The sequence below is a fragment of the Myodes glareolus genome, chromosome 18, assembly GCF_982192425.1.
Source record: "Myodes glareolus chromosome 18, mMyoGla1.1, whole genome shotgun sequence".
NCBI lineage: Eukaryota > Metazoa > Chordata > Mammalia > Rodentia > Cricetidae > Myodes > Myodes glareolus.
In genome coordinates, this window is record NC_142043.1 from 11,056,258 (window position 1) to 11,166,788 (window position 110,531).

Consider the following 110,531-nt stretch of genomic DNA (forward strand, 5'->3'; position numbering starts at 1 on the left):
CTCCACCCAGACTGCCTGCCAGCACCCCAATCCTCTCTCCACCCAGACTACCTGCCAGCACCCCATCCTCTTACCACCCAGCACTTGCTATAGCTCCTCCTTTTTTAAGGTCTGCCTCCCCTCCCAGGGGCCTCTAGGTGACCCGCTCCATTCCTTTCCTATTGTCATCTTTTAAACCCACCCTTGGGACTGGAGGGATGGCTCAGCGGTTAAGAGTCTCTGAGACCTGAGTTTGGATCTTAGCACCCACTTGGTGGCTCAGAACCATTCATAACTCCAGTTCCAAGGAATCCAGCTCCCTCTGCTGACCTCTGAGGGGGCTAGGCATGAATGTGGTGCTCATACATACATGTAGTCAAAATAGCCATACACATAAGATAAAATAAGCAAAATTTTCAGCCTGGTCTGCAAAGTGAGTTCCAGGATAGCCAGAGCTACCTAGAGAAACCCTGTCCCAAAACCAAAAAAGGGATCCGGAGAATTGGCTCAGCCATTAAGAGCACTGGCTGCCCTGCCAAAGGCCCTGAGTTTAATTCCCAGCAACCACATGGTGAGTCACAACCATCCCAGATGAGATCTGGTGCCCTTTTTTGGCCTGCAGGCATGCATGCAGGCAGAACACTGTACACATAATAAAATAAATCTTTAAAAGAAAAGGAGGAGGAGAAAACCAGCTTTAAGCTGTTTCCCGCCACCTGCCTGCCTGCACAGAATGCCTCCCTCTCTCCTGGTACCCAGAGCATCCCACTGGGAGCCTCCTTCAAGCCCCATATATTGTTTTCCTGTTGTTTTTAATCAGAACATTTGTAAGGCCAGAGGACGCTGCGCAGAGCAGGTGGCACAAATGTGTAGAGCTGGCGGTGTTAGCAGGCACGTTTCCTGTCTGTGGAGCTGCTTGCCCCAGAAACAGCCTCCCACCCTCGCCGAGACCACATCCATCTGTCGTCTCTCCATCTGTCCGTCCGTCTGTCCCTCCGTCCGTCCATCCGTCACAGGTACCCAGAACTGGCCACAAACTTCACTGTTGCGGTTCACTTGGACTGCTCTCGTTTCTTCCCCGTTTTTCTCATTTGTTTGTGGTGACGGGCAGCGTAATGACAGTAGATCTTTCGTCACCACAGCAGAGAGGCCTTGGCCGCACCCGCCCAAGGGGGCTTCCTTTCTGAAGTGGCAGGAAGGAGGTTTTGAGGTTTTTGAATATTGCTTCTAAGTATGTGTGCGAAAGATTGTCTGCCCACATTTGTGATATCTTGGCAGGCTGGCAACCTCAGAAGATGCTCTCTGGTTGGCTTTGTGTGTGGTTTTTACTTTTAAGGGGAGAAGAATTTATGCCCTGGTGAAATTATGCTGAGCTAGAGTCCTTCTTTCCTTTTTCTTTCTTTCTTTCTTTTTTTTTTAATTTTTAAAAACTTACTGTTAAGGAGCTGGAGAGATGGCCTAGTGGTGGGAAGTACTGGCTGCTCTTCCAAAGGATCCAGCTTCAGTTCTCAGCACTACATAGCAGCTCATAACCACCTGTAACTCCAGTCCTAGTACATCTAACTTCCTCTCCTGGTCGCCACAGGAACCAAGCGTGCACACAGTGCACAGACATACATGCAGGGAAACACCCATACTACACATAAAAATAATTTTTAAAAATTGCTGTTAATTTTAGAGTTTAATCTATAACACTCAGATAACTGGAGAGTTGTCAATATGCTGTAACCAGGAAAAAATGTGCACACACTCACAGAAACAAAGTATCCTTTCTTCAATAGTCTCACTTCTGCAGCTGTTAACAGCTTGTAAGTGTGTAAGGACCAGAGGCTGTGCAGATGTGTTAGGGGGCAGGTGTAACAGACTGTTGCTGTAGGCTGTACAGTATATGTAAATGTCAGGTGGATACAGAAAAGTCATTATTGATATTTGTCATTCTATTTTTTGTTTGCTTGTTTGAGATAGGCTCTCATGTAGCTCAGGCTGACCCAGACCTCACTAAGTATCTCAGGCTGACCTTCAACTCCTTTCTCTACTTCCCAAGTACTAGAATTATTGTTCTTGCCACACATGACCCTCAGTTACTGTGGCACAAATAATAAAAACCCAGAGACAGATATTAGGGTTCAAGCTGAAGATCAGAAAAGCAAAGCAGCCAAGCCACTAGAGAGTTCTTACCTCTATCAAGGCTCAGACAAACAAAAGGGCGATCCTGCCCTTAGCGTGACTGCGGATAGCAATGCGCTCCTGTCTCTTCCTGCCTTCTATTCCCCTCTCCACCCAGCCATGTCACTCCTGTCTCCCTGCCTCCCAGTCCTGGGATTAAAGGTGTGTGCCACCACTCCCTGGCCTCTAGTAGCTTAGCTCTGCATTCTCATCTTCAGGCAAGCTTTATTTATTAAAAACACAAATAAAATATCACCACAAGTTACTGATTTCTGTTAATCTGTATGTATGTCTATGTGAGGGTGTTGGATCCTGGAGTTGCAGACAGTTGTGAGCTGCCGTGTGGATACTGGGAATTGAACCTGGGTTCTCTGGAAGAGCAGTCAGTGTTATTAACTGCTGAGCCATCTCTCCAACCTCCTCAGTTACTGACTTGAAGCAGCATTTTCCAAATGAGAGCGACCTCCATCAGTGACTTTGAAACCCTTTCACAGACATCTGACAGCTCCCGTTCTGTTTCTCCTGAAACGCGCTCTGGCCATCGATGACACTGAAGGTCCGGTTATTCCCCTGCCTCATCCTCAGGTGTTTGTTGTTTGTTTGTTTTGATACATGTAGCCCAGGCTGACCTAAGACTTTCTATACAGTTGAAGATGAGGTTGCAGACAGAAGCCTAAACTGGCCTTGGGTTTAGGAACCTGTATCATCATTATGGCCTGCTAGGGGCTGAAGCCAGGCCCAGCAGGAGCCTGCACTGAGCTTGCCCCAGCTAGGGAGTTTGTGTTTTTAGCAACTCTGGCTAGTGAGGGGCTGGTGGAAGTGGGACACATTCAGCTTTGAGACTTAGAGGGGACTGGTGGGATACAGAGCAAGAGACAGAGGTCTGAATGTCTGTGGAGAGGAGGGGCTGGCTTTGGGGGAGGCCGTGGGTGGGCTCATCCTTTAGAGGAAAGAATGGGTCGAGGTGGAAGGTTTGAACTGCAAATGAGAAGACCAGAGAGAAAGAACAAACTCGGGAGCCATGGCTCCTTGAGTCCTGGCACATCCTGCTTGTGGTGGGGAAGGTTATCTCATCAGGCTTGTGTGCCAGGCCCGTGTGAACTCTTCCTCCAGAACACCCGTGCCCTTTGCCATGTAGACATGACTCATGTTAACTCAACTCACAAGGAGCTGACACATATACCCAACTGGTATCTGATTGGTGTGATTCATAATGAGTAAATGCAAAGCCTTGAGAGGTGTGATGTGTTTGTACCTTTGCTCGCGATGTCATCCAGCGATGCCTGGCTAACGATTCTGTTCTGTGCGGCTTTTTAATGACCATGCGGTGCCTCTTCTCCTTGGTTTCTCTCTTTTTATTTTATGTGCACGTATGTGTGTGTGCATGTGTACATGTGTGTGCACATACCCATGGAGGTCAGAAGACAACCTGTGTGTTCTTTGTCAGATGCTGCCATGCTTGTTTTTGGAGACAGGGTCTTTCTCACTGTCCTGGAACTTATCAAATAGGCTAGCCTAGCTGGTCTCCTAATTCTGCTTTAGGCCTCGTGCTAGGGTTACAAGGTCATGCCACTAACCTGGGTTTTTGTTTTGTTTTGGTTTTTGGCTTTGGTTTTATTGAGACAGGATTTCTCTGTGTAGCAGTCCTAGCTATCCTTGAACTCACTTTGTAGACCAGGCTGGCCTCAAACTCGAGATGCCCCTGCCTCTGCCTCCTGAGTGCTGGGTTTAAAGGTGTGCGCCATTGCCACCAGGCTCAACACCTGACTTTTTAACACAGCTTCTGGGGACCAAATGCAGGTCCTTACGCTTGTGTATGCAGCCTCCTCAGTTTTCCCGTGACTGTTGCGAGTGTGTCTCAGGCCCGTTCACACCCCTGTCCTCTTTCCTGTTTCTAACAGACTGACAGTCTCCTTTCAGCAGTCTCAGTTCTGTGCTGTGTGTTTTCATATTTGTTTCGTCTTGAGACAAGGTCTCACCATGTAGCCCTGGCAGGCCTGGACTTGCTATGTAGACCAGGCTGGCCCAGAATTCTCAGAGCTCCTCCTGCCTTAACCTCCAAGTGCTGAGACGAAAGATGGGAACTACCGTGCCTGGCCATCTCAGGTCTTTTTTGTTTGCATTTTCTTTTTTTTTTTTTTAATTTTTAAGTGTTTTACTGACATATGCGTCGGTACCAGGTGTGTGTCTGGTGCCTGTTGAGGCAGAAGAGGATGTTAGATCCCCTGAAACTAGAGTTAAATACGGGTGTGAGCTGCCATGTGGGTTCTGAGGAAGGAACCCAGGTCCTCTGGAAGAGCAGAGGACCAACTTGTAAATCTCCCGTGCTCTTAACCCTGAGCCACCTCTCCAGCCCCTTGCTTTAGTTTTTGAGATAGAGTCTTAAGATGGCGCCCTGACTATTCTTGAACGTGCAACGGCCTTCCTGCCTCTACCACTGGTATCTCAGGCATGCGCTCCCACACTCAGCTTTGTCAGGCTTAGTAGTCTCGTTTTCAGAAGGGCATGATGATTGGGCCAGCCCCTTGACGTGGGCACCCCCCCCCCTTTGTCTCTTCTTCACAACAAAGTCCTGTGTAGCCCAGGCTGTCCTCGAGCTCACTGTGTAGCTAACCCTACTGTATGGCATTCTGCCTCTAGCTCCAAATCCCCCAAGTGCAGGGCTCACCTGCCAACAGACCTGGCTGATGCTGGCTGCTGACATTTTCCCTTCAGAACAGCATTGTATACTGTCTGGCCTTATCCTCCTTCTGTCATCCCCATCCTCTTGGGTGCCTGGAGTTGAAGACTCTGCCTAAGAGAGGTTGGGCACTCGGGGCCCCAGCCATCTGTCTGTCTTCCAGCAGTGTGTGATAGCCCCTACCCCAGTCTCTGTGGGGAAACAGGCTGGGTGTGTGAGACGGGAGACAGTGGGAGTGCTCGTCAGCTCGTCTGTGTTCTGCTATTCCTGGTCTTTGGACTAGAAGCTTCTAGGCGTTTAGACTGTGTTTAAAAAGTCTGTCAAGGAAAACCACCAGCTTGGAAACTGTGGTGTGACGTAAACAGCCTGAGCATCTAGAAGGTGCTTACAGTGTGCATAGCCCTTCACTCCACAGAGTAATAACGGATGCAAGATAGTGGGAGCGCTGCAGCGTCCCAGTAAGCTGCTTATTTATTACTTTGAAAGCAAAGTAGGTGCTCTGTCATTTTGTCACACCACAAGCCTTTCACTGTATATTTTTCTCTTTCATTCATTTGATTATTCTGTCATTCTATCTATCTATCTGGCTGTCTGGCTATCTATCTATCTATCATTGGTTTTTCAAGACAGGGTTTCTCTGTGTAACCCTGGTTGTCCTGGAAATTGCTCTGTAGACCAGGCTGTACTCAAACTCACAGAGATCTGCCTACCTCTGCCTCCCAAGTACTGGGATTAAAGGCGTGCCCACCTCTGCACATCTTATTTGTTCAGTTTTTTTTTTGATATTTATTGAGCTCTACATTTTTCTCTGTTCCCCTCCATGTCTCTCCCTTCCCCCTTCAATCCTCCCCCAAGGTCCCCATGCTCCCAGTTTACTCAGGAGATCTTGTCTTTTTATACTTTCTACTTCCCATGTAGATTAGATCTCTGTAAGTCTCTCTTAGTGTCCTCATTGTTGTCTAAATTCTCTGGGATTGTGGTTTGTAGGCTGGCTTTCTTTGCTTTATGTTTAAAAACCACCTATGAGTGAGTACATGTGATAATTGTCTTTCTGTGTCTGCGTTACCTCACTCAAAATAATGTTTTCTAGCTCCATCCATTTTCCTGCAAAATTCAAGCTGTCGTTATTTTTTTTCTGCTGTGAAGTACTCCATTGTGTAAATGTACCACATTTTCCTTATCCATTCTTCGATCAAGGGGCATCTAGGTTGTTTCTAGGTCTGACTATGATAAACAAAGCTGCTATGAACATGGTTGAGCACATGTCCTTGTGACACAATTGAGCATCCTTTGGCTATATACCCAAAAGTGGTATTACTGGGTCTTGAGAAAGGTTGTTTCCTAATTTTTCTGAGAAATCGCCACACTAACATCCAAAGGGGTTGTACCAGCTTGCATTCCCACCAGCAATGCAGAAGTGTTCCCTATTCCCCACAACCTCTTCAGCATAAGTTGTCTTCAGTGTTTTTGATCTTGTCCATTCTTACAAGTGTAAGATGGAATCTCAGAGTTGTTTTGATTTGCATTTCTCTGATGACTAAGGATGTTGAACATTTCCTTTTAAGTGTCTTTCAGCCATTTTAGATTCCTCTGTTGAGAGTTCTCTGTTTAGATCTATACTACATTTTTTTTTTATTGGAGTATGTGATCTTTTGGTGTCCAATTTCTTGAGTTCTTTGTATATTTTGGAGATCAGACCTCTGTCTGATGTGGGGTTAGTGAAGATCTTTTCCCATTCTGTAGGCTGTCGTTTTGTCTTGTTGACCGTGTCCTTTGCTTTATAGAAGCTTTTCAGTTTCAGGAGGTCCCATTTATTAATTGTTTCTCTCAGTGTCTGTGCTGCTGGGGTTCTATTTAGGAAGTGGTTCCCTGTGCCAATGCGTTCAAGTGTACTTCCCACTTTCTCTTCTATGAGGTTCAGTGTGGCTGGCTTTATGTTGAGGTTTTTGATCCATTTGGACTTGAGTTTTATGCATGGTGATAGATATGGGTCTATTTTCATTTTTCTACATGTTGATATCCAGTTATGCCCCTACCACTTGTTAAATATGCTTTCTTTTTTCCATTTGATATTTTTTGCTTCTTTATCAAAGATCAGGTGTTCGAAGATGTGTGGACTGATATGAGGGTCTTCTATTTGGTTCCATTGTTCCTCCTGTCTGTTCTAATGCCAGTTCCAGGCTGTTTTCAGTACTGTAGCTCTGTAGTAGAGTTTGAAGTCAGGGATTGTGATGCCTCCAGAAGTTCTTTTATTGTACAGAATTGTTTTAGCTATTCTGGGTTTTTTTGCTTTTCCCTTATTTGTTTATAGAAATGAGGTCTCACTATATTATTACTCTGGCTAGCCACCAACTTGTAAATCTCCTGCCTCAACCTCCTGAACAATGGAATAACAGGTGTGTACCCCCACACTTGGGTCCAAGTTACTGTGTAGTCCTCTGGCTGGCTTGGAACTCCCTGTAGACCATGCTGGCTGTGAATTCAAAGAGATCTTCCTGCCTCTGCCTCCTGAGTGCTTGAGTGCCAGGATTAAAGATTTGTACCACCATGCCCAGCCTCTTTTTGTTGTTGTTGTTGTTGTTTGTTTGTTTTTGATACAGGGATTCTCTGTGTAGCTTCCTTTAAAAAAAAAAAGACTTATTTTTTGTGTGCATTTGTGATTTGTGGATGCCTGTGGAGGCCAGAAAAGAACATCAGATCTCCCCGGGCTGGAGTTCCAGGTAGTTATGAGCCACCCATTGGGCTCTCGGGATCAGACTCCGTGGTTCCTCTCTCAGAACAGCAAAGGTTAACTGCCGAGCCATCTCTCCATAGTCACATTGCTTTTAGCAGTCCCGAGAAAAATGGCGACTATTGTGGAGTATCTATTATTTACCACACACTGAAGCAAGAGTTTTATATCACAAATATCCTTTAACTCACATCGCAACCTCAGAGACATGTTTTGCTTATCTCATTTTTTTTACAGGCAGGAAACTGAGAAACATTTAAAAGGCTGGCCAAGGGGTCAGTGAGCTGGCTCAGCAGGTAGAGAAGGCACTTGCTGCCAAGCCTAATGAGTGTCACGTGCCTGTGCACAACACAAACACATATGCACCAAGATGTGGAAAACGGGGGAAAGGTAGGATGAGATGGCGTGCGCCTTTAATACCAGCACTCTGGAGACACAGAGAGGCAGATCACGGTGAGTTCCTGGTTAGCCTGGTCTATATAGTGAGTTCTATGCTAACCTGGGCTACATAGATCCTGTTTCAGCACCACCCCCAAAAGTCACATGTATAAAAAGTAACAGTGGCCCGCACAGTGACCCATATATTTAATCCCAGCACTCAGGAGGCAGAGGCAAGCAGATCTTGTGAGGCTGGCCTAGTCTTCATAGAGAGTTCCAGGTCAGCCAGGGATACATAATGAGATCCTGTCTCAAACAAATAGGGTAGACTCAAATCACACCATAGGCAATAGAAGACTGTTCCTGGCTGCTCCCACAGGAAGAGTGTACAGGCTTATCTGGTTCCTAGTGCCCTGCTAAAGCATCCTTCATGCACTACTTCCTCACGCCCTAAAATAATCCTCAGAGGTGAGTACTATAATTAGCCTCATTTTATAGATGAGGGAGTTGCGCTCTGAAGGGAGGATGACCCGCCAAGTGCCTCCCTTTGTGAGGAATATAGGTGGAATCTGAGCCCACTCGGACTGACTGATGACAGAGCTCTCAAATATTTAGAAGCAGAGGTATGAATAAGGATATGAATCTTATTGATACATATTGAGAATTTAAATTAAAGTTTTATTATTATTGTTTTGTTTTTTCAAGACAGGATTCTTCTTTTCAATAGTCCTGGCTGTCCTGGAACTCAATTTGTAGACCAGGCTAGCCTCAAACTCACAAGAGATCCTCCGCCTGCTTCTGCCTCCAGAGTGCTGGGATTAAAGGCATGCACCACCACAGACCAGTTAAAATTTTATTTTAATTACATTTATTTATTTTTTTGTGTGTGTGCATGTATTTATATCGGGCACATACTTGCTGGGGCATACTTGTGAAGGCCAGAGGACAATTTGTGGGAGTAAGTTCTCTCCTTCACCATGAGAAGTCATGTCATCAGGCTTGGTGACAGATGCCTTTGCCCTGGAGCCATCTGCCAGTCTGAGAATTTAGAATGGTTCTTAGACACTTGCTTCCTTTCTTGGTGGTGCCCCTGTACTTCTGCAGTGGGCATATCTGACTGTCTTACACATGTGCACAATGCTACTTAGCTCCACCATTTGCATCTTCTTTTCTTAATTATGCTTTATTTGGTGTGTGTGTGTGTGTGTGTGTGTGTGTGTTAACATGTCATGGGGTCAGAGGCATTCCTGTTTTTTTTCCTTCCACCATATGGGCCCCAGAAATCTAACTTAGGTCCTGAGACCAGGTGGATAACCCAGCTACCAGCTGAGCCATCTCTCTGGCCTGTGTCTCTTTTAAGAAAAGCCAACTAGCCAATGGTTCACTGTTCTTTTTCTTCTAGTGAGAGGGATTATATTAGGTTGAGCTATATTCCTGACCTTTCACTCTCAGCTGTTATAGCTGTCATGTGAACCCTGGGCCTATTAGAAATTCCAAGTATATCCTACAACATTAAAAAAAAGAATACTCCCCCCCCACCTGTCCCATTTCCCTTGTTTATAGTCACTTAGAAGGGAACCAGTGTATGTGACTAAGTTGTTGATAGTACAATCAAGGTCATTAACATATAGTTAAGCCATTTTAAGAATGTTCTACCAGGGACTGGTGAGATGGCTCAACGGTTAAAAGCACTGACAGCTCTTCCAGAGGACCCAGATTCAAGTCCCAGCACCCACATGGCAGCTCACAACTGTCTGCAACTCCAGTTTCAGGGACTCTGACACCTTCACACCAATGCACATGAAATAAAATAAATTTTAAAAGAAAAAAGAATAAAGAATGTTCTAGCACCAGGCAGTGGTGGCGCTTGCCTTCAATCCCAGCACTCAGGAGGCAGAGGTGGGTGAATCTCTGAGTTCAAGGCCATCCTAGACTACAGAGCCAGTTCTAGGGCAGGCAGAGGTCCTCAAGAAACCCTTTCTCTAACCCACACCCCAGAAATGGAAAGGTCCTGGGGCTTCTGCTCAGAGGTTAGGAGCACCTGCTACTCTTGCAGAGGACCCAGGTTTGGTTCCCAGCACCCTTATGGAGACAGTCAGCCATCTGTAATTCCATTTCCAGAGGATCTAGTGGCTTCCTTGAGCTCGAGGCACACCCATGGTGCAGGCACGCATGCAGGCAAACGTGCAAGCAAACACCCATATACATAAAATAAAACATTTTAAAAAATGGTTCTCTTTGAAAAAAATGAAGTCCTCTTAAAAGGTTTCCGAACCCTACAACTGAGTTTTAAATGTTCTTTGCAAATGCACACCCCTTATTTAAGCCGCTTTCAAAGTCCTATGCGGAAGAGCTCGGAAAGCCGCCTTGGTTTCTCAGCACTCAGTTTCTTCAGTTATCTGGAGACTGGCATTCACCCTGCTGCTGTCCCAGTATTCTGCAAACCCCTCCCCCAGATTTAAAATTAGATTTGACAACTGGCAGTCTCTGGGTAGGTCTTGACTAATTAAAGGGTTGCCCCTCGGCCCGTGCCTCTCCTCTGGACTGACATGCATGACATTGACACAGCAAGACTACAGGTTCCCAAGATACTTGTCAGGCCCAACAGAGGGTAAGTTCTGGAACCCGCCAGCCAGGGCTTCTTCCGTCAGCCCTTATTAGACTTAGTGTCTTCAGACAAATCTTAGAAAGCTAGAGAGTCTGTCTGCAAAATCAGGGTCATTAAACCTTAGCTTCAGCGTTCCTTAGGCTCCAGGGCAAGGTCTTGGGATAGACAATGTGATTAAATACCATAGTACCTAGAGCCCTGTAGCCGCTCTGCGTAGTTCTTATGCTAAAAAGACTGTGGTGCCCTCGGTCATTGTTTTAAAAATTAATTTTGTTCTCGAAGGCTACATAACCAATGCATAATTTATGAGGTGCAATATGTTTATATATTATATACTCATTGTGTAATGATCAAATCGGCAATGGCAGGTCAGATTTAAAGTGAGATTTCTGATTTCCTTGGGATTTTGACCAATGAGGAGGGCTATCTTTCTGAAATCCATTAGTGTTTCATTGGTGCTGTGAGCACCAGCTGTAAGGCTTGCTATGCCCTGGTGGCAATGCACCATCCATGGACTCTTCGGAAATGCTTTTCTTCCAAATGGGTGTTCTAATTAGATTCCCACCAATCCAAAGGCACTTTAAAACATGTTAAAATTTTCCCAAGCCAATTTGAAAACTGGTTGGCCCAACCGTCAAGTATAGAGAAATATGCTAATTTATGCAAGGACTCCTGGTCCAGGAGGGCCTTGACTGAATTTAAAGCAGATAAATAAATAAAAGGCTTCTAAGAAAAAACGAGCGCAGTGATAGATACTGTGTGACACTAAGTCACTGAGTGTGTCTTCCAGTCAGGTCTCAGTACAAAGACACAATATATAGAACGGTAGAGTGGCCATTGCTAACACAAGAGGCGACTTGCTTTTGGAAAAGATGTTGAACATGGCAACATTGTATGGCAGCTCTGACACATTTGTTTTGTGAAGTGTAGTTTAATTACATGCTTATATAAGTAAGCAAGGTGCATAAAGTGTGTGTGTGTGTGTGTGTGTGTGTGTGTGTGTGTGTGTTGGGGTCAAACCTAGGGTCACACATTCCTAGAACATGTTCTTGCTTTACCACTCACAGACCCCACTTCTGCCATTAAGGTTTAGCTCTGTTTTGTACTAAGGGATATAGAAACCAGACAATATTTTAAAGAATTTAATCTGGGGATAATTTTATTTAGAACTCACCAGGCACATATTTATCAACAAGACCTCACCAACTTCACATATCCTTAGAAGACTTTTTAGGTTTAAAACTGCATCTTTAAGCTTGAATTACATTCACGCAGAATTCATATCTCACCTATTTCTGATATTTAAAACAAGTGACCCCCCCCAGCTATATTTTGTGGGTATTGGTAATTAGGCTACAAAGAACTCTTATAAGGAACGTTTATTTAAATGCTTTTCTTACTACTAGGTGGTTTAAGAAGTTTCAACAATTTGAAATTTAAAACAGGTGGTAATTATGGTTGGGCCAAGGGGCGCTAAAGGGTTCTTAGCTTCCTTTTTAAGAAAGAGAGTTACTTAATGCAAACTTCCCAAACACGGAGATAAAAGATAGCAACATAAATAAAGCAGGGGAGGGGATACTCAGCCTCTCTCCTTAGGCACTAGTTTTGTTTTCCTTTTAATGGTAGGATTTCTCACAGATAAGATTTCACAGCATTGCAGAGTGGAAAGGGGTATTATAAAGTTAGTAGTACATTAGTAGTACATGAGAAACTTAAGGCTAAGCCAGTTATCTGCCAGGCTTTAGTTTTTAAAAATATGCTTTTTTTTTTTTTTTTTGGTGACTGGCGCTACTGGAGTTCTAAACTAATTTTTATTTTTCCTTACCCTACCCTCCAGGTTAAGCTAAAACTCTGTGTGTGTATGTGTGTGTGTGTGTGTGTGTGTGTGTGTGTGTGTGTGTACAGGGCCCCTGAGGAGAATCAGCTCACATCTTGTAGATGGGGGAGGAGGTTGGGTACACAAATAAATGTTTCTTAAATAGACCCCAATACATTTCAATACCCCCCCCCCAAAAAATCCAAAAGAAACAGAAGTCACCAGGCTGGGAGCTTGTGTTTTTTGGTTTTGTTTTGTTGTTTTTGAAAAAAATTAAAATTTTTAATTAAAGAAATCCTCATCTTTGCTTTTTTTTTTTTTTCTCACTAGGCAAGAACCGAAGTTTGAGGTAGACGAGCAGGCGAGCCGTTTGCCCGGGCGCAGAGCATGAAGGCCGGGCGGGCGCGGGGAGCGGGCGCCCGCCGCCCGGCGCGGGGGTGAGCGAGAGAGAGAGCGGAGCGCGTGTGGCCGGCGCCGCTCGGCCTGGAGCTCCCGCGCCCGCGCCCCGCGCCCCGCGCCCGCCGCCGCCGCCGCCGCCCCTGGTGCGATGGCGCAGAAACCCCGTTGACAAGGCACTGCTTTTTCATGACGGTGAGTTTCCCTTTGAGTGTATTATAATTTTGTGATAAAAATTTCAAGGAGAAAAAAAAAACACAACCTCCTTCCTCTGCCTCTTTTTTCCTTCGGGGAGGGGAGAAGCGAGGGAAGAAGGAGAAGGGGGGGGAGCTGGAGATAGATCTCCAGCCAGACAGAAAAGAAAGAGGAGCAAATTAAACACCGAGTTGCCAAAACCAGGATATTAGGTTTCAGCCCAGAGAGCTATTGGCTAAGGCTGTGTTTTTTTTTTTGGGGGGGGGGTGGGTTTGTGGGTGGGTGATGGTGGTGGTGGGTGGATGTTTAATGGACACGGAGAAAAGGGAAATCTAGTGTGGATGCCTCTCCCAGCGCCGCCGGGGCCCTGGGAAGACCAAGTTCAGTGTCTCGGGCGGGGGTGCGGGTGGACCGGGGGCGGCGGCGCCGGGCCGGGGGGCGCCGCGGCCGCGTGGGGGGGCCTGGCGCCTGCCTTTTTTCCCCCCCTTCCTTTTTCTTCCTTTTTTTTTTCTATCCGCGGATGCAAATTTCTGGAGCGGGGAGTGGGAGAGCTCGGGAAGGGGGGGTGTGGGATAAAAAAGGAGGGGAGGTGGCGGCGTGGCGGTTGGCGGTGGGGAGGGGAGGGGAGGGAAGCCTTTTAATGACTCATTGATTGAGCCGCTTTCAAATTAGTTGTGTGCGCGGAGTGTGTGCGAGTGTGTGTATTCCGCCCCCCGGAGCCGCCCGGGAGCCGCGGAGGAGGGAGCGGGGCTCGGCGGGGCCGCGAGCAGGGGGCGAGGGAGGGCCTGGAGTGACGGCGGCCGAGCAAGAAAAATCAGCTTTCCCAATCTCCTCCCCTCGCTTCTTCACACACCCCTCCGTCCCTTCTCTCCCACTCTCTTCCTCGGAAGCTCTTGGGTGTGAATCGCCTTTTCTTGCTTCTCAGCAAAATGGGGCCGGCGTCGGCCGAGGCGCGGGGAGGGAGGCGCCGGGGACGGCCAGGAGCCGGCTACATTTTCGGCCGGGCGGCTCCCTCCCTTCCACGGCATCTACGCGCGGGAGAGGCCGTGATCGAGGCTGGGCCCGGGACAGCGCGGGCCGCCCGGCCTCCTGGGCCTCATCCTCGGCCTGGGCCACAGCGCCAGCCCGCACTCGGTCGCCGGCGGCCGGCCAGGCACTGCCGAGGTCCCGCGGCCCCGAGCTGGTACGAGCCTCCCCGCCGCGTTCGCTGGGCCGTGCTGGGCCGCCTGAGGCCGGTGTAAGCCGGCGGGCCGGGAGACGAAGAACCGAGGCGGACGGTGGCTTTTGAGAGTGGCCTTTTGTTTAATTTTTTTTTTCTTGTCTTGGTCTTATTTTTAACTTTTTTAGCCGAGAGGGCTTCGCGCCCCCCGCCCTTCCCCGAGTCACCCGAAAGCGGCTTCTCTGGGTGGGGGCGGCGGGCTGGAGGGCGCTAAGATGGCGCTGGGCCTGGCCTGCGGCCAGGGCTGGTGGCGCAGTTGCTCGGTGGCCGCCATCTTCCCTCGCGGCGGGCGGCGCCCCGTGTGGAGGAGGCAGGCCGGACCCGGCGCCGCCAAGCCGGAGCCCCGGAGCCACGCGCGGGCCGCCGGGTCCTGTGGATGGAGCCCGCGCGGCCACTGCGACCCCAGACCCAAAGGCTGGCTTGCTGGGTTGGGCGCAAAGGGGCGGCGGCGCCTTGCTTTTGTCTCAGGCCGAAAATAGTGGGATGCGGTCGGCTTCCTGGGTGGACGGGCTCCCTCCCTGACGCCCTGCAGCCTGCTGGGTTTTTCTCCTTTGACCTCGGTCTGGAAGGCTTAGTCTTACAGCCCCGGCCGAGGGCAGGGTTTTGAGACCTCTTACTCTGTCCCCTTGGTTATTGGGATTAGGGTCCCAGCTTTTAAAGCCAAGGACAGGGCCGGTGTGCCTTCCAATAACATGCTCCTCCTGTACTCTCCATTTTATCCATTTATGTTTAGTTGGTTGTATTGTAAAACAGTCTGGAGAAATACCTGGATCAGATTGTGGGAACGGGACGGTTGCAAGTAATTTCTAGTTTGGGCCTTCATAGTACTCCAAAAATAAGTCTCTTTAAACTGCTGTGAAGAGATTCAAATAAGCTTCAAATGCACTTTTTCACTTTCTAAAAGACAAAGCTTGTTTCCTTATATAGATATACCAGGGAGGAGTGTAGCTTTCTTAAATTGTTACAGGAGCGCAGTCTGGAAAGGTCAGGAGGTACTCGGGGATGGAAATAGTTAATTTTCTAGTGGGTAAAGGCAACATAGTGTCCTTGGTTTCTTTGTGTATCTGAATACAACAGTGTAGGTTGTGGATGGAAGGGGCCCGGCCATAAGTCCTGCCGCATAGTGAACACTTCTAGTCCAGGGACTGTTTGGTTCTTTAAATACTTCCTGTTTGTTCTTTCATCCCAGAGTACACTGTTTTATTAATCTAGTTGTCCAGGGTTGTGCCATTTTAAGCAGCAAAGTTTGCATTCCACAAAAACCTCCACACCTGTGATTTCTGAGCCTTGATTATGAAAATTAACGTTCTAAATTACAGATTTGTCATCTTTATTGTTTACCAAGACCAGCTGTGTCCTTCAGTAATATAATAGGCAGCTTGAGCAGGTACTTCCACCAGGGAAGTAGGTATTCCATCAGGGAATAGTCTGAATAAGAGTCCATTGTCCAGAGCCCTCTGGGAGAGCCCAGCACAGAGCAGATTAGGAGCATCCTCTAACGAGACTGTACACTGTGTTACTTTGTTTTATTGCGAGAGGTGGGGGTGTTGCAACATCAGAATTGAGGCCCATATTATTTTAGTTTGTGTTACTGCTTACATCATTGTCTTATCTTTCTCTTCCTGCCAGTTATTAAGTCATTGAAAACATTTCCTTGTAGAAAGCAAGCTTAGATATCCTGAGACTTGAAAATCTTACGACTCGAGCTTGCTTCTGAGTTTGTTACTGGAGCATTTTTTTAAATTTACATGTTAATTTATTTTGTATGTGTGTAAGATCATGTATGTGAAGTGCAGGCATGGACGTCAGAGGAAGTCCCGTCCACCATGTGGCTTCTGAGGATTAAGCTCAGGTCGTTAGGGTTGGCAACAGATCCCCTTTTCCCTCAGCCTCTCAACAGCCCTATTACTGAAGTTCTTAGGGCAAAAGCCCTGACCCTGGCAGTCCCAACAGGCTAGACTCTTGGACACCAATAAAAGAGACAGTGGCCACATCGGGAAGTGACCATGAACTCCATTTTCCAGGTGCTGACACCACCCACTGAGCTACACACACACACCCCACCAACCAGGTTTGAGGTTAAACAGGAAGAACTGGGTCAGGAAAGCAAGAGGTGGGGGTAGAATTGCAGAGATCTGGTCAGGTTGTTGTCTGGTTTTGAAGAGAGCAGCAGTTCCTTCTGCTTCAGGAGGCCGCCTCCCCACCACAGTCTCTGGCTTTAGGCAGACCTACACTGCTTCTGGGAGTTGGGGGCCCAACCACAAAGATGGTTGTCAGTGGATCCTCTTTGTTCCTGGGACTCAAGGCAACACCAGAGGAAAGATAAGAATGTCACAGATCCAGAGAGAAACCAGATAAAGTTAGGCCTTCAATTCAGGACAGGCCAAACAGGCAAGATACCCATGCAACCGAGAAAACATCAAGACTTAAACAAAAAGCCAAAAGAAGCCAGGCATGGTGGTGCACTCCTTTAACCCCAGCAGAGGCAGGGGGATCTCTGAGTTCCCTGATCTACAAATGGAGTTCCGGGACAGCCAGAGCTGTTGCACAGAAAAACCCTGCCTCGAAAAACAACCAAAAGTATGTAAACAGATTTACTTCAAAGTGACTCTGGTCTTTGGCAGAAATTCAGTAAAGGTTTAAAACAATGGTTTCTGTAAACAAACTAGCCCCTAGGGAAAGAGCAGTTGATTTTAGAGCAGTGTTAGTGGGCTACAGCCAGCAGCAGGAGACAGTGAGCCCTGGCAGAGGAACTGGAGACGGCCATTTTCTCCCCAGTAGAGATGCCGTGAACTGAGCCCTGAATGAGCTCATGTTAGCTGGGTTGACATTCCAAGCCTCTGTGGAGGGCAGAGGGTTAGACGAGTTCAGTGAGGAAGAGAACATTGCAAAGCTGCATTGGGGCTTCGATTAGGCCATATGGGAAATTTTCAAGAGTTTTGTCCAAATGGCAGTGAGAAGCTATTGTAGTTTTAATTACATCAGGGTTGTGGGGGTGGGATGGGTATTTGAACCCAGGGATTCATGCATGCTAAAGAGCATTCTACTACTGTGCTACATACCAAGTCCTTGACTTTTGTTTTTTGTTTTTGGGGACAAGGTTCCTCTGTAAAAGCCTGATGTCCTGGAACTCACTGGATATCAGGCTGGCCTTGAACTCAGACGTCTGCCTGCCTCTGCCTCCCAAGTGCTGGGATTAAAGGTTTATACACACACAGTATAAACAGTATTTTTTAAATATTTGTGTGATCTCAAACTCCTGTGATCATGTGATCCTCCTGCCTCAGCTTCCTGTGTCCTTGGTGCACAAGGCCGAGTTAGAAAGGCTTGCATCATAGGCTGGCTCTGGAGTCTTAAGAGTGCCTTCATTTTGGGGCCAACTCCTGGGTGACTGACGGTGCCTCTCACCTCTGGGGAAGACTAGAAGAGGACTAGACAGGGTGTAGCGAGGGTTCTGTGGGACCTGCAGTGTTTCTAGATACTTTGTAAGTGGTGGGTGTGTCTGGGACTAGCCAAGGTCATCTGTGGTCACAGCACTTTCTTCTTAGGAGGGAGAGCGATAGGGCTAGGTGACAAGGACTATAATCTGTCCTGTTCAGGAGGGAATGACTGCCTTTATCAAGTGCCGCTGACAGGTTTGCCTCTGGCCCGTGGGCTGGACCATTCTGTCAGGTAGCTTGTGTGGTGCGTGGATAGCGCTTAGTGGGAGAAAGTCCAGCAGCGCCTGGGTAAAGAAGGGCTGGAAGAAGAGAGTGTGTGGGGTGTAAATGGTGGGAGGTCAGTTGCGTTCTTGTGTGTATATGGTAAGAGGAGAGAATGCTTGAACTATGGTGGGTGGGTGGATGTGTTTGGAGGTCAGAGTCAGTTCTCCCTCCGCCTTTAACGTGGTCCTGGGGATCAAACCCATCATCAGGCTTGGGCAGCAAGCACTTGTCCTCCTGAACCATCTTGCTGACCCAGAAGTTCTTTTCCACATAAGCTTAGAGTATCTATCAAAGAGGGGGAGAGAAATAAAACAAGCAAGTCCAATAAAAGGGTAGAACAAAGAATTCCCAGTCTAGGAGCTGGCTTGTGGGAATGGGAGGCAGACAGCAGAGTGGAAGGCAGGAAAGTGAGCACAGATTAAAGGGCGCCTGGGTAGCAAGGGCTGTTGTGTGTTCTTGGGTTTCTATGTGAAAACAGAGTGACTGGTTTCAGAAGGAAATCTGTTGGTCATCTAAGGCTTTGGGGCAAATGGTTCCTAAGGTAGTGTTGCTGGGAGTGTCAGCTGTGTGACAAGCCTGGAGCCCTGAGTCTGACAGTGACATGCTCTGGACTGCTGTGCGTCTCTCCAGCCCCACGTTTGACTCTATCTTTGTGCAGTCACATTAGGGGGAAGAGTGGTGTGGTGAAAAAAATTAGTATCTAAAAGTAGCAAGGGAGATGTGTGAAACCCCTTAACTTTTTGCTTTCTCTTGAGTCAGCTGTTAGTTTTTCTTCAGGTTCCTGTCCCCTGAAGTGGCTACAAAATAACAGTAGAGGGAAATTAGGGGGAAAATGCCTTAACCAGTTCTTTAAAGTCTTGATTTGTTTAATTATCAGTTTCTTAATAAAGTTGTAAATTGAACACTTCCTGTTCTTGTGGCTTCTTTGGCTCACTGGCTGCAAACACATAAACACTGAATTAGCAGAAACCGAAGTGCAGAAGTCTGTTGTCTCTCAACGTGACTTATTTCAGGTCCACCAAAATCCAACTTCCTTGAATAATCAGGAACTCAACTTTGTTCCCGGCTAGAACTTAAATATTTCGCGAAGAACATGAGTGAGCCAGAAACATGATTTGTTAGACTTTGATCCAGCCTCTCACCCTGACGGCTGTTTAATAGATTCTGAAGTTGCTGGGTATGGTGGCACATCCCTCTGATCCCAACTCTGCGAGGCAGAAGCAGAAGGATCTTTGACTTTGAGGCTAGTGTGGGGACTGGAAAGATGGCTCAGAGGTTAAGAGCACTGGCTTCTCTTCCAGAGGTCCTGAATTTAGTTCCCGGCAACCATATGGTGGTTCCCAGCCATCTGTAATTAGATCTGTCACGCAGATAGAACACTGTATACATAATAAATAAAAGAGAGAGAGAAATGAGGCTGGTGTGATTGTTCTACAATGTGGGTTCTAGGCCTGTACCAAAAGCATACATTGCTAAGGTCTCGCAGGAACACTCAGGTTCTATCCCCAGTTTTTACAATGTGAAAAGAAAAAGTAGCTTGCCTGAGGCCCATTGTTGAGGCCCCTGCACTACATTTTGCCATTCATGTTAAACTGCTTAATCTACAGCTAGTAACTGAGAAGTTTCAGGTCTACAAATTAAACTTGACCCTAATCAAGCACAGTGTCACTTTCCTGTGGTGTTGGAGGCTTAGGAGATTGAAGTAGGAGGACCACTTGAGACCAAGAATTTCAGTCCAGCCTGGACACGAGTTTTTTTTAAAAAAGTAAAATCAAGGCTGCTGAGATGGTTCAGTGGTGAAACCAGTTGCTATGCAAACCTGATCCCTTCGTAGATGCCAGGGTGGAAGGGGACAGCTGCGTCCAGCTTCAGCACACATGCCACAAAAGGCGCTCATGGGATAATAATGACGGTTTTATATCCCGTGCTCTTGGGAGGAGTCAGGTCTCCCCGGCAGAGTGATTTAGAGGCCCGAGTCACCACACACAGTGCACTGGTGCTGGGCATCACCCAGGGCTTTAGGCATGCTTGTCACATTCATGCTCAACCCTGTTTTATTGCTTTTAGACAGGGTCTCACTATGTAGCTGGCCTAGAACTCATTTCCTACCAGAGACTGGACTCAAACTCACAGAAGTCCTGCCTCAGCTTCCTGAATGCTGGGATTGCTTTTGTGCCTGATTGAAATTCTGTTTTGTTTTTGTGGTTCTGTTTTGTTTTTTAGGATTTTATTTTAATCTTTTGTGTATAGATATTTTGCCTGCATTTATGTACGTGCACCACATTCATACAGTGCCCTTGGAGGCCAGAAAGTTCGTCAGATCCTTTGAAACTGGAGTTACAGGCATTTATGAGCTGCCATGTGTGTGCTGGGAACTGAGCCTGGGTCTGCAAGAGCAGCCAGAGCTCTTAGCCTCTGAGCCATCGCTCCAGCCTGGTGTTCTGGTTTTGATTTGAAGTTACTTTTAGCATTTAATAAATGAAGCAAACTACATTTATATTTTTCTTTGAACTCTGGAACTTCCTAGAAGTGCAAATACGCATACTTAGAAATAGGCTAATTAATTCTTCCCTGTGTTGATGTTCTGATTACACAGACCTGTGAACACGTGACTTCAGAATTGTGGGAGTCCAGCCTGGGTTCCTCTAGGTGTGATCACACATGAGGAAAAGGCTCGCCACCGAGATGTGCTTGGAGCGGTGTCTGCTCTCCATCCTCTCTTTTCCTCCTTCTTTCCTTGAGAGTCTGTCCTGCCTAGGCTGGCCTTGAGCCCTTGGCAACCTTGCTTGAGCCCCAAGTACTGGGATCACAAGCATGTGCCAGCGTACCTGGCGTTCCAGATAGCTCCCCCCCCCCACTCTTTTAAGCCAGGCGTGGTGGCACACACTTTTAATTCCAGTACTAGGGAGGCAGAGGCAGTCAGATCTCTGTAAATTTGAGGCCAGCTTGGTTTACATAGTAGTTCCCAGACAGCCAGGACTGTTACACAGATAAACCCTGTCTAAAAAAATGATTTTTTTTAGAATAGCTATTTTACTTTAGAGGTCTGCTTCTCTTTACGAGGTGGACTTTTGGCCAGTTGTGGTGGCACACACCTGTTACCCCAGACTCAGGCAGAGGCCAGCCTGCTCTACATGACAAGTTCCAGATTAACTAAGACTACATAAATCCTGTCTCAAGAAAAAAAAAAGGTCAAGAATTTTTGTGTTGCATAACGTGCACAGCTTTCATTTTCTGTTAGAGCATATGTGATGTCCATGAAACAATTTAACAGGGAATGGAAAGAATAATATCAAGAAAAGTGGGGTAACCACGATGATTGAAAAAGAAGGCCTAGAGAAGCTTAGCTGAATGTAAAACTGCACGATCGTGTCACATGCCTTGATGCGTTATCACTTAAAATAGACTGAGGTACGGGTAGGCGGATACACTGCTTGCTGCCCAAATGGATCAGCCAGAGTTCGGATCCTCAGAACCCAAGCAAATGCTGGGTTCGCATGGTGGCCCACCTGTAATTCTAGCTGTTGGAAGGTGAGCAGCCTGGCTAGCTAGAAGAGTACATTCGTGAGCGCTCAGCTCAGTTGAGACTCCGCTTCAGTGAATAAGGTAGAGAGCAGTAAGGATCCAATGTTGAATTCCACATGCATGCACACGTACATACCACACATATAACACATGCAAAAAGATACTAGCTTATCTTTGATATTTGAGAAACTTTATAAAGTCAGCTTATCCATATGGCTTCAACTGCTAGTGGGAAATATTCAGGAAACAATCCCACGGACTCATCCTCTTTTAAGGAATACAGTGTAACAACTGTTTACATAACAGTTACACTGTGTTTGAATTTGTAGGGTAAAGGACTGAGGCTGCAATTGAGTGGGTGGAATGCTGGTGTGCACGAAGCTCTGGACGTGCTGTCTCAAGCACTGCATTAGCTGCGTCTTGGTGGTCATACCATCCCTGATCATGACAATGAGTTTGATTTTATATATATTCATCTTCAAAGTATTTTTAGCACATGCCTTTAACCCCAGCGTTTGCAGGAGGGTATCTGTGAGATCAAGCCCAGCTTGATACCCTTCCAAAAAAATATATTTTCCATCCTTTTAAGTTTAATTCTAAATAACCTAACTTTTGTACATTATTCTGTGGGTTTTGATTTCTTGGTTGGTTGGTTGGTTGGTTGGTTTGTTACCAGGGATCAAACCATTGCCAGGGAAGTGTTTCACCACCAAGCTCTAACCCCAGCCCCAGCCCTATCAAGTACTTATTTATTGGGTTTTTTTATAAGTTTATTTTTTTTATGTGCATTGGATTTTTGCCATGGGTGTCTTCCCATCTCCCCTCATGTCCCAGCTCAGCCTGGTCGTGTCCACTCTGGACTCTCCCAGATGACCCTGCCTCTGGCTGTGCGCTCTCTCCCTTTTATCTGTAACAAACTTTCTCCTCCACCATACCCAAGAGCAGTCATATCCTTTCTTTCTTTCCCTTTTTCTTTCTTTCTTTTCCATTCATTTGGTGCTGAAACCCAGGAAGAAAAGAAGAAATAAAGAAAAAAATTAATAGCTCGTCCTGGGTGTCAGGAGCAGATGAATGAAAAGCTCAGAGGGAAGGAGTGCTCCTGGGTGTGGTTTAGGAGAAAGTTATTACAGCTAAAAGGGGGACACAGCCAGAGGCATTGCCATCTGGGAGAGTCCAGAGCGGACATGATCACACTGAGCTGTGCCTTGTGAAGAGAGGGAGAGGGGAAGAGAGAGGATAGAGAGGGGAAACTAGATACAACGACCAGGAGGCGGGTATGCCAGCCAGGAGGGCCCTGTGACAGCAGGAACCGAGGGAAGCAGGGAGAACCTGACAATCTGCTTTGATATATTAAATAGGCACCTCAGCCATTGACCCAGGTTTGAAGCCTAACTGGAGGCAGGTGCCTTTACCTCACCTATCTCCTGAGCCCCCCGCCCCACATCAAGTATTTATTAAATGCTAATTATGTGCAGAGCATTTGGAGAGAGAGCATTGGAGTCACAGATAGATCCTGGAGGATGATAGTTCCATACAGGAAAATAACCAATGGTACATGCCTAAGTGGTGGGAACAAAGAGAAAATGCCTTCATTGAAGTGGCATGGGAGCATCTCTCTGCTCATTCATTCATTCAGCAAACATTAAACAGGTTTACCAGGTACTCTTGTGGGCTTTCAGGGTGTTTCCATGAATCACTAACCTACATCTTTTGCTCTCAGGGGAGAAGCAGGAGAACCTGAGTTTTAAAAAAAATTATGTAGTGTGCTTGGGGGGAGATAGAGGTGGAGGATGTAAGAGCTGGACTAGCTAGGAACGAGCTTGCCGCTCTGGAGGGTGGCGGGCCAGGCAGACAGTATGGACTACAAGGCCTGAGTGAAGAGCATGTCTGGTGAGTCCTGGGCTTGGCTGGGAGGTGGATGCACAAAACATCTGTGTAGGTCATCACAGACATGTATGGCTGAGCGTGAAAAAGCTAGGTTGACTTTTAGAGGAGGGAGAATGGGGTTTCTTTGGGGGAAGGTTGTTTTAGAGGGGCACTCTCAAGGTGGGACAAAGGGAAGGGACAGAGGCAGAGGGATCTTTATTTTCACCTGAGAGGTGAAAATAACTTTTATCAGTGAAGCATCAGTGGTGGCGGCTATGCCTTAGAGCGCTAGCCAGGAGCATCCTCAGTGGGCAGCCCAGTATAAGAGAAAGGGCAGTCAGGAGGAGTGTTTTGGTTTCTTTGTTTTTTTTGTTTGTTTGTTTGTTTGTTCATTTGGTTTTAGGTTTTTTTGTTTGTTTGTTTTTGCTTTTTTTTTTTGCTTTGCTTTTTGTTTTCTCATTTTTATTTTTGTTTTTCTAGACAGGGTTTCACTGTGTAGCTCTGGTTGTCTTGAAACTCACTCTGTGGGCCAGGCTGGCCTCAAACTCACAAAGATCCCCTGCCTCTGCCTCCTGAGTGCTGGGATTAAAGACATGCACCACCACCTGGCTGGAGGAGGGTTTGTTAACCAGGATAGATGATGGCGCATGCAGAAAAATTTAGATGGGGAAAACCAAAATGAGCTGGAGAATGCCTGAAAGAGGCAGGGAGTAGTGAACATCGTGGGGTGAAGGTGAAGAGAAAGGTCTAGGAGAGAGGAGGCTGGGAAGGCATGTCACAGCCCGCTGTGAAGCGCACTAAGCATAAGGCCAAAGGTTAACTTTGCCTGCCTGTCACAAAATGTTTTCAAGCAACGCAGCCCTTAGGGGATCTAAAGATCAGTGTAGTCAGCAGCATCAGGAACAGGCAGGTCTGAGCCCGTTACACCGTATCGTCTCTCCGAACAAATGTGCCCCTGGTTTTTCCCTCTTTTTCTACTTTACAAGCTTTCTGCGGTGTTAAGTGGAAAGCAGTGTAGATTTCACCCCCCCCACCCCCCAGGTCAGATTCGTGGCTGATGAGATGGCTCCATGAATTAAGCACTCGCTGTGCTAGCATGAGAACTCAACTCATGGGATCCCCAGCACCCAAATAAAAGCCAGGCAGACTGGCAGCTGCCTGTGATCCCACACCCAAGAGGCAGGGACAGTGACCAGGGCAAGCTGGTTAGCTGCTTCAACTTTGGGTTCAACTGAGAGACCCTACCTCCATAAGTAAAAGTGGCTATCAATTAAGGAAGACATCTGAATAACTTCACATTCCACACATGCATGCACACGTACACAGCCTTCCACACATGCATGCATTCAAATGTGAACACAGCCATACATATGCAAACCTCAAACACAGAGAGCACAAAGTCAAACTCAGCTGAAGAGGGTGCTCAGTGCTTTACTAGTATTCTCAAAGCCTTGGGTTCAGTCCCCAGCATGGCATAAATTGGGTGTGGTGGTGCATCCGTACAATCCTAGTGCCCAGGAAGTGGACGCAGGAGGATTCTAAACTCAAGGTCATTCTTGGTTATTTAGCAAGTTCCAGGCCAGTCCATGGGGAGCAGTCAGGTGGCATAGACAAGACAAAACAGCTTTTGGAGTTGGGCACACTGCAGATGCTAGTTCTGTGCTGGGTGAGTGGTTCTCAGACTTGACCTGGCGTCAGGTCCCCCGGAAAGCATTTAGAGACGGAGTTTCGATGGCAGAGTATGTATTACTCATGTATTATTGTATTACTCATGTATTAGCACACATGAGGCCTTGGGTTCAACCTGCAGGAGCAACAGGAAGTGATTTGGGTAAATACTGTTCATCCCCACCCCCTTTGCAGTTGAAGGGATGGAACTCAGGATCTTGTGCATGCCAGATGGCACTGTGTGCTATGCTGTGCCCTGTAACAAGTCCCCTCCTCCCAGCCTCCTCTTCCCCTTTTTATTTTAGATTTGTTTTATTTTATGTGTATGAATGTTTTGTCTACATGTATGTGTGTGCCACACTTTCATACCTGGTGACCATGGAGGCTAGTAGAGGGTGTCAGACCCTTGGAACTGGAGTTATAGAAGGTTGTGAACTGCTGTGGGTGCTGGGAACTAAACCCAGGTCCTCTGCAAGAACAGCCAGTTAAGAGTAACCACTGAGCCATCTCTCCAGGCCCTCCTCCTCCTCTTGAGGTAGGGTGTCACCATGTGTTACCCAATTCTGTGTTACCCCCTCGGTACAGTTTGTGTGCCACTGTACCATACGGGAGTCAGGTAAGGGCCTGGAGATTGAAAAAACATACAAGAGACCTGGGTCATTCAAAAGGAGATCAGCTGAATGCCGTTTTTTCAACTTCGGGGAAATCCTATTATACCTAGCTGCTGCACAAGGATTTCTGCCCAGGCAGGTGGGAAATTACCATACCAAAGATGAAACAATGCCTACAGCTAATCACCAGGCGAGGCAGAGGGAGCACAGGAACAAACAGAATATTTTAGCTGGCTGACCAGAAACTGTCCTCAAGATGCACCCCAGAAGCAGGGGCAGACCCAGGCCCTACAACCATGTAGCCGAGGCTAGCCTTGACCTCACTCTCCTTTGTGAGCCTCCTATGTAGCTGGCCTGTGCCACCATGCTCGGCTCAATTCTTCAAGCTTAGATTTCTTTCTTATTTGTAAGGAACAACAAGGAGATAATACCTAAGCGAATATTTTATTTTTGATTTGTTGTTGTTGATTTCAAGACAGAGTTTCTCTGTGTATCCCTGACAATTCTGGAACTCACTCTGTAGACCAGGCTGACCTTGAACTCAAAAGATCTGCCTGCCTCTGCCTCTGAAGTATTGAGATTAAGAGCATGTGCCACCACTGCCCAGCCCAATATTTTCTTAAACCAGATTCTCTGAGTTTCTAGGCCTAAATTTTAACATGGTGGCCAGTTAACATGTGGCTGTTAGCACTGAGATGTGGTTGATACCACTTACCAAGTCTAAAGTCCACACAAGAGTTTGAAGATTATATGAAAACCAAGAATGCAAAGTATCTTGTTACTATGTCAGTTACATGTTCTAACTAATATCTTAAATATGCTGGGCTATTTATAATAAAGTTAGTTATACTTTAAAAAATTTGGGGCACTGAACCTGGGAGGTAGCTCAGTGTAAACCACTTGCCCTAGCGCCTGAATTCCTGAGCTTGCTGCCCGAACCCATGTCCAAAGCCAGCTGTGGTGGATTGCATCTGCAGTCCTACCAGTCCAGTGGGAAGGGTGGGACGTGAACAGGAGAGCAGGTTTAAGTTGATACACGCAGCTCTCCCATGTAACATTTCTGTTGGAAAGGAGGACTACCCTAGGCCTTCTGGGAGCGGACAGGTGAGGAAATGGAGTTGGAGAGAGGCAGGCTAAGTGGTAAACGTAGAGAAGAATTTTTGTGTGTTTGTTTTTGTTTTTCTAGACGGGGTTTCTCTGTAGCTTTGGGGACTGTCCTGGAACTAGCTAGCACTTGTAGACCAGGCTGACATGGAACTCACAGAAATCCGCCTGCCTCTGCCTTCTGAGTGCTGGGATTAAAGGCTTGCACTTTGAATTATATTTTTATTTTCAGATACTTTCAAAATTTTATTTATTTTTACTTGTTTATTTTGTTGCATGTAGTAGGGAAATTGGAGGATAGCAGGAAGGAGTCCTCTACCGTGTGGGTCTTTGAGATTGAACTCACGTGGTCAAGCTCGTAAGCAAGCGCCTCTGTCTGCTGACCAGCTCACTGCCCCATGATTTTAGATTCGTTTGCTTATTTTGAGGTAGGGTCTCGCTGTGTCATGGGGGGCATATCTGCAGAGGGACATCTGCCAAGGCAGGAAGGCATTTGGTTCAATATGACTAAGTACCCACAATGTTGATTCAAACTCTGGAGTCTGGTCCTCAGTGGTTTATTTTAGGCATATTTAAGCACAGCCTAATTTGATGAAGAATTCTTGATTGGTAAATAACTCAGTCCTGTGTGCACAATAAAGCTTAATACACAACTGCATCAAAACTCTTCGGAAAGCACATGTGACATCTCCCATAAAGACGGGTTCTATAGATTGACTGCATGTGACCCCATCCTTAAACATGGACTCTGTAGATGGACAAACTCATGATAAGGGTCTGGGGGGAGTCCAGTGTGTTCTCTGCCACATAGATAGTGCAAAGGTCACCAGGCTGCTAACCACGTCTGCTCCCAGCCTTCTGCATGGATAACAGGCTCTACGCCCCTTTCTTTGAAGGGACAAGTCTGTGTGTTTAACATTCCTGGTTTCCCTAGTGCTTCTGTGTGAGCAGGAGGACTCCCTCTGTAGTCCAGGCTGTCCTTGAACTCTCAGAGGTGCCTCTGCCTCCTGAGTGCTGGAATTAAAGGTGTAGCTACCAGGCCTAGCCTGTTCTTTATTTAAAGCAGATTATCACTGTGCAACACAGCCTAGCCCAGAACTCATAACCTTTATCCTGGCCTCTGTCACGCTACATTGCAAGTGTGCTAAATCATTTTTAAAAATTTTAAGTCCTTTTATGTTTCTTTTTTTAAAAATTGATTTTGCCCCACATTGTCCTTAAGTCTGCCTTCAGGAAGGGAATCCTTGGCAGCGCCTTTCTAGAGTGGAATTCTGTCTGTTAACATTTCTGGTTGTTTTCATAGGACTTGTTTTTCTTGGAACATACTGCAAAACCAAAATATTTTACATATTGCTCATTGACAAGGAGCACTGGAATTGAAGATTTTGCATAACCAGCCATCTCCTCAAACGGAGGCTCGTGATGGGAAGCAGTGTTGTTTATATGGCTCCATCACCAACCTTCCCCCTCCTGAGGCAGGGTCTCTAGCCCAGACTGGCCACCAACTGCAAATCCTCCTGCCTGTGCCTCCCAAGTGTTAGATTTTTTTTAATAATCAATTTTCGATTTTTCCCATTTTATTTTATGTGTATGGTGTTTTGCCTTCGGGTATTTTTGTACACCCTGTGAGTGTAGTGACCACAGTTGAGAAAAGAATTCCAGGTTCCTGGGACTGGCATGACAGACAGTTGTGAGCTGCACTGTTGAAGCCAGGGTTCTCGCGGCCAGCACTCTTAACTCTTCAGCCCCTAATTATTTTGTGTGTTTGTGCATGTAGTGTCTGCCCATGTATATAAGTGGGCGTGTGCAGAGACCAGTGGATGGGGCGAGTAAACAGGCTCTCTCTGAAACCTGGAGTTTCAAGTTTGTTTGCTGGCCAACAAACTCCAGGTATCTACATTTTTGTTTGTTTGTTTGTTTTGTTTTTCTGAGACAGGATTTCTCTGTGTAACAACCCTAGCTGTCCTGGAACTCACTCTGTAGACTAGGCTGGTCTTGAACTCACAGAGATCTGCCTGCCTCTGTCTTTGCTGGAATTAAAGGCACGTGCCACCATCAGTCTGGAATTATCTTAACAACTTAGTTTTGACAGTGTTTCAATGAACTTAGGCTGGCTAAATAGGGATGCTGGTGACTATTCCCCTCCCTTTTTCCTGCTTATGACTGACATCACATACAAGTGTCTGTCCCCATGGTTTTTTAAGTATGAAAACTGAAGCTGATGAGATGACTCACTTAGGAAGGGCTCCTGCCACCAAGCCTGCCGACTTTGAGTTCATTACCCAGGTCCTAAATGGTAGGAGGAAGAACTGACTCCCTTAGATTATCCTCTGACCGCCACATATGTGCTCTGGTACGTGTGTGTGTGTGTGCATGTGTGTGCATGTGTGCGTGTGCATGCATGAGCACAGGGTCTCTCCCATAGGGAGACAGTGAGATTCTGGATGTATGTGCTGCTGTGTCTAGTTTTCATGAGGGTTCTGGGGACGTGAACCCGAGGCATTGGGTTTATAAGGGAAGCGCTCTTCCTGCTGTCCTGGTTACTGTGATGCGATACTCTGACCAAGAAACTCTTAGGAAAGAAAGCATTTAATTTCTTGCTTATCGTTTCAGAGGTTCAGTCCATCATCATGTTGGCAGGGAATATGGCAGCCCTCGTGGTGCTGGAGCAGTAGCCGAGAGCTACATCCTAGTCCACAAGCCAAGAGAGACTGGGCTTAGCATGGACTTTTGAAACCTCAAAGCCTACCCCAAGTGACACACTTCCTCCAACAAAGCCACACTCTAATCCTTATAATTTTTTCAAGTGGTGCCACTCCCTGGTGACTAAGCATTCAAATCTGTGAGCCTGCAGGGCCGTTTTCATTCCAGCCACCGCACCTACCAAGTCACCTCTCCTGCCCTAATGCTTTCATTTTATTTACTCATTTGTTTATTTATTTGTTTGTTTGTGTTTTGATTTTTTTTTTCAAGACAGGGTTTCTCTGTGTAGCTTTGGCTGTCCAGGAACTCACTGTGTAGACCAGGCTGGTCTTGAACTCAGAGACCTGCCTGCCTCTGCCTCCTGAGTGCTGGAATTAAAGGCATGTGCACCACCACCTGGCCTTATTTTTCTTTTCTACTACAGAAGACTATAATTTTGAAAATATAAACCAGGTTATTTTCTAACTTACACAATGCTATTATTTCATGAAAGCCAGTGAGTTTGAAGTAGAATGAGGTAGGAAATACCAGTTACCAGATACTGATTTATTGCTGTACTTAGTGACTTACTACCTATTTGCCAAGCATGGCTTCACTTAACTTGGACTGGAATGACCTAGAGAAACAGCTGAGACAATGAGCTGTTGCCGTCACTAGCCTACTGACTACCTCCTAAGCTTCTGTAAGATCCTACTTGCTTGCCCACCCACCCCACCCCCGTGATTTTAGAGTATAAGATGAGAATATGAATCAGGCCTGGGATGGAAGCCTTTCAGGAGCTATCTCTCCCCCACCTACTGATCGAGTGCTTAGACCAGAAAGAGTCTCATAGCAGTTTACCCGGGAAAGCCAGGGAAGCACAGCCAAGAAGAGGAACCCTTTCATGTTGCACATATATTATTGCTAGTGTTTGTATGTGCGCCTGAGTGGGTGGCATGCGTGCTCCAGTGCCAGTGTGGAGGCCAGAGGACAGCTGTGTGGAGTTGGCTCACCCATCTCCTGCTGACTCTGGGGATTTCAGGTTGCTAGGCATGTGAGGTAAGCACCTTTACCCACTGAACCATCTTGCCCGCTTTGGTAATGAGTCCCTGCGTATCCCTCGTCCCAAAGGCAATGAGTTCCTTAGAAGCAACAAGCTTCCCAGAAGGTGAAGTCCTGCAGTTATAGACCCACCATATAGCAAGGGAGTACAATGACAGCGCTTCATCCTAAACGGCATGGAAGTGCTGCTTATTCTGATGCTGGGATGGTGGGAATGCCCTTGGTCATAGCACTCAGGAGGCAGAGGAGGGGGATCTCTGTGAGTTTAAGACCAGCCTGATCTACATAGTGAGTTCCAGAACAGCCAGGGCAATATAGAGAGACCCTGTCTCAAAAAAAAAAAAAAAAAAAAGTTGTCTTAGGATTCTATTGCTGTGAAGAGACACCATGACCACAGCAATGTTCATAAAGGAAAACATTCAGCTGGGGTTAGCTTACACTTTCAGAAGTTTAACCCATCACCGTCCCTGTGGGAAGCAAGCAGCGTGCAGGCAGACACAGTGCTAGAGAAGGAGCCCAGAGTTCTTTCATCTTGATGCACAGGCAACAGGAAATGGTCTGAGATACTGGATGACCTCGAAGCCCACCTTCCTTCAGGAGGAGGGAACTGCTCCTACTGTGGAGGTTCCAGGGTGAGCTAATACCTTCACCTGCTGAGGGAGGGGTCAAGGTCACTAGCTCCCATTTGTTTCTTTGAGACAAACTCATTTCTAGGTAACCCAGGCTGACCCCAAATTCTAGTCAAGTCTCCTGCCTCAGCCTCCCGAGTGTGGGGATTATACGCAGGAGCTCAGCACATCTAGCCCTGTACTTTTTCCTTGAAGTGGTTTTTCCCCATTGAAAGCTTAAAATTGAACTCAGGGACAGGAGAGCTGAGAGATCTCAGTGGGTAAGAGCACTCACTGTGCAAACATGAGGACCTGAGTTCAAATCCCCAGCATGCATGTAAGTGTTGTGCATGTAGCAAAATGGAGACAGGTCGATCCTGGAAGCTCAGCCAGCCATCCTCGCCCAAATGGCAAGCTTCTAATTCTAGTGAAAGACCCATCTTAAATATGGTGGAGAGACGTGAAGAAATCTGTTGTCCTCTAGTTTCACATGTACACAAATTAGTGCACACACATACCCCCAAAAGACAGATAAAGTATTAAAAAATTAAAAGAACAAAACTGCAGTGCCTTGGTGTCTTTATCTGACTACATAAGAAACAGTTAAAATTTGGGCAAAATCGAGCTAGCATGCTGGCCCAGTCAGGATAGGTGCTTGCCGCCAAGCCTGAATCCTTGAGTTCAGTCTCCCCCATCTGTGTGGTAGAAGGAGAGAACTGAGTCATACAGTGCTCAGTCTGACCTCTCAGCATTGGGTGTGGCACGCGCGCGCGCGCGCGCACACACACACACACACACACACACGATGCATGGATAAGTTAATGTAATTCTTTATTGGACATAGTCTATGAAACAGTGGATTCTAGACACTGGATGTGAGGCAGCACAGGACAGTGATCCCAAGGCGGACATGAATGTGATGAGGCCATCGGTGCCCGGCACTATTCAACCGTGGCACAGAGGGACGGCTGCAGTCCACAGGGAGCTGCACAGGGGGCACACTAGACATCTGCGGTGCCTCTTTCTTTCCTTTTTTTTTTTTAAATTCTTTATTTTTATTTTATGTGCATTGGTGTTTTGCCAGTATGCATGTCTGTGTGAGGGTGTCAGATCTTCTGTAACTGGAGCTACAGACAGTTGTGAGCTGCCATGTGGGTGCTGGGGATCGAACCAGGGTCCTCTGGAAGAGCAGCCAGTGCTCTTAACTGCTGAGCCATCTCTTCAGCTCCTCCATGCCTCTTTCTTCAGGTAATAGTTTTTTGACAACTCCTGGGGATTGAACATAGAGGCTCCTAATACATTCTAGGCAAACAGTCTTCCGCTGAGCAGCCCATCAGTTCCTGTCTGTCGGAAAACTCCCCACGTGTCTTAAGAACCACCCAAAAGGATTAAAGCTATCTATACCTGAAGCTCACTCAGGGCACCTAGTAAAATGTGTAATTCATTGGGCATCAAGTGAAGTACCCAGCAGGGCCTCAGTATTAGGTTGGCATTAACCTTTTATTAAAATTAACAATGACTGGTGAGATGGCTCAGCAGGTAAAGGTGCCTACCTGCCACCAATCCCCAGGATCCACACAGTGGGGAAGAAAGTCTATTTCCCCAGGCTGTCCCTGACCTGTACACACACAGGAAGATAAATATGTAACTAAATAAAAATTAATAAAACAAATAGATCAAAGTGAAGAAAGCTTGAGCTGAGACTGTGGCTCAGTTAGGGAGTGACTGACGAGCATACATAAAACCCTGGGCTGGGCCCCCAGCACCACGGAAACCAGGTATGGGGGTGCACACCGGTCATCCCAGTACTTTGGAGGTAGAGGCAGGAAAATCAGAAAGTCAAGACTATCCTCTGCTTCAGAGCAAATTCAAGATCACCTTAGTTTACACAAGGCCTTTAAAAATGGGGGGTAGGAAAGAAGAGAGCTCAATAGGATGGGTGCCTTCCAGTCAGCCATGCAAGCCTGAAGACCTAAGAGTGATCCCCAGAATCCACTTACAGGTAGAAGGAGTGAGCAAACTTCCGTAAAGTTATTCTCTGACCACCATGTAAATGCCATGGCCTACACATGTCTACATACATCACACTTACATACAGTTGAAAAATGTAACAGCAGTCAGACATGGTGGTGCATGCCTTTAAACCTAGCACTCTGGAAGAAGAGACTGGTAGATCTCTGTAAGTAGAAGACCAGCCTGATCTACATACTGAGCTCTAGGACCCTGTCTCAAAAGACAAAAGCAAAGCTAGGCAGTGGTGGCGCACCCTGTAATCCCAGCAGAGACAGGTGGACTTTTGTGAGTTCAAGGCCAGTTGGTCTACCAGGACAGTCAGGGATATTACACAGAAAAATACTATCTTGAAAAAAAAAAGCAAGAACAAAAAAACAAAAGCAAAATAAATAAAAATTAAGAATCAAAATGTTTTAAAGTAAATTATTATATCTAGACAAAAAATGTATATGGATATAAAGATACCCAGCACCAGGGGCTGGAGAGATGACTCAGTGATTAGGAGCAGTGGTTGCTCTTGCAGAGGACCCAGGTTTAGTTGTCAGCACCCAAATGATGGCTCCCAACCACCTGTAACAACAGTCCCAGAGCATCAGATGTCCCTGTGGCCCGCTCTAGTACCAGATACTCATGACAAACAGTACACAAGGCAAAACACCCATATACAAAAACAGTGCTTTAATTACAAATTGCTCAGCACCTGGTAATATAAATTTAATGTATATATCTGAGGTCATCATTGCCTGTAGTCGCAACCAATCAGAAGACTGAGGCAGGAAGATAATTTGAGTTTGAGGCCAGGCTGGATCCTAGAGACCCTGCATTAAAAAGTAATAATAGAAACAAGTGTCTGAGTTGGGCAATGGTGGCACACACCTTTATCCCAGCACTCGGAAGGCAGAGGCGGGTGGATCTCTGTGAGTTTGAGGCCAGCCTGGTCTACAGATCAAATTTCAACACAGGCTCTAAAACTACACAGAAACAGTCTCAAAACAAACAATCAAGAAGAAGATGGAGGAGAAGAAGAAGAAATAGAACCAGGTGTCTGGCATCCAGGCAAGGGTCAGCAGAGGTCAAAGTAGCAGGAAATGCCTCTCATAATGAGCAGACTGTAGATGGCAGAATTTGTGGAGGGAAGTGGCCCCTATTTTACATAAACCACAGCTTAGAGGAGGGGCCTGGATGCAGCTCAGTGACACAGCAAGTGCTTCAAGTCTGAGGCCATGGTTTCTATCTGCAGCACCACAGTGGGAAGGGGACCACAGAGGAACAATGAAGGTTTAGGCCAGGCAGTAGTGGTGCACACCTTTAATCCCAGTACTAGGGAGGCAGAGACAGGAGGATCTGTGTGAGTTCTAGGCCAGCCTGGTCTACAGAGCTAGTTCCAGGACAGGCTTCAAAACTATAGAGAAACCCTATTAAGGAAAAAAAGAAAGAAAGAAAGAAAGAAAGAAAGGAAGGAAGGAAGGAAGGAAGGAAGGAAGGAAGGAAGGGAGAAAAGAAAGAAAAGAAAAGAAGGTTTAATAAAAAGACCTGATTTACATCTTCAGTGTTTCAGTGCATGACCCCTAAAAAAGCCAAGCACAGTGGCTCACACTTATAATCATAGCCCTGGAGAGGAAGAGACAGGCATATCCCTGAGACTTCTCCAGCCAGCCTAACTACTTGGCCAGCCTTGAAAGATGCTATCAAAATAAATAAAAGCAGACAATAGTATCTGAGGAACAATACCTGAGGGTATCCTCTGGCCTGCATGCATGACGTGCACGTACACACACACACACACACACACACACACACACACACACACACACACGAATCCCTCCATAAACACACACACAGCTCTAAACTAGAGATGAAAACAATGTTTGAAAAGGCCAGGAACGTAGCTCAGTTGGTGGAATGCCTGTCACGAGGCCCTGCAGTCCACCCCCAGCACCGATGAACCAGTTATGGAGGTGCACCTGTAATCCCAGCTCTTCGCAAGGGGAGGCAGTAGGATCAGAAGCCCAGGTCACCCAGGATTACAAATTGCATCTGGTCTACATGACACTTTGTCTCATGAAAAGAGAGAAGGCAAAAAAGGAAAAAAAAACAAGAGAAGCCACTGGGTGAGACTCGCAGCTGAGACAGACACACAAAGGAAGAAAGAAATGACCCAGGGTTCGAAGTGTGATTCCCTGGCACCACCAGTAACAAAACAACCACCACCACAAGAACAGGGTGTGGTGGCTCACGCCTGTAACCCCAGTCCTGGAAAGTCTGAAACAGGACGATTGCTAGGAGTTTGAGGCCAGCCTGGTCTACATAGTGAGATCCTGTCTCAAAACAACAGCAGGTGCTAGAGAGACAACTCACTGGTTGCTCGTGCAGAGGACCCAGGTTTGATTACCAGCACACCAGACCGTCCCAGCCGGCAGAATTGATTGTAATCAGCGAGTTAACATTTGCATACATACACACATATATAGATGAAGATAGGAGTGGGGAAGTCTTAGGGAGTGGAAAGGAGGAGTTGAGGTAGATATAATCAAGATACATTATATGTATTATGAAATTATCAAAGAGTAAATAAAAGATAGTTTAAAAAAAAAAAAAAAGGTGGGCCAGTGGTTAAACTTGCTTTTTGGCAGAGGACCCTGGTTTGATTCCCAACATCCACATGGTAACTCACAACCATCTGTTGCTCCAGTTCCAAGGGCTCTGATGTGCCCTTGTAAACCTCCATGGGTTCCTGCTCACATATGACACATGCATACATGCGTGTGTACATATATACATGCATACATACACATACATACATACATGCATGCATGCACAAACAAGCAAATAAATAAATAAACCCCTTAAGGACTTAGCATTTAAGCACACTAGCCGCTCTTGCAGAGAATCCAAGTTTGGTTCCCAGAACCCACATGGTAGTTCACAACTGCCTGGAACTCCAGTCCCAGGGGATCTGGTGCCGCCTTCTGAACTCTTTTATTTTATTTTATTTTATTTTATTTTATTTTATTTTATTTTATTTTAAAGACAGAGTTTCTTGGTGTGGCCTGGGCTGGCCTCATAACTCCCTAGTGCTGAGATGCATGTGCTACCACTGCCGACTTCTTTTCAGCTTGGGGCACATATCACTACATGGTGCACAGACGCACATACGCAAAGGGATTTTAGACATAAAATAATGGCAATAAATTTATTTATTTATTTATTTATTTTGGGTTTTAGAGACAGGGTTTCTCTATGGCTTTGAAGCCTGTCCTGGAACTAACTCTTGTAGACCAGGCTGGTCTCGAACTCACAGAGATCCACCTGCCTCTGCCTCCCGAGTGCTGGGATTAAAGGCGTGCGCCACCATCGCCTGACCTGGTAATAATTTTTAAAACATTAAAAATATTTTTAAAGACAGGCTGTGGTGGAGCACAGCTCTGATCCCAGCACTCCGGAGACAGAGGCAGGCAGATCTCTGTTAGTTCAGGGCCAGCCTGGTCTACATACAGATCAGGTTCCATGACAGCCAAGGCAACAAAGAGAGACCCTGTCTCAAATTGGAATGGCGGGGGGACTAGAAATGGCATCTGGTTGGTTTTCTGTTTGTTTTGCTCTTGTTTTCTTCTTGTGAGTTTGACACAAGCTAGAGTTGTCTGGGAAGAGGCTCGGTTAAGAAGATGCTTCCATCAGATTGTAGTATTTTCTTGGTTAGTGACTGATGTGGGAGGGCTAGGCCACTCCGCTGTGGATACTGTCACTGCAGGCAGGTGCTGCTTGAGCGAGCCACCAGGGGGCAAGCCACTGACCACACTCCTCCACGGCTTCTTCAGCTCCTGTCCCCAGGTCCTGCCCTGAGTTTCTGCTCTCAGTGATGTGGCATGTGGAAGTGTAAGCCGACAGAAGCCCAAGGTGCTTTTGGTCGTGGTCTTTATCGCAGCTGCAACAGTCCTGAGGCCGTGGGTAAACGTCTCAAGCTGAGAAACGGGTCCTGCCTGTTTGCAACCTAGCAAGGTCTCTCAGTGGCGCCACCTGCTGCCGTTCAGGCAGTGCCAGAGGCGAGCCAGGGCACAGAACTTCCTGCTTTGACGAGCTAGCCTGCTGTGCTGGCTCTTTGGTGGTCTTTTGATGTCATCATCTCTAGGATGTATTTTTGGAAGAAGAAAAAGACAGCTGGGTGTGGTGGCTTGAGGTGGAGGCAGGAAGATGAGGAGTTCAGATTCACCTTGGCTTCATGGCGAGTTCAAAGACAGCCAGGGCAACCTGAGACCCTGTCACCAAAAAAACAAAACAAAACAAAAAAATTAAAAAAAAAAATCACCAGGCAGAGCACGATAAGGGAGGGAAACAGTTCCACTCATCTTTACAAAGTTCACCTGCTGAAGAAGTTGAAATCTGTAACCTTCCAAGGTCAAATATTGTTTGACTGCCATTAGCTGGAGTCTCAAGTACACGGGTCTGGTGCACTTGCTAGTGGGCTTGAAACATGCGGGTCTGGTTCGCTCACTAGTGGGCTTGAAATGCTGCTTTGCTGTTGTTTTGAGACTGAGCCTCTGGTAGCCAGGCTGACCTTAAACTTGGTATATAGCCAACTTTGTAAGAGCTTCTGCCTCTGCCTGCCCCTCCCCGCTTCCTCCTAGGACCAGTCCTGCCACTTAGAGCTGCCGTCACCGAGACTTTGTCACCTGTCCTGTGCTAAGAAATGGTCTCCAGTCAATGGTCTGGGAGTCTCCCCTAGAGATGGTTCCATCTTTCACACTCACAGTCTAACAAAGTTCACATGGTGTCCGCAGTCCTGTCACCATGGGGCTGTACGTACAGAAGCCTCAACAGAAGCCAAGGAAGAATCCAAAGGGAGTGAGCCCACCAGATGGTCCTGGGCTGGGTGGCTCAGTGGGTCAAGGCCCTTTCTGACAAGCCTGATGTTTGATCCCTTGATTCACATGGTGGGAGGCAAGAACCACACGTAAGTCATTGCATGCACACACTATGCACACACAATACTAAGCAAATACATTCGCTAATTAAAAAATTAAATTGGGGGTGGGGCTGGAGAGATGGTTCAGCAGTTAAGAGCATTGACTACTCTTCCAGAGGACCTGGGTTCAATTCCCAGCACCCACGTGACAGTTCACAACTGTCTGTAACTCCAATTCCTGGGGACCTGATACCCATGGCAAAACACCAATGTGCACATAAAAAAAATTCAGTTGGGGAGCTAGAGAGATGGTTCAGCACTCAAGAGTGCTCGCTGCTCTTTCAGAGGGCCCAGGTTCAATTCCTAGCATTTACATGACGACTCAAAACCATCTGTTGGGGGCTGGAAAATGGCTCATCTGTTAAGAACACTGACTGCTCTTTCAGAGGACCAGAGTTCAATTCCCAGACCCCACATGGCAGATAACAACTGTCTGTAACTCCATGATCTGACACCTTCACACAGACAGACATGCAGGCAAAACACCAATGCAAATAAAATAAAAATAAATTATTTTTAAAAGTCTATAATTTCAGTTCCAAGGGATCCAACACCCTCTTCTGGTCTGTCCAGGCATCAAGCACACATGTGGTACACATACATACTTGTAGGTAAACATTCATACATATAAAAAATCTTCAATTGGGAAAAAACTCTGTTGTTTTTATTTGGGTAGTGCACAGAAAGGTCAGAGGACAGCTGCATGGAGTCCGCTCTCCCCTCCACCTTTGTGTGTTGTGTGAATCAAACTGAGGCTGCCAGGCTTGTGACAGATGCCTCCACCCACTGAGACGTCCCTCAAGCCCTTCTTTTGCTGTTGTTTGAAATAGGATCTCTGTGTAGCTCAGGCTGGCCTTGAACTCACAGAGATCCACCTGAGTCTGCCTTGAAAGTTCTGGGAGTACAAGTGTGGGCCACCACTCCCAGCTATGGACCTTTACAGAGTAGAATTCTCAGGGTTCCCTGGCTGTGAAGGCTCATAGCATTCTATCCACAGGGTAAGCCAGAGAGGCTGCCTGCCTGCTTGGCAGTGTTTGGTAAGGGAGAATATACCACGAGCTGGGGTAGGGTGTTTGCTCAGCACATTTGAGACCCCTGGTTTCATTCCCGTTATCGACTTGTGTACGTATAATTGTTCTGTTCCGACTACTCACTGAGTAGCTTGTTACTTCAAAGTCTGAGGTAACAAATAGTTGCAGTGCTCCTGGTGCTGGTGGGAGTGACCACTATGGCTCACCTTAGGACCAAGTTACCCATACAGCGTCTGTCAAGTAGAGGAGCTGGGTAAAGGTGTCAATAGGGAGGCAGAGAAACTGGAAAAAGAATGGACATGTTTTGGGGAGGTAGGTTTTTCTCATACTGTGTGTGTGTGTGTGTGTGTGTATGTGTAGTCATCTCACTGGGACCTGGAGCTTGTGAGTTGTGCCGGTGAGCCCAGGCATCCCCCGTCTCTGTGCTTGCAGTATGGGGGTTACCAGTATGTGCCACCATGTCCAGCTTGTTATGTGGGTGCTGAGAATAAAACTCTCGCCAGCTGAGCCGTCTCTCAGCCTCCTCATTCACAGTTTTCTCAATTTGTATCAGACAGAGCCTTAGACACTTCATTTTTCTGTGATGCTGAGAACAAACCTTAGCATCTCATGTGCCTCTCATGTGCTGTCCCACTGAGGCCTATTCTCAGCTTTAAAAATTAAGTTTAGAAGAACCATACGTGATGTATTTTAACCTCAGCACTCTCAGGCTAAGGCCAAGGGGAGTTCAAGGTCAACCTGGTCTACATATTGAGTTCTAAACCAGCCAGGGATACATAGTGAGAGATCTGTCTCCAAAACAAACAAACAAAAAAACCAAACATAAGGATAATAAAGTAACTGGACAGTTTATTCCACATGGTAGTGCTGTCTGGGAAATGAGGTGTGGTTTATAATACGAGCTAATGCATGTTTGATATCAGGATGTATTGTGGAGTTCTTCTGTGTGTATGTTTTCTGCTTTGTGGTACTTGCTTGAGGCAGGTTTTTATGTAGCTCTGGCTGTCCTGGTATTCATTAAGTAGACCAGGTTGTCCCTCAGCTTGCATTATGTCTGCTGCCTCTGCCTGCCAAGTGCTGAGAAGACCGATGTGTGCCACCATGCCTGGCTTGTGTGCCAGATTGGCATATCCCTCTGATGATAGTTTTACTGTTTCCAGAAGGCATGTGTTCAGGAACGTCTGTGCCAGCGTGACCTCAGGTAACTGGAGCCCGGGTGCTAAAGAGCCCGTGGCCCGTGGCTGCTGTTAGTTTCAGCCGTCCAGGACAGGTCTCCCGCTCCCCTTCCTTCTTTCTTCCCTCTCATCGCCTCACCCTGGGTTCTACTCAGCCGGCGTAATCAGCCCAGTCACCCAGCAAACCCAGCTTCCCAGGAGTACTTCATCAGGAGTACTTACCCTTCCGTGCTCCTCCAGAAAAGAGAAAGTGCCCTTCCCTGTGGCGGGAGGGAAGTGGGCCTCTGTTAGGCTGTGTGATTATCTGGGGGAACCAAAGGGAGAAGGGAGTTTGAACAGGGAAAGAACTCCCCGTAGGACTCTTCCTTCCTCCGCTGTCGCTGGGCATGCCCCTCCTCTGGGCATCTCTTCAGGATTTCATTCCTCCGTCCAACTGCCGTTCACAACTGCCCTTTCCAACTGCTCCAGAATTCTTGGCCCTGGCGTTCTGTGATGTAAATTATTCCACGCATGGCTTGAAATGGGTGAGAAGCAGGGTTGCCAGGTGTCGGATCGCTAGTGTAAGTTGACTGGCCCTGGGGGAGAACCGCTCCTGGAATTTGTTCAGTTGTTACCGTCTGGGCCAGAGCTGGGCTGGCCATGCTTGGGGCTGCTGCAGGCAGGGAGAGGGAGCTCTGGGCCGGGGTGAACTTCTGCTGGAGATTTTCTGCTTTAAGCATTCTCAGCCCAGCTATGGATTATTCAGCATTGAACTTAGACAGTGTTGCTGCACTGGGAAGCCTCCAGGCCCCATGGCCAGAGCCTGTACCACCACCCGCCATACAGGGCCTCCTGTTCTCTCTCCAAATGTGGGGAGAAGCCGCTTCCTGCCTTCCTAGAGATCACCAAAATATGTTGAGAAATCTAGATTGCGCTCCATGTTTAGAAGCATCTAAACTGAAAGACTCAGAGTCCGTGAGAGCTTTACTAAAGCAAAATTTGCCCTCCCACCGTGTTCTTTCTACATCTGGTAGAGTCATTCTCTATCCTTTATCGTCCAGTAGGGAAGCCGTGCGAGTGGTTGACCCATAAGTTGAAAACTGTAGAAAAAGCAATTTCAGTCAAAAATTTGTTCAAATAACTGTAAATTTTATATATCTTACCTTTATTTTTATTGGCTTTGTTTTTGAGATAGGGTCACATGTAGCCCAGGCTGGCCTTCACCTCCTGATCCTCCTTCCCAACTGCTGGGATCACAGGTGTACCACCATGCCTGGCTTACTTGCTTATTTACCCTTCATTTATTTATGAGCTGGGGTCTTGCTGTTGCAGCCTGTTGCCCAGGCTGGCCTTGGGCAACAAGTTCCTCTCTCTCTCTCTCTCTCTCTCTCTCTCTCTCTCTCTACTTTTCAAATGACATAGTGGTGGTCGGCTAAAGGAAAGCTCACAGCATGCCAGTTACTCTGACAGAGAAGTGCAGGTGTCGCTTCTGCTGCGCCCTCACTGCGGGGCGCCCGCTCCTCAGACTGACTCTCTCCCTTGCCTTGCAGTTGTCATGGACGATGATGATGACTCGTGTCTCCTCGATCTTATTGGGTAAGATGCTGACTCTGAGTCCAGGGTGGCCCAGGGTGGGGTGTGAGGCACAGAACAGCGCAGTGGGGATCTTGAAAGCTCCTGGGCTTTTCAAATAGCAGAGGGCCAAAAGAGATAGTTTCACATATGCATCATAATTCAGTAATCTATTCCTGTTTTAAGTCCCAAGATGCCCGGCCAGGGTGTTTCTTACTGTTAGAGGGCTCGCCTACACAAACCAGGTCCTGAGTTCAGTCCCTGGTGCTGAAGCAGAGGTTAATTCCAGGAGGCAGAAATGAAGAAATTACTTAAAATAGGGAGATTTTGCTAAAGCTAACGATGTCGTTTGCTTTTTGCCTTCTTCTTTTCTCTCTCTCTCTCTCTTTTTTTCGAGACAGGGTTTCTCTGTAGCTTTGGAGCCTGTCCTGGAGCTAGCTCTTGTAGACCAGGCTGGCCTTGAACTCAGGATGGCCTCTTAAAAACATCAGCAACAAGCCAGGCAGTGCTGGTGCATGCCTTTAATCACATCACTTAGGAGGCAGAGGCAGGCAGATCTTTGAGTTTGAGGCCAGCCTGGTCTACAGAGCTAGTTCCAGGATAGACAGGGCTACAGCTGAGAAGCCCTGTCTCGAAAAACAAAAAGCAAAAAACAAAAACAAAACAAAAATCTTATCAACACATATTTATTTAGTTAGTTAATTTTATTTATTTATTTATTTATTTTTGTTTTTTCGAGACAGGGTTTCTCTGTATCTTTGGAGCCTGTCCTGGAACTAGCTCTTGTAGACCAGGTTGGCCTCAAACTCACAAAGATCCACCTGCCTCTGCCTCCTGAGTGCTGGGATTAAAGGCGTGCACCACCGTCCAGCTATTAACAACATATTTAAATGTAAGTAGTAGTATTTATTTGTTTTCCCTCCTTTTCTTTCTGTTCTAGAGACCCACAAGCGTTGAATTATTTTCTGCACGGACCTAGTAATAAATCAGTAAGTGACTCTCAAGTGTCTCACAGCCATGGCTTCTGTTCCTCCAGCCCTGCTAGTAACCACCGTGTTGACCTCTCCCCTTTGCAGAGCAGCGATGACCTGACGAGCACAGGGTATCCTGCAGCCAATTCAAATTCAATTTTCGCCAACTCCACGGTGAGTACTAGAAATAGCCAAAGCTTTCTGTCTCAGAGAATCCTTGTGCACTGAGAATCACTGCCTTCCTAGCGTGATAAGAATCAGTGTCTTGGCCAGCTGTGGTGTTGCACGCCTTTAACTCTGTGAGTTCAAGGCCAGCCTGGTCTTCAGAGCAAGTTCCAGGACAGACTACACAAAGCTACACAGAGAAATCTGTCTCAAAAAACTAGAGAAAAAAAAAAAGAAAAGAAAAGAAATCATGCCCTCTCACTGTAATTTACAGGAGAGGAAAATCTGTTAATTATGTCAGTGTTTCCTTTGGTTATATAAGTCAGGCTTATATGAGCTACTTCACCAATTTCTTTTCTTATTTTTTTATCAATTTCTTTTTTTAACATTTATTTTTTGTATATATATGGGGGAGGGGTTATACGTGCGCCCATATGTACATGCAGAGATCAGAAGGACAACAACCGTGAGTTGGTTCTCTCATTCTGCCATGTGGGTCCCAGGGATCGAACTTAGTTCTTCAGGCGAGACGGCGATTCACCCTCTAAACCATCTCTCTGGGCCTACATTTTAGTTTTCCTAAACTTTCAGCCCTCTGAAATGACCCCGGTGTTGTATATGAAGAAGGCATAGTAGGATGTCAGCTTCAGGACACTTTTTAATTACAATTACTTACAAATAATTTTAACCTAAAGCAAAAAAACAGTAATAACTAATGCTTGTTGAGGGTATAGTTTGTTCCTGTCACTGAGGACGTCTATGAACTGCATTGAACGCTCACAGTACCTCCAAGGAGTACTTTTACCATTGGCTCTGTTTTGTAGACAGGGAGGCTAAGACACAGAGAGGTTTTTACTCGGCCTAAAATTGCACAGCCGTGAAGTCCATAGCTGGGGCCTATGTTGTTAAGCTCTAGGAGAATTTCGACAGGGTGGGAACTGAGGGGTTTTGAAGCCTGGGGAACCGGCTTAGTAGGTGAGAGTGCATGCTGTGCCAGAGTGAAGACCTGAGTTCAAATCCCCAGGACCCACAGAAAAAGCTAGGCCTGGGGCTGGAGAGATGACTCACGGGGTAAGAGCACTGGCTGCTCTTCCAGAGGTCCTGAGTTCAATTCCCAGCAACCATATGGTGGCTCACAACCATATGTAATGAGATCTGGTGCCCTCTTCGGGCCTGCAGGCATACATGCAGACAAAGCACTTGTACATGAATAAATTTACGCCTTTAATCCCAGCACTTGGGAGACAGAGACAGGCGGATCTCTGTGAGTTCAAGTCCAGCCTGGTCTACAAGAGCTAGTTCTAGGACAGGCTCCAAAGCTACAGAGAAACTGTGTCTCAAAAAACCAAACCAAACAAACAAACAAACAAAAAAACAGTCAGGCCTGGCTGCAGAAGTGCCGATAACCCCAGTGCTGGGGTTGCTGAGACTTCCTGGTGCCAGCCTGGCTCCAGCTTCAGAGAGAGACCCCCATTCAAGGCAATGAGGCAGAGGGCGCTAGAGCAGGACAGCGGACATTTTCTGTTGTTCATGTACACCTGGGCCCTCATGTGCTTTATGCTGAACACGCCACATACACGCACAGAAGGGGAATCTTTCCCATTCCATTCTTCTTCTCCAGGTGACAGTCTGCTGTGGGACTGCCCAGATCTGTCCTGTGCCACTCCTAGGCCGGTTCATCTCGGGCGTATCTGTAATCTCAGTACTGTCCAGTCTCTCAGTGGTCCATGGAGTCAGCAGACGGGCTCGCTCCGTCATCACAGTCTTTTCGTCCCTCGTCTAGAGAACCCGATGGCACACAGAGTCTGTGGGATGCCCAGGTCTTTCAAGTCTCTTGCCATCATGTAAGACCCCTTGCCCTGCTCTGACGGCAGCAAGGCCTCACAGCTCGCGTCCTGGAAGACTTGTGACTACGTGACCTTTCGATTTTTCCTGTGGTACTAGGGATCCAACCCAGGGCGTCATGTGTGCTAGGCGAACGCTCTCCCCACTGAGCTACACCCCAGCTGTTCTTCTCTGCTGAGGCCTGATCTCATCCTGTGCTCCTGCAGGACCTCGGCAGTTCTTTGCTCTTCGTCTCCTGCATGCCACAGCCACGCTGCCAGCCACGCTGCCAGCCACGCTGCTCTGCTTGGGCTTTGATGTTGCTCTCACTTGCTGCCCCCATGATTCTTGAAGATTCCCTGTGAGGTGGCCCTGCCTCGCTTTTCTGTCTCCCTCTAACCGGTCAGCCTCTAACACCTTGTTAGCCGAGGACTCAGAATTGTTAACATTTTGCAAATCAAAAAACTTTTATTTTTTTGGATTGTTTGTTTGCTTGTTTGTTTGAGACAGGGTCTCTCTTCACAGTCCTGGCTTTCGGGAACTGGCTATGTCAACCAGGCTAGATTTGAACTCACAGACATCTGCCAGCCTCTACCTCCCAAAGGCTGGGATTAAAGGCATGCACCATCACACCCAAGAGTACTTGTTTTTGATTAAATTATTTTTTTAAATATTTAATTTTTTTATTTTATGTGCACATTTGTCTTTGTGAGGGTGTTGGATACCTGGAACTGGAGTTACAGACAGTTGTGAGCTGCCATGTGGATGCTGGGAATTGAACCCAGGTCCTCTAGAAGAGCAGCCAGTGCTCTTAACCCCTGAGCCATGTCTCCAGCCCAATCAAATTATTTTTAACTTTCTTTTTGTTTTTTTTATTATAGTATAGTACACACAGCAGGATTACTTCCTAAGGCTGAGGGGTAGCTCAGTGATAGAGTACTTACTTGCCTTGCATGCGTGAGGCCCTGAGTTCCATCCCCAGAAGAGCAAATTAACATGAATAAATATATTAATTACTGTCTTAACTCTCTGTGTGTATGCGTTTCAGTAGTATAAAATAATTTCATATTTTTCTTATCTAAGTGGCTGTTTCCTCACAGCTTTTTTCCATCTGTCCCACAGAAGATGACTGGCCCATAGTAGGTGTCTTCACTTCCGTTGCTGTCTTCAGCTTCTCTTCCTGGGTCTGCACTGCAGTCTCTGTGTAGATTGCTTGTTCCCAGGGGTTCCTTGAGGACAAAACTAGCACATGTGTACACATCTGGAAAATGACAGCTTTTACCTGAGCTACCTGGGCTTGGTTTCGTTTGTTCATTTGTTTTTAGTTTGAGATAATTTTGCTTACTACTTGAGTGTTAATAAGTAAATATTTACAGGAAGTGCAGCCAGCACCCATCTTACGTTTAACTAACTTTGGTCTGGTCTGATCTTCTGGGGCTGTAGTAGGTACCTCAGACGCTAGCTGAGCCACCCAGAGCTGCTCAAGCCCCTTTGCCATCACCATGGAATCTGGGTGCATACCCCTGTGGGCTAAATTCCACTCATGCCTTAGTCTGGGAACAGTCTCAAACACAAAGTTTCCTGGAAATGCATATAATACCAGTGAGGTCTAGGATCACTCTTTAGCACACCCACTCCAAAAAGAAAGCCAGCCAGGTGTAGTGGTGCTCTCCTTAAATCCCAGCACTTAGGAGGCAGAGGCGGATGAATGTCTGAGTTCAAGAATAGCCAGGGCTACACAGAGCAACTCTGTCTTGAAAAACCAGGGGAAAAAAAAGTAAAAATTAAAAAAAAAAAAAAGGAAAGAAAAGAAAAGTCTGATACCATAGCCCAGAAACATTAAAGTGGTGGCCACGGTGTCCTTAGTTGTATCCTGTTGTTGTCTGTCCACCTGTCTGCATCTGTTTGTTGTTGTGTTTTTGAGGCGAGTCTTATTTATTGTCCTGGCTGGCATGGAACTCACTATACAGATCAGGCTGACCTTGAAGTTGCCTGCAGAGTGCTGGGATTAAAGGCCTGTGCCACCACCAGGTTTTCTCTTTATGTGTGAGACAGTCTCCCAATTTACCCTGGTTAGCCTCACACTTGCTAACATAGTCCAAGCTGACCTCAAATTCTTGGCAGTCCTGAGCTTTGGTTCTGAGACTGCAAGTGTGATTTGCCACACCTCATCCTGCTTCTTATATGTTCCCTCTAAAATAATCTGTCAAAGCAACAAAATAAAATAGGAAAGACAAGGCAGGCAGCTTAGAGAGAGTTGGTGTTAAAGGAGGGCTGCCGGTTCGAGGCCAGCCTGAGTAAGACCTGTTTAAAAGTAGCAGCAAACGAAAATGTGGTGTGCCTTGAAAACCTCTCATTGAGCTGTGTTTACATCCATTCCCGAGTGAGATTTGTGTGCGTTCTTTTGAAGGTTCAATGTGTTTTGTAATCTGAAGGTTCAATGTGTTTTGTAATGTACTGCTTCTGCTTTTTAGAACGCTGACCCTAAGTCGTCCCTCAAAGGTGTAAGTGACCAGCTTGGAGAAGGGCCCAGTGATGGACTGCCACTTTCAAGTAGCCTTCAGTTTCTTGAAGATGAACTTGAGGCTTCTCCTCTTCCTGATCTTGGCGAGGACCAACCCTTTGACATTCTTCAGAAGTCCTTGCAGGAGGCTAATATCACTGAACAGACGCTGGCCCAAGAGGCATACCTGGATGCCAGTATAGGCCCAAGCCAGCAGTTTGCACAAGCTCAGCTTCATCCTTCTTCATCAGCATCCTTTACTCAGGCTTCTAATGTTTCTAATTACTCAGGTCAGACGCTGCAGCCTATCGGGGTGACACACGTGCCTGTTGGAGCATCGTTTGCAAGCAATACAGTGGGTGTGCAGCATGGCTTTATGCAGCACGTGGGGATCAGCGTTCCCAGCCAGCATTTGCCTAACAGCAGCCAGATCAGTGGCTCTGGGCAAATACAGTTGATCGGGTCATTTGGTAATCAGCCTTCCATGATGACAATTAATAATCTAGATGGCTCGCAAATCATATTAAAAGGCAGTGGGCAGCAAACCCCAAGCAGTGTGAGCGGAGGACTTCTGGTCCACAGACAGACTCCTAACGGCAACTCGTTGTTTGGGAATTCTACTTCCAGTCCGGTAGCACAGCCTGTCACCGTTCCCTTTAACAGCACAAATTTTCAGGCATCTTTACCTGTGCATAACATCATTATTCAAAGGGGTCTCGCACCAAATTCAAATAAAGTTCCAATTAATATCCAGCCAAAGCCGATCCAGATGGGTCAGCAGAGTACGTACAACGTGAACAGCCTGGGAATTCAGCAGCACCATGTACAGCAAGGGGTCTCCTTCGCCTCCGCAAGCTCGCCCCAGGGCTCTGTGGTTGGTCCACACATGTCTGTGAACATTGTCAACCAACAGAACACGAGAAAGCCTGTCACCTCCCAGGCCGTGAGTAGTGCAGGGGGTAGTATCGTCATTCATTCCCCCATGGGCCAGCCTCACACCCCCCAAAGTCAGTTCCTTATACCTACAAGCCTTTCTGTCAGCTCCAACTCGGTACACCACGTCCAGACCATAAACGGGCAACTTCTTCAGACTCAGCCCTCGCAGCTCATCTCTGGCCAAGTGGCCTCCGAGCATGTCATGTTGAATAGGAGTTCTTCTAACATGCTGAGGACCAACCAACCGTACTCTGGACAGATGCTTAACAACCAGAACACCGCCGTGCAGCTGGTGTCTGGGCAGACTTTTGCCACCTCTGGCAGTCCGGTGATCGTCAATCATGCATCCCCTCAGATGGCCGGGGGGCAGATGCCCTTGCAGCGATCCTCGCCAACTGTATTGCACCTGTCCCCGGGGCAGAGCAGCGCTTCCCAAGGAAGACCAGGCTTTCCCGCCATGCCCTCAGTGACCAGCATGGCAGGGTCTACCCGGTTCCCTGCTGTCAGCTCGGCCAGCACTGCACATCCCAGTCTTGGGTCCGCAGTGCAGTCTGGGACATCGGGATCAAACTTCACGGGAGACCAGCTGACACAACCAAACAGGACTTCGGTACCCGTCAGTGTGCCCCATCGTCTTCCCGTCTCTTCTTCCAAACCTACCAGCACTTTCAGCAACACACCGGGAACTCAGCCACAGTTCTTCTGTCAGGTTAGTGTCCGTCACAGCATGGAGACAGGGAAACAGAATTCTGTCATATTCACTGAAGTACAACTTCACCTTAGGCGAAATTTACCTATTAACTTCAGCTTTTTCAGCTTTTCAATTTATGGTTGATTGATTTTTCATGTTCACTTTTTTTTTTTTTTTTTTTTTTTTTTTTTTTTGGTTTGTTGAGACAGGGTTTCTCTGTAGCTTTGGAGCCTGTCCTGGAACTAGCTCTTGTAGACCAGGCTGGCCTCAAACTCACAGAGATCTGCCTGCCTCTGCCTCCCACGTGCTGGGATTAAAGGCGCTTGCCACCACCGCCCCGGCTGTTCTTCCTTCTTAAAGAGAGTCTCTCAGCCAGTGGGGCATTGCAGTATAGAGTGAAGACCCTAGGATCAGATGGGGTTTGGGGCCAGTCAGATGGGTCAGCCTGACAACCACAGCATAGAAGGAGAGAATGGCCTCTCAAAGTCACCCCCTGATGTTGACACACAGTATTGACTTATTGTCTGTCACTGAGATGACACCAGGACCAAAGGCAGCCTGAGGAGGAAGGGTTTATTCAGCTCACCTTTCCCTGTCACATCCGTTCCTGAGGGAAGTCAGTGTTTTGATTCAAAAGAGAAACCTGGAAACAGGAGTCAATGCAGAGGCCATGGAGGAATGCTGCTTATTGGCTTGCTCCCCATGGCTTGCTCAGCTTCCCTCCTTCCTCCCTCCATCCCTCCCTTCCTTTCTTTCTTTTTATTTGTTTGTTTGTTTGTTTGTTTTGAGACATGGTCTCACTACATAGCTCTAGCTGTCCTTTAACTCACTATGGAGACCAGGCTGGCCTCAAACTCATAGAGATCCACTTGTTTCTGCTTCCAGGGTTCTGGGATTAAAGGTTTTTTAACTAGTTTCTTATATACCCAGAACCACATGCCCAGGGACAGCATCACCCACAGTGGACTGGACCCGTCTACATCATTTAACAATCAAGAAAATGTCCCACAGACATGCCTACAGGTATCTGATAGAGGCAACTCCTCAAGTGAGGCGCCCACTTCCCAGATGACTCCAGCTTGTGTTGAGTTGACACAAAAGTACTACAAGGATGCACCTATTACATGTATAAACACACACAAATAAATGCACTTGTACGCACACGCAAGTATAAACACACACAAATAAATGCACTTGTACATACACACATAAACACACAAATGCAGTATGTGTATTTTTCAATTCTTGAATTTGAATCTAGGCTTTATGACATGTATGACATGCAGCCAGTAAAGTCATCCCTGCAGACTAAATTCCGCCATACCATGGAGTTACTGGGAGACAAGCTATATCTTCCCCGGGCACTGTTCTGAGGCTCCCAGTGATACCATCAGATTATGAATCCATCAAGGATTAATCCATTGGGAAAACCAGAACCTTCAGGATCTGGACACTTCCCAAAAGATCATCAGGGACAACCAAGCCATTACTGTATGAACATTTCAGTTGGATGAATGTGGCTTGTGAGCCACCTGGATGCTAGGGACTCTGCCACTCAGAAGTGGTCGCTGGCCCTGCCCAGAGGGCATGGGGATGGTCAGGGGCACTCTTTGACCGATACCTGGGCCTGCACAGTTGGTAAAGCCATACAGAGATTGTTGCTGAAACGCTTTAATGTGATCCTCAGTTCCTGTCCTCTCTTCAGCAGGCTTTTTACCTTTCTCCTCCTCACTTCCTCAGTCTGAGAAAATGACCCCATAGGGGTCAGACACACAGCCCAGCGAGAGCCTGGGTTCCTGCCTCAGCGCAGCGTGAACATCGCAGCTGCTCCTCCTCCCACCCAAGAGGACGTACTCTATAACCCACTTCCACCGGCACACCTACCTCCATCGTCATCTCCACAGCCTTCTCGACCTGCAGAAAGTTCTAGAACTTACATTCCTATATTAGTATATTCAGTATCAATCTTTTAAATGTACAGATACCAATCTGTATACCTCAGGTGTACAAATCCATACACAGGCACACACATAGAGTTTAAAATCATAAAAATAGGGGCTGGAGAGAAGGCTCAGCAGTTAAGAACACTGACTGCTTTTGCAAAGGACTGGAGTTCAGTTTCCAGCACCTGCCTGGCAGCTCCCAGACTCTGAAACTCCAGTCCCAGAGATCTGACAGTATGCTCTCTTCTGTTCTCACTGGGCACCAGGCACACACCTGGCTATGTTCACAGTTGGTCCCACTTCTCAGCAACACCCCTGAGAGCAAAGGGAGGGAAAACCATTTTATTGTGGTGTGTGTAGTCTAAGGCGGTGGCTCATCTCACTGCATGCTTTAAAGCCTACAAGAGTCTCGTGTCTTCGCTGCTGGTGTTTTTCCCTTTTTGTTTCTTATCATATTCATTTATCTTGGGGTATGGGACACACATAAGTTACACCCATGGAGGTCAAGGGAAAACTGTGGGAGTCCCCCTTACCCACTGGGGCTCAGGCTTGGCCGCAAGTACCTCAACTGACTGAGCCATCTTGTCAGCTCTAGTTTTTTTTATTAGATGTATTTATTCCTGTGTGAGTGTGTGTGTGTGAGAGAGAGAAAGAGTGTGTGTGGGGTGGGGGCAAGACAGGGTTTCAGTATGTAGCAGCCCTATCTGTCCTGGAACTTGCTTTTTTTTTCTTTTTGGTTGGTTTGGTTTGGTTTTTTGAGACAGGGTTTCGCTGTAGCTTTGGAGCCTGTCCTGGAACTAGCTCTTGTAGACCAGCCTGGCCTCGAACTCACAGAGAATCTGCCCGCCTCTGCCTCCCGAGTGCTGGGATTAAAGGCATGTGCCACCACCGCCCGGCCCTGGAACTTACTTTATAGACCAGGCTGGCCTCGAACTCACAGAGATCCACCTGCCTCTGCATCTTGAGCGCCCACTGCCCAGCAGAGGCAGGTGTTTTTAGTGGCCCTGGGTTTGGATTGCTATGAGTATACTTGGGATACATTTTCAGAGTTGTCAGATGCTGTGTGCTCCCAACTCTCAGTGTGATTGGTCCTGTCCCTGGTACTTTTAACTCTGAACACTGGGTGTCCACTACGTTCCCCCATTGTGTTTCCTTCTGGGTGTGGTGGTGCACATTGTGATCAACACTTGGCAGATGGAGACAGGAAGATTGATCAGGAGTTCAAAACTAGCCATGGCAGGGCTGGAGAGATGGCTCAGTGGTTAAGAGCATTGCCTGCTCTTCCAAAGGTCCTGAGTTCAATTCCCGGCAACCACATGGTGGCTCACAGCCATCTGTAATGAGGTCTGATGCCCTCTTCTGGCCTGCAGACATACACACAGACAGAATATTGTATACATAATAAACAAATAAGTAAATATAAAAAAAAAAAAAGAAAAAAAACTAGCCATGGCTACGTAGAGAGCTTGAGGCCACCCACCCTCAGCTACCCCGGATTCTGTTTTCAGCAAAACAGAAATACTCAAGACTGTATATACACAGGTTCCGTTCATTCTGTCTACACTAGCCTGAGCTGCCAGAGGCAATTCCTGACTTACTACAGTTTCCCCAGGTGGTTCAGTATACCCAGCGTCCCTAGTATCCCTGGGTGGGTTTCCCGTCTCCTCTGGTGGTGGTTTACACAGTGGGCACAGACGCTGGTGCTGGTGCTGCCTTTATCTCAGGCTAACCCAGATCCTGCCGGTGGTTCCCTCCACATTGTCTGCTGTCCCTTCTGCCGTATGTCCTTCATGATTAGAGTGCTCTTCAGCTTCGGACAAAACACTCCGTTCTTGTTCATTGTTTGCTTCCTCTGCCCCTTCCCTGGAATCAGCACTTTCTGTTTGCTTTCAGTGAGACAGGGTCTCACGTAGCCCAGGCTGACCTCAAACTTGTAGTGTGATCATGATAGCCCTGAGTTCCTGATCCTCCTCCAAGCCCTGCTTCCTAAGTGCTGGGCTTGTAAACCGGTGTCTCCATACCAGACTGGATTTTTTTTTTTAATTTTTATTTTTTAAAGGAGAATCCTAACCCAATGGAGACAGTGTAGCTAAAAACCAACATCTGGAGCTGGGAGTAAAATTCAGCAGCAGAGCACTTGTCAGACAGGGTGGAGTTCTAGGCTTGGTGACCAGCACCGTGCACACATATAGCATAGTTGATGCTTTGGTTGCGGGAGTGTGTTAGACATGTGTGTGCATGTGTGTGGAGAGGTGGAGTGTATGTAGCATGATTGTACATGCCTGCCTAGCCTGCAGAAGGCCCTGGATTCCATCCCCAGCCCCGCCAAGCAAACTGAGCGGTGTGTATATTCACGCTGCTGGTGTTCTCTGAGCTGGGAAATGGCGGTTGTGCACATGTAAGGACTAAGTCAGCTACATTTCCTCCTGAATCTGTAGCTACACCTAGATTTCTCTGTTTGTATCACAGGAAAGTTCATATGTATTCTTTCAGGTCTAGCCACAAGGCCGCCATCGTCTCCAGGCTTCTCATTCCACCCCTATTAGCCAGAATTCCAGCACCACAGTGTTTTTATTTGTTTAACTCCGGCATTTACAGAAACCAATCTTAGAACTGCTTATCCGTGTTTTCTCTATTGTGAAAACAAGCATACTCGTTAGACCTGATGCTGGTCTGCTTACTAGTGCACGTCAGCAATGGATACACAGTGAGAACCCAACTCAAGATACAGAAGTTATTTGGTTTGCTCCCCATCCTCTTGGTGTTGAAATACAATTGAGTTTACTTGTTTCTGCTTGTATCTCATTTCTGGCCACAGTGGGCACTGCACAGATAGAGACCTGGGTACTTCCCAAAACCCCGAGATTCACACCTTCCCTTTCTCACTCAGAGTGAGGTGTCCGATAGTCCTTGCACTTTGCTTTGTTTTTAGGTATGTTGTATGTTTGTTTCTTCATTTGTTTTAGGATTTTTTTTTATGTGCCTGAGTGTTTTGTCTGCATGTATGTCTGTACACTGTATATGTGCCCTGGTGCCCTCAGTTGCAGTCCCCTGCAACTAGGGTTACAGATGGGTGTGAGTCACTACGTGGGTGCTGGGAATCAAACCAGTATCCTCTTGAAGGATGCCAGTGTTCTTAACTGCTGAGCCGTATCTCCAGCCATGTTTTAAAGTTCTTTGTTTTCGTTTTTGTTTTTTGAGACAAGATCTCAGTATATCCAGGGCTGGTCCTTCTCCCTCAGCCTCCTATGCTTGAGGTTGAAAGTGTGTACCATCGGGCCCTGCTCTTCCTTCACTAGCAAAAACGTTTTCTAAGAATCCCAAATATCAATAGCAGAGAAAGGGGTTGGACATTGGAAATAATATGTAGCCACTCAAATGTTTCTAGAATTATGGTGAGGTAAACATATCTTTAATCCCAGCACTCTCAAGGCAGAGGCAGGCAGATCTTAGACTACCTAGTGAATTCCAGGTCAGCCAGGGCTTGCTAGTAAGACCCTGTCTCAAAATAAAATAAGATAAAAATTTAAAAAATAAAGTGGTTTCCAAAAGTTTCAGAGAAAGCTGATAATTTTCAGTGAAAAATGTTTGTATAAATATAGACTCTTCAATAAAATGGAGTTAGAAACGGAGTCCCCTCCTGCTGATGACGCCCCTAAGGGTCTGATGGCAGGAATGAGGTCAGCCTCATCCCTCTCAGCTCTAGGGACAGAAGTGGTGATGCCTGTAATCCCAGCACACAGGAGGCTGAAAGGGGAAGATTGCTTCAAGTTCAAGGCCACCTGGGCTAGAGTGAAAAACCCTGTCTCAGGTATAAACAAGCAAACTTAAGCTGTGCAGCAGATAAAAATGCAAAATGGCACCCAAATAGTGAAGAACTTACAACCAGTTCCTCATTCCCCACCGCCTCCTGGGGCTCTTAGATTCCCTGTGCTGCCACCTCTGCACATAAAGCCAGATGACATGGATAGACAGAGTGTTCACGAGACTGCGGACTGTTGTGTATGACATGGAGAGACAGACTGTTCACGACACTGTAGACATGTCACTGTTGTGTATGATCAGCTATTTTGTTTTCTTCTTTGTTTGTTTTTCCTTTGGATTTTTGTTTGTTTGTGTTTTTCAAGACAGGGTTTCTCTGTGCAACAGTCCTGGTTGTCGTGGAACTCTGTAGACCAGACTGGCCTCAGACTCACAGACCTCCACCTGCCTCTGCTCTGAGTGCTGGGATTAAAGGTGTGCGGCACCACTGCCTGGCCATAATAGTTTGTTGTGACTTTTTAATGCAGGAAGATCAGGAAAGTAGGTCATTGGTGTGATTCCCAGGCTGTTCCTGCCATCAGTTTTCAGGAACTCCATCTGGAGGAAGGAATAAGGACGTAGCTTTGGAGGCAGCATGCAACAGGGTAATATGTAGGTCACCTGCCAGTTTTATGTGCAGAACCAAGAGTTGTAGCATGAAGGGGCCTGCTTGTTGGGGTTTATGTCCTGCCCAGTTCCCCACAGCTGGCAAGCCCCAAAGAAAATCACACAGAAATCTCCATAAGTTATAAAACTGATTGACCCATTAGCTCTTGTAGCTTATATTAACCCATTATTCTTATCTATGTTAGCCATATGGCTCGGTACCTTTCTCAGTGGGGCAGCTCACATCTTGCTTCTTCGGTGATCTGGGCAGGATTGTGAAGGGAGCTTCCTGCTTCCCAGAATACTCCTGTTCTCATTGCCCCACCTCTACTTCCATCTTGTTGACCCACCTATATTTCCTGCCTGTCAAATCAGCATTTATTTAAAACATGATTGACAGAATGCAGACAATTTCCCCACACCAAAGAGTGACTCCTACTTTATAAATGCACTGTAATTTCCTGTGGAAATCCTGGACAGTTATAATGAACCAAAATATTATTATTCAAGCCTGTAGTGCTTATATTAGTGAAAATTTAAATTTTACAAGTATTTTTTAAAGATTTATTCTTATTTTAATTTTGTGCATGCTTGAGTCTGTGTGGGCACATGAGTACCAGTACCTGAGGAAGAGGAGGTATTGGTTCCCCTAAAGATGGAATCAAGACAGTTGTGAGCCAGCCAGGGTGGATGCTCAGAACTGAACCCAGGTCCTCTTCAAAAGCAGTAAGTGCTCTTAACTGCTGAGCCTCTCTCCAGCCCCATAATCCAACATTTTAATGATATAAATGGTTAATATTATGGGCAGTGAGAGCTCAGCAGTTAAATACTTACTGAGCAAGCCCGGCAACCTGGAAAGGGCCCACTCTGCAAAGGTGTCCTCTTGTCTCTACACATTTACACGTGCACACTCACACACATGTGCACACACAGTTAACATTCGAGAGGACTGACTTTCTCGGCGTTGTACTGTAAGTAGCTTGGTCGCAGGCACTTACCTAGAACAGGGAGATCCTTTCCTCCCTCCTCTCCAGCCGCCACTTGCCACAGGTGGAGCCGACTTCCTGGGCTTCGAGCCTCACTCCCACTCTCCTTAATGGGGAGACTCGAGAGCCACAGAAGCTGGAAGGCTGCAGCAAGCCGTTCACCTGGTGCCCCCGTAGCCTCTGTCTGTAGTGTTTGTTTAGAGTACTGTGTCCGTGTGCCTGTGTGGTGTGCACACATGCAAATACAAACACAGTTTTTCTTCTGAACCATCTTGATAAAAACATTGTGACTGTTTACCTGTCACTTCTTCAGCAGTCTCCCGTTCTGTGTTGTCCCTGCCACAAACAAGAAACTCAATGCTAACAGTACATGATGTCAGATTTCCTTGAGTCAAGATATTAATGCCATTTATAATAGTTTTCACTCAAAATTCAATCAGAAAACATTATTTGCAAGACAGGGTTTCTCTGTGTAACAGCCCTAGATGCCCTGGAACTTGCTCTTGTAGACCAGGCTGGCCTGGAACTCACAGAGATTCACCTGCCTCTGCCTCCTGTATGCTGGGACTAAAGGGTGCACCACCACCACCCGACACTCTTGCTGCTTTTGCAGAGGAACTGAGTTCAGTTCCCAGCACTCACATGGGACAACTCACAACTGTCTCTGACTCCAGCTCCAGGGAGCTCTGGCACTTCTGGCCTATGTGGGCACCTGCACTGACATGCACACAGACACACATATATACATAATTAAAAATAGTAAAAATTGCCAGGCGGTGGTGGCACACACCATTAATTCCAGCACTTAGAAGGTAGAGGCAGATCTATATGAGTTCAAGGCCAGCCTGGTCTACAGAGCTAGTTCCAAGACAGGCTCCAAAGCTTCAGAGAAATCCTGTCTCAAAAAACAAGACAATAATAATAATAATGATAGTCATCAACATTTTATAAAAACCTTAAGGATCTGCAAGATGGCTCAGTAGGTAAAGTTGCTTGTCACCAGGCTAAACTCAATCTCTGGACCTCATGCAATAGAAAGAGAACCCAATCCCATGGGTTGTCCTCTGATCTCCACATGTGCACTGTGGCATGTGATCCTCGTCCCTCCACAAGTGTGAAAAAAAGAAAATAAAGCAAATCCTTGAACAAAGTAGATAAAATATTGTAATGAGCCTGACTCTTCAGTCAGCTAGCTATTGGCTGTGGCCCAGTAACCTCATGGCTGCCTCTCCTGTTCGCTCATCAGGATCTCACCCACTTGACAACTGCACACACACACACACACACACACACACACACCCCACCTTGCTCTTTTGAAGCTAATCTGCAGTCTAGTGTGCATCTTCAGTCTGGTTGTTTTTTCGTACTTAGCGTGCTTTCCTTTTTCTCTTAAAGATTTATTATATATACAATACACCACACACACACGCGCGCACACACACACACACACACACACCAGAAGAGTGCGCCTCCATCTTGATATAAATGGTTGTGTCACTATGTGGTTGCTGGGAATTGAACTCAGGACCTCTGGAAGAGCAGTCAGTGCTCTTAACCTGAGTTATCTCTCCAGCCTGTTTTCCTTCTTTTTGATTCTCAAGTTGTCCTAAGTTTGTTTGTGTGGAGCCAGTTAAAGCTGGGTCCTCTGCTCCTGACAGGTTACCATCTGAGCACTTCTTCCTTTGCAGGCATGGTTGAAAATGCCTGGCCTCAAACTGAGACCCAGGTCTCCTTCATGGAGCTCTGTGAACTGAAGGCTTAAGCCAAGAGTAACTCCGAAGCTTTACACTGTCTTGTGAATGGATCAAAAATGAAGTCAGTGATTAAACAGATGACTTTTATGAGACTTTTGCTTGTCAGATAAAACTATGATAGGTCTAAATCTCCTTGGTGCTCCAAAAGATTTAGTAGTAGGTTTAAAATTCCTTGAGAACCACAAGCCAGCATGCCCCCGTGTGGTCTTGTCTATGAGGATGCAGGGTGAGCAAGCTGATGTATCTATTGAGGTCCCCTACCCTCTCCTGCCTTACTGTGTCTGCAGATAGCCAGCGCCATGACCTTGCTTTATTCTCCCATACTTTCAATAAGTCACCAAATCCTATTAAAAAAAAAACATTTTTATCTGGGCAGTGGTGGTGCACACCTTTAATCCCAGCACTCAGGAGGCAGAGGCAGGCAGCTCTCTATGAATTTGAAACCAGCCTGGTCTACATACAGAGAAACTCTGTCTTGAAAAAGTTTCTAAACAAAAAATAATTTTTTTTTTTGAGACAGGGTCTCTCACTATGTACCTCTGGCTGGCCTCAAAGTCACAGAAATCCCCCTGCCTCTGCTTTCCCAATGCTAAAAAGTATACCACCATACTCAGCTTTAAATTCTTCTTTGACAATGTCTCATGCATTCACTCCATGAATGCTGAAGATAGTGACAGGAACCAGGACAGTGCCGGGGCACTGTACTTTCCTTCCTCCTTTTCCGTATTCATACACCGCGGCAGGCTGTAGGGAGCCTTCTCCAGGAAAGCGGAGTTGGGTGAGGAAGCCCAGCTGAGTCATCCTTGCCTGGGCCCTGTCAGCGAGTGGCTTGTGGTCTCAGTCTGTCTTTAGTTTTCTTGTCTGAAAAATGAGGAACTTAGCTACACAATCGGGCCATCTAGGGAGCTCCTAAAATTGTTGATGCCTGGACCCCATAAAGTCTGATCTAAACAGCCTGGAGCAAGGACCTTGGACACCAGTGTTCTCCAGAAACTCCCAAGTGACTGTGAAGTGCAGCTCAGGGAGAAGGGCACAGGGCTAGCCAATGCTCACAGCCCATTACAGCCCTAATGTCACCTCATTAGACACCGGTTCCCCATCAGAATGATTGATGTGCCTTTAGCCCCTCCTTCACAGCACGCTTCCAGAACACCAATCCTAAAACATTGGCCCGGTGACCTGAGCCAGGTCCTCTGAGAGCTTTCCACTCCTAGGAGGAAGCACTGGCCTGCACTGGGGTCTCCAGTCCCCCACGGTACTTTTGAACCTACGCTGGTGATATCCGCAGCCTGCCCTTTTCCACCCTGCTTCAGTCGCTCGCGTCTTCAGGCTCCCGTCCAAATGCCTAGAAGCTCACAGGCTCCTTGCTTTCCTCCCTGATGTCTTTGTGTGTCTTTTCCATCTGTACTGAGCACCTAGTGTGTAGCCCCAGTCTGTGTGAGGTGTTTACTTCAATCAACACTCAGCACTGAGTATTGTCACACAACAGTCCCTGGAGCATAAAACCCTGTTGCAGGAACCCAGAGAAGTCAGTGTTCACATACACTGTTTCAAAAACGTGTGTGTGTGTGTGTGTGTGTGTGTGTGTGTGTGTGTGATAAGCATGCAGGTCGGAGGAGGGCAGCTGGCAGCTTCCAGGAGTTGGTTCTCTTCCTCCGTGGGTTGTACTCAGGCTTGGCAGCAGGAACCTCACCCGCTAAGCCATCTCACTGGCTGCCAATCTAAAGGAAGGAAGGGGTGACAAGACAGAGGGTCCAAGTGGAGAATGTTCCAGAAAGGAGATATGAAAAGCCTGGGAGAGAAGAAAGCGTGTACCATGGGGGATGGAAAGCAGGTCTAGGTGCTAGGAGGAGGATGTTGGTGGGAAAGGTGTGTGGTGTGTGTCCTATGGGTCTTAGATGGCATGTTAAGAGCCATGTTGTTGTGCCAAGTGTGTGCCTTTATTTATTTATTTTGGGTTTTTTTTCTTATTTATTATGTATACCGTGTTTCTTCTGTATGTATGCCTGAAGGCCAGAAGAGGGCACCAGATCTCAGATTACAAATGGTTGTGAGCCACCATGTGGTTTCTCAGAGTTGAACTCAAGATCTCTGGAATAGCAGACAGTGCTCTTAACCTCTGAGCCATCTCTTCAGTCCCGGTTTGCCTTAAATCTCAGCACTTGGGAGGCTGAGGCAGGAGGATCTCTGGGAGTTCCAAGCCAGCCAGGGCTACAGGAGAGCCTGTCTCAAAAACAAAACAAAGCAGGGGGGGGCAAGTCGGGGAGGTGAGAGAGTCTCTGTAAGTTCAAGGTCAGCCTGGTCTACAGAGCAAGTTCCATGACAGGCTATGCAAAGCAACACAGAAAAACCTTGTCTTGAAAAACCAAATTAAAAAAATAAATCCTAAATATAAAAATAAAAAGAGAGTCTTGTTGCTGGGCGTTCTACACACGCCTTCGTTCCCAGCAATACACAGGCAGTGACAATCAGATATTGGTGAGTTTGAGGCCAGCCTGCTCTACATAGTGAGTTCCAGAACAACCAGAGCTACATAGTAAGATTCTGTCTCAAAAACAAACAAGAAAGTCAGTGTCATAGGCCAGGCATGCACACACACCTGTAAGTGGTCCAGGCATTTGGGAGTTGACAGGTAGACACCAGATCGGAGTTCAAGGTTAACCATGGGTTATGGCTGTAGAACCAAGTTGGCTATGTGAGAAAGCCAAATGTGCAGGGAGTCACCTGCAATAGACTAAGAGCCGGGTGTAGTCGGTCATGGCTGTAATCCCAGCACTTGGAAGACTGAGGCAGGGGTCTGCTGTGAATTCAAGGATAGCCTAGGCTATAAAATATGACCTCCTCTGAAGAAAACAGAACAGAGGAGAGATGGATCAGTGGTTAAGAGCACTTGCTATATAAAACTGAGAACTGGATTTGGAATCTTAGTACCCAAGTAACAAGTCCAGTGTCTGTCACATGCTGTGACGTTAAAGGGGATTGCTCCCTTGTAGCCTAGAAAACTCTAGCTTTGAGGCAACAGACAGAGATGATAGAAAGGACACCTGATGCCCTCTTCTGGCTGCTGAGTATGTGAACAGGCGTGCACACTGCATGCTCACAATGCATACACAAAGCACACTGACATATACATATATGGTATAAGTAAATAGTTTTTTGGTGTTTTTTCCTTTGTTTGTTTGTTTTGTTTTGTTGTTTAAGTTTTTAGTTTCTCAAGGCAGGGTCTCTCCACACAGTACTTGTGTCCTGTAGACCAGGCTCTTCTAGAAGGCTCTGCTGGTTTAATGCACTAACTCCAGCAAGGCCACACCTCCCACATAATCCCTGAGCCTATGGGGACTGTTCTCATTCAAACCACACAGTTTTAAATGCCTAGTCCCACTTGAGCAGGCTGAATGTTAGTCACTGTCTGCAGCGGAGATAAAATACTACGACTAAGGCAGATTATAGGAGGGAGAGTGAGAGGCCATCATGGCCGGGAGGCCTGACACAGACAGGCGTGGCAACCCGGCTGAGAGACCTAGGCCTGAAGCAGAGAGTGAACGACTTAAGCCAAAGAGGCTGTGAATTTGAGAACAAAGAGGCAGCTGCATGAGAGGGACTGGAGGGAGGAGGGAGGGTTGCAGTTGTATTTAAATCTCAAAAAACTTGGAGAGAAACAGAAGGGAGAAGAGTGGTGCTGAGGTGAGCATCATGTTTATGAGGGCGTACGCAGCAGATGAGGTCATCCTTACAGCTTGGAGCAAACTTTGTTTTTATAAAAATTTTTAAAAATGGCATCCCCCAGCTTCATCTCCTACCATACTGACTAGACAGGACCTAGGATCTCTCCTGGCTGTCAGACAAATGACACGAAGTGAAATAGAACTGTCACGAAAGCGCAGTGGAGTCTACGCAGGAGCCAGGCTGGGGCTGGGCCGCAGCCACCACAGCCACATCAGAGAGCTCGGCTCCACAATAGTCGGCACCCTTCAGGCCTCCACAGGGATTAAACTCACATGGAGCAGACCAACCTTTGTGTGTGTGTGTGTGTGTGTGTGTGTGTGTGCACGTGTGTGTGTGTTTGTGACTGTTCACACGCATGCAAGTGTGTAGGAGAGAAGAGGCATGTGTGCACATACACATAAATTTAAAAATAATAGAAAATAGGCAATTGTGGTGATGCACACCTTTAATCCCAGGACTAAGGAGGTAGAGGCAGGCAGATCTCTGAGTTCAAGGCCAACCTGGTCTACTTAGTGAATTCCAAGATAGACCTACATAATAGACCCTCTCTTAGAAAACCGAAAATAAGCTAGGTGGTGGTGGTACAAACCTTTAATCCCAGAGGCAGGCGGATCTCTGTGAGTTTGAGGCCAGCCTGGTCTAGAGTGAGTTCCAGAACTGGCTCCATAGCTACAGAGAAACCCTATCTTGCAAAACCAAAAAAAAAGGAAAGGAAAGAAAACCAGAAATAAATGTCTCCTGGCCCATGCTATCCCATCTCTGCACCACAGTCAAAGCAAGTGTTGTAATCCCAAGAGCAAGGGATGCAGTCTGTGCCACCCTGATAGTTAGAAGATTACAAAGGGTGGGAGTGTAGCTCGGTGGTGTAGCCCTTGCCCAGCATGTGTGAAACTCTGGGCTCAAGTCAGTACGGCCAAGAAAAGAAAACCGGGCTGGGTAGCACATACCTGTAATCCCAGCCACTTGTAAAGGTGAGGCGGGAGGATCAAGAGTGCAGGGGCCTGGGCTCTAGAGCACATTCACAGGAGAAAGAAAGAAATAGAGGGAGAGAGACACAGTTTAAAGATTAGATTCATTTTTGTTATTCTGCTTTATTCAGGCTAGTGTTAAGTTCAATTTACAGAATTTAAATATCTTGTCACCTAAAGCTAACATTGTACAAAGTATGGCTTCACCAGAAGGCAAGCCTAAGAGCAGTACACACTCTACACAGAAAAGAAAGTGTATGTTGATAGGCATTGGGTCAGACCTGGTGTTTGGGCTGTGTACAGACCCCACCCAGGAATTGCTAATAAGAATCACGTCCTGGGCTGGGCATGGTGGCGCATGCCTTTAATCTGCACTCGGGCAGGGGCAGTCAGATCTCTGAGTTTGAGGCCAGTCTACAGATTCAGTTCTAGGAAAATTTCCCAGCTGAGTGCCTCTTGGGGCCATCCTGGTCTACAGAGTGAGTTGGTCTGCAGAGTGAGTTCCAGGACTACACAGAGAAATTGTGTTTTGAAAAACCAAAAAAGAAAAAAGAAAGAAAGAAAAAGAAGAAATATCATTTCTCATTCATTTCCTGCTCGTGAGGTAAAGCAGGGTTGGTCCATTGTAGCTAAGATGAAGCAAGTGCTCTCCCTCCTCTGTATGGCTTGTGAGGACAGGATGTCAGAATGCTTGAAATGGGTTAATGCATTGATTTAGTCCTTTAAAATACTGGGAGCATCATGGTTTTTGTTTTAGAATAAACAATTGGCATGTGTGGTAGTGCATGCATTTAATCCCACTCTCCAGGCAGAAACAGACAGATCTCTGTGACATCCCAGCCAGCCTGATCTACATAGTGAGTGTCAGGTCAGCCAGGGCTGCATAGTGAAACCCTACCCCCCACCAAAGAGGGAGAGAGAGAAAGAGAGAAAAAAAATATTCCATGAGCTTATAGATTCTAGATATACTCCGAAACTCTCCCATTGTGGTAGAAGAATGTTTTTAGAGTGTTCTTTCTGTAATAGTTAACCTGACAGTAACACCAAGCAGACATTAAGAAATTTGGTTGATGGGGCTCAGCAGTTAAGAGCTTTGCCTGCTCTTCCAAAGGTCCTGAGTTCAATTCCCAGCAACCACATGTGCTCACAACCATCTGTAATGAGATTTGGTGCCCTCTTCTGGCCTTCAGGGATACATGGAGGCAGAACACTAAATACATAATAAATAAATCAATCTTAAAAAAAAAGAGAGAGAAAGAAAGAAATTTGTTTGAGGCCAGGCTGTGGTGGTACACGCCTTTAATCACAGCACTCGGGAGGCAGAGGCAGGCAGATCTCTGTGAGTTCGAGGCCAGCCTGGTCTACAAGAATTAGCTCCAGGACAGGCTCCAAAGCTATAGAGAAACCCTGTCTCAAAAAAGCAAAGGAAAAAGAAAGAGAGAGAGAGAGAGAGAGAGAGAGAGAGAGAGAGAGAGAGAGAGAGAGAGAGGAAAAAAAGAAATTTGGTTGACCTGAGTTGGGTTCCCCGAAGCAGCATGTAACTGGCACTCCCTGTAACTTCATCCGAGGCATCTGACACCCATCCAACCTCTGCAGGTTCATGTACTTACATATATTAACATACATACACATAATCTAAAAACAAACAAATCTGTTTTAAAAATGAATATTGTCTAGCACTTGTTTTATGTTTTTGAGACAGTGTGTTTCCATGAAGGCCTGACTGTCCCGAAACTCACAGATTTCCACCTGCCTCTGCCTCTTACTCAGATTAAAGGCATTCAGTACCTAAAATTGCTTGTTTGGCATTTCAAAGTAATCTATTGGTACGGGAAAGATGGCTCGACAGTTAAAAGCACTTGTTGCTCTTGCAAAGGCCCCAGGTTCAGTTCACAACCTCTACATGGTGGCTCACAATCATCCATAACTCCAGTCCAAAGGGTCGGATGTCTTCTGGCCTCTTTGGTCACTGGGTACACATGTGATACACAACACATACCCACAGCAAAACACTCTTACACACTGAATAAATCTAAAGAAAGAAGCAACTTCTTTCTACTTTTAACAGTGAAATTAACATTTTTCTTGGTTCTTTGGTCTACAGGCTCAGAAAAAGTGTTTGAACCAGACCTCCCCCATTCCCACGTCCAAGACCACAGATGGCCTGAGGCAATCGCAGATCCCTGGGCTCTTGAGCACAGCACTGCCAGGTCAGGAGCCTTTGCAAAAGTTTACTGGAGTCTGCCCCATCCTCCCAATGCCTGAAACATGAACTGCTCTCCTCCCTCTGTCTTCACAGAATCTTTCTTCCTGAGTCTCCCTGAGCTGGAATTTGCTCTGTCATCCCCTTCCACTGTCTGCTCCCACCCAAAGCAAAGGGCGCTTCTGAGAAGGAAGAGTTCTGGTTTTGATGAGCAAGGCACACAGAACCTTGTCATTAGCATGTTGCTATGTGCATGCGTGTTCAGAAGCCCCACCCCCCAAACTGGAGACCTGTAGGTTGCATCCTGTCTTACGGTGCTTAACAGTAATTGCTCAACTCCTCTCGTGCTAAGGCAAAGCAGCCTTTTGCCCGCAGCTGTGCGCATAGTAACTGTTTTTGCCAGCTGAGTGCATAATCAAATATGGGAACTCGAGCATCCTTCTGAGTCCCCTCTGGGCCTCCTTCCTGCAGGTGTAGTTTGGAGTTCTGACGTACGGACTGCAGGCTGAGGTCTCAGACCACAGACGACTGGAAACTACATATGCATTTGCAGTTCTGTTTATTCTCGTAGATTAAGTTGCTCTATTGATTCCTACTCAGAGTTGAATAGCACCTATCTCTGCCTCCATGGTTAATTGATCAGAGTGTCCTGCTCCCTTCCTCCCCACAGGTTTTACCAAGAAATCCCTTTCAGGCTGGGTGTGGTGGTCCTCACCTCTAATCCCAGCACTCTGGAGGCAGAAGCAGGATAATCACTGTAAAGTCAAGACCAGTCTGGTCTACTTAGCAAGTTTCAGGTCAGCCAGGGCTACATAGTGAGACCTTGTCTCAAAATAAGAACAGAAGAAAGAAGCCCCTTTTATGCACCTGCTGGACCTGACTGTCCTCTGCATTCATTCTAATAGGACAGGATCCTGGAAGCAAAGTTATGCCAGCATCCTTGGGGACTGCACAGCCACAGCAGGAGAACTCGGTTGGATCATCTCCCAGCCAGACAGCTGTGCAGGTAGGCGACTGTCTACGTGTTTGCGCGCCCTCATGGCTTTAAAGGAATGAGTGTATGGTCTCCAGAGACACTTGTGCACACAGCTAGTCTCCAAGTGCTCGCAACACCACGCTGAAGGCCTTCCCAAGAGGCCACATTCATGTTTCCAGGATGCATCTTTCTTATCTGTTCCTGACATGTTCCTGGTGCCTCATGAATCTACCATAGTCAAGGCACTGGAGTGTTGTGGAGCACTTGCCTAGTGTGTGCAAGGCCCTGGGATTGATCTTCAGTTAGTGCTGCGTGCCCCTCCCCCCACTCCAGCAGCCAGCATATGCTAGACACTTAAAAAGCTGCACTCATGGGGCTGGGATTGTAGTTCTTTTGTCATTTATGGGACAAAATACTTGACAGGGCAACTTAAGGGAGGAAGGGGGTTGAGAGTACAGTCCCTTGGGGAAGGACGTCATCGCAGCAGAGTGTGAAGGAGGAGTTGTAGCTGCAGTCGGGAAACAGCGATTGCTCGTGCTCGGCTCCCATCCTCCTCATTCAGTCCAGAACCCCTGGCCACGGGACAGTGCCTGCCCTCACACCTCAGCCCAGTCTCCTCACTCCCTCACATGTGCTGAGAGGTTTCTGTCCGGGGGGTGTTAGATCCTCTCCAGTTGACAGCCGAGAGTGACCCTCACAGGGACGTGACTCAGTAGCTAGCATTTGCACAAGGGCCAGGGCTCAATCCCCAACACTGCACAGAGGGGAAATCACAACAGACTTGTCAGAAGTGGTTCTGTCCCCACAAATCTATGCCCAGCCTGGTCTACATAATGAGTTCCAGGGCAGCCGGGTACATAGCAAGACTCAAAAAACAAGCAAAGTGGGTCTGTTCATGGTGAACAATGGAGATTTGTTTTGTTCTGTTTATATGAGGACCAATCATGAATGCGTGAAACAGCCATTTCCCTGGTCTTTTGACTCACCTTCTATGTGTAAATCTCGAGACATTTCAAACTACTGGTCTCATGAAGGAAGGGAAGCTATTTTGTGCCTAGCTCTCTAAGGTTCCTTCCCCAAAGCTGCTGGAAGCTGCTATGCCGCTTCCTATAGACTTAGCCCTAGTGCTCTTGCTACAAGGAAGCTGGCCATGCTGGCTTGTTTGGGTTTTCAGCAGGACACGTTTCAAAGTCTTATTTGTTGATAGATAACGGGAAGCACTTGGAGCACAGTAGCCTTAATCGCTAGCTGTTTTGTGACTTTTCCTGTGGTTTACTATTAGGTGGACGGTCATTCGGGACAGAAAAGGCCTGCCGCCAAGCAGCTGACTAAAGGAGCTTTGTAAGTTACGCTTCAAAAGGAAAAATTTTTGGTTTTTCTCAGGGTATCTTAGGGTCCCTTGTTTTCTCTAAATACACCCTCACACCCACTATAATGGTGAGTTTGTTAGCCTTTCTAAAATGGGCTTTGAATGACTCACACCTTTAATCCCAGCATGTGGGAGGTAGAGACAAGTAGATCTCTGGGTTTCTGTGAGCTCCAGACCAGCCTGGTCCTCACAGTGAGAGCCGGGGAGATGGCTTAGTTGTCAAAGTGCTTGTTCTGCAATCATGAGAATGATCCTGGTGGACACGTTGTATTTCTGAGGTTAGGGTCATAGAAATAGTGTACAGGATACAAGTGTGGAAAACATAGAGCCATTGTACTGTAGAAATAGCATTGCTGCCAGCCGGTGGTGGCACACGCCTTTAGTCCCAGCACTCGGGAGGCAGAGGCAGGTGGATCTCTGTGAGTTAGAGGCCAGCTTGGTCTACAAGAACTAGTTCCAAAACAGCTAGGGCTGTTACACAGAGAAACCCTGACTCAGAAGAAAAAAAAAAGAAGGGAAAAGAAAATAAGAAAGAAGGAAGGAAAGAAAAGAAGTAGCGTTGCTAATAAACGGTTTGACTGATGCTCTCCTGATGTGTCCTTACCTGAACTCGCTGTCTCCCTCTGAAAGCATCCTCCAACAGTTGCAGAGGGACCAAGCCCATGCCGTGACACCTGACAAAAGCCAGTTCCAATCACTAAGTGACACAGTGCAGAGACTGCTGTCCTACCACGTGTGCCAGGGCTCCATGCCCACGGAGGAAGACCTGAGGAAAGGTGAGCTGCCGCCGCTGCCCACCCACAGCACCCTGTCGGTAGCCCGGTGACACTCTTACCACGGTGTACCTTGCTTGCTGTGTACTCAGTGCTCCAGCCCATGGGTAGAGGGCGTGCAGTGAGGCTGCTGGCTGTAAATGGGATGGCTTTTTCCAGGTACTTGGCAGTGCACATGAACTTGACTCTTGCTGTTGTACCAGGTCCAAGAATTAGTTACTTCAGTCATTGTATGGATTTCAGGAAATTGACAAGATTGGAGACAGGACCCCTTCTCCAACCCAAGAACCCCACTCACTCTGGCCTGTACCTGTTGTCTAAATCCAATGGCAGGGATTGGGTGCCACCCCACTTTCCCTCCCCCTATCAAGCCCTTCATGACATCATCTTCCTCCACTGCCACTGGTCTGGATCCAGGGCTTCTGACCTCAGAGTAAGATTCTGTCTCCAGACCCACTGGGGCTTCCAGGGAGGTCTGATGAGTAGCTTCCTGAGTCAGCGGTAAAGAGCTGTGAAGATTCTGAGGAAGAAGGAATTAGAAAGTGGGACATTTCTTGAGACTAAAAGTCAAAACCCAGAGCCACAGATCATGACCTCCAAGGGGTCATGGACTGATTTTTGTCTTCCCAGCCAGACAGATGGACTTTGTCCATCGTTCTGTCCACCATGCTGAGGGAACCAGCTCATCGGCTCTGTCCAGTGCCCTTCCTTCCTGGGCTTCTTCGAGCAGTGATAATACACTGTTGGTTTCCAAGGACTGTGTTAGCCTGAATTCCTTACCGCACAGTACAGGATGCGTAAATAGAGAAGGCTAATCCAAGGGGATATCTGTAGCACGTCCTTGCTGTGGGACTGAGTCCATGCCGCCACAGGAAACAAACCAGTCTCTCTTACCATTTTTTTCTCTTTTCAATTTTTCTTTTTTAAAGTGGACAATGAATTTGAAGAAGTTGCCACTCAGCTCCTCAAAAGGACCCACGCGATGCTGAACAAATACAGATTCCTGCTCCTAGAAGACGCCATGGTAAAAGTGTGCTCCCAGCATGGCTGCTTGAGGGGGTCTGCCAGGCCAAGGCGCAGAGAGAGGGTTGGGGACTTCCACACCTAGAATGTAGTTTATAAAGCAGGGAAGTGAGCTGGGCGGTGTGGCTCACCCTTTAATCCCAGCACTTAGGAGGCAGAGACAGGCGCATCTCTGTGAGTTCAAGGCCAACCTGGTCAACAAGAGCTAGTTCCAGGACAGGCTCCAAAGCTACAGAGAAACCCTGTAAAATTCTTGAAAAACCAAAAATAAATTTAAATAAATAAATAAATAAATAAAATAAAGCAAGGATGTGTGAGGTTGGAGGACAACTTCCCAGTTAGCTATCACTGAGGGCAACAGTGGCAGAAGCCACTGACAACCATTTCTGATAGAGAGAGAGAGAGAGAGAGACAAAGAGACAGAGAGAGACAGAGACAGAGAGAGAGAGAAAGGCAGAGGCAGATAGATCTCTGTGAGCTTGAGGCCAGCCAAGCTTACAAAGTGAAACCCTAGCTCTAAACCAAGGTCTAGCCAGGTGGGAGGGGTGGCGCACACCTTTAATCTCAGCCCTGGGGAGCCAGGACTACACAGAGAACCCTGTCTCAAAAAACTGAGATAGATAGATAGATAGATAGATAGATAGATAGATAGATAGATAGATAGATAGATACCAATTCTATCATATGAGAAGGGGCTACTTGCGCCTGGGAGTGGCTCATGACTATAATCCCAGCAGGTAGAAAACTGAGGCAGAGCCAGGCAGTGGTGGCGCACTCCTTTAGTTCCAGCACTTGGGAGGCTGGCGGATCTCTGTGAGTTCAAGGCCAGCCTGATCTACAAGAACTAGTTCCAGGACAGCCAGGGCTACACAGAGAAACCCTGTCTTGGGGGGGAGAGCTGAAACATTATGTTCGCCCCAAGTTTGAGGCTAGCCTAGGCTACATGGGACCTTGTCTTAAAACAGCAGCAAATATAATAGCTTCTCGTGCATGGCACATGTGTGACGGTGGAGCTCTAGAGTATCTAGATGCCAAACTCACTTCTTGTTGCTTCATTTAGTGTTCAAACACAGTGGTCACTTTCCCTTGATAAAAGCCTCCAAAGTGACTGGCTCTCTCCCCCTCAGAGAATCAACCCCTCTGCCGAGACTGTGATGATCGACAGAATGTTCAACCAGGAGGAAAGAGCGTCCCTGTCTCGGGACAAGCGTCTGGCGCTCGTGGATCCTGGTAAGAAACGGCAGGGGGCAGGGGGCAGGGGGCAGGGTGTAATAGTCCCTGAGCAGCGTGGCCTTTGGGAGGTCTGTGTGAACCAACCTGTGGTGAGTGCAGGAGAGACTATGAATTCTGGGAAGGAAAAACCAACAGTTAATTTTTTTTTAATGGTTTCCCCTATTAAACTTCAAAACCTGTTGTTCTAGTCTTTGAGAACTAAATTAAACCAGAGGCTTCTCCGTCTGTAAGGAAATGAAAGGCACAGTTAGGAAACCATCAGTGAAGCATGGCACCGGGGCCCGAGCCAGAAGCTGTAGTGCCCCCCAGAGGATTTTCTCTGTCCCACCTCCTGCGTGCAGTCCAGAGTTCCCCAAACCTGAGCTCCCCTCACCACCTCGTTCTTGTTTCTGTTTGCTCAGTGTTTACACAGTGACAAGGCCTCACTGTGTAGCCCTGGCTGTCCTGGAACTCACTGCATAGACCAGGCTGGCCTCAAGCTCACAGGGCTCTCTCTGGGTTTGGAGTCAGAAACAGTGTGACCCCCCCTGAGATAGCTGCTGAGAAACGAACCCAGGTCCTCTGGAAGAGCAGTACACACTTCTCCACACGTGAGCCATCTTTCCAGATTTAAAAAATAAATATTTTTTAAAAAATTAAAAAAACAATCAGTTAACAAAAGAAAGATGGGGGATAGGCGTGTGGCTCTCTTGGTAAATAGAGTACCTCCTTTGCATGCACAAAACCCAGGTTAAGCTTCCTGCATGGAAGCTGGCCCCACAGCCTTGGCTACTTTGAGAAGATGCCCCTCATTAGATTGTCTCTACATGTTTCTGTGGAAGTCATCCTGTGGGGTGCTGGGGGGGGGGGTGGGCAGGGTCTAGCCGGGATTGAGGGACTGCCCTCTGCTCCTGATTAGGAGGATTTGTCATGGGCTAGTCCTCACTCTGACCATTTAATCTCTTTCTGCTCTCATTTCCAGAGGGTTTTCAGGCCGATTTCTGCTGTTCCTTCAAACTTGCCGAGGCTGTACCTGAGACACCACTTGACCGGAGTGACCAGCATCGCAGCAAAACCAGCTCGCTCCATCAGGCGCCCAGGGCCCAAAGCAGAGACCGAGCCAAGCCAGGCGTGGCAGAAGCAACGAATCATGACCAGTTTCATCTAGTGCCTAACCACATCGTGGTCTCTGCAGAGGGAAACGTTTCTAAAAAGTTGGAAGGCCACGGTAGAACACTGAAATATGACAAAGGGGGCTTAGGCCAATTCCGGGGTGTACCTGAGGACAAGGGCAGCCGGAGGGACCCTGCCAATGCCAGCGGGTGCTCTCCAGGTCCCGAGGGCCACCGCAAGACTATGGCTAGGCCGGATCATGACTCCGAGAGCAAGCACCCGGGCATCCTGGCCAGCTCGCACCTGGAGATGCCGTGCCTCGACTCCTTCCAGGACAAAACCCTGAGGAATTCCCCAAAGAATGAGGTTTTACACACAGACATCATGAAAGGGTCGGGTGAGCCCCAGCCGGATCTCCAACTCACCAAGAGCCTAGAGAAAACCTTTAAGAACATTCTGGAGCTCAAGAAGGCGGGGCGGCCACAGAGCGACCCCGCAGCCAGCGGCGCCGTGGACCTTGACTTCCCCAGCTTTTCTCCAATGGCTTCGCAAGAAAACTGCCTGGAAAAGTTCATGCCGGACCACAGTGAAGGCGTTGTGGAAACGGACTCCATTTTAGAAGCAGCTGTAAATAGTATCCTTGAGTGTTAGTAGCAGCCGCCCTCCCCGACCCCGGACCAGTTACATCCGCTCCCAGCAAAGCCAGTGGAAACATCGCCTGACTCCATCACAGGTCATTCTTTCTAATCTCGACCCTGTTCTTTTGAAGAGCAATACACGTCGTCGTGGCTGCAGGGAGACCCTCAGTCAGCCCATCTCTCTCTCTAGAAAGCAGTCCAATAGGCCTCACACATTTCAAGTGTTCCGAAAGCGTTCATGGCCATTGTTGTTCGTTTGTTTTGTGGTTTGTTTGTTTTTAGCGCTGTCACTCGATGAGACCACAGTACACTTAACCCTGGGTAAAATTTTGACAATCATAGGTCATTTCAAAAGAACAGACTTATTAAAGAAAAATCAAACAGGACTTATAGAAGCTACTTTTTTACAGAATTCTCACTGCAGCTCCAAACTAGTGGTTTTGTTTTTGTTTGGGGGAAAGGGTATTTGTGAAGGGAAGTCGGCATGACTTTCCCCATGGCTCAGTTCCCTCTGAGCAGTGGGTAGCCAGTTGCTCTGCCTGGAACCCCACAGCCCTGGCCCAGACATCCGTAGCATCTACGCAGACCGTCTGTAGGCCTGCCTTCCCTCCTGAACAGCCGAGTGTTTACGTCATGCTGTTGCTGAAGAAGCAAAACTCTTTTTTTTCTTTTTTAATTTTAGCGTATCCATGTTGAATTCTGTCTGAGAACGCTCTGTCTTAGCCCCAGGTCTACAGCTTGAAAGTTCACCCAAGCTCAGTAGGGAACACCGGGAACCAGCTCAAGGACAGCAGGCTAGGGAGGTGCGGGAGCCGCCAGGGTCAGTGTGCAACTTTTGAAAGAATTTTACATTTTATAATCGGTGAAGTCAACGCACCCTGTGCTTTTGATTGTTGCTGAATTCTGTTTTGTTTAACCGTTGTCTCCTCACCCTCGCAAACAGCCCAGCAGTGAGTGCTATCACTTTATCAGTGAGTGCTCCCTTTATCAGTTTAAACTCTGTGGCGGGGACTTTGGCCTTGTTTGTGCTTCCTGTTTCTGAGACCAGTAGTCAACACTGGCGTTGATCATTCCCAACACAGTAAACCGAGGGAGGGCAACAGCCAGATGTCACCACCAGAAAGAGGGGGACCCCCCCATGGGTGGCCCATGTTCGAGTTAGCAAGCCTTCCTCTTATGTTCTTTTTGGGGAATAGTGCCCAGTTTTCTCTTCTTGTGGGCCTGTCCCAGAGCATAGTGTTTCTGATACTTCTTGCATTCTTCACATCATGGTAACCATTGCTGAGAAAGCCAGGTCATGGTGCTGTGTGTTTGCACAACCTTCTCCTGCCACACCGCCCACCTGTCTGACCCTCTGGGATCTGGAGGCTGTTTGTGTGTTTGTGAAGGTTTGCTCCCTCTGTTCATCCCCCTGGCTGTAGAAATGCGTCCATTGGTTTCCACTTCATTAGATCCCAGAATGGAGTGGCCCCTACAGTCATCATGTTGAGCATTTCTTTTCCAGATTGGCCTGCAATGGAAAGGAAGGCTTCCGATTTTTTTCTTTTCAAATAGCATAGCAAAAATCTAGGCATGTTGGCACACACCTGTAATCCCAGCAGTCAGGTGGCTGAACCAGGAGAGTCAGGAGTTCAAGGCCAGCTTGGGCTACATAAGTCACCCCTGTCTTAAAAACAAAACAAAAGAAACCAAGCAACAGCAGACTACGTTCCTTTCCACCCACTGTCCGCACAGAAAGAAGCCCTGTGAGACAGCCAGCAGAGCAGTGTCCTTCTCCCAGTCCGCGGCCCAGACAATCGAATAAGAGAATCTGGGCTGTCTTAGAATTACCTTTTTTCCTGATTTGTGCCAATGTCCAAGTTGCTGACTTCCTTCCTGTATTATAACACATTAGAAAGATGAGTTGTTTGCCAGTTAGATTCTGTTTGGGCCACCCTGGATTAACAGCCCTTATCCCTCTGATGTCAGACTCCTCTCACAGCCTCATGGTTGCCTAATTCACGATGGCCCCTGGATGCCTGCACATGGCTACTAATGAATTACATTAATTATTGCAAATCAGTGGAATTCTTGAGACAAGCAAAGTCTCGTGTATATTTGTTACCTCTTCCTTCCTCCTCCAACCTTTCTACCCTAACCCTAGCTTTCCTCTATGTCAAATCACAGGGCTTCTAAGCCCTCACATTGGTCCCATAGTGGAAAGCCTAACGTACCAAAATGAAACTTGTAAATTTTGTGTCCTTGTATGTAAGTTCACTTTCACGGAGGAAAGACTCAAGATAATGGCAGATGAAGATTATAGAATGTGTTTTACCCTGTGATTAGGTTCCACCACGTGGGTCATAACTCGTGTACGAGCCCCCTCTAGTGAAGGAACGCACCTGCCTCAGTGGCCAGCATTTGGTGGTTCAGGTTCATTAGTCAGTTGAGTCCTCGTGCTCAGTAACAAAAATCACCTTTTCTTTCCTTTGTTTTTAATCTGTTTGTTGTTGTGGCAAAGTATGGATTTGTTATTACGCATTGATTTTCTGTGTCCTTAAGTACTGCCTAAAGATGAAGCGAAATTTGAACTGGCAATTACGAAAAGGAAATCCTTTAGCTCTGCAGGACTTAGTAAACTCTGTTAGGTTAGGGAGGCCTCACAGGCTGGCCGGCTCAGAGGACGGTCGCTCGCTGTCAGTGTGGTGTGGGCTTTATTTGCTTAAATACCTTCATTTGTATAGTACGTCTCACTTGAAATTGCTTTGTATACATTTTGTAAAAATATTTATAAAATGTTTTGTAAAAAAAAAAGTATAACAAATTGCAGTTTATTTTGTTATGTTGGATAAATACTGTTAAACCAGTCAGTACCTATATTGTTAATCCATGGTTAGGAAATGTTCAGTTGGAGATCACAAAATGAAACAACCATTGCAATACAGCCAAAGATTTGGGAAAATGTGTAACTGTGATTGTCGTGATTTTGCTGCAACTGGGAATGGCTCCTGTTCCCAGAAGAGGGTAAGTGTTCAGTGGGAATTCTGTATATGTTTAACATGATGGAAGAAGCCTTCGGTGAGAGGACAGGATCTCAGCTGGTCTCTTCTGCACAGATTAAACACACTTGGTGAGTGAAGTTGGTCACGTACCTGTGTAGTTTACAATATACCCTGAGGTCATGTTTGGCATGCATGGCAAATGTATGTGTGTACCCAGCGTCACACCATGGCTCCTGGTCAGCCCCTTTGCATCAGGCATCGCCCCAGAAATGAGGCTTTGGAAAGGAAGGCTAGAGGCTGGAGAGACGCTCAGCAATTTAAAGCACTGGCTGCTCTTCCAGAGGACCCCAGTTCAATTCCAAGCACCTGTGTTGGGTAGTGCACGCCCATTTATGACTACAGCTGTGGGACTTATGTTGTCTAACCTCCACAGGCACTGTACAAATGTACACACACATGAATAAATAAAAACAAACCGTTAGAGCATGTTGACACGGGTCTGACCTCCACAGGCCCTATACAAACATACACACATGAATAAAAACAAGCCATTAAAGCCAGGCGGTGGTGGCTCACGCCTTTAGTCCCAGGACTCAGGAGGCAGAGGCAGGTGGATCTCTGTGAGTTTGAGACCAGCCAGGTCTACAGAGCAAGTTCAAGCCAATAACAACAACTACAAAATATTTAGAAAATAATAATACAGGACTAAAGAGAGGGCTCAACAAATAAGAGCACTGGCTGTTCTTCCAGAGGACCTGGGTTTGCTCCCAGCACCCACATGGTGACTCACAGTTGCCTGGAACTACAATTCCAAGGCATCCAAACCCCTCTTCTGGCCTCCAAGGACACCAGACAAACATGCTATACAGACATACACATAGGCAAAAACTCATAATAAACTTAAAATAATTTTTAAAGAAAATAATATGGAGCAGGGTGCTGGAGAGATGGCTCAGAGACTGTTCTTCTAGAGGTCCAGAGTTCAATTCTCAGCTCCCACATGGGAGCTCACTACTATCTATAGTGAGATTTGGTGCCATCTTCTGGCAAGCAAGCATACATGCAGGCAGAACAGTGAATGCTAAATAAATAAATTTTAAAAAGGAAAGAAAGCTGGGCAGTGGTGGCGCACACCTTTAATCTTAGCACTCAGGAGGCAGAGGTAGGCGGATCTCTGTGAGTTTGAAGAAAACCTGGTCCACAGAGAGAGTTCCAAGACAGCCAGGGCTATACAGCGAAACCATCTCAGAAAGAAAGGAAGAAAGAAAGAAAGACGGGGGGTAGGGGTGGGGGGTAGAGAAAGAGAGAGAAAGAGAAAACATAGTATGGACTTTGAGAGCTTATCCAGTGGTTAAGAACCCGGCTGCTTTTCCACAGGCTCAGAGTCAACTCCAGCGTCTGTATTGTTCACGTCAATCAATTCGGGCCCAGGGCCTCTGCGGACATGAGTGATGCACACATGCATACAAAACAACCACAACACAAACAACATCAAAATAATTGTTATGGCCAGATTGTGGAGTCCCCCAAAACCAACAAATATACCGAGTAGAGTCCTGTATGTAAAAGCAAAGAACCTTTATTATTCAAGTTCGAACTTGGACTCTCCATGTGTCCCGCACATTGGCACCATCAGAGAACTCCAAAAGCAGTTGGAGTTGGGTTTTTGTAACAGCAGAGGTTGGGGTAAAGAATTTCTTAGGTTCAGGACCCTGATTGGCTGACATTTGTCTAGGGTTGTCTTGGTGAAAAGGGATGGGTGCATGCTGAACCTTGTACTGTTAGGCATTTTCTCAGACGGTGGTGTCTGCATGGTCTTTCTTAAAACCAGGTACAGCCATAGGGTAAATGGAAACCAGGCCTCTCTTGACCTTGTCATGGCTGTGTCCTATAATAATAAGGTAGTAAATTTTAAAAAGGAAGGCTTTTCTGATTGCTCAGTTAGGGCCAAGGTCTCTGCATTCCCTTAGGGCATGCCCAGAGACAAATCAGGGCTTCAGTTGAGGTAGTGAAAGCTTCAGTCTGTGGTAGGAGAGCCACGTGTCAGAAAATGGCATCCCAGCACTTTCTCAGGCAGAGAGCAGCCAGTGAGCTACTGGGGATGGAACCTTCCTCTACAGCTGGGGACCCCGGCACCTGGCACAGCCTTGCTCAGGTAGCACCTGTTGTCCTGTAGGGAGTAGGACCTGGATGTAAAGTTTTTCCAGCCCAACAAACCTCTCTGCAGAAGCAATAATCCAAATCAGACCAAATCAAACCGAATTAGAAAAAGCCCAGGTTTAATGGATACCAGTGTTCCTAGGTGGCCCTCTGGGAAAACATGGAGAGGTGGGGAGAGGAGAACTGGAAAGACCATGTGTTCCTTCTGGGGGGGGGAGCAGTTTAAATAGCCTGTGGGAGTGGTCTTGACCCTCTCTGGGGAGGGGTCACTTTTTGGCACGCTTTCTCAGAGGTAGAGTCTAGACTGAGGTAACTCGCAAGGGAGGGGGCTTGAAATGGAGCTTTCCACCCAACATTCCAAAATGGGTATCAGAGGCTGGGGTGACAACGCTTCCAACCAAGCATCCCGCTGAGATGACACTTTGAACCAAACACTAAGCTCCAGGGTGTGGCTATGCCTCAGTTCTGTGTTTTCTAGACAGAAGTAGGGTTTCTCTGTTCAGCTGGAGAGGAGAGAGTTAAGGAGCTCTCACTTCTGGAGCAGCTCTGAGGGGAAAGGGATCCTGGCAGTTGGGAGCCAGGAGATACCACAAAGTCACACTACACAACAAACCACACAGATTTAATAGGAAAGACACAAGAGGGTGGCTGCCTCTGCTTAGGAGGGAAACAGCAAATACTGGACAGGAGGCAGGCTTTATGTAGGACTTCTTGGGAGCAAAGTTTTCCAGGTTGGAGCTGTCTAGGGCAGGGATTATGGGTTTTCACGTTCTGAGCTTGGGCTTCTTGCTCTGTAGGACGGAGCTTGGAGGCCTGTGTCTCAGGGGCTGGGGCAGGGGCTGGGGCAGGGGCTGGGGCAGGGGCTGGGGCCGTCGGTTTTGTCCCTTGCACTGCTCTGTGGGGAGACCCTGGCAGCTGGAGCTCCTAAGGGAGCGGACCTGCTCTTACTGTCCTCCTGCTCTTACTGTCCTCCTCTTTGGTTTATTACTGAAAAACAGGGATTGGAAAGGGTGGGGGTGGTGCTATCATTAGACTATTTCCTGTTGATTGGGGCAGGCTTGATCTTCACTGTCAAGGTATAATAGGGAGTGGCAGGTGTGTAGCTCCACAGCTAAAGTTCAGTAATCCTGTAATAGCAATGGATTGAAAGTCTGGTTAGAGCTGGTAATCCCAGTCCTTGGGAGGCAGAGGCCAGCATATCTCTGTGAGTTCAAAGCCAGCCTGGTCTACAAAGGGAGTTCCAGGATGGCCAGAACTACACAGAGAAACCCTGTCTTGATAACCAACAACAGCAAACAAATTGTAATCATTAGTGTTGGAAGGAGGCTGCTTGTTCTTCCCATCCGCCCGGCTATCTGAGACCTGAAATAATCACTTAATTATTAATTACTTAAGTATTAATTAAATCACTGCTTGGCCCATTAGCTCTAGCTTCTTATTGGCTAACTCTTACATCTTAATTTAATCCATTTCTATTAATCTGTATACCACCATGAGGTCATGGCCTACCAGCAAATTTTAGCCCTTCTATCTCCAGCGGTGGCTCCATGGCATCTCTTTACTCTGTCTTCCTCCTCCCATGCTATAGGCCAAGCCAGTTTTCTTTCTTCCTTAACCATAAAATCAACACATAACAGAAGGACCTCCCACACCACATTCGGGCTGGAGTGATAGTTCATGGGTTAAGAGTGAACACTTACAGAGTACTAGGGTTCAATTCCCAGCATCTAAAAGGCTGCTCACACCTATCTGTAATTCCAATTCCAGGGAATCTGACCACTGTAGGCATCGAACACGTGTGGTACACACATATACATGCAGATAAAAACACATAAATTAAAAATTTTTTGCTGTTATTTTGAATCAGTTGGGGAAAACATTGCTTTGAAGAACCAGGGAACCAAACAACTGTGCAGGCAGGAAGCCTTGAACACCAGAATCCAACGACATCCAGGGCCACACCCCCTTAAAGAATCAGTCGTACAAGTTGCTCTCTGCCTCAGTTTCTTTGCCCATTAAGTAGGACAGTTTGTCCTTGCCCTGTATTTGGGGTATAAAATGGAGTGTATGAAGGACAGTTTGTAATAAAGAGCCAATGTTCCACTAATCTGAAATAATCTGGAAGCAGTTTGGGGTTTTCTCTTTTGTTCTTAGCTTCACTTGTCACCCACTGTCAGCTTCCTCTCCTCTTCTCTATCCTCTGTCCTCAGAAACCTACTGCCTCTCACGTGCTTCCCTCCCGTGGAGACCAGAAGAGGGCTTCAGATGTCCAGTCAGCTGTAGCCATAAGCAGTTATGAACCACTTACTACAGATGCTGGGCATGGAGCTCAGGTCCCCTAGAAAAGCAGTGCTAATTTTTAATGGCTAAAGCATCACTTGGCCCCTGACTACCCCATGGTATCCAGATCAATAACTATTATTGATAACCTTTTCCCTGACTCCAAGCTCATCTTCTGTTTTCTCTCTCTCCCTTTCTCTCTCTAACACACACACACACACACACACACACACACACACACACACACACGCACTTCAAGACAGGGTCTATGTAACCCTGGCTCCCCTGGAACTCACTCTGCCATCCAGTCTGGCCTCGAACTCATAGAGATCTGCCTGCTTTTGCCTCCTGAGTGCTGGGATTAAAGGTATGCACCACTGTGCCCAGCTGATCTCTTTCTTGCCTGTGCCTGACAGTCGCTTGTCACTTTTGGTAGATGTCTTAGTTAGGGTCATTATTGCTGTGATGGGACACCATGACAGGAGCAATGTATGGGGTTCTCTAGAGTCACAGAGCTTATGGCATGAAACTGTGTGTGGTGTGGTGTGTGTGTGTGTGATGTGTATGTGTGGGGTGTGTGTTGTGGTGTGTGTGGGTGTGTGGGTATGGTGTGTGTGGTGTGTGTGTGTATGTGTGTGGTATGTGTGAGGTGTGTGTGGTGTGTGTGTGGCGTCTGTGTGGTGTATGGGTGTGTGGTGTGTGTGTATGTGTGTGTGTGTGTAAAGGGACTTTATTGGAATGACTTATAGGCTGCACTCTAACTACCCAACACTGATAGCTGTGAATGGAAAGTCTAAGAATCTAGTAGTTGCTCACTCCCACAAGGCTGAGTGTCTTTGTTTGTTTGTTCGTTTGGTTTGTTTTTTTGTTTTTTTTTCCAAGACCATACTGCAGGTCTCTGAAGGCAGCTGGTCCCAGGCAGGGAGCCAGCGGTGGCGGGTGAGAGACAGAGACATGGATAGGCACGCCACGCAGAATGAGGTTGGATATGTATTTAGTGAGTTGTGGAAGGGAAGGGGAGAAGGGAGAAGAGGAGGCCAAAGCTGCCTCTTTGTGGGGGGGGGGGGGGAGGAGACAGAAAAGAAAGGGACTCAGGCTGGAAGCTGAAGATCAGCTTGCCTCAGTGGAGGGGGGAGGGGCGTGGCTTGTCTCTTAAAGGGACAGGACAGACTATTACAAGGAGGACCACACTCTAAGAGAGACAGTGGGTACAGAGAGGTGACTACTGGTGTAATTGTGATGAGGGAGAGAGCAGTTTAATAATAATGGAATTATGTTAGGAAATGGGAATGATCATTTGCTGTGGTCCACCAGGTATGCAGTGAGATTTCAGCTGATAAGCAGAAGACCAACCCACCAGAGTGAAGGCCTTCTGCTGGAGGAGCAGATACTAGACACCGGGAGCAGCCTTTCCTATCATGGCTGTTCTTACAGTAAATTTCTTGTGAAGCCAGAAGTACTCTCTTTCTCTAAGTAGGACTCGCCCCAAAAGATTCAGCAGTGTATAAATTATTGAGCACAGTTTTCCCCATGTTTCTGTGAAACTTTCAGTGAGAAATTATTCAGTCAAAAACCTTGATTCCTACAGTCTAATCTCCACTGCATTCTCTGAGATAAACATCAGAAGCCAGCTAGCTGCAATTGTTTCCCATTTGGTAGGACATCCGTTCTGGAGATGGATCTTTCATGTGGATCACATTGGAGACCTTCAGAGATAAGGCAGTCTAAGCTTGTTTGGTTCTTGTTCCTTCCTGATAAGGAGATTGGGTGCCCTAAATTCTTCCGCAGCCAATTTGGGAAAATGGTAACCTCAGTTAACCCTCGTTCTAACCCTTAAAAAAGTTTTTAATTCCTACACCTACCCTCATTTCAGTTTATTGATGCAGGATGTTAACCTAGGAAATTTACTATCTGTGTCCTAACCCTGAGTTTATTTTAGCCAGCTCCAGAGAAAAGCCCTCCCTACACAAGCCTCCCTGTTTTGTTTGGGCGGCTGGATCTTGTTAGGCCCCAGGTTTTGTACTATATAACCATAAATTCCCCTTGTTCTAACCACTTAAGGTGAGAGTGAGCCTGAGGACACCATATGTGACACCATGTTGTCGCTTGACTTTCACATTTAATTTTGAGACAGGGTCTTACTTTGTAGAACAGGGTGGCCTTGAACTCACAGAGATCCATCTGCCTCAGCCTCCTAATTGCTGAGATTAAAGGCGTGTGCTAACATGCCCAGCATCCTTTATTTCATGTTTTGCCTGTACGTAGGTCTGTGTGCCACGGTGTGCTTGATGCCCAAGGCCAGAGGAAGTCGTCGCTTTCCTTGGAAATGGAGTTATAGGAGGTTGGGACCCACGTGTAGTGAAGTGGTGTAAAAGAGACACAGGACCTAAGAAAAGAGCACTCAGCCTAGTTAAGGGAACAAGAAGCAAAAATCGTAAATGTGGTGACGCCTCCAAGTGCTGTCAAATAATGGCATTGTCATAGACTATAGCACAGGCAAACGCACTGTGCTAGACGTGTGGCAGACGCATACAAGAGGTTTTGAGATAAATGAAGTATTTCTAGTTTCGGGCGGTAACATCTGTGTTGGCCACTTCACAGCCACTGTGCTAACACTAAATCTCAAAGGGCCCTCTAGCGGCTACTGGGGAAAGCCTGATGAGGAAGCCGAGGTGCAGAAAGGTAGGAAGCGCAAAGGCTCAGCGTCCCAGACTCCTTTTTATTCCCCCAAATTCTCCACAAAAAGTCGCCACCCGAGTGTGAGCACCAAGTCGGTCTCTCAACTCAAGTCTCCGTGCAGACTAAAAAACCATCGCGCGTGTCCCCTCCACCGGGTCGGCGACGGAAGTGCAGGTGCATTGTGGGAAGCGTTTCCACTGCTGACAGCCTAGCACCCGGTTCCAGGCACTGCAGCCTTGCTGAAAAGGGCTGGCTCTTGATGAATGTCATAGATTCTAGACAGCCTCGAAGGGTTGCGAAGGAAACTGGGATTTTTTGTGGGTGATTCAGGACTAGCAAGACCAATTCTCGGAAGTTCACAGCGAGGACTGCCTGAGTCATCCAGAGTGAGCGAGAGCGGCATCTCTATGATCAAGGAGCCATAGAGCGGGCCTCTCTTTCCCTCCTGTGCATGCGCAGTAGCTGTAGAGCCGGAAAGATGGCGGAGGATGGGTAAGTGTTTGGTTGTTGAAACCCTCGCGTTGGCTTTGAGTATCCGATTCCATCCTTTCTGTTTATACTCTAGTGCTACAACAGGACACTTGTCCGTTGTGGGAAGAAAAAAACAGGCTCATATTATTCAAGAATGTAGGGCTGGGGCCTGCGGCACGGCCTCGACCGAGGTTCGGATATCTGCAGCGACTTTTGGGACAGCGAGTGAGAAAACTGTGGTTCGGAAGGGAGAGAGCGTGGTTGGCGAGTGCCCGGGTGGGTTTGCTCGGCTTTGCTGTCACGAGTGTGTTTTTCACCGTTGTTTCATACATGTGAAGTGTTTCTTGACCATAAATTCTCCCATTACACCTTAGACCTCCCTCTCTCACCAAGTCTCCCTCTGACTTTCAAGTCTCTCCCCACCCTGGCCCGACTTTCATTATTCTCCTTTGTGGATCTGTAACCTCCCCAAACCTTTTCGTATTTTACTAGAATTTTTTCGCCGCTAGTGTCTGTAATAGACACAGTTGTTAAAACTCTCCGGACTGATACAAATCCAGAGACCAAGGGTTTCCTGGGAACGAATGAGCATTATAGGTCTCCGGAAAATCTCAAAAAGATTGCGTGCCTGGAAGACCAGGATCCTGCAATGGTTTGGAAAGCCATTCAATGTTCTTTTCATAATTTTCCTTGATATCAATTTTTCTTTATCAGAGAAAGAAAAAAGATCCCTTTGGTTCCAGAAAATCTCCTGAAAAAGAGGAAGGCTTACCAGGCTCTCAAAGCCACCCAGGCAAAGCAGGCACTTTTGGCAAAGAGGGAGGTAATTCTGGGGAGCAGGGGGTGTGGGATATTGGGGTTTGCAGTGGGTGAATTTTATTGAGCACATGTTGAAATAGATTTGTTATCATTGGATTCTCCCCCCCCACCACCACCATTTGTTCTCCTATACGATATCGTCCAGCTCTCCATTCAGCGAAGATTTACCCAATATCTTTCTGTGAGCAAAATGCTGGTATCCCAATTAAGGGGAAAGTGAAGACTTTCAGAATTAAAATTAAGTGATGAGAGACCAGCTTTGGCAGAGTTTTTTTTCTTTAACGGGGTCTCTTTATGTACATCTTTGGCTGGTTTGAAAATGCATTTGACTAGGCTGGCTTCAGACAGATGCGTCTGCATCAGCCTCCAGAATACTGGGGTTAAATTGCCAACTTTGGCACACTAGTATAATCCCGGCACTCTGGAGGGTTGAGGCAGGAGGATGGAGAATTTAAGGTCAGCTTGGGCTATATAATAAGAACCTGTCTCAAACCAAAAGTATCCAACAATTTTTAATGTTTTCTAGAATATGTATGTGTGGACTGTGCGTGTTGTATATACAAGCTTTGAGGACAGAAAAAAAGACGTCTTGTTTTTAACAATGCCTAATATGGTGTTGGGTTTCATAAATACAGTAATTGTTACCAATATATATATAAACTAATTTACCACAGCTTTTCTTCATAATACCTAAATTTTCTTAGTTCTATCTTTACTTGGATTTCTCCATGAAAGTGTGTCTTTTCTTTGGGGAGCCGCAGAGTTTCTCTGTTTTGGAACTCAGCTCGTTTTGTAGACCAGGCTGACCTCAGGGATCCGCCAGTGCTGGGATCAAAGGCGTGTGCCACTGTGCCCAGCTAAAAGTGTTTCTTCGTGGCTTCTGGATTAATTGTGGAAGAGATGGTGATGTCTGTCTTCTGTCTTAGGGAAAATCAAAACAATTCAGGTTTAAGCGACTGGAATCTTTCCTGCATGATTCCTGGCGGCAGAAGCGTGACGTTGTGCGAGTCCGCCGACTAGAGGTGAAGCCGCGTGCGTTGGAAGTGCCTGATAAGCATTCCCTGGCCTTCGTCATTCGCATGGAAAGGTAGAGTCCCTGAGGTGGGCGGGCGATGAAGCTTGACCTACTCCAGCAGACTGTGCTGGGAACTCAGTGTAGGTTAATCTAGGGGACAGACGCTCAGGGTGGAGGTCGGGTGTTTAGTGATAGATACCCTTTCTAAAACAGGAGCAGCAGCTTGACACAAGACACGTTGTGGTGGCGTGTGCCTTTAATCCCAGCGCTGAAGCACAGAGGGTTAGGGTTAGGAGTTGAGTGCTGCTCGGGGCATATTTCCTTTTATTTGTCCCCATGAATACAGCTATGTGCCTCTAGATATAAAAGCTCTGAGATTTAAATATTTATGACCTGTGTCCTCTTTAACCTTCCTGCCACTACCCATAATCTCTTTCCTGGATTGGATTTCCCTGCTTCTGATGTCAGCCCTCAACTCTGCCCCATAGGCAATAGTCAGAAGGAAATCTGAACATGTTCCTTTTTTTCCTACCCACCCATTAAAGCAATTCAGCTTCCTAAGATAAACACATAATTCTATAGCCAACCCCTGCCAGTCCGTCATTCAGAGACTGTTCTGTAGCATCCAGGGATTGCTCCACAGAATGGGAAAATAGTCTCTTTCCAAGCTGCCTTCCAGTACATGAGAGCTCTAAGTTGGATTTCCTGCCAAACAAACTGGCATAGACTGGAGTCAGAACTGACAGCTGGCCAGGCGGTGGTGGCACAAGTCTTTAATCCCAGCACTCAGGAGGCAGAGGTAGGCGCGTCACTGAGTTCAAGGCCAGCTTGCTCTACAAGAGCTAGTTCCAGGACAGGAACCAAAGCTACAGAGAAACCTTGTCTCAAAAAACAAAAAACTGACAACTGTTCTTTTCAGGATCGAAGGAGTGAGTTCATTGGTACAGGACACCATAGCAAAACTTCGCCTGAAGAAACTGTTCAGTGGTGTCTTTATCAATGTCACCCCTCAGACTGTAAGAATGCTGCGCACAGTGGAGCCTTATGTGACCTGGGGGTGAGTGCAGTTTTCCACGTGAGTTCCCTTGTGCTTTGAGTGTTTAAGACACACAGGGTATTGTTTTCTCAGGGTTTGTGTTGTGTTGGGCATTTTGCTGTGGTCACTCACCAGAAATAAAGAACCTTGGGATATGAGACAGCAGTGATGCTGCTGGTGGTCCTTACAGAATCATTTCAGGACTTCCAATTGTAGATTAAAGCTAAATAAAGTGAAGGGCAGAGAGGGTAACACCCGAACCTAACTAATGTCAGTGCTTATGTGACAGTAGTGGTCTTTGCTGGGTGGTAGCTCACACCTCTAATCCCAGCCCTTGGGAGGCAGAGGCTGCGAGGTTGCTATGGATTCCTGGTCAGCCTGAACTATGCTATAAGACTCTTTCTCAAAGAAACCAATGCAAATTTAGAGCATGATGCCTCAGGCCGTAATCCCTATAACCAAAGACTGAGGCAAGAGCATTGCTGCAAGTTTGAGGCCAGCATAAGGCCATAAGAATAAGACCCAGTCTCAAAAAAAAATCTAAATGTCTAATTTTATACTCCGGCCCACTCTAGGTTTTCTAGTTGGCAGGTGGATTGGTTTGTTTTATTTTAATTGAGTCAAGATATTTCTGGGCAACCTAAACCCAGTTCAGACTCCCTGTGCAGCCCAGGTTGTGGGAAGTTGGGGTGAGAGGACCCTTCTCAGCCAGCTGCAGAACCGAGTGGCCAGTGTAATGCAGGATGTTCTATTGTGCCTTACACAGATTTCCAAATCTGAAGTCTGTCCGGGAACTCATCTTGAAACGTGGACAAGCGAAAGTTAACAATAAAACTGTCCCTCTGACCGACAACACCATGATTGAGGAGCACCTGGGTGAGTGCTGCTGCTGAGGCCAGCAGGGGTGTTGGCAGCTGTGACTTGACCAGGGTGTGCTCTTGGGCTGTACAGTCCCCTGTCAGGCGAGCACTGGCTTGATGGTGACCAAAGGAATCTACACCTTTTATTCCTCAGGGAGATTTGGTGTCATTTGCCTGGAAGACCTCATCCATGAAATTGCCTTCCCGGGGAAGCATTTCCGCGCGATTTCTTCATTCCTGTGCCCATTCCACCTCTCTGTGGCCCGCCATGCCGCCAAGAATAGAGTGGGGTTCCTCAAGGAGATGGGCTCTCCTGGCTATCGGGGTGAACGCATCAATCAGCTTATCCGCCAGCTGAACTAAACTGGGACCAGGTGCGACTGTGCTGCAGACTGCTTGCTCCCTCCCTTCCTCCTTCCCTCCCTGCCCCTCCTCCCTGTGTATACCTTTGCGCATGCCCCCCACAGTGCTCATGTAGAGGTCAGGAACAGACTGGGAGGGGGGAGTTGGTTCTTTGCTCCCATTCCTCAAAGATCAAAGCAGTTTGTCTTGGTGACAAAAAGCCTTTCTTACTGAGCCATCTTGTCAGCCCTTGGTCTGACTTTTGATGGGTCATGCTTGTCCATTAAAAGTCCCTCTGTGAGCTGTAGTTACAATTAGTGGCAAGAACTAGCCATGGATGCAAGTTCTTAGTCCTTGCATCACTGGAAAACAAGTTCTTCTTGTGTATGCCGGTACTTGAGAGTTGTGTTCAAATGGGAGTGAGCATGTTGACCTGTTGGGAAGGGTCAGCGCCTGATGAAGACATGAACCCTTGACTGTTAGGTTACAGGACATTTAGCCTGCAGACTAATGAGCTGTTGTGTTGGAAGGATCTTACCCTGAGTTGATCCTCTGTATTCCTGCTGCCCTTGCGCTCCACACCAGGTCCATTGTTTGCCTGATGCAGTTGTGGTTTCCCTCCTCAGGATTTCCAGAAGACAGTGCATAGGAAGTGTGCATTTGTTATTAAAATTATCAGTATCTTCAAAGAAGATTATTTTCTGCCTTCAAAACCTGGAAGGAAGTGGTCAGCAGAAAGATAGCAGGGTATGAGCATTGGAAACCTCAGCACAGCCCAGTTTGATGGAAAAGGATGTTCTCCACAGTGGCTGCCCCTGCCTCTGAAGTCAACGCAGGCCACGGAGGAAAGAGTTGCCCTACTTTGTCCTGCCTGATATCTTGATGTTTAATGTTGGGTGGGCAAATAATCCAAACACCCCTCCTACCCCTTCTAGCTCTCAGAAGGCCATGGTCCAGACCCAGGGGCGTACTTGAGTCTGGAAGAAGAGAGTCTTGGTTCTTACTTTGTATTGTATTTTTGTCAGCGCCGGTGACTTTGTTTGTTTTTTTAGGACAGGGTCTCACTGTGTAAATCCGGTTCACCTTATTACACTCCATAGCAATCCTGCCTCATCCTCCTAATGCTGAGGTTATAGGTGTGTGCACCCCCAGCCTGGGAACTTACACCACAGACGTGAAATGCAGTTAGGAAGGTAACGAAAGCTTTGCTGGTCTGTGCTGTGAGGCCATGTTGCAACTTCGGTGTCAGCTTTGGTCAGGCTTGCCTGTCCCTGAGTCAGTGATGGCATTTGTACCCTGACACCCTCTTGGCACTCAGGCATCTTACATGAGGATGCATATGAGTGAGCATTCTGATCTAGAGAGATTAAAGTTTAGCCTTGCTTGTTTCCTGTTCAGATCTAGTGCTAAACTGGGCCTGGTGGTACAGCCCTTTAATCCCAGTGCTTGGGAGGAAGAGGGGCACACACACACACACACACACACACACACCCCAACCTCCTCAAAACAAAAATGTGTCTTGGAAATCCCCCCATCAGCCTTTCCTTGCAACCCACACTGGGGTTCACATTCTTAACCGTTGCTTCCCTTGAGCTTTCCTGGGACCTCACTGTGAAGCTGAGTTAGAAAAAGGGAAAAACTTTAACAGTGCCTCAATACATAGGGGTTACAAAGTCGGTGGGTCCCAGAATCTGCCAGAGGTCAATTTAACTCTGCTGTGGAGCACTGGGAGATGAGGTAACCAAAAATGCATTGCAGTCATGGAGATGCTCATGTGTAGCATACTAAATGAGGGAACATATGAAGTGCTCGCCTACTATGTGAGGCCCTGTGATCTACAGTAAGGGAGCATGGCTTCAGTTTCTGGCCTACAAAGTGGAGCTAGTATCTTCACAAATGTCTGCCTTGCTCAGAATTGAAGCAAGTTTTTAAAATAATTAAAAGATTATTTTAAGGTTTATTGTGTGTGAATATATACCTTGAGTGCCACCCAAAGCAGCCAGAAAGTGTCTGGTCCCCTGGTGTTGGAGATCACTCCAGGTCCTCAAAGTAGCAAGTGCTCCCATCCCAGAGTTACCTAAAGTGTGTTTAGAGCCATGGGCAGTGGTGGCGCATGCCTTCAATCCCAGCAGAGCTGGTGGGCATCCTGGTTTACAAGAGCAAGTTCCAGGACAGCTGGGGTTACACAGAGAAACCCTGTCTCAAAAAACAAGAGTGGTGGTGTTTGTCAAGTGGATGGATCTTTAAGGCTGCCCTGATTTAGGCACCGAGTTAATAGATTTGGTCCCTGTTACTCACTGCCCCAGACAGGTGGGGGTTACGTTGCCCCTGCTGTTTTAGTCACTAAACTACGTGGATAGACTTCATGCTGCTATTTGGGTTTTAGTTTTTAGAAAGTGGAAAATGTGAGTCACTGGGCCTGTTTAAAAGACTACTTGGGCTGCGGTGGTGGCACATGCTGTTAATCCCAACAATTGGGAGGTAGAGACTGGCAGATCTCTAAATTCAAGGCCAGCTTGGTCTACAGGGTGAGTTCCAGGACAGGCTCCAACACTACAGAGACAACCCTGTTTCATAAAAGCAAAAAGACTTCTTGGAAGCCTGGTGTGCTAATGCATAACCCTAATCCCAGCACTCAGGAGGCAGAAGCTGGTCTACAAGAGTGAGTTCAGGGTCAGCCATCGCTGTGTGGAGACCTTTCTCAAACAGATTTCAGGGAGCCTGAGCATGGTTCAGTGGCTAAGACCTCAGCCAGCTCCAGCATCTGACACCTACCACTCATTGCTCTGGTAGAGAGCATTGATGCGGTCCTTCCCAGCACCCACAAGGCAGTTGACAACTGTAATTGTAACTTCGGAGATGGCTCGGTAGGTAAGGTTCCTGGTGCCAAGCCAGGGCTTGATTAAGAGGCAGGATTTCTAGGTTTTGTTGTCGCTCAATTTTGAATAGGGGGTCCAGTGGGGGTGACGGCACGCCCCTTTAATCCCATCACTCAGGCCAGGCTGGTCTAGAGTGAGTTTGAGGACAGCCAGGGCTACACAGAAACCGTGTCTCAAAAAGTATGAATTTCACTTGCATCATTTCGAAAACCGAGTTCTATCATAAAACCCAAACGACCACAAAATTAGAAATGACTTGGCTCTCTGGTTTATCAGTATCATCAAAAGGTAGCCCGTTACTGTGAGCAGGTGGTAAAATACTTGTTTCAATTATACAGAATATGGTATGCAGTTGAGATTCATCGTCCAAACCAAAATTCCTGGGCAGCATTGAGTCTCCCGGGAAGACGGTACGGCTGAGACAGGTCAGAACAGATGCGGACAGATGAGTAAAGGAGGCAGCTGTCCAGATCCTCAGGCTCCTGCAGGAGCCAGTCACGCCCTCCGGATCTCGGCTGCGAAAGCCCTGGAGCTCAGGAACTCGCTGGACCTCCGGCACGCTGGGTCGCTGGACTGCCCGGGGCCGGCTCCCCCACGGTCGGAGACTGCGAGCACGAATCTAGGTTGGTGCTGCGGGACGAGGCGGCCGAGCTTGCGTCCTCCCAGGGCTTGGGCCTCCGCGGAAGCAGCGACGCCGTCGGTTCGCCGTGCGTGGCAGTGATGTGGCGTTTCTCCAGACCCGGCGGTTCCCGGCCCTCTTGGACCAGCTGCAGGAGCTGCGCCAGGGTCACCGAGGTCTGAGCCGGTTCGGCGGAAGCCGGTGCTCTGCTAGGGCTGCCGACAGGACCCCGCAGCTCCATGTCCTGCCACCAGTCCAACCCCGGGACCGGACCACAAGCACTTCCGTGCGATGTGGGAGCAACCATCTTCGCGGAAAGGGGAGGGGAAACCTCAGACCGTACCAAAAAGTCTAGCTCAGGTTAGACCTCCAGAACCTGAGCTGTTCCTGCCAAAGCTGCAGACTCAGTTAACCCCCAGCTCACATCCCAGGAGTATATGCCAGGAAGGAAAGAAGGAAGGAAGGGAAAGATAAAATCACACTTCCCTTCTGCAAAGAAAGAGAAAGAAAATCACACTTCTTCTGCACAGGCAGAGGCGCGGGCACAGGCTGCAGCAGGACCTGCTGAGTGTTTGTATTTGAGACGGCCTCAGTCAGTGGTCCAGGCTGTGATTCTGTCTGCCGCTCCCAACCGCGTGCTCTCTTCATACTCCTTTTGTTAGTTGTGGTACTAAGGATCAAATCCCACGGGTTGGTTGGTTTGGTTTTTTGCTGTTGCTTGGGTGTTTGTTGCCTGTTTTGGTATTGAGACAAGGGCTCTTACTATCTCCCGCAGTGTCGCTGAGCTACACATCCTGACTCGGATAATCAGGTTTCTAAAGTCATCAAAGCCAGTCTGAACAGGATGCCGTGGCCTGTAATACTATATGCCCAGGTCGTGGAGTCAGCCTGGATGGGCTACATACTGAAAGAGGTTAATAAATAATAAACAGCTTAGTCTGGCACTCGCCAGAAATCAGTAACACATAATTGGCCGAATTTAAAAAGGACGCAGCCTGATTACCCTCACCTTAAGCCACCCTGTGAAGCCAGCAGGCGGCTGAGACGACTCAGCAACTTTATTCCCAGCCCCATGATTTTTTTCAAGGTCTCATGTAGTCAAGGCTAGCCTTGAACTTACAATATACCACGAGATAGTCTTGATTTTTTTTTCAATGTGTGTGTGGTGTGAGGACACACAATGTACATGTGTATGGAGGTGGACATCAGGAGTCATTCTATACCTTTCTTCTGCCTTATTTAATGATGGAGAGCCTCTCGAACAAACCTAGAGCTTGCTGATATGGCTAGTCTCTTCAGCCAGTTTGCTCTGGGGATCCCGTGTCTCAATTGGGGCTTCTATTGCTGCGATGAAACACCATGACCAAAAAGCAGGTTGGGCAGGAAAAGGTTTATTCACCTTACACTTCCATATTGCTGTTCGTCACCGAAGGAATTCAGGATGGGAACTCAAATAGGGTGCTGGCGAGATGGCTCAGAGGTTAAGAGCACTGGATGCTCTTCCAGTGGTCCTGAGTTCAATTTCCAGAAACCGCATGGTGGCTCACAACCATCTGTAATGAGATCTGGTGCCCTCTTCTGGCCTGCAGGGAAACATGCAGGCAGAATATTGTATATATAATAAACAAACAAATAAATAAAATCTTTAAGAAACAAACAAACAACAACAAAAAAAAAACTCAAACAGGGATCCTGGAGACAAGAACTGACACAGAGGCCATGACTTGCTTCTCATGGTTTACCCCGTAGACCAGTCTGGCCCCAAACTCACAGAGATCCGCCTGCCTCTGCCTCCCCAGTGCTGGGATTAAAAGCATGTGCCACCACTGCCCGGCTGAATTATAATGACTTTTAAGCGTATTTGTTTGTTTTGTTTTGTTTTTTGAGACAAGGTTTCTCTGCGGCTTTGGAGCCTGTCCTAGAACTAGCTCTTGTAGACCAGCCTGGCTTCACACAGAGATCCACGTGCCTCTGCCTCCCAAGTGCTGGGATTAAAGGTCTGTGCCACCACCACCCAGCAGAGCCAATTTTTTTTACTTATCTCTGTTTCAGACGTTGTGACCAGTGGACCTGCTTCCGTATGCTTCCTCTGATTGGCTAGGATCACAGTGGATGCTCGATAAAGGCCATTTTCAATTGTTCCCTTTATTTTCATTTTATGTGCAGCTATGTCTGTGCGCCACATGCATGCAGTGCCCTCAAAAAGCCATACAAGGGTGACAGAGCCCTTGTTTGTTAGCCAAGGTGGGTGCTGGGAATTGAACTCTGAGCTTCTAGAAGGACAGCCAAAGCGCTTAACCACTGAGCAATCTTTCCAGCCCTGAAGGGCCATAATTAAGTGTCCTTGGTGATCTCTCCTGTGGCCCTGGAAGCCCTCTTTCCATCCCAGTTCGCCCAACTTTCTGGACCCAACACGTTCACTTGGTTCAGTGTACTCCTTGCCCTCTGGTGTTGGGGTCCGGCCAAGAGGTGGGAGAGAACGTGGGCGAAAGAGGGTGTCACCAGATTTCCTTCTGTTTCCCTCCTCGGGAGGGTCACGTCGGTGGCAGCCACTCTCACAGCTCTGACACTCTCCCTTCCCATTCCCTCCTGTGTTCCATTGCCTCCGGGGAGTTCTCTTACCCACACTACTGTCAAAGGACACTACTTGTAAGGAGCCGTCAGGACATCGCCATTAAGAAATGGCGCTGGCGGTCCTACAGCTTGGAGGTAACCAAATCCTTTTGAAGTTGCCGCGTGGGGCTGAGTACCCTTTGCCTGCATTTGCACAACTGAGCCTTGTTCCTGGCCAATCACGAGGCCCCAAGCACCAGCAGAATGGTATTCACCAATCAGGACAGTATCCGAGTACCTCCAACCTAGAAAAGCAGCTGCTGCTTGGCTTTTCCCCTCTCTCTCGCTTCCTCTTTCTTGCTTTCTCTCTCTCTCTTCCTCTCTCTCTCCCTCTCTCACTCCCCGCTCTCCCTTCAACCGAGAGGCTCCAATAAAGTGTGATTTGGGAAGAATCCTCAACTCGTGGTCGTTCTTGCTTGCTGGTCAAGGAGCGCGCCACAACTACTAAGCCCTCCTTAGATTTCCAGTGTCCTGTGTCACCGCTTCCTGTCCTTCCTCACCAGTGCTAGACCAGCTTCCTTCCAGGGCAGACCTGAAGCGGGGTCAGGGTGGGACTTCCCACATTTTAAAAGGGGACAAGCATATGACTAGCGGTCTCATTCTTTGTGAGGAAAGCAGCGCAGGTATCGTGACCAGCTCTGCATGGCCGTGGTGCCTGTTCTGGTGTTCACAGGGGAACACACGAGGGGTATGCCACATCTGTAATGTGAGGGTACACCTGGGGTGTCTTGATGGCAGCTTGGGATGGCCCCTGACTGAAAGCCGGCCAAGTTCCAGCGCTGGTTAAATGCTCAGTTCTTCCAGATGACCCCACCTCCATTTTTCTTAAAGATTATTTATTATGTATACAACGTTCCTCCTGCATGTACACCTCCATGCCAGAAGAGGGCACTAGATCTCATGATAGATGGTTGTGAGCCACCATATTGTTGCTGGGAATTGAACTCAGGACCTCTGGAAGAGCTGCCAATACTCTTAGGCTCTGAGCCATCTCCCCAGCCTCCCCTCCTGCCACCTTTCTTTTTATAGGATCTCTTTGTATAACTCAGGAAGGTCTTCAACCCGCCACCTCCCATCTTAGTCCCCGGAGATTCCTGGGATCCTGGTCTTCCAGATCTCATTGGCAAAAGTAAGAAAGATAAAACTTAGTGAGGACTGGGACCCTGAGATGGGTCAGGGACATCACATGTCTATATCTACAGCTCTACATCTGTGTCATAAATGTGCATATCTACATCTGTGTCCTATATCATACATGTAGAGATGTAGATCTAGATGTGTCGCACAGTGGCAAAAACGAGAGACCCTGCTCCAACAAGATAGAAAGCTGTAACTAACTCTGGGTATAAGCTGTCCTCTGACTTCCACACATATGTTGTCATATGTATATACATACATACACACACACATACTCACACACATACACACAGAGATGAATAAACTCAGAAGAGTAAGTGAACTGCTAGAGCATTACTATACATGAAGCGACAAGTTCCGTCCCCAATACCACATAAAACCAGACACAGTGCTGTCTTCCTGTAATTCTCGCACTTGGGACATGGAGGCAGGAGAGTGAAAAATTCAAGCTAGAGTGCAGACTGGGCTCCATGAGACCCTGTCTCAGAGAGAGGGAAGGGAAAGGGAAGGAGAGAAGAGGGAGCACATAGGACCCTTGGAATGTTGAGTTTTCCAAGTTCATTTCCATGGATGCACATCCAAGATTTGGGCTTTAATATGTTGGCTCCAGCACCTGGGAGGGGCACTAATCGCCTGTTAGTTTAGTTAATTAAAGCCATCAAGATTTAATAGCGAGGAACTGGAGAGATGGCTCAGCGGTTAAGAGCATTGCCTGTTCTTCCAAAGGTCCTGAGTTCAATTCCCAGCAACCACATGGTGGCTCACAACCATCTGTAATGAGATCTGGTGCCCTCTTCTGGCCTGCAGGTATACATGCAGACAGAATATTGTATACATAATAAATAAATAAATATTTTAAAAAAAAGATTTAATAATGAGCCGGGCGGTGGTGGCAGTGGCAGGTGGATCTCTGTGAGTTCGAGGCCAGCCTGGTCTACAAGAGCTAGTTCCAGGACAGGCTCCCAAAGCTACAGAGAAACCCTGTCTCAAAAAAAAAAAAAAAAAGATTTAGTAGCAGCCCATAGGCCCATAGTTAATAATCTTGAAATGCTAGAATTTACTTGGCATGCTATAGAGGGAATCAGAATATTTTGGAGATGACAGTGGTGGACTAAGTTTCTCATAAACTTTAGTCAACCTGACCCACATTTAAGGGGTCCAGAAAACATTCCTCTAACTAAATCATCAAGAAATGTAGAGGTAATCAAACAAGTGGAAGACTTGTATGACAAGAACTTTAAATCTTTGAAGAAAGAAATTGAAGAAGACACCAGAAAGTGGAAAGATCTCCCATGCTCTTGGGCAGGCAGAATTAACATAGTAAAAATGGCAATCTTACCAAAAGCAATCTACAGATTCAATGCAAGCTCCATCAAAATCCCAGCAAAATTCTTCACAGACCTTGAAAGAATGGTACTCAACTTTATATGGAAAAGCAAAAAGCCCAGGCTAGCCAAAACAATCCTATACAATAAAGGAACTTCTGGAGGCATCACAATCCTTGACTTCAAACTCTACTACAGAGCTACAGTACTGAAAACTGCCTGGTACTGGCATAAGAACAGACAGGAGGACAAAGGGAACCGATTTGAAGATCTGGATATTAATCCACATACCTTTGAACACCTGATTTTTAACAAAGAAGCAAAAAATATTAAATGGAAAAAGAAAGCATATTTAACAAATGGTGCTGGCATAACTGGATGTCAACATGTAGAAGAATGAAAATAGACCCATATCTATCACCATGCACAAAACTCAAGTCCAAATGGATCAAAGACCTCAACATAAAGCCAGCCACACTGAACCTTATAGAAGAGAAAGTGGGAAGTACACTTGAACACATTGGCACAGGGAAACACTTCCTAAATATAACCCCAGCAGCACAGACACTGAGAGAAACAATTAATAAATGGGACCTCCTGAAACTGAAAAGCTTCTGTAAAGCAAAGGACACAGTAAGTAAGACAAAACAACAACCTACAGAATGGGAAAAGATCTTCACTAACCCCACATCAGACAGAGGTCTGATCTCCAAAATATACAAGGAACTCAAGAAATTGGACACCAAAAGATCACATAATCCAATAAAAAAAAAATGGAGAGCAGACCTAAACAGAGAACTCTCAACAGAGGAATCTAAAATGGCTGAAAGACACTTAAGGAAATGTTCAACATCCTTAGTCATCAGAGAAATACAAATCAAAACAACTCTGAGATTTTATCTTACACCTGTAAGAATGCCCATGATCAAAAACACTGATGACAACTTATGCTGGAGAGGTTGTGGGGGAATGGGAACACTTCTGCATTGCTGGTGAGAATGCAAGCTGGTGGGAATGCAAGGGTACAACCCCTTTTGGATGTCAGTGTGGTGATTTCTCAGAAAATTAGGAAACAACCTTCCACAAGACCCAGTAATACCACTTTTGGATATATATCCAAAGGATGCTCAATCATGCCACAAGGACATGTGCTCAACTATGTTCATAGCAGCATTGTTTGTCATAGCCAGAACCTGGAAACAACCTAAATGTCCCTTGACCAAAGAATGGATAAGGAAAATGTGGTACATCTATACAATGGAGTATTACACAGCAGAAAAAAATAACGACAGCTTGAATTTTGCAGGAAAATGGATGGAGCTAGAAAACATTATTTTGAGTGAGGTAACCCAGACACAGAAAGACAATTATCACATGCACTCACTCACAAGTGGTTTTTAAACATAAAGCAAAGAAAATCAGCCTACAAATCACAATCCTAGAAAACTTAGACAATAACAAGGACACTAAGAGAGACTTACATAGATTTAATCTACATGAGAAGTAGAAAAGCCAAGATCTCCTAAGTAAATTGGGACATGGGGACCTTGGAGGAGGGTTGAAGGGGAGGGGAGAGGCAGGGAGGGGAACAGAGAAAAATGTAGTGCTCAATAAAAATCAATAAAAAAATGTAGAGGTGAGCAGGGGATAGTGGTGCACGCCGTTAATCCCAGCACTTAGAATGTAGAGGCAGGTGGATTTCTTGAGTTTGAGGCCACCCTTGGCTACAGAGCAAGTTCTAGGACAGGCTCCAAAGCTACACAGACAAACCCTGTCTTGGAAAGAAAGGAAGAGAGAGAGAGAGAGAGAGAGAGAGAGACAGAAAGACAGTGAGGGAGGGAGGGAGGGAGGGAGGAAGGAAGAAAGGAAGGAAGGTAGAGGTGAGCCACATGTGATGGCTCATGCTTGTAATCCTAATACATGTGGAATTTGAGGCAGGAGAATAGTAGTCTAAGGCCAGCCTGGGCAACACAGCAAGATGTCTCGAGTGTGTGTGTGGGCAATGGAGGGAGGGAGGAAGGGAAAAAGAAAGAAGAGAAAGGAAGGGAGGGGAAAACAGGGAGAAGGCTGAAGAGATGGCTCAGTAGTTAGAGCATTGCCCAGCAAGCATGAGGACCTGAGTTCGAATCCCTAGACCTTCCTAAAGATTGGATATGGGGGTGGGCTGGAGAGATGGCTCAGTGGTTAAGAGCATTGCCTGCTCTTCCAAAGGTCCTGAGTTCAATTCCCGGGAACCATATGGTGGCTCACAACCATATGTAATGAGGTCTGGTGCCCTTTTCTGGCCTGCAGACATACACACAGACAGAATATTGTATACATAATAAATAAATAAATATTTTTTAAAAATTGGATACGGGGACTGGAGAGATGACCCAGAAGTTAAGAGCACCGACTGCTCATCCCAGAGGTCCTGAGTTCAATTCCCACAACCACATGGTGGCGCACAACCATCTATAATGAGGTCTGGTGCCCTCTTCTGGCCTGTAGGCAGAACACTGTATACATAGTAAACAAGCCTTTTAAAAAAAAGTTGGGGCATATGGTAGCATGTGTCTAGATTCCTAATGACCCTAGGCAACATGGGCGGTGGAAGCAGTAGAATCATGGAAGCCTGTGGAACTATCCTGGAGTGAGTCATGCAAACAACAAGGAGACCCATGTCAAACAAGGTGGAAGGTGAGGCTGGACATCTGACTCATTCATATATGTTCTGTGCACACTCATGTGTATACACATGTACACACTTATGTCATATGTGTACATATACAATCACATCCCCCAAAAGAGAGAAGGAAGTGAAGGAGAAGAGGCAAGGGGAGGGCTGCCAGCATCCTTGCCTTGCTCTGACGATCGGAGTTGCTGGACAGGTCAGTAGCACTGGACTCCCAGTCTGGACAACGTTATTGTCATCTGGTCATGCGGAAGCCAAAGACAGGTAGAGGGTTTGCTAGCACACCCAAGGCCCTTGGCGGCTTGCTAGAATAAATATCCTCAGCGATGTAACTTGGTTTTCCTCAGCCTGGGGACACTCAACTGGAAACAGGCAGTTAAGGCCCTAGGCAGGGTTTGTGAGCTGCCTGGGTCTCCGAGCCAACCTGCAAGTGATAGGTTCATGCCAGTGTGTCTGGGCATCCTTATTTGCCCTGGGTAAAGTTCTTGAGAACAGCAAGATTGTGGGGGCAGGGATTGTTTCTGGGGCTTCAAGAGAGAGGAAAGATGTGAGGATAAGCAGGGAAAGCAGGTCCAAGAGGAAGGCAGGAGCTGGGCTGGGTGTGGGGTCGCCAAGCCAACAGCTGCTAGGGCTGAGAATGACCCCCTCCCCCGCTTCAGTCCCCTAAAGGTGTCCCCAGGGCCCTCTCCCATCTGCACTGTGGTCACAGAGCCTGGGCCAGCACTTCCCCCAGTCTGGAGAACGCAGAGACAGAGTCGTTAAGGACACCTGCCTCCCCTCCTCCCACTCCCAGGCGGGAAACCACCGCAGCTGCACCTGGGCACAACAGGGCCTGGGAACACGTGGAACCCACAGCACCCAAGGCTGCCCTTGGGTCCCTGCGCAGAGCCAGGAGAGGGCAGGCAAGTGGCCATTAAAACTGCCCTTGAGGCACAATGGCGCAGGTGGGGTGAGGCTGGCACAAGAATAGAGAGAGAAATAAAGCCACGCACAGAAGAGACACACTGTAATGAGAGCCTTCCAGGGTCAGGAAGGGCTATTCAGCAAGTATTTTGGGTAATTTTGGATAATTAATTAGTTCTTTGAAAAACCTGTGTACTTAACACACCTCAAAATGATCTCCCACCTGAGAGAGAAGGAGTGGGTGAGATGCGCTAAGCCCTCTCCAATAAAGACCATTGTTTTCCTTTCATTCTTTGAGGCTGGACAGTCATGGCTGGCCTGGAGCCCTCTGACCTGCTGGGGTAGCACAAACTCACCTGTGCTCAGCTCCAGTAGAGAGCAGAATTGAGAAGATATACACTCTCTAGCAGGGGAGGGCTTCCCAGGCTTAAAATCCATTTACTGGTCCCTAAAAAACAACAAAAAAACTATAGGTTTGGAAAAAGAGGGAAGGCATCAGTACTCTGGAGGTGGTGGCTCATGAATCAGAGTACAAGGCTGGCCTGGGCTACATGAGATCCTTCTTTGCTTTCCTTTGCCTTTTTTTCTTTTTCTTTTTCTTTTATAATGGATAGAGGGTTTCTCTGTGTAGCCCTGGCTGTCCTAGAACTCACTTTGTAGACCAGGCTGGCCTCCAACTCAGAGAGATCCACCTGTCTCTGCCGGAATTTAAAGGCGTGCATCACCACCCCCTTTCTAAATAATCAAGGCCTTTATTCTCCATGTTACCAAACAATAGGTGTATGCAACAAAACTGTTGTAACAGGGTCCAGACCTTAGGTCCCCAGACTGACTCCGTGCCATAGTAAAACTCAGCACGTAGATAGCACCTGCCAAATGAAAACAAAGACCTAATCCGTCCAAGTCCATAGTTCTGAAAAAGCCTCAGAATGTATTGACTTTGCTTCTCGACTTCTGCAGTCCCATCACCTGAAGTGTGTCAGCCCAGGACACGGGTTTTGTGCTGAAAAGTTCTCCCTGAGAAAGGCTCACCGTTCCACCGGGCTCCCGAACACCCGGTATAGGTGCTGGTCAGCTAATAAAGACTTTTTTTTTCTTTTCAAATTTTTTTCCTCATCTTACATACCAACCATAGTTCCCCCTCCTTCCCCTCCTCCTTTTATCCCCATACCTCCCTCCTCACCCCCCAGCCATTCCTCAGGAAGGGTAAGGCCTCCCAGGAGGAGTCAACAAAGCCTGACTTATCTAGTTGAAGCAGGACCAAGCTCCTCCTCCCTGCATCAAGGCTGAGCAAGGCATCCCACTATAGGGAATGGGTTCTAACAAGCCAGCTCATGCACCAGGTATAGATCCTGGTCCCACTGCCAGGGGCCCCACTAACAGAACAAGTCACACAACTGTCACCCACATGCAGAGGGCCCAGTTTGGTCCCATGCAGGCTCCCCAGCGGTGGGTCCAGAGTCCTTGAGCTCCCACTGGCTCCTGTCAGCTGTCTCTGTAGGTTTCCCCTTCATGAGCTTTCATTTATTTATTTATTTTTGGTTTTTAAAGACAGGGTTTCTCTAATGTAACAGTCCTAGATGTCCTGGAACTCACTTTTTAGACCAGGTTGACCTTGAACTTACAGAGATCTGCCTGCCTCTGCCTCCCTGAGTGCTGGGATTGAAGGCCCCCTTGCTCGTATTGCTCCTCCTTCTCCTCTACCAGACCCCAGGAGCTCGGGCCCAGTGCTGAGCCGTGGATCTCTGCATCTGCTTCCATCAATTACTGGAGGAAGGCTCTATGTTGACAACTAAGGTAGTCATCAATCTGCTTACAGGGGAAGGCCAGTTCAGACACCCTCTCCACTATTGCTAGGAGTCTTAACTGGGGTCATCCTTGTGGATTCCTGGGAATTTCCCTAGGGCTGGAGAGATGGCGCAGGTGTTAAAGGCTAGGTTTACAACCAAAAATAAAGACCGTCTATTGGCTCAAACCCATGTCTGAGCAGTCTTCTCTCGAGAATACCCCACCACACTGTAATAGATACCCCCACGTCCACCCCTTTAGCGTGGCTATCTAGACCCAGGAAATCGGCTGGTCATGGTTGCATGGGGCTGTAACCCCAGCACTTGGGCGATTTAAAGCAAGAGGATGGGAAGTTGGGTCCACCTGGGCAATACCTTGAGATCCTATCTCAAAAACATAAAAGAGAAAAAGAAAGGCTAGAGAGATGGCTTGGTGGCTAAGAGCACTTGCTACTCCTCTGGGGGACCAGAATTTGTTTTTGTTTGCTGGTTTTTTGCAGACAGGGTCTCACAGATCTCAGGCTGGTCTCAAATTCTCTTTGTAAACGAGGATGACCTTGAACTCCTGATGCTTCTGCCTCTGCTTCAGAGCTGTGATTCCCTGCACACCACCTTACCTGGCGTGTGCAGGCTGGGGGTGGAACCCAGGACTTCAGGAATGACAAGCTAGCACTTTCCCAGCCTCCGGCTCAGACTATTTGAGGCCATGGGGTGCAGGGCAACACAGCAAGTCTCCATGTCAAAAAGTAACTACAGCCAGGCATGAGGTGCAGGGATTTAAACCCAGCACTCGTCAGGCAGAGGCAGGTAGATCTCTGTGAGTCTGAGGCTAGTCTGGTCTACAGAACTCCAAGCCAACTGGGCGGTGGTGGCACATGCCTTTAATCCCAGAACTCAGGAGGCAGAGGCAGGCAGATTGCTGTGAGTTCCAGGACAGGCTCCAAAGCTACAGAGAAATCCTGTCTCTAAAAAAAAAAAAAAAAAAAAAAAAGCGAGCTGGAGAGATGGCTCCGAGGTTAAGAGCACTGACTGTTTTTTCCAGAGGTTCTGAGTTCAATTCCCAGCAACCACATGGTGGCTCACAACTATCTGTAATAAGATCTGGTGCCCTCTTCTGGCCTGCAGGGACACATGCAATAATACATAATAAATAAATCTAAAATAGAAAAAAGGCACTCCAGGCCAGCCAAGGCTGAACAGAAACAATACAGTGCTGCCCTCAACCTTGGCCAGAGACTCAGAACAGGTCCCGATAAGTGGCTGTTGAGTGCTCAGGTCCAAATGGACATCTACATCACTCCCATGACCCCCAACCTGCCGCCCACCCCCTACCTCGCCACCAGGTTCACGGAACATCATGGAAGAAAAAGAACATGAGAGGCAGAGCATGGGGATGAGAGGACATGGGAACGAGGGCCGGGGCCTGGGGAGGAGAGCTGGGGAGGAGAGCTTCTAGATGTAAGAGGGCCTTGAGCTCACGGACTCGCTCTAGCCACGCTTACTGCACACGTGCGTCTCCGACAAGACTAGTCAACGTTCCCTCCCCAAGTACTGCTACCTGGATTCTGGGCTACAAAAAAGGGAGAATGAAGTCATAAATGTTATAGGAGGACAGCTTTCAGGGACGTGCAGGGGAGTGGGAAGGGAGAATTCAGGGTGGACTCATGAATGAAGTTGCCAAAAAATAAATAAATACATTAAGGAAGTAACACAGCACTTGGGAGATGGAGACAGGAGAACCCTCCTTGGCCTCATAGCAAACTCGAGGCTGTCTGGATTACATGAGACGCTGCCTCAAAAGAACAAAATGGGGACTGGGGAGATGATTCAGCAATTCAGAGCCCTATTGTTCTCACAGAGGACCACGTCAGGTGACTCACAGCCTCTGTAGCTCAGGTCCAGGGATCCAATGCCTTAGACGGACACATACGCACAATTAAAAACAGTGTGTGTGTGTGTGTGTGTGTGTGTGTGTGTGTGTGTGTGTGTGTGTGTTCATGTTTGATTCAGGAGTTCTCCATGCAGCCCTGGCTGTCCTGGAGCTCACTTTGCACTCACAGAGATCTATCCACCTGCCTCTGTCTCTCTTGGGTTCAGGCACATACATGGCACACTGACCTATACACAGGCAAAACACCCACACACATAAAGTAAAAAACAATAATAATAAAAAGTTCAACCTTGGCTTTGCCAGCTGTGCCCTTGAGCAGAGCACTCAATCTGAGGCTCAGTTGCCTCCTCTGCGAAGTGAAGCAGCTGGAGGATGACATGGAGCGGTTCTACGTGGAGATCCCGCCGTCCCCCTTGGGTGGGCATCCAGTTCCTGGGATGGGAGTGGCACCTGTGTTCCCTGACACCCCTCCTCCCCAGAGAGGCCTGGCAACTAGTGGGTAGGGAAACACGTGGCAGAGCAGCTGAGGTACAGCTGGCCCTGTGGGAGGGAGTCGAGGGAGCCTCCTTCCCCAACCCACACCTCAGGGCTGCAGCTGGCTCAGGCCTCTTCTTGAGTGGGTCATGGCTAGGACGTGGTTGCTGCTTTTCCTGGCTCTCAGGGGTCAGACCCTGCCTACAGGTAAGTCCTTCTTGCCTACCTCTTTGGCTGCCACTGAGCCCATCCCCTGGGACCAGTTGAGCCTCTACAACGATGATGGGATCCATGGTCTCTTGTCCTCCAGATGGGGTGTCAGCAGGGCCTGTTGTCCTTCTTGGAAGCATCCCCAGCCTGGTGATGTAGGCCTGTAGTCCCAGCTAGTCAGAAGGCTGAGACAGGAGAACCCAAGTTCAAGGGTAAAAAGAGGACTGTGGTTATCGTTCAGTGGAAGAGCATTTGCCTTGCTGCCCTGCATGAGGGCTAAGCTCAGTCCCAGAACTGAATCATAACAGAGAAAAAGAGCAAACTGGATGGGAACCCACGGAAGTTGGAGATTCACGGAGCCAGGGCCGTGTTGTGTGATATAGGGTGATGGATGCTCCTGGGCTGTCCTTCCTGGCCTCACAGCACCCTCTTCCAACAAGGACAAGGGTGTCTCAAGTTCACTTTCAACCCACATGAGGCCCCAAGGTGTCCGTGACTTGTCAAGCGTTTAGCTCCAGTTAGCCAAGGAGCAAGGCCAGAGAATTCCAGTCCTTCTGAAGCATGGACGTATATGGTGGGGGAAGACCTTGAACTTTTGAGTCAGGGGGTCTACTTGATCTAAATTCACTTCTAGTGTGTCATGGGGACTCCCTTGCTTGAGAGAAGGTGTAGCGGAAGGCCTGAGCTCTGGGAAGGAAACACTTGGGGTAAGAATGAAAGATCTGAGGGGAATTCATAGTGGAGGTATAAGCTGGGTCAGCTCTGGGGGCTGAGGGGCTCCTGAGGGGTCCTTGGGTTCACTCCTGGCTTCCTTTTGTCCCTTTGTTTGCAAAGCTTTAGAAATATTAATATAAATAATATTTTCAAAACTTCTTAGCAAAGCATTATGTTATCTGTATTCTTCACAAAGATTCAGTTGGGCCATTATATTGTCAGGGCATTTGACTCTCAGTCAGTTATTGGGTTGAGACGGGGCTAATCTCAGCTCTGTCTGAAGCCTTGTCCTAGGCTTGATCTCCGAGACTTTCTAAGGCAAAGAAGACTATGAGATTTGTGGTGATTGAGGCTCAAGTCCAAAGCTGACTGGACATCTGCTTGGTGTCCCTAGACTAGTTCTTTGGCCTCCTCACTTCCATGAGGTTCTCTGGCACCCTGGGACATTTCTTTATCTCGGCCACACAGAGTTCATAATGTGAATTTATTTTCAGTTATTAACATTTGAAATTCTATTTATATTTTTAAAAATCCTATTTAAAAATAACCTTCAGTTATATACTGAATGGGTCATCTTTACTGACAGTGATAAGGTGAGAGTAGGGGGCTCAGTGTGCAGAGGCCCCCATTGCCAGCCCGACAACCTGCGCGTGGACCCTGGGGCTCACACTGTGGAAGTAGAGCACAGAACTGACACTTCAAGTTGTAGGAGTCTGGTCTCTACAGATACTTGCCCCCCATCTCTCTCTCTCTCTCTCTCTCTCTCTCTCTCACACACACACACACACACACACACACACACACACGAAATGTTTTTTAGAAAGAGAAAGAAGGGCGGCAGCAGGGGTGGTACAGTCCTTTAATCCCAGCACTCGGGAGCAGAGTAGGCAGATCAAGGCCAGCCTGGTCTACAGAGTGAGTTCCAGGACAGCCAGGGCTACACAGAGAAACCTTGTCTCAAAAAAAAAAAAAAACAAAATCAAGAAGAAAAGGGGGGACTGGAGAAATGACTGACAGTGAAGAGCACTGGCTGCTCTTCCAGAGGACCTGGGTTCAATTCCCAGCACCCACGTGGTGGCTCACAACCATCCACGATCATACCCCTGTGATCGCAAGGTAACTGATGCCTTCTTCTGACCTGGGAAAGCACAGCATGCATGCAGTGTACAGACATACTTGCAGTCAAAACCCTCATAAATAATAAAAATAAATAAAATCTCAAAAATAAAAACCGAAACAGAATAAGACTACATGCTGGGGAGTGTAACTCTATTGGCAGAGTTTAAGCCCCCTCGACTCATTAACTGGCATGCTGTGTGCTATGGCATGGAGTGTGTGGATGCCTGCAACCCCAGTCCTCTGGAGGTGGAGGCAAGAGGATCCAGAGTTGGATGCCTCAAAATCAAACCAAAATGAAGTATAAGAGATTTGATTTAACCGGGTAGTGCCCCTTTCATCCCAGCACACGGGAGGCAGGCACCAAAGCTACAGAGAAACCTTGTCTCAGGAAGAAAAAAAAAAAGATCTGATTCAAATCCAGTAAAATGTTAATCATTTAGTAACTTATATTATTGCTAGTTCATTCTTGTTTGTTGATTGATAGTTCATTCTTCCATCCCACCACAGTGCTGGGACCAAACTCAGGGCTTCATGAGGTAAAGACAAGCACCCTACCTCTGAGTTTCATCTCTTCCTCCTTTTATTTTGGTTACATTAAGTTTTAGATGTCACATGTGCATGCATGTGTGCGGCGTGGGTGTGGCAGTCGGAGGACAGCTTTCAGGGGTTACTTTTTTTCTCTTCTACCATGAGAGCTCCTAGGATTGAACTCAGCTTTGGCAACTGGCAACAAGTCTTTACTCGGTGAGCCATCTTGTCAGCCGCTCCCCCCCTCCCTGCTTTAAACAATTTAGTTTAGATATCGGTCTCATATACAGCTCACTCACCCACACTCCTGCCTCAGCCTCCCAAGTTCTGAAATTTCAGAAGTGGGCAACCACAGCAGACTTAAATAGTTGTCCCGGAAGGGAAGTTCCAAGTATACTGAAGCTTCCTCTGCTCTCCCTCTGGCTCCTTCCTCCCCAGAGGCACAACTCTCTTTAGGCAGCACAGCTTGGGATTATAAGCAGTTGTTTATGAAACTACTGCCCTTCCCACAGGACGGAGTTCCTCGAAAGCGCTGGCAATGATTTTCTCAATGTTATATACACAGCACCTGGCATAGGAAAGGGCTCAGAAAGGATGGATGGGTAGACAGTGGGCAGAATGGTAGAGGATGGGTAGATGGATGGATGGATGGATGCTTGGCTCGAGGCTGTGCAGACAACTGTGAGTCAGGATGCTTGTGCAGAAACACAAGGATCTGAAAGAATCTTCTCAGCACCCATGTAGAGACTGTGCCTGTCATCCCAGTACTGGGGAGGGCGAAGACAGGGGCATCACTGGGGCTCTCTGGAGGCAGGAGTAGCACCAGGGGCTGTGAGAGATCCTATCCTAAGGTGACATGTGATAGAACAGGTCAGTTAATGTCCTCCTCTGGCTTCCATGCATGAATAGGCCTTCATATCTACACACTTGCACAGATACAAACACACATACCACATATATGCTGCATGGACACATTCACACACACACGTAGATACCAAAAAGAAAGGAAAGAAAGGAAAGAAGAGTTTAATAGAAGGGAAATGAAATTAGTAAATTCAGGGTCAGAGGGTCAATTGAAGAATATGACGGTGAATGGCAATGGTGCGAGACAGCATGGGATGACAGAAACCCAGAACTCCAACATTCAAGAAAGTTCCAGTCTGGAGGCACAAGCCAATGGAGCCAGCACAGACATTCCTCTCTCTTGCAGGCCTAGCTGGCATCCCCTTTCCATCCCTGGCTCCACCCATCACACTGCTGGTGGATGGGAGGCAGCAGATTCTGGTGGTCTGCTTGGTCCTCGATGCGGCACCCCCTGGCCTTGACAGCCCCATCTGGTTCTCAGCTGGCAACGGCACGGCACTAGACGCCTTCACCTATGGGCCCTCCCCAGCACCGGATGGCACCTGGACCAGCCTAGCCCAGCTTTCCTTGCCCTCTGAAGAGCTGGAAGCCTGGGAGCCCTTGGTCTGCCATGCCAGGCCTGGGGCGGGGGGCCAGAGCCGGAGCACGCTACCACTCCAGCTGTCAGGTAGGAATGCAGCCTGGGACCCTGTCCCTGTCCATGACCTGGAGCCAGGACAGAGTGCGGGAGGGAAGGCGGATTTCAGGCATGAAGGACATGGAAGGGTAGGCCCGGCTCCTGGTGAGTGGTTTTGAGGCCATGATTCCTGGGGCTGACAGCTGGGATATATGGTTCAGGTTTTCTCTTAAACCTATAATCCCAGAATTTGAGAAACAGAGACAGGAAGATCAAGGCTATTCCTGACTACAAGTGAGTTTAAAGCCTGGTTGGGCCCCATGAAACTTTTAAAAAAACAAAACAAAAGCAAATCCAGGCTCAGATGTGTGATTGCTAAGAGATATTAATAACTTTTGATGGCTTATTCATAGGTACATATATATATATGTTTTATATAATAATCTATATAAACAGTTCATATACACATAAACAAACCCTGAAAGACCAAACAATAATTAAAGAATAAACCCCATCACCAGGCAGTGGTGGTGCATGCGTTTAATTCCAGCATTTGGGAGGCAGAGTCAGGCAGATCTCTGTGAGTTTGAGGCCAGCCTGGTCTACAGAGTGAATTCTAGGACAGGCAGGGCTACACAGAGAAACCCTGTCATGAAAACAAACAAACAAACAAACCATTATCACTTACCAAGTCTATTGTACGCCAAGCACTGTCCTAAGTGCTTCATTTTAAATTTTTTAAAGATTATTATGAGGGGCTGGAGAGATGGCTCAGTGGTTAAGAGCACTGACTGCTTTTCCAAAGGTCCTGAGTTCAATTCCCAGCAACCACATGGTGGCTCACAACCATTTGTAATGAGGTCTGGTGCACTCTTCTGGCCTGCAGACATACACACAGACAGAATATTGTATACATAATAAATAAATAAAAGATTATTATGTTGAAGTGCGTGCGTGCGTGCATCTGAGTGCTTGACAGTCACTGGATTCCTCTGTAGCTGGAGTTATAGGCAATCAGCAGCCTCATGACAACTCTGGTCTTCCAGAAAAGCAATATGCACTACTGTTGCTTTGTTTGTTTGTTGTTGCTTTTTGGATTTCTTTTGTTTTGCTTTTTGAGACAGGACTTCTTTGTGTAGCCCTAGCTGCCCTGGAACTCACTTTATATACCAGGCTGGCCTTGAACTCACAGGGATCCACCTCCCTCTGCCTCCTGAGTGCTGGGTTTAAAGGTGTGCACCACCACCGCCTGGCACTCCCAGCTTTTTAATGAGGGTGCTGAGTTCCAACTCAAGAAAGCACTTTGCCAACTAACCCATCTCCTAAGCCTGGCAGACCTTGCTGGCTAGCTAGTGAGCCCCAAGGGTCTGCTCGTCCCCATCTCCTCAGCACTGGGTTACTCTGTTTTTTAGCTCGGGGATTGAACTGGGGTCCTGTGCTTGTATTGCGAACACTGTCAATCTAGGCTTTTGGGTCACCTCGGTTGCTTTCTGAAAAAATGCCCTGCCTTCCAGCAAAAGCTGGAAGAGAATGGGCTCCCTGGGAGAAGGGATTGAGGGGACTCTTGGGGACAAAACTCTCAGGCAGGGAGGAAAGGACTTGTCAAGGAGTCCAGATATGTCCCTCTGCCCTGCCAGCTGGCTGGGGCCAGGCTTAGGTCTGGGACTGTGAGGTGCCCTCCACCCCATTGTACTCACTTCCTTTTTCTTGGCTCACAGCGGAAGCTTCCACAGGCAGGACCTGCTTTCAGGAGCCCCTCAGGGGTGAGTTGTCAGTGGGGGGTGTGGTGCTTGGAAACAACGGTTTGAAGTTTGAGTATTGACTGGTACCTGGCGGGCAGCAGTCTGCTCTAATTTGACCATGTGTCCCATGAAGTCGCAGTTTTGAGATTGAGAAGTTTCCATTTAAGGGACTGCTTTTTCAAGGGCTAGTCTGGACTTCAGACGTCCCTGGGATAAGGTGGGGTTTTCAGATCCCATCCTAATTCCTGGACCCCAGTGGAGCTGCACAGAGTCAACATGTGGAGCCCGATGGCTTCTTGGGTAGGGGGTGGCAGGCGGCCCCAGTATGAGAGCCTATGCATTGTTTAGCTATCTGAGGTGGCGAGAAGAGCGCTGGGCTAGTAATCCCAAGGTCTGTTTCCTGCCCAGATGTTCTGAGCCATTTATTCTTTCCTGAATGCCGGCCTCCCGACAAATGAAACCCAGCGAGGGGAAAGTAGGAGGCACGTGTCATTACCAGTAGACACTAAGGTTAGACACTAGGAAGGAATCTCCCTGGAGGAGGAGACAGATGGAGACTGGCCAACAGCCCTTTGGGAGGTCTGGGCTGCTGGACTCCTCCCACCATTCCTTCCACAGGGACACCGGGTCAGGTACTGCGGCTGAGCGCTCTGCGACTGCTTCTCTTCAAGCTGCTTCTGGTGGATGTGCTTCTGACCTGCGGCCGCCTCTGTGTGCTGGCTGACCAGCTCCCACTGCCACCACCCCCACGCAAGTCCCTGCCTCCCACCCACCGAATCTGGACGTAGTGATGAAGGACTTCAAGGTTTGAACTGATCCAACCCTCTGAGGCTCTTTGCTGAGGTCAAGATGGTGATGCTGGACACTTCTGCTACGTGGGGCAGGAGTACAAAGCCCAGGCTGTGAGGAGGCCAGCTTTGCCCGCAGCTCATGACCCCCCTTTCTCAAGCTGCAGAATTTTTCCCCTGCATGTGGTCTGCCTCTTCTTGTGAACAGGACTATCTGGGACTGGGCTCTGCCTCCCTTGGCAGCCTGAGGCTTTGGGAGGAAAAGGACTGTGTCTCTCTGGTAGACAGGAAAGGAGGGGAGGCTATGCCCCGCCCAGTGTGTGTGATCGGGCACAATACAGAAGAGTTAGATGACACTAACACATTGCACAGACATTCATTTGTGCGCCTGCGGGAGATGGTGTGCCCGATAAAGAGGAAGCAGAGATCTGGGAAGGCTCCATGGAAGAAGGGTGGGAACCTAGCAATTGCCTGGTGGGTCTGGGGACTGGGGAAGGGTTGCTGGGATTCTCCTTCCCCTACTTCCCGGACAAGGGTTCTCTCCATTTCCTTACCCTGGCTCAGCATCTATTAGAGGGCAAAGTGGAGCCAGAGAGCCAGGGAGGTAGTGCTTGCGCAGACTTGAGGGAAGAGTGCAGAGCCAGAATTCCCGGGCATCAGGATCACATCCAGGGCTAGCAGCATAAGATGGTAAATGCAAACCGACACGCTATTAATTAAAGGTCATTATTCAATCGAAAAATATTAACTCAGCATCAGCTGGGAGCCAGGTAGTAAAAAAATTTGAGTTTGTTGATTTTTTCCTTGTTCCCTAAAGAGAGTCCCTGCACAGTCAGAGAATGAGGTTCCCACAGTGGAGAAGGATTTATTTCCAGTCATATATACTTTGTGTGTGTGTGTGTGTGTGTACATGCCCATGCCCCCGGACACCAGAGGTAGAAATGTTAGAGATGGCTGTGAGACACTTAATGTGGCTGTTGGGTACCCAGCACAGGCTTCTGAGAGACCATCTCTCCATTCCTTGAGTCTTTCTTTCTTTCCCTTTGTTTTTTACCTCCTCTCCTCCCTCCATTCTTTCTCCTCCTCTCCTTCC

The 110,531-nt window shown here is 47.4% G+C and overlaps 4 protein-coding genes and 1 long non-coding RNA gene across 5 annotated transcripts; 3 read left to right on the forward strand and 2 right to left on the reverse strand.

Moving 5' to 3' along the window:
- Window positions 1–7,793: 7,793 nt before the first annotated feature.
- On the forward strand, window positions 7,794–74,860 carry Bicral (BICRA like chromatin remodeling complex associated protein). The gene is made up of 13 exons (XM_087897945.1): window positions 7,794–8,009; window positions 12,689–12,949; window positions 41,710–41,755; window positions 42,672–42,720; window positions 42,808–42,876; window positions 47,166–48,839; window positions 64,710–64,815; window positions 65,714–65,814; window positions 67,067–67,125; window positions 67,784–67,929; window positions 68,856–68,950; window positions 70,077–70,179; window positions 71,144–74,860. Exons 3-13 carry the CDS (start codon window positions 41,715–41,717, stop codon window positions 71,923–71,925), a joined length of 3,225 nt encoding a protein of 1,074 aa, XP_087754071.1. The 5' UTR covers window positions 7,794–8,009; window positions 12,689–12,949; window positions 41,710–41,714; the 3' UTR covers window positions 71,926–74,860.
- LOC146890694 (uncharacterized) lies at window positions 36,191–40,830 on the reverse strand. Its single transcript, XR_014998218.2, has 2 exons — window positions 40,403–40,830; window positions 36,191–37,267 (listed from the first exon to the last, which is right to left on the reverse strand). It is a non-coding gene; the product is annotated as an uncharacterized LOC146890694 (long non-coding RNA).
- A 7,342-nt stretch (window positions 74,861–82,202) lies between the features above and the next one.
- Window positions 82,203–88,513, forward strand: Rpl7l1 (ribosomal protein L7 like 1). Its single transcript, XM_087897946.1, has 7 exons — window positions 82,203–82,504; window positions 83,198–83,306; window positions 84,229–84,389; window positions 85,237–85,374; window positions 86,120–86,229; window positions 86,368–86,587; window positions 87,182–88,513. Exons 1-6 carry the CDS (start codon window positions 82,464–82,466, stop codon window positions 86,574–86,576), a joined length of 768 nt encoding a protein of 255 aa, XP_087754072.1. The 5' UTR covers window positions 82,203–82,463; the 3' UTR covers window positions 86,577–86,587; window positions 87,182–88,513.
- Window positions 88,514–89,679: 1,166 nt separating this feature from the next.
- Pex39 (peroxisomal biogenesis factor 39) lies at window positions 89,680–90,816 on the reverse strand. Its single transcript, XM_048445339.3, has one exon. It carries the CDS (start codon window positions 90,358–90,360, stop codon window positions 89,968–89,970), a length of 393 nt encoding a protein of 130 aa, XP_048301296.1. The 5' UTR covers window positions 90,361–90,816; the 3' UTR covers window positions 89,680–89,967.
- A 12,117-nt stretch (window positions 90,817–102,933) lies between these two features.
- Ptcra (pre T cell antigen receptor alpha) lies at window positions 102,934–109,798 on the forward strand. The gene is made up of 4 exons (XM_048445337.3): window positions 102,934–103,064; window positions 106,639–106,959; window positions 108,627–108,671; window positions 109,269–109,798. The coding sequence occupies exons 1-4, from the start codon at window positions 103,007–103,009 to the stop codon at window positions 109,436–109,438; spliced, it is 594 nt and encodes a 197-aa protein (XP_048301294.3). The 5' UTR covers window positions 102,934–103,006; the 3' UTR covers window positions 109,439–109,798.
- The last annotated feature ends 733 nt before the right edge of the window (window positions 109,799–110,531 follow it).

Excerpts from the sequence above, each read along its gene's own strand:
- Bicral (XM_087897945.1), top strand. The coding sequence starts at position 41,715 with ATGGACGATGATGATGACTCGTGTCTCCTCGATCTTATTGG. Across the intron at positions 41,756-42,671 it reads TGTCTCCTCGATCTTATTGG|AGACCCACAAGCGTTGAATT; the intron begins GTAAGATGCTGA and ends TTTCTGTTCTAG. Across the intron at positions 65,815-67,066 it reads CCAGCCAGACAGCTGTGCAG|GTGGACGGTCATTCGGGACA; the intron begins GTAGGCGACTGT and ends GTTTACTATTAG.
- Pex39 (XM_048445339.3), bottom strand. The coding sequence starts at position 90,360 with ATGGTTGCTCCCACATCGCACGGAAGTGCTTGTGGTCCGGTCCCGGGG.
- Ptcra (XM_048445337.3), top strand. The coding sequence starts at position 103,007 with ATGGCTAGGACGTGGTTGCTGCTTTTCCTGGCTCTCAGGGGTCAGACC. Across the intron at positions 106,960-108,626 it reads GCTACCACTCCAGCTGTCAG|CGGAAGCTTCCACAGGCAGG; the intron begins GTAGGAATGCAG and ends CTTGGCTCACAG. Across the intron at positions 108,672-109,268 it reads CTTTCAGGAGCCCCTCAGGG|GGACACCGGGTCAGGTACTG; the intron begins GTGAGTTGTCAG and ends TTCCTTCCACAG.
- Rpl7l1 (XM_087897946.1), top strand. The coding sequence starts at position 82,464 with ATGCGCAGTAGCTGTAGAGCCGGAAAGATGGCGGAGGATGG. Across the intron at positions 82,505-83,197 it reads GGAAAGATGGCGGAGGATGG|AGAAAGAAAAAAGATCCCTT; the intron begins GTAAGTGTTTGG and ends TTTCTTTATCAG. Across the intron at positions 83,307-84,228 it reads CACTTTTGGCAAAGAGGGAG|GGAAAATCAAAACAATTCAG; the intron begins GTAATTCTGGGG and ends CTTCTGTCTTAG.